The 144179-nt window shown below is 39.8% G+C and overlaps 1 protein-coding gene across 2 annotated transcripts; it reads left to right on the plus strand.

Moving 5' to 3' along the window:
- Nucleotides 1-19692: 19692 nt before the first annotated feature.
- On the plus strand, nucleotides 19693-97397 carry EDA2R (ectodysplasin A2 receptor). Of its 2 annotated transcripts, none has more exons than XM_068962849.1 (5): nucleotides 19693-19779; nucleotides 90016-90194; nucleotides 90747-90832; nucleotides 93749-93913; nucleotides 97015-97397. In XM_068962849.1, exons 1-5 carry the CDS (start codon nucleotides 19693-19695, stop codon nucleotides 97395-97397), a joined length of 900 nt encoding a protein of 299 aa, XP_068818950.1. The 2 variants fall into 2 exon arrangements, with proteins under 2 accessions (XP_068818950.1, XP_068818951.1); XM_068962850.1 differs by having other exon boundaries at nucleotides 97021-97397.
- The last annotated feature ends 46782 nt before the right edge of the window (nucleotides 97398-144179 follow it).

The raw sequence follows: 144179 nt of genomic DNA on the forward strand, positions 1-144179 counted from the left end.
CTCCTTGCAGTCCAAGGGACTCTCAAGAGTCTTCTCCAACACCACAGTTCAAAAGCATCAATTCTTCGGCACTCAGCGTTCTTCACAGTCCAACTCTCACATCCATACCTGACTCCTGGAAAGACCATAACCTTGACTAGACGGACCTTTGTTGGCAAAGTAATGTCTCTGCTTTTGAATATGCTATCTAGGTTGATCATAACTTTTCTTCCAAGGAGTAAGCGTCTTTTAATTTCATGGCTGCAATCACCATCTGCAGTGATTTTGGAGCCCAAAAAAATAAAGTCTGACACAGTTTCCACTGTTTCCCCATCTATTTCCCATGAAATGATGGGACCAGATGCCATGATCTACATTTTCTGAATGTTGAGCTTTAAGCCAACTTTTTCACTCTCCTCTTTCACTTTCATCAAGAGGCTCTTTAGTTCCTCTTCACTTTCTGCCATAAGGGTTGTATCATCTGCATATCTGAGGTTATTGATATTTCTCCCAGAAATATTGATTCCAGCTTGTGCTTCTTCTAGCCCAGCGTTTCTCATGACGTACTCTGCATATAATTTAAGTAAGCAGGGTGACAATATACAGCCTTGACGTACTCCTTTTCCTATTTGGAACCAGTCTGTTGTTCCATGCAAAAAAAAAATAGAGGAAAACAACAAAATGGGAAAGACTAGAGATCTCTTCAAGAAAATTAAAGAAACCAAGGGAACATTTCATGCAAAGATGGGCTCGATAAAGGACAGAAATAGTATGGACCTAACAGAAGCAGAAGATAAATCCCTTATATGATTATTAATCTTTTATGATTGTGTATCCCTTAGTGTTGTCACAATAGCGTTATTCTTTTTCCTATTTATGCATTTATTTATTGTTTTCTTATGTGTTTATTTATGTGCCAAGCATATCATGCTGTGGATTCATTTTGAAACTGAGCTGAGCTAAGCAATCCTAATATTTTGCAGAAATGCTGCTTCAAATTACTATGGCCCTCATCCTATAAGTAGAGCTTTAGAATGAAATATCTAAATCTTTTTTTTTTCCATTCCCAGTGACAGTTTTCTATCCCCACAAGGCTGACAGTAGGTGAGAAGTTGCATGGTATAGTAAAAAGAGTTCAAATCTCAACACCTCTGCTTAGCAATTCTGTGCTCATTTGGATGTCACTTAATGTTTTATATATTCCTTTTTTTTTTCATTTTTAAGATAGAGATAATAATCCTCAGATCTTGGATGTGCTCTAGAAGGGTTAGTGAGATAACATATAAACTGCCTATCTCAGTCCCTGCATATAGTACACATGTAAGAGATGGCATTTCTTGCGTTTCCAATTAGTGTTGTTGTTGTTTAGTAGCCAAGTTGTATCCGAATCTTTTGTGACCTCATGTACTATAGCCCGCCAGGCTCCTCTTTCCATGGGATTTTCCAGGCAAGGATACTGGAGTGGATTGCCATTTCCTTTTCCAGGTTCCAATTAATAAATTGGCATAATAATAATAATGGCACCTTCCCATAGTTATAAGGATTAAAGGAAATACATTTGTAAAGAATTCTAGAGGACTGTGCTACCTGTTGTTTTAAAGTAATATTAGTAGCAAATACATGTGTAAAATAGTCAGAGTTATACAGCCTTCTGGTCACTGTGTGCTGAACTTCCAGTCCTAAGCCTAAGAAGGTAGTGTGTAGGGAAAACACAGGGGTTTGACTAATTGTCTCAGTTGAAATTACATTCTGTCAGAGGAGGATTGAATCAGGAAAAAAAAAACAAATAAAATTAGAAACTAGTGACAAGAAAGTAGACTAATAAGGTTAAAATAATAATAAAAGGTAGAAAAAAATAGAGGGAAAAGATTAATAATTACAGACATAGTATTATCACTGTCATTCTAACAGGTTCCAGTTATTGAGTTCCTGTGTCTGGAACTGGATTAGAAAGTCTATAAATATTCTCAAATCTTCTAACCTTGTTTCTTTCCATATTTTATAGATAGGGAAACAGAATCTCTGAGAGATTGAAGTACTTGCCTAAGATGACACAGCATGCAAATTTTAAGTGGCAGTTCTGGGAATCCCAATTTAGACTCCAGAGACATTCTATTGTGCCCTGTCCTTACTCATTGGAGCAAGACAGCATGATGTAGCATGCTTAGAGTCAGGTTCTGGTTATAATTCTGGATTAAGTTTGTACTTGCTGTGTGCCCTTGGACTATTCAGTTAAATTGTCTGATCTTGAGTTTCCACATGCATAAAATAAGGAAAATAATACTTCAAGGAGTTGTTCTGTGGGATAAATGAGACTGTATGTATAAAGTGTTGTCAGAGTCCCAGCACTGCCAATATTATATCACTGGAGAATATCCAGTGACATAATCTGAGAAGGGTTAGAGAAACAGAGGAAAACCAGGAGATGACCATGTTTTCCAACACAAGAAGTAATGATTCCCAAAGAAAAGGGTGGCTGATACTGAAAAAATAAATAAATAAGAAAATGAGTGAAAATGTTTTCTAAAATGTGGAAGTATAAAGGTCATTTGTGACCTCAGGGAAAGAGCATTGGGCTAGAAGCCAGCTTACAATAAATTGGGAAGCTAATGGAAAGTGAAGACATGGAAACAGTGAGTGAAGACTCCTTTAGTCAGAAATTTGGCTGAGGAAGAAAGAGAGATGAAGCTATTATTTGAGGGGGAGGCAGTGTGGTAGAAGATTTTACTTTTCAGTGGGAAGAAGAGTATATTTTGTGAGTAGAAAGGTTGAGCACAAGGAGGAAGGTAAATAATAATGATACCAATGAGGCAGTAGTTTTTAAATGAGTCTTGGTTCTACTGAGTGAAGTCTAAGTCAGAGATAGAGAAAGACACATGTCATATGATATTACTTATATGCAGAATCTAAAAATGGGAACAAACTAATTTATCTACAAAACAGAAGTAAAATTACATATGTAGAAAACAAATTTATGGCTATCAGAGTGTAAGAGGAGGGAGGGATAAATTGGGTGATTGAGACTGACATATATACACTATTATATATAAAATAGATAACTAATAAAGACCTACTTATTAGAGTTCCACAAGGAATGCTATTCAGTACTCTGTAATGGCCTACATGGGAAAAGACTAAAAAAGAGTGGATATATGTATATGTATAACTGATTCACTTTGCTGTACAGCAGAAACTAACACAACATTGTAAATCAACTATACTCCAATAATTTAAAAAAATAATAAAAAACAAAGTACAAAAAAATGAGGCATGGTTTATAGGGAAGGGGGGAAGCGAAGATCTTGAGCTCTTGAGGCTAGGTTTGTTGAAAGTTCCCTAACTCTGACCTTGAAGAATGTTCCCATCTTAGCTGGAAAGGACTTGTGTTTAAAAGCTAAAAGACAGCAAGGATGTGTCCGTGGGAGAGTGCCCCCAGGCTAAAGGTCCTCTTGCTGCCAACTCACATTTCTTCATCCTGTGGGGCTCTGTGGCTACTCAACTTAAACATATTCAAAGTCTTTCTGACCTCTTCCATTCTGTCCTTTACCCCTGGTTCTCTAGTTAATTTATTTATTCCTTCTTCTATATACCAGTCTCCTTACCAGCTCTGTCACTTATTAGCTGTTTGACATTGGGCAATCAGACTATGCCTCAGTTTTCTTATCTCTAAATTGTCAATCAAACTAGAGTAGTTATGAGGACTAAATTAGTTAATATATGTAAAACATTAAGAAGAGGGCCTGGAAGATATCAAGTGTTGCATAAGTGTTGTTATTGAGTGTTAGCTCATAATGCTTACTGATTAGTGGAAGGGAAATGACAGACATTAAACAACCAAGCAACTTTATCAACTAAATTATTACAGATTACAATCCAGTGACAGTAAGGAAATAAGCATAATGCAGTGGACAAAAGGACGACTTGAATGAGTGAGGCTTATGTACAGAAGTGACACTCTGCCACAAAGACTCAAGTCCTCCAGAGAAACCACAGATCTTAACCAGCTCCACAACCTCTCCTGCTTCTATTCCCTTTCTCCCTGCTTCAGTCCCTGGAACTTTCCAGTTCTTGCCAAAGGCAGGGCTTTTTCACTATTCACCCACCCTTCCCCAACTCCTCCCCTACTCTCTGTCAGGGGTGAAACTTCTTTGTGTAGCCACGCCTAGACACTGCAGTGATCCAATAGCTGCTTCATGGGGGCGGGGAAGTAGGCAGTAGCATGAAAGGAAAGAGAATAAGATCTGGCTGTTGTTGCTGCACATATGAAATGAGTCAGAGCAGAGCTTTGACTGTCATGGATTTCATCTACTGAGTGTGTGGTATGGATGCTGGGGGCTGAGAAGTGGGGGCTTGGTGGGATATCTGGCCCGCGCTGAGGTACATTTGTCCAAGAATTCTGTTGCTGGAGCAAGATCCATCCATCCATTCATTTACAGGGTAAGTGTGGAACACTCTCTGACATGGCAAGGTGGTTGAGATTTGTGGAGCATAGATATGGGAGTTCAGGATCATGTTAGGATGATCCTGCTAAGATGCTACCAAGTCAGAATGACTGGGAAAGTGTCCTGTGGCAGTCTGTCTACCCACCCATCTGTATTCAGAAAGTGCTGTGTAAGATGCCAGGGACCTGCACTAATACCCTGATGACCTTGGTGAGCCAGTTCCCCTGGGTAGGCTTTTACTGCACCCCTATGTCCTTTGGAAACATGCCTGGACCGTCCAACCACCCTATCTGCAGTTGGGAGATAAGGAAGAGAAGGAGTCTAGGAGCTTAGGGAAGGGAGGGAGGAGTCGGATCATATTTGTAAAGCATCCCGAAGGAAGTTGAGCTGCTGGCCTACCCACGTGGCCCCTGGGCAAGTCGGGGCTTGTGTAAAGAGCTTGTAGGCTCTATTTGGGGGCTTTCAGTTTTCACCCTCACCCACCAGGCTGGGTTTCACTTGATCCTTCATTCCTGGAAACTGTGCCCAGGGCAGTGATATTTTGATCCTGCCTTATCTCAAACATTGGCCAAGGCTAAGGCAGCTGTGAGAACTGGGGGACAAGAAAAGACCTGCCAGGAAACTAGGCTGGGGAAGCAGAGACTGCAAGATTTGATTTAGATAGATGTTGGCAGTTTTGACCAATATCACACGATGCAGGGTGGCTAAGGCAGGAAAGTTTGGGTTATCTTCCCCTACACAATTATTCAGTCCCTTCCTTCACCCCATCATACCTCCAATTCAACATAACAGACTCACTGAGCACCTACTCTGTGCCACACTGTATGAGACAGACATATGCCTAAAGACATAGTCTGTGCCCACTAGCACCTCGTCATGGGTATAAGAGCAACTAAATAAGATAAGCTTTAAAGATCCTGTCAAAATGTTTTGATATTGTCAGATAAGGATCACATCTAGTTGAGCCAGAGAAAATCAGAAAAGGTTTTTGGATTTTTTTTTTACTTTTTAGCACCTTTCAGAGCTGCAAAGCCAGACTACTTGAACTCAAATCCCATCCCTACCATTTATTAACTTGTGTGACATTGATCAAGCATAATTACTGCACCCTCTCTGAATTCTGTTTTAATCTAGGCTAAAGCCATAGATAATAATAGAGCTTACTTTATTAAATGTCTGTGAGGATTAAATTAGATAATCCGTGTGAAATAATTGCACACACTTAGCACAGTGGCTGGACCAAAATAAGCACTTTATAAACGTTAACTATTATTATTTATGATGAGCCATGAAACACAGATAGGATTTCAACAGGTGGAAACAGGAGAGACAGCAGTCCAAGCAGAGAAAAAAACAAGAACAACTGTTTGGAGTCAGGGAAGCTCTGGGCGTGTGAAAAGAACACCAGCTGAACTGGATTTTAGATTACAATTAGGTGGAAAATGGAAGTTAAAGTTGCCATGGTAGATTGATGACAAACCATGGAAGACTTTTGAAGGCTAGATTTTCTCTTTAATTCATCATACTTTGGAAAATCATTGAAAGTTTCTGAGCTAAAGGAAAAAGACAAATCTGTGTTTCAGGAAGAATAATCTGATAAACATGAGTTACCCTAACTGGAATAGGAAAACATGAGAGGTAGATAAACCAGATGCAGAAAGGGAATGAGACCCTGGAGGTGGTGACTATGGGAATGGAAAGGGGGCAATGAATTTAACAAGACATCACAGAAGATGAATCTGCAGAATTTGGAAGTTGACAAATTACATGAGATTGAAAAAAGAAGAATGAGAGAATCATTATCTTTTGGGGTTGGTTTAGACTTTAAAAGGTTGTGTATTCCACTAATTCCATCCATTTTTGTGGATGGTACAAACAGAAAGGGTATCCACTTTCTGAGTTAGACACAGCTTATTAAAGTTCTGGGTCTGCTACCTACCTGCTGTTTGTGATCCTAAGCATATCTATTATTCCTTATTTCCAAAGAGGATCAAAACAGTACTCATAGGACATTTAGAAATAGGTCCTGGGAGTGTGATTTTTGTACACAAGGAATGAAGTACTACTGTATTTAATGCCAACCAGTTTGATACAGCAAAGCATTTTTCCTACTACCCACTTATTATGAGGTAGCAAGCCCACTGAGAAATATGAATTTCTCCAAAACTGTTTAGAGGGAGAATAGTGTCTGTATCATAGGTTTGTTGAAAGGTTTAAAAGAAGTAACCCTTGTAAAATGTCTAGCATGATATCTGATGCATAGTAGGTTTTTATGAATCATAATTTTCTTTCACTCCAATTTACTACACCTTATAAAATCTGTGCTAGTTTCTGACTGAATATTTTCAGAGGAAATGTACTTACTAATCTCTGAGAGAGTCCATTCCCTTCATAGGAAGCCCTGACTCTGCAAAAGGTCTTCCTTTTGTTAAGCTAAACTCAAGCTTCCTGTGGCTTCCAGAGGTTCTAGTCATTCTCTCTGGGGCCACTCAGAGAAGTCTGCTCAGTCTCTTCAGGATAGTTCCTCAAAGATCTGAAAACCAAAGACAAGATTCTCATTCATCTTTCATTCCCAGGTCAAAAACTCTTCCATCCTTACTCTTATAGCATGCTGTCAAGTCAAATTAGACTCTGGGATTTTAAGCTATATAAGTTGGGGGGGGGGGAGGTGGTACCTTCAAAGTGATGGGAAACTCTAAAAGGAACATGATGGATGAATGTGACAAGTTCCTTTGTAATTTATTATTTCTTAAATTCCCACTATGTGCCACATACTTTCAAATACATAATACCGCTGACTACTTACCCCTAGGGAAAGTCCAGGTTTTCTGGTCTTAATTGTACAGGTGGCCAAATAGGCCCAAAGAAAATGAAACTTGCTAGAAATCGAGTTAGTAAGTGTCTGAGCAAAAACTGGAAACCAGATTTTTCTTACTCCAAGGTCAGTTTTGCTTTGTTTTGTTTTAATTTTGACACTAGATCCTAAATTTGGAGGCTTCGAATTCTAGTCCTGGCTCTGCCACTGACTGGCTATGTAAATGAGGAGAAATTCTATACTTTCTAGATGAGCCTCAGTCTCCCCGTCTGGATCATCAAGGGAATGAGGTTAGGTTGTCTTAAAGAATCCTTTTGAGATTCCATGACAATGTTTTCAATTATTTGATGGTTTGAAGTTTTAGCCAGTTACCAAAGATGAGGGAAAAAAAAAAAAAAAAACATAATGAACTGACGTGCCTGCCTATTACTAAAGGAGTTCAAGTAGATGTGGATGGCATTTCTTTATTGAGCAACAGACATTTGGGAATAAGATGACTTTTGAATTTCCATCTAACTCTAAGATTGTACGATACTGAACATTGTTTTATAGGATGTGCATTTACATATGAGATCATGAACTTCTTGTTATATCAGTCTCACCTTTTCCCCACTACCCCACCACCTATCTTTTCCTTAGGCAGCCTAAAAAATAAAAGTCAAGTAATATTTTGGCATCAATATCTCATCCTGTACAGACAGGCTTCACTCTATGGACTGATTCTCCCATTCATATTGTGAGGATAAATAGCCCTGAGCTGTGCTTGCAAATGTTTATCAGTTTGTATGTCTGTTTCCTTAGGATATTTCTGGCCTGTGAGGAAAAGATAGTGCATATGATAGAATTTAGATTGCTTTGTGAGAAAAAGCACTGTTCTTGTTGACATCTTCAGAGAGATACAGCTATTCCAGATAGTCTGGTAAATTGGACAGGGTGGAGAGAATATGGGGCAAGACCAAAGAACATTAATAAAAATCAGAAATGAGAGCACTTAAATGAGTTTTATCGAGTTCCTAACCCTGTAAAAAAAATCATACCACAAATCCAGTTTTCAGCTGGGAGAACTCAGTCAAGAGTATATCCTCTTTGGGAAGTCACATAGTACTGCTGGTGGGGTGTGTGTGTGCGTACATGCATGTGCATGCTCAGTCAATTCAGTTGTGTCTGATTCTTTGCAACCCTATGGACTGTAGCCTGCTAGGCTTCTCTGTCCATGGGGATTCTCCAGGTAAGAATACTGGAGTGAGTTGCCACACCCTCCTCCAGGGGATCTTCCTGACCCAGGGATCAAACCCATGTCTCTTAAGTCTCCTGCATTGGCAGGTGGGTTTTTTGTTTGTTTGTTTGTTTTATCACTAGCACCACCTGGGAAGCCTACTGCTGGTGATGTAAGTAGCTTTTAATGATACCAGAATTTCATAGTATCTTGTGTTGGTCAGTACGTGAATGTGACTCCCTTTGGCTAGGGACACCGGGGAACAAAAGCAGTGGTTTGGGGTATTGGTTGTTTGTCTGGCCTGTGGCCTCTCTTCAATGCCCTTTGCTCCCAAACTCTCGGTGGGATAGAAACAACACTCATAGCAACCCCTCATATGTGTAGCACAATTTGGAGTTTCCAGAGCACTTTCACATACATTATCTCATTTATCCCTTGAACATCATCCCGGGTAGTTTTTGTACCCTTGTGCATACTTGGGAAAACTGTTTTAGCAATCATTAATGTTTTCCTAATATGCTGAGAAAGATTGAGGGCAGAAGGAGTAGGGGATGATGGAGGATGAGATGGTTGGATGGCATCACCGACTCAATGGACATGAATTTGGGTGAACACCAGGAGTTGGTGATGGACAGGGAGGCCTGGTGTGCTGTGATTCATGGGGTCGCAAAGAGTCAGACATGACTGAGCGACTGAACTGAACTGAACTGGATATGTTTCATAATCAACCCAAAGATGGCTGGTCTTAATTATATCACCATATTCTTAGCTACACTGTTCTCTTCACCACTCCCTTTAACAATTTCTTCAGCAGTTTCCAGACACTAATCATATATTTATATACTTTTAAGCATCCCTCCCCTCAATTTAGAGTCTTTTAAGTTATGTTTGTCTTTTTTAGATTTGTGCTTTTCTATTGTGGATGTTTGTATTTTCACATGTTTTGAAAGAGAAAGATTTTAACTTACATGGTTAACATTTGCTTTTGGCTGAATCAGAATTGCCCCATTGGATATTAATTCTATCTGTACAGTGACAATTGTTTTTAATAAAATTTTCTTTTATTTTTCTACCCCAACATCTTTATTCTTGCTGAGTCATTATCTGTTGCTCTGTACACTGGAATAAAAAACAAGGTAAATATTTGTGACATCTTGAACTTTGCTAGCTCTTTTTATTCTCCTCTGTTGATATACTAATCAACAGTACTGGACCAAACATTGCTATCACTAACAGTTGAAATACTTTAAGCACTTTGTAAATGAAAAGAGAAGCTTGATAAAAACTGTAACAACCACCTGTGGTCTCTGAATTATTTCTATTCCATGCACATATTGTAATATATTTGAATATTAAAAGACAATCTACTTTTGTCACATACCAACAAGATAATGCATTTCCAATCCTGATGCTCCTTCACCTACCTGTACCAACAGCTGACACTATTGCTTATCTATTACTTCTTAAAACTTTGTCTTGTACTATCCCATCCAGGTTCTATTATTTCTTCCCTGGATTCCCCTTCTTGGTTGCTGCTGGCTATTCTTCTTCTTCCAGCTTCAAATACGGATGTCCATTAGTGTTTCGTTCTTAACATTTTTCTTAGCTCATCAAGCCTCTGTTGTGATTTACTTAGGCCAATGTTGCTTAACCTTCCAAAAGTTTGTTTTTTTATTTAATTCATCTAAGGTTTAAGTTAGTTTTAAAAGTGAAAGTGTTAGTTGCTCAGTTGTGTCCGACTCTTTCTGACCCATGGACTGTTGTCTGCCAGGCTCCACTGTCTGTGGAATTCTCCAGGTAAGAACACTAGAGTGGATAGCCATTCCCTTCCCCAGGGAATCTTCCTGACTCAGGGATCAAACCTAGGTTTCCTGCATTGCAGGCAGACTCTTTACCATCTGAGCCAACAGAGAAGCCCTATGTTTTAAAGTACCCCAGATAATTCTGATGTGCATCCATGAACTGAGCTGGTATTTTTATTCATTTGACTTATTTCTAGCCCTAACCTATGTTCTACATATGTTAATTGCCTGTTGGGCACCACCACTAACATTTTCCTTTGTTCACTCCAACTTTCCAAACTTAAAACAACTCAATACTAAGTATGTTGTTGTTTGTTTGTTTGTTTGTTTGTTTAACTAAAAAGGAACTCCCCTTTCACACTTTGTGGTCCCGAGGATATCCAGACTTCCCAGGCAGAAACCTTTAGAATCTTCTCTGACTTATGTCTTTCTCCCGATTCTCATGTCCATGTAATTGTAGGGTCCTATGGACTTTCCTTGTAAGATCCGTATCTCCCATCATCACTTCCTTTTTGCTCCTATTGCTACCATCTTTATCCTGGCCCTTATCTACTAGGGATTGAGCAGAAAACCTATCTAGTCATTCTTTAAAGAACAGATGAATGTTCAGAAAATATTTTTGTCCCTATAAGATTACTGAGGAAATAGTAAATTTAAGTGACAACCTGGGAGGACCTCCATTCCCTATTTTAGAGTTCAATACTGCCTTGGAAAGCATGTCATAATCATAAGTCTTAAATTACCTGTGAAACGAATCACCAGTCCAGGTTCGATGCACGATACTGGATACTTGGGGCTGGTGCAATGGAACGACCCAGAGGGATGGTACAGGGAGGGAGGAGAGAGGGGGGTTCAGGATGGGGAACTCATGTATACCTGTGGTGGATTCATGTTGATGTATGGCAAAACCAATACAATATTGTGAAGTAATTAACCTCCAATTAAAATAAATAAATTTATATTTAAAAAAGAATAAAAAAAGAAAACCACAATGTTATGTACCTGAAAAAAACATTACCTGTGAATCCTGGCTTTGTTTAATGCTAGTTAAAGAAATTTCAGTTCAGTTAAGGTGCTCAGTCATGTCCAACTCTTTGCAACCTCAAGGACTGCAGCAGGCCAAGCTTCCCTGTCCATCACCAGCTCCCAGAGCTTGTTCAAACTCATATCCATTGAGTCGGTGATACCACCCAACCATCTCATCCTCTGTCGTCCCCCTCTCCCGCCTTCAATCTTTCCCAGCATCAGAGTCTTTTCCAATGAGTCAGTTCTTCCCATCAGGTGGCCAAAGTATTGGAGTTTCAGATTCAGCATCGGTCCTTCCAACGAATGTTCAGGACTGATTTCCTTTAGGATTAACTAGTTTGACCTCCTTGCAGTCCAAGGGACTCTCAAGAGTCTTCTCCAACACCACAGTTCAAAAGCATCTATTCTTCAGTGTTCAGCTTTCTTTATAGTCACATCCATACATGACTACTGGAAAAACCATAGCTTTGGTTAGACAGAATTTGTTGGCAAAGTAATGTCTCTGCTTTTTAATATGATATCTAGATTGGTCATAACTTTTCTTCCAAGGAGCAAGCATCTTTTAATTTCATGGCTGCACTCACCATCTGCAGTGATTTTTGAGCCCCCCAAAATAAAGTCTCTCACTGTTTCCAGTGTTTCTCAATCTACTTGCCATGAACTGATGGGACCGAATGCCATGATCTTAGTTTTCTAAATGTTGAGTTCTAAACCAACTTTTTCACTTTCCTCTTTCACTTTCATGAAGAGGCTCTTTAGTTCTTCACTTTCTGCCTTAAGGGTGGTGTCATTTACATATCTGAGGTTATTTATATTTCTCCCAGCGATCTTAATTCCAGCTTGTACTTCATCCAGCCTGGCATTTTGCATCATATACTCTCCTTATAAGTTAAATAAGTTAAATAATGCATATAAGTTAAATAAGCAGGGTGACAATATACAACCTTGACATACTCCTTTCCTAATTTGGAACCAGTCTGTTGTTCCATGTCCATTTCTAACTGTTGCTTCTTAACCTGCATACAGTTTTCTCAGGAGGCAGGTAAGGTGGTCTGGTATTCCCATCTCTTTAGGAATTTTCCACAATTTCTTATGATCCACACAATCAAAGTCTTTGGTGTAGTCAATAAAGCAGAAGTAGATTTTTTTTTGAACTCTCTTGCTTTTTCAATGATTCAACAATTTGATGGATCAACAATTGCCAACGATTTGTTGGCAATTTTATCTCTGGTTCCTCTGCCTTTTCTAAATCCAGCTTGAAAATCTGGAAGTTCACAGTTCACATACCCTAGAAGCCTGGCTTGGAGAATTTTGAGCATTACTTTGCTAGCATGTGAAATGAGTACAATTGTGTGGTAGTTTGAACATTCTTTGGCATTGCCCTTCTTTGGGTTTGAAATGAAAACTGACCTTTTCCAGTCCTATGGCCACTGCTGAGTTTTCCAAAATTGCTGGCATACTGAGTGCAGAACTTTCACAGCATCATCTTTTAGGATTTGAAATAGCTCAACTGGAATTCCATCACTTCTACTAGCTTTGTTCATAGTGATGTTTCCTAAGGCCCACATGACTTCACATTCCAGGATGTCTGGCTCTAGGTGAGTGATCACACCATCTTGGTTATCTGGGTCATGAAGATCTTTTTGTATGGTTCTTGGTGTATTTGAGGTACTTTTTTCTCTTTAAGCCTCTGTTTTAAAAATCCATTAATTGGTGATAACAATCCATGGCTTATTCTCAGAGTTATTGGAAGAAACTATTGAGCTAACTGGTATGAAACCCTTTCCAATTGTGAAACCTTTCACTAGGCCAGAAGATTGTTAACATTTTTTGTAAATATTTTACCATTCACTCATCCAGCAAATATTTATTTAGTCCCTACTGTATGCCAGGCATGTTCTAGGCCTAGGGGATGAAGTACTAAACACAACGACCATGATCTCATGGTGCTTACATTTTAGTTGGGTTAAAAATAAGCAGTAAATAAATAAATAAGATATAAAATGTGTTAGATGGTCATAAGTGCAATTGAGCAGAATGAAACAGGAGAAGGACATAGGGAATATGATGGGAAGTTGAAGTTTTAAGAGGGTGGTTAGAAAAGCCTCCCTAAGAAGATATTATAAGATCAAAGAACTGAAGAAGGTGAGGAAAGTAGCAATGTAGATATCTAGGGGAACACATGCCTGACTAAGGGAACAGTGAGTGTGAAAGGCCTTAAGGTGGGAGTATTTTCAGGTTAGTTTCAGGAAGAGCAAGGAGATTGGCATGGTTTGAGTTAAGAGAATATTAGGAAGAAGAGTAGATTATGGGATCAAAGAGGGGATGAGGAGGTAGGAAGATCACCTAAAGCCTCATTGGCCATTATGAGGACTTTAGTTTTATTGAGTAGGGAAAGCCATCAATGCATTTTGAGGTTGGAAGTGACATGATTTAACATGTTTTAAAAGAATCATTCCACCCTCTGCCAATGTCACACTATCATTTATTCTTTCCAGAAAAAAATGTGTAGGCCTCAAGTTACTCCCTCATCAAGTTCCCTCTAAATGTGAGGGAACATGAAGTCCTTTTTATGACTGCATCTAATATTCAGGCAAAATATACAAGAGCCAAAAAGAGCCTTAAAACAATGCTTTTCAGGGAATTCCTTGACTCTCCAGTGGTTAGGATTCTGAACTTCCACTGCTGGAGGCCTGGGTTTGATCCCTGGTTGGGGAACTCAGATCCCACAAGCTGAGTTAAGGAACCAAAACAGAAAAAACAAACAATGACTTTCAAAGTTGGCCAATTATACAGAGTGAAGTAAGCCAGAAAGAAAAACACCAATACAGTATACTAACACATATATATGGAATTTAGAAAGATGGCAATGATGACCCTGGATGCAAGACAGCAAAAAAGACACAGATGTGTATAGTGGACTTTTGGACTCAGAGAGAGAGGGAGAGGGTGGGATGATTGGGGAGAATGGTATTGAAACATGTATACTATCATGTAAGAATCGAATCACCAGTCTATGTCCGATGCAGGATACAGCATGCTTGGGGCTGGTGCACGAGGATGACCCAGAGGGATGTTGTGGGAAGGGAGGTGGGAGGGGAATTCATGTTTGGGATCACATGTACACCCGTGGTGGATTCATGTCAATGTATGGCAAAACCAATACAGTATTGTAAAGTAAAATAAAGTAAAAATAAAAATTAAAAAATAAAAAGTTGGCTGTACATGAGAATCACCTCCTGAATTTTTAAAAATTCCAAATACGTCAAAATCTCAGAAATGCAAACCAAATATATGTGTTTTTTGGAGTTCCCAAGATGCACTAGGTGAGAATCACTAGTAAAAGATTTGACCAAATCCTCATGGTATGACTGGGGACCTTGAGTCCAGCAGTGGGGAAGAATACACTTTTGACAGCAGAGCTAGACCTGGGACCACTCACCATTCTGAGGAAGGCAGAATTCACAAATATGTGGGCAGAAAGAAGATAAGAGGTTTGATAGTTTGGAAGCTGATTATGGGCAAGAGAAAGCTGGGATAGAAGTGGCCCTGAGCCATGCCAAGAAAGAGAAGGCTGAGAGCCAGCACCAAGTGATAAAACAACATCTGGATTATAGGCCAAACATCTGGAAATAATGAAGGCATGACATAGATTAGAAGCTTGATTTTCAAAGAAATTACTATTCTCAAGCCCACACTGAGCAACTACTTTGATTTTTGCCAGTCCCCTGCATGTGGGTGACTGGGTAGGCTAACAAGGAGAGGAATGGGCAGGGCATGGACCACCTGCTGTCTTCCTCATCCTCTTTAATCTCACATCTCCTGCACAGCCCAGGCAAGGCAAATATCTTCCATGAAGTCCTGAGTTCTTAATTTAGACCTGTCATCCTGTTTTGCCCACCCGTCCTAGATAGAGAAAGCACGTTTCATCCCACAGGCATGTGCAAGTTGAGAAGAACAGCAGTCACAAGCTGTGGCCAAAGGCAGCTGCACTGGCAATAGTTTAAGTACCTAATATCAGCAGAAACTTGGCAACATCAATTTTTCAGGGCACCATGAGCTCATGTGGGAATTACTGTTAATGTCAGCCTCATTGCTTACCCTTTTCCCTGTCAACTTGCATCCTTATTTTTCTAGGTTATTTTTTTCAAATGGAACAGGATCAAGACAAAAGGATAGACAGGGTGAACAGTCGCATGACAGAGACAGACAAAATAAGGAAATACTCTAGTCATCTTGCCACTTGTCAGCCCCTCTGGTTAAACTCAATCAATAACCCAAACAGCACTTAATAGATAAATTTGCATTAAAAAGTCATTTGGAGGCATATATAAGAATATTCATAATAAGTTTTTAAATTTTAATTTGGGGAATAACAAGCATTGTCTAATAGAATGATATAGGGTAGTTCAAGGTATTAAAGGAAATGCTGAAGAACTAGGTTTGTTTATGCAATATAATTCTCATGTCATAAATTTCACTTGGAGAAGACTCTTTAGAGTCCCTTGGACTGCAAGAAGATCCAACCAGTCCATTCTGAAGGAGATCAGCCCTGGGATTTCTTTGGAAGGAATGATGATAAAGCTGAAACTCCAGTACACTGGCCACCTCATGCAAAGAGTTGACTCACTGGAAAAGAATCTGATGCTGGGAGGGATTGGGGGCAGAAGGAGAAGGGGACGACAGAGGATGAGATGGCTGGATGGAATCACTGACTCGATGGATGTGAATCTGAGTGAACTCCGAGAGTTGGTTATGGACAGGGAGGCCTGGCGTGCTGCGATTCATGGGGTCGCAAAGAGTCGGACACGACAGAGTGACTGGAATGAACTGAACTGAACTGAAAGCGTACAGTTCACTGTTTTTTTTAACATGTTCACCAAATCACACAACCATCACTACTATCTAGTTCCAGACAGTACCCATTAAGTAGTTATTTCACATTCTCTCCTTCCCTCAGTTCAGTTCAGTTCAGTTCAGTTCAATCACTCAGTCATGTCTGACTCTTTGCAACCCGATGAATCGCAGCACGCCAGGCCTCCCTGTCCATCACCAACACCCGGAGTTCACTCAAACACAGCAATGGTAAGGAATAAATGTTCGGAGTATTATTCAGCCATTAAAAAGAATACATTTGAATCAGTTCTAATGAGGTGGATGAAACTGGAGCCGATTATACAGAGTGAAGTAAGCCAGAAAGAAAAACACCAATACAGTATACTAACACATATATATGGAATTTAGAAAGATGGTAATGATAACCCTGTATGCGAGACAGCAAAAGAGACACAGATGTATAGAACAGTCTTTTGGATTCTGTGGGAGAGGGAGAGGGTGGGATGATTTGGGAGAATGGCATTGAAACATGTATAACATAAGAAACGAATCCCCAGTCTAGGTTTGATGCAGGATACAGGATGCTTGGGGCTGGTGCACTGGGATGACCCAGAGAGATGGTATGGGGAGGGAGGTGGGAGGAGGGTACAGGATTGGGAACATGTGTACACCCATGGAGGATTCATGTTGATGTATGGCAAAACCAATACAGTATTGTTGAGTAAAATAAAGTAAAATTAAAAATAATAAAAATAATAATAATAAAAGAAGGAATAAATGTTGCTATACATGTTATGGGTAAATCTCACAGATGTTGTATTGAACAAAGAAAGCCAGAAACAAAAGAGGGCTCTCATATGAATCAAATTTACATGACATTCAAGAACAGGTTAAACTAATAATGGTGATAGAAGTCAGAATAGAAATTACTTCAGAGAAGGAAATGGCATTGACTGGGAAGGGGGATGAGAGAGTCTGCTGAGGAAATGAAAAGGTTTTGTATCTTTATCTGAAAGCATTTGTATGAGTATATTCCCTGGTGGCTCAATGGTAAAGAATCTGCCTGCGATGCAGGAGACACAGGAGCTGCGGGTTATATTCCTGGTTCATGATGATTCCCTGAAGGAGGACATGGCAACCCACTCCAGTATTATTGTCTGGAGAATGCCAGAGACAGAGGGGCCTGGTGGGCTATAGTCCATGGGGTTGCAAAGAGTCAGTGACGACTGAAGTGACTTAGCACACATCCATACATATGTCGAAATTTTATAGATCCATCTATGTTGCTGACTTATACAGCAGTTTGGAGGATTCAGATGTATCTTCTGAGATACTTTGGAAGAGTGTCTAGCTGCAGTTACAGGGCACCTCAGAGTAGCTCTGATTTTCTCAAAACTTAATTATTCTCTCTTACCTTCTCTTAAAATAAAAAGGCAGTACATCTACAACAGGACACTGCTGACCACAGGGAAGAACTTGACATAGGCCTGAGTTTGTCCCTTGGTAATAATTTAACCATTACTAGACAATTTTACTCATAACCATGACTTCTTCAGAACAGATCAGTCATTGTGGCTTCTCTTTAAAAAAGGTAATTTGTTAAACTTATTGTGAAAGACAGTTTAATTTGCTTGCTTGGGATAAACAGTTTGACAAAATAGAAGGAAAAAAAAAAAGGCCTATGTTCATTACCTGGAGCCTGATATGGGGATTTGGCCATACACCTAACTTGCCTATTCACAGGTCTCAAAGCCAAGGTTAGAGGGACATGTTAAGATTCATTCCACATGACATTTATTAGATGGAAGGGGCTCTGGATTCCAAATATAATAGAGTGTCTCAGACACCCAAAGGGCAGAAACAGATGCTATGGAGATTTCAGATGCCTATATTGGGAGCTTATCTTAAGGGCTCTTTGGCTCCTGCCAATGATTTTCTGTTTGTGTGGGCAAGAAGAGGATACAGGGGAGTTGCCCAGACCAGTATTCTGGCCCTGTGCCCATGACACTTAATTCTTTTGTCATGATAGCTGTGAGACCACTGATAGTTCTTGTTCCTAATGACATGATGTGGGGTAGGGAGGGGAGTGTGCCTACTGAGGCTGACACTATGGGTCAGTAATAAAAACAACAGATGGGGGCATCTTAAGCTTATGTAAAAAATGGGTTTTGTAGCCTACTTTCTTCTGAATGAAGAAATGGGAAAGAATGGCCCAGTTGATCATGGGAAAAGGTACATTCAAGCAAGAATACCAGACAGGAAAACTTACTCCATTGCTACTGGGAACTTTTGAAGGGAGGAATGATGGTATCTAGCACAAGGTATACATACACACTCTCCTCTCTTCTGACTGGAAGTACACATTTAGAATTTTATATACTTTGAGAAACCACCTGAAGTTCACCGTGGTATGAGGTTAAGGAGTGAACAAAAGAACCTCACCCCACCTTTCTCTTTGAGCAATGCAAGCCCCATGTATCAGTTACTTACATTAAAATTTATCTTTGTAGAAAATTACCTCTCTATATACTCAACTCTTTCTTATTTTGTATAACTTCTCAAATCCTTCAGAATGCTTTGATGGACCTTAGTTCATGTAATCATTCCAAGGACTATATAAGGTAGGTAAGGAACGTACCGACCCCTTTCTTCAGATTAAGTAACTGAAGCCAGAAAAAGTAAAGGGACTCATACAGAATCATAGATTGAAAGAAGATCCAAGTAAGTTGACAAACCATCCCAGTTTACCTGAGACTGTCCTAGTTTCAACCCTGAAAGTCCCATATCCTGAGGAAACTTATTAGTCCTAAACAAACCTGTATCAGGATAGAACCGATATCTCCCAACTCTTTTTGACCAATGCTAGTGCCAGTGCCTTATACCATTTGTAATCTGAGAACTGTTATCTCAGTAGTGTTTCCTTTTCTCTGCACTTTAATGTACCAGGACATTTCTTCATGCAAGATTATTTTCCCCTCCCATGCTTCCAAGGACAGAAGCAATAACAGCTAATTGTCTTCAAAGGTACTTGAGACAGTTTTGGCAAAAGAGAACCATCCTTTAGCTTTCTCATCCACAAAGGGATAATATTGCTTACAACATGGGTGTTGTGTGGATCAAATATAATGAGTATGAAAGTGCTTTCAAAACTGTCAATAGCTGGTAACATATGAGAGAGTGTGGCTATACTCATTCCTAGGCAGATACCAGCTCCTTGTCTTATCATTTTCTTTCCAGTTCAGCAAGTGTTACAGCCACTAACTGTATGAACATTGGTGAATTCCTTGGCCTTTATGCCTCATTTTTCACACATTCAAAATTAGGCTAATAATAATTCATGATATGGTTGTTTTAAAGCTTGAATTATTACATTTAAACCATTTTTAAGAATTCTTGGCACATGGTTAGTGCTATATAGGTATTAGCTGTTTTGAGTTGGCTTCCTCAAACCTTCTAACCCAGGTCCAGAGACTAGACTAAGAAGTCCATAAACAAGTTGAGATGGAAGCCACTACTTGCCTTGAGATCCTTTCCATTTGTTCCATAATTGCATTCTGTGCCCATAGCCTTCCCACCATGGATTGCCAAGAAAATGAGTACTGGGACCATTGGGGACGGTGTGTCACTTGCCAACTGTGTGGACCTGGACAAGAGCTCTCCAAGGTAAGTACCCCTGGTCAGGATACTTATTTCTGTTACATCCTAGAAAAGCAGACTGGCAACCAAGAAAGTCCAAGATTAGGAGAGTCGACCCTATCTGTGGCTAATAGGTTTAGCATATAAAACATATGAAATCCAAAGATTATGACAATAGCAGTCACAGTTCCATTAAGAATTCAACCTGGGAGCATCAGAGGCAGGGGAGGATTCCATGAGATAATGGAGTATCTCAAGAGATATATAATGCAAAAGCTTAAGAAGGCTGTTAAGTATTATGGACATATGTCAACTAAAGCAAGATCCACTCATTTGGGGTTCAGGGGCCAGCTATCAAGTCTTGGGAATGGAAAAGAGAGAAGAACTGAGTAGGCTGAAATGTGGCCTCTGTATAGAGAGACTAGGCCACTGAGGAAACTGCAAGATGGGGGAACTAGGAAGGGTCTAGAATCCCAGTTGGTAACAAAACAACCCACAAGGCAGGAATTATATATTCAATCCTGATTTGTAGAGCTGCTTAATTGTTTCTGCTTCAGGTCCCTGTTAGTCCCAGAAACTGAGGTTGGTATTAAATTGAGACTGAAGTTTGGGACACAAAGTTTGGGAGCAGACAGCCAGCAATTTTTTTTCACGATCACATATTTTCTGCAGTTGTCTGTTAATTTAGCAATCATGGTTTTGTTCATTGTTATTCAGTTGCCAGGTCATGTCCTACTCTTTGCGATCCCATGGACTACAGCACACCAGGCTTCCCTATCCCTATCCTTCACTATCTCCTGAGTTTGCTCAAACTCATACCCACTGAGCCAATGATGCCATCCAAACATCTCATCCTCTGTCACCCCATTCTTCTCCTACCCTCAATCTTTCCCAGCATCAAGGTCTTTTACAATGAGTCGACTCTTCACATCAGGTGGCCAAAGTATTGGAGCTTCAGCATCAGTCCTTCCAGTGAATATTCAGGGTTGATTTCCTTCAGGGTTGACTGGTTTGATCTCCTTGCTGTCCAAGGGACTCTCATGAGTCTTTGCCAACACCACAGTGCAGAAGCATCAAGTCTTCAGTGCTCAGGCTTCTTTATGGTCCAATGCTCACGTCCATACATGACTACTGGAAAAAAAAAAAAAAACATAGATTTGACTATATGAACCTAATCAGCAAAGTGGCGTCTCTGCTTTATAATATGCTGGCTAGGTTTTTCATAGCTTTTCTTCCAAGGAGCAAACGTCTTTTAATTTCTGCAGTCACTGTCCACAGTGATTTTGGAACCCAAGAATATAAAGTATGTCACTGTTTTCATTGTTTCTACATCTATTTGACATGAAGTAATGGGACTGGAGTGAAGAAGAACTAAAAAGCCTCTTGATGAAAGTGAAAGAGGAGAGTGAAAAAGTTGGATAAAGCTCAACATTCAGAAAATGAAGATTATGACATATGGTCCCATCACTTCATGGGAAATGTATGGAGAAACAGTGGAAACAGTATCAGACTTAATTTTTCTGGGCTCCAAAATCACTGCAGATGGTGATTGCAGCCATGAAATTAAAAGATGCTTACTCCTTGGAGGAAAAGTTATGACCAACCTAGATAGCATATTCAAAAGCAGAGACATTACTTTGCTGACTAAGGTCCGTCTAGTCAAGGCTATGGTTTTTCCAGTAGTCAGGTATGGATGTGAGAGTTGGACTGTGAAGAAAGCTGAGCACTGAAGAATTGATGCTTTTGAACTGTGATGTTGGAGAAGACTCTTGAGAGTCCCTTGGACTGCAAGGAGACCCAACCAGTCCATTCTAAAGGAGATCAGTCCTGGGTGTTCTCTGGAAGGACTGATGCTAAAGCTGAAACTCCAGTACTTTGGCCACCTCATGCAAAGAGTTGACTCATTGGAAAAGACTTTGATGCTGGGAGGGATTGGGGGCAGGAGGAAAGGGGGACGGCGGATGATGGGATGGCTGGATGGCATCACCGACTCAATGGATGTGAGTCTGAGTGAACTCTGCGAGTTGGTGTTGGACAGGGAGGCCTGGCGTGCTGCAATTCATGGGGTCGCAAAGAGTCGGACACTACTGAGCAACTAAACTGAACTGAACTGAGTGGGACTGGATGGTATGATCTTAGTTTTTTCAATGCTGAGTTTTAAGCCAGCATTTTCACTGTCCTCTTTCATTTTCATCAAGAGGCTATTTAGTTCCTCTCTGCTTTCTGCCATTAGGGTTGTGTCATCTGCATATCTGAGGGTATTGGTATTTCTCTTGGTAATTTTGATTCCAGCTTGAGCTTCATCCAGCCCAACATTTCACATGATGCACTCTGCATATCTGTACACATGATGTACTTTGGGCACCTAATGGGAAGGACTAACTCATTGGCAAAGACTGTGATGCTAGGAAAGATTGAAGGCAGGAGGAGAACGGGGCAACAGAGGATGAGATGGTTGGATGGCATCACTGACTCAGTGGACATGAGTTTGAGCAAGCTCTGGAAGTTGATGATGGACAGGGAACCCTGGCATGCTGCAGTCCATGAGGTTGCAAAGAGCTCGACATGACTAAGTGACTGAACTGAACTGACCGTATATAGGTTAAATAAGCTGGGTGACAATATACAGCCTTGACATAGTCCTTTCCCTAATTGGAACGAGTTCATTGTTCCATGTCCGGTTCTAGCTGTTGCTTTTTGGTCTGCATACAGGTTTTTCAGGAGGCAAGTAAGGTGGTGTGGTACTCTCATCTCTTTAAGAATTTTCCACAGTTTGTTGTGATCCACACAGTCAAAGGCTTTAGTATAGTCAATGAAGCAGAAGTAGATGTTTCTCCAGATTTCCTTGCTCTTTCCATGATCCAACAGATGTTGGCAATTTGGTCTCTGGTTCCTCTGCCTTTACTAAATCCATCTTGTACATTTGGAAGTTATCAGTTGATGTATTGTTGGGGCCTAGCTTGAATTATTTTGAGCATCACCATGCTAGCATGTGAAAGGAATGCAATTGTGTGGTAGTTTGAACATTCTTTCACATTGCCCTTCTTTGTGATTGGAATGAAAACTGACCTTTTCCAGTCCAGTGGACAGTGCTGGGTTTTCCCAAGTTGCTGGCATATTAAAGTGCAGCACTTTAATGGCATCATCTTTCAGGATTTGAAATAACTCCACTGGAATTCCATCACCTCCACTAAATTTGTTTCTACTCATGCTTCCTAAGGCCTACTTGACTTCATAATCTAGGATCTCTGGCTGTAGGTGAGTGGTCACACCATTGCGGTTATCCAAGTCATTAAGACCTTTTTTGTATAGTTCTTCTGTGTTTTCTTGCCACCTCTTCTTAATCTCTTCTGCTGCTCTGAGGTCCATACCATTTCTGTCCTTTATTGTGTCCATCTTTGGAGAAGGGAATGGCAACCCACTCCAGTATTCTTGCCTGAAGAATCTCATGGACAGAAGAACCTGGTAGGCTACAGTCCATGGGGTCGCAAAGAGCTAGACATGACTGAGTGACTAACACTTGCATTAAATATTCCCTTGGTAACTCTAATTTTCTTGAAGAGATCTCTACTCTTTCCAGTCCTATTGTTTTCTCTATTTCTTTGCATTGTTCACTTAAAAAGTCTTTTTTATCTCTCCTTGCCATTTTCTGAAACTCTGCATTCAGTTGGGTATATTTTTCTCTTTATTCTTTGCTTTGTGCTTCTCTTCCTTTCTCAGTGATTGTAAGGCCTCCTCAGACAACCATTTTGCCTGTTTGCATTTTTTTCTGGGGGGGGGGGGAATAGTTTAAACACGTATAAACTGGCAGGCATGGTTTTAGGCACTGTGGATGTGGCAAAACAAATTTTTTTTGCCTTCACCAACCTTACCTTTTTTTTTCTAAATTTATTTATTTTTTATTGAAGGATAATTGCTTTACAGAATTTTGCTGTTTTCTGTCAAACCTCCACACGAATCAGTCATAGGTCAATTAGTGAAACAGTGAACAAGATACATACATAGATACGGAAGTATGATAAGAATTAAATTACAGTGATCTTATACAGAGTGACTCCTATGTTTAGCTCCTATCATGTAGTACAGGAATGCCTTTTTAAGGAGGTGCCTTCTGGGAAGAGGATAGAACTAGTGCAGAGTTCCAAGATGAGAGTGAACTAGGAATGTTCAAAAAAGAGGAAGAATGTAAGTACAGCTGATGATTGTTGGGTGAGCGACAGAGTAGTACATAATGAGGTCTTGGAGAGAGATATTGCCAAATCATGGGGACTCTTCAAGTTTATGATGAGAAACTTTTTTTTAAGTGCACCAGGAATCCTTCGGAGAGCTTTAGGTTTGAGCTTCCCTGGTAGCTCAGACGGTATATAATCTGCCTGCAATGCAGGAGGCCCCGGTTTGATCCTTGGATCAGGAAGATCCTATGGAAAAGGGAAAGGCAACCCACTTTAGTAATCTTGCCTGAAGAATTTCGTGGACAAAAAGCCTGGCAGACTACAGTCCAAGAGTCACAAAGAGTCGGACACAACTGAGCAACTATCACTTCACTTCACAGGTTGGAGAGTGGCATGATCCCCTGACTGAAACAAAATGTAGTAATTATTTAGCCTGCCTCTTTTCTACCTATTTTGCAAATAGAGACTAAGGCCCAGGGATATCAAGAAACAAGCACTAATTCTAATTTTAACTCCTCTACACATAACATTCTATACCACAGTGGGGTACCCACATGGTTTATAAGGGATCCCAAGACCAAGGAATGATCACCAAGAATTCGGTCATGCTGGACATTAGGATGGACCCAATGGAATAAGCTACTTGGTTTGACAAAATCTATTTTAAATATCACATTAATCTTCATGATCAGAAGTCTCAGCACTTTTATAAGAACAAGGTATTAGATGTATTCCTGTCATGTACATGGCCATTACCTTTAAAGTCACCCATATTTACAAACCTCAACTTCTTCAAGAGGAAAAAACAGGTCTTTCTGTCAAACTGTTATTTGTTACCAAACTCTCAAAAAGTAGCCCATGATGAAATGTATATTTGTCTAAGCATCTCTTTGGTTGTAATTTGTTTTAGCACTACTATAAAGCTCAGAAAAAAAATGAATTAACTGCAATACTGTGTTCTTCCAACAACTTTACATATAAATAGCTTGTGCTTGTATAGCAGCTTGTGCTTTGTAAAGAGCTTTCATGTGCATTATCTCATTTGGCTGTCATTCCCACCAAGAAGGTATTATAAACCCCATTTTAGATGACGAAACTAAGACTCAAAGAGGATATGTGTCTTGCTTAAAGTCACAATGGTTCGGTAAAAATAAACATGAGGCAGATGCACATGGATTTAAGTCCCAGCTTTGCTGTGGGCAAATTAATCTTTTATTCAGCTAGGATGTAGTAAGTTAAAAATAACATAAAACTTAACACTGACTTGAACCATAAACACGTTTACTTATGTAATGAAATCTGAAAGCAAGAAAACTTGGTGTTGGTTGGGCAGAATGTTGTCAACATCCTAGGCACCTTGCTAATTTTTCCTCATGCTTGTGGTCCTTTGGTTATCATAACTGAAAGCATTACATCCTTACATCATAGTCAAAGTTAGGAAGAAGGGGCAGGGGAAAAAGCAGCTTAATATTGTAAGGGGAGAAGGTGGCACTAGTGGTAAAGAACGTTCTTGCCTAATGCAGGAGACAGAAGAGACACAGTTTTGATCCCTGGGTTGAGAAGATCCCCTGGAGAAGAGCATCGCAACCCACTCCAGTATTCTTGCCTGGAGAACACCATGGACAGAGAGAAGCCTGGTGAGCTATAGTCCATAGGATCACAAAAAGTTGGACACGACTGAAGAGACTTAGCACACACACACATTTTCCTAGAAGCTCCCCAACAGATTTCCTTTTGAATCTTTTGTATCATATTAACCAGAGTTGGGCATTATAAGTATCTCAAAATTGCATCTGATGCTAGGACATGAGTACTTGGCAAACAAAAATGAGATTGCCACAACAGAATAAGACCAATTAAGAATCAGTTCTTGAGACTGGTCACTTTACCACCCAGAATGAAATAAATGTTATATTAATAAGGAAGAAAATGAGCAATGAATTTTGGATAAGAAGCTAACAGCATCTGACACAATCTTATTTTTATAATTTATTTTATTTAGTTTTTAAGTTCACTCATATGAACTGTAAAGTGTTAGTCACTCAGTCGTGTCCAACTCTTTGTGACCCCATGGTCTGTAACCCACCAAGCTCCTCTGTCCATGGACTTCTCCATGTAAGAATACTAGAGTTGGTTGCCATTTCCTTCTTCAGGATGAACTGTAAACATCATTGTAAATAAATCTTTAGAGAAGAGCAACACTCTTCCAGCAGGACATTTTTAGAAGTAAAATGATCAAGCTAAATAATGCATTCAGTTTTAAGATTCCTGTAATATATTAGCAGATAACACTTTTTTTTCTTTATTTTACTAATTTCCACTATAATTACAATTATTTTCAATAGTGAATGGAGTTCTTATATCCCAGAAACCTAACCAAGCATAAATAATGTATGTGGCTATCATCTATTTTATGTCTTCCTTTGTCACATTAAATTACTAACATGAGAGGACTTTGTTTGTTTGTTTGTTTTTCCTTTTTTTATTTGATAGGGGAAAATATCACCTTTTGGTGTTTGTTTATTTGCAGTGTTGTAAACTGTTTCTTAATTTTTGTTTTCTTATTCTACTCACTGTTTATCATTCATTCTTCATTCAAGTAGGGCACCTGACTAGAAATACATATAGCAGAATATGGAGTATTTTAAAAATCTTTTATATAATGTATAATATTTTTAAAAATCAAAATTGGTTTTAATTTTATTTCATTTTGTCATTATCTCTTGACTATTTAATGAATATATCATTGATATATTAATTTGATAACCTATATTAATAAATTCCAAAATTAAAATATCTTCCATCCCCAGGATAAGGCATTTTCTATTGTGATTTTGGGTTAAATGCCTTCTTATGTCTTATAAGTTAATATTTTATTTATAATAAATAAGTACTGGAAAATCCCATGGATGGAGGAGCCTGGTAGGCTGCAGTTCATGGGGTCGCTAAGAGTTGGACACGACTGAGCGACTTCTTTCACTTTTCACTTTCATGCATTGCAGAAGGAAATGACAACCCACTCTAGTGTTCTTGCCTGGAGAATCCCAGGGATGGCAGAGCCTGGTGAGCTGCCATCTCTGGGGTTGCACAGAGTCGGACACAACTGAAGCGACTTAGCAGCAGCAGCAGCAGCAGCACTCTTATTTATAAATAAGTATAATAAATAAGTTGGAGAAGGCAATGGCAACCCACTCTAGTACTCTTGCCTGGAAAATCCCATGGATGGAGGAGCCTGGTAGGCTGCAGTCCATGGGGTCGTGAAGAGTCGGACATGATTGAGCGACTTCACTTTCACTTTTCACTTTCATACATTGGAGAAGGAAATGGAAACCCACTCCAGTGTTCTTGCCTGGAGAATCCCAGGGACAGGGGAGCCTGGTGGGCTGCTGTCTTTGGGTCGCACAGAGTTGGACACGACTGAAGCGACTTAGCAGTAGCAGCATAATAAATAAGTACACTATCAGCATCAAAATTGATATCAGAACTATGCTGAAAATGAAGTAAAAGTGTTACTTGCTCAGTCGTGTATGACTCTTTGCGACCCCATGGATGGTAGCCTGCCAGGCTCCACTATCCAGGGAATTCTCTAGGTAAGAATACTGGAGTGGTTAGCTAGTCTCTTCTCCAGGGGATCTTCCCAACCCAGGGATCGAACCCAGGACTCCTGCATTGCAGGCAGATTCTTTATAGTCTGAGGCACCAGAGAAGCCCTTGTGCCTCAAAATTTATATCAGAACTGTGCTAGCTTAGTAAAATTAATTAAGATCAATATTTTTCTTGTTATAAAACTAGTTAGCAGGAAAAGAATTTGGGAGGACATGATCATTTGAACATGTTTTCTTTGTTTCCCCATTAGAAAACAAAATTTTCAATATAAATTTTTCATGATACTTTCTTCCCTTTTAATTTCTTAATAAATGAAACTTCTATTTAAGAAATTTTTTTAAAATTAATTTATTTATTTTAATTGTAGGATAATTAATTTACAATGTTGTAATGGCCTCTGTCATACATCAGCATGAATTGGCCATAGGCATATGTGTATCATTGCCCTCCTAAACCCCCCTTCCAACTGCTTCCTTAACCACCTGCCTTCAGGTTGTTACAGAGCACCAGCTTTGGATCCCCTGCATCACAGATGAAACTCCCCCTGGCTATCTATTTCACATTTGGTAAAGTGTCAGACTTTATTTTTTGGGGCTCCAAAATCACTGCAGATGGTGATTGCAGCCATGAAACTAAAAGATGCTTACTCCTTGCAAGAAAAGTTATGACCAACCTAGATAGCACATTCAAAAGCAGAGACATTACTTTGCCGACTAAGGTCCGTCTAGTCAAGGCTATGATTTTTCCAGTGGTCATGTATGGATGTGAGAGTTAGACTGTGAAGGAGGCTGAGAGCCGAAGAATTGATGCTTTTGAACTGTGGTGTTGGAGAAGACTCTTGAGAGTCCCTTGGACTGCAAGGAGATCCAACCAGTCCATTCTGAAGGAGATCAACCCTAGGACTTCTTTGGAAGGACTGATGCTAAAGCTGAAACTCCAGTACTTTGGCCACCTCATGCGAAGAGTTGACTCATTGGAAAAGACTCTGATGCTGGGAGGGATTGGGGGCAGGAGAAGAAGGGGATGACAGAGGATGAGATGGCTGGATGGCATCACTGACTTGATGAACGTGAATCTGAGTGAACTCCGGGAGTTGGTGATGGACAGGGAGGCCTGGCGTGCTGTGATTCATGGGGTTGCAAAGAGTCAGACACGACTGAGTGACTGAACTGAACTGAACTGAATGTGTATATTTGAGTGCTATTTTCTCAAATCATCCCACCTCACCTCCCATTGTGTCCAAAAGTCTCATCTTTATGCTATGTCTCCTTTGTTGCGCTACACATAGGATTGTCTGTACCATCTTTCAAGATTTCATATATGTGCATTAATATATGATATTTGTCTTTCTCTTTCTGCCTTACTTCACTCTGTATAATAGTCTCTATGTTCATCCACCTCATTAGAACTGACTCAAATGTGTTCTTGTTTATAGTTGAGTAATTCTTTGGAAGGAATGATGCTAAAGCTGAAACTCCAGTACTTTGGCCACCTCATGCAAAGAGTTGACTCATTGGAAAAGACTGTGATGCTGGGAGGGATTGAGGGCAGGAGGAGAAGGGGACGACAGAGGATGAGATGGCTGGATAGCATCACTGACTCGATGGACGTGAGTCTGAGTGAACTCCGGGAGTTGGTGATGGACAGTGAGGCCTGGCGTGCTGCGATTCACGGGATTGCAAAGAGTTGGACACGACCGAGTGACTGAACTGAACTGAACTGAATACTCCATTGTGTATATGCACCATAACTTCATTATCCATTCATCTGATGATGGACATCTAGGTTGCTTCCATATGAACATTGGGATACATGTGTCTCTTTCAGTTATGGTTTCCTCAAGGTATATGCCCAGTACTGGGATTGCTGGGCACATGGTAGTTTTATTCCTAGTTTTTCAAGGAATCTCCATACTGTACTCCATAGTGGTTGTATCAATTTTCATTCCCACCTACAGTGTAAGAGTGTTCCCTTTTCTCCACTCCCTCTCAGCATTTATTGTTTGTAGATTTTCTGATGGTGGCATTCTGCCCGGTATGAGATGATATTGTTGTTTGTTAAGTCGTGTCTGACTCTGTGATCCCATGAATTGCAGCACACCGGGCTTCCCTGTCCTTCAACTCCCAGACTATGCTCAAACTCAAGTCCATTGGGTCGGTGGTGCTATCCAACCATCTCATTCTCTGTCGCCCCTTTTTCCTCCTGCCCTCAGGCTTTCCAGCATCAGGGTCTTTTCCAATGAGTTGGCTCTTCACATCAGGTGGCCAGAATTTTGGAGTTTCAGCTTTAGCATCACTCCTTCCAATGAATATTCTGGGTTGATTTCCTTTAGGGTTGACTGGTTTGATCTCCTTGCAGTCCAAGTGATTTTCAAGAGTCTTCTCAAGCCCCACAGTTTGAAAGCATCAATTTTTCAATGCTCAACCTTCTTTATGGTCCAGTTCTCACATACATACATGACTACTGAAAAAAAAAAAAAAACATAATTTGACTATAGGGACCTCTGTTGGCATTTGGGAAATGATAACGCATTGTAGTTTTGATTTGCATTTCTCTAATAATGATTGCTGTTGAGCATCTTTTCATGTGTATGTCTTCTTTGGAGACATGTCCATTTAGATCCTCTGCCCTCTTTTTGATTGGATTGTTTGTTTTTCTGGTATTGAGGTACATGAGCTGTTTGTACATTTTGGAGATTAACTCTTTGTCACTTGTTTTATTTGCTATTATTTTCTCCCATTCTGAGGGTTGTCTTTTCACTGTGCTTACAGTTTTCATTCATTTTTCAAAAGCTTTTAATTAGGTTCCATTTGTTTATTTTTGTTTTTATTTCCATTACTCTAAGAGGTGGGTCATATAGGATCTTGTGTTGATTTATGTCAGAGAGTGTTCTGCCTGTATAGTTTTTGGTCTTACATTTAGATGTTTAATCCATTTTGAGTTTATTTTTGTGTATGATGTTAGGAAATGTTCTAATTTCATTCTTTTACACATCATTGACCAGTTTCCCAGCAACACTTGTTGAAGACACTATTTTCTCCAGTGTTTTTTTTTTTTTTTTTTTTTTTGCCTCATTTGTCAAAGGTAAGGTGTCCATAGGTGTATGGATTTATCTTTGGGTTTTCTATCTTGTTCCATTGGTGCATGTTTCTGGGTTTTGCCAGTACTATACTATCTTGATGATTTTAGCTTTGTAGTATAGTCTGAAATCAGGAAGGTTGATTGCTCTAGCTTAGTTCTTCTTTCTCAAATTGCTTTGGCTATTCAAGGTGTTTTGCATTTCCATACAAATTGTGAAATTATTTGTTCTAGTTCTGTGAGAAGTACAGTTCATAGTTTGATAGGGGTTGCATTGAGTCTATAGATTGCTTTGGGTAGTATAGTCATTTTCATTATATTGATACTTCCAGTCCAAGAACATGGTGTGTCTCTCTATTTGTTTGTGTCATATTTGATTTCTTTTATCAGTGTCTTATAGTTTTCTGCATATAGGTGTTCTCTTTAGGTAAATTTATTCCTAAGTATTTTATTCATTTTGTTGAAATGGTGAATGAGATTGTTTCCTTAATTTCTCTTTCTGATTTTTCATTGTCAGTGTATAGGAATGCAAGGGATTTCTGTGTATTAATTTTATATCCTATGACTTTACTACGTTCATTAATTAGCTCTAGTAATCGTCTGGTGGTGTCGTTAAGGTTTTCTGTGTAGAGAATCATGTAATCTGCAAACAATGAAAGTTTTGCTTCTTTTCCAATCTGAACTCCTTTTATTTCTTTAATTCTCTGACTGCTGTGGCTATGGCTTCCAAAACTATGTTGAATAGTCGTGGTGAGAGTGGCTCCTTCATCTTGATTTTAGAGGAAATGCTTTCAGTTTTTCACCATTGAAGATAGTGTTTGCTATCTGTTTGTTGTATATGGTCTCTAATATGTTGAGGTATGTTTCTTCCGTGCCTACTTTCTGGAGAGTTTTTATCATAATGGGTATTAAATTTTGTCAAAGACTTCCTCTGCATCTACTAAGATGATCATCTTGGTTTTATCTTTCAATTTGTTAGCATGGCATATCACAGTGTCTGATTTGCATATATAGAAGAATCCATGCATCCCTGCAGTAAAGCCCACCTGATCATGATGTATGATCTTTTTAATATGTTATTGAATTCTGTTTGCTAGAATTTAGTTGACGATTTTTTCATCTATGTTCAACAGTGATATTAGCCTGTAATTTTTGTGTGTGTGTGTGTCATCTTTGTCTGGTTTTGGTATTAGGGTGATAGTGGCCTCATAGAATGAGTTTTGCAGTTTTCCTTACCCTGAAACTTTCTGAAAGAGTTTGAGTAGGATAAGTGTTAGCTCTTCTCTAAATTTTTGGTACAAACTAACTGTGAAGCCATCTGGTCCTGGGCTTTTGTTTGTTAGAAAGATTTTTGTTTACAGTTTTGAGTTCCATGCTTGTGATTGGTCTGTTCATATTTTCTATTTCTTCCTGGTTCAGTTTTAGAGGGCTGTATTTTTCTAAAAATTTGCCCATTTCTTCCAAGTTGTCCATTTTATTGGCATATAGTTGCTTGTAGCAGTCTTTTATGATCCTTTGTGTTTCTGATTTGTCTGTGGTAACTTCTCTGTTTTCATTTCTAATTTTATTGATTTGAGTCTTCTCCCTGTTTTTTCTTGATGAGTTTGTCCATTTTGTTCATCTTCATAAAGAACCAGCTTTTAGTTTTATTTATCTTTGCTATACTGCTGCTACTGCTAAGTTGCTTCAGTCGTGTCTGACTCTGTGCAACCCCATAGACGGCAGCCCACCAGGCTCCCTCGTCCCTGGGATTCCCCAGGCAAGAACACTGGAGTGGGTTGACATTTCCTTCTCCAATGCATGAAAGTGAAAACTGAAAGTGAAGTCACTCAGTCGTGCCCAACTCTTAGTGACCCCATGGACTGCAGCCTACCAGGCTCATCTGTCCATGGGATTTTCCAGGCAAGAGTACTGGAGTGGGTTGTCATTGCCTTCTCCAGATCTTTGCTATAGCTGCCTTCATTTCTTTTTCAGTTATTTCTGCTCTGATCTTTCTGATTTCTTTCATTCTAGTAACTTTGGGGGTTTTTAGTTTTTCTTTTTCTAGTTGCTTTAGGTGTAATGTTAGGTTGTTTATTTGATGTATCCCTTGTTTCTTGAGGTAAGCTTGTATTGCTAAGAACTTCCTTGTTAGCACTGCTTTTACTGCATCTTGTAGGTTTTGAGTAGTTGTGTTTTCACTTTCACTTGTTTATATGCATATTTTGATTTACTTTCTCATATCTTCAGTGATCTGTTGGTTATTCAAAACTGTGTTGTTTATCTTCCATGTGTTTGTGCTTTTTATAGTCTTTTTTTCCTGTAGTTGATATCTAATCTTACTGCATAATGATCAGGAAAGATTTTTGAAATTATTTCAGTTTTTTTTCTTTTAATTAACAGGGCTTGATTTATGGTCCAGGATGTGATCTATCCTGAAGAATGTTCCATGTGCACTTGAGAAAAAAAGTGAAATCTATTGGTTTTGGATTAAATGCCCTGTAGATATGTTAGGCCCAACTGCTCCAATGTGTCATTTAAAGCTTGTATTTCCTTATTAATTTTCTGTCTAGATGATCTGTCCATTGGTGTGGGTGGAGTATTTATTAAAGGCCTCCATTATACTGTGTTGCTGTCAATTTCCCCTTTAATAGTTGTTATCATTTGCCTTATGGATTGAAGTACCCCTACATTGGATGCATATATATTTATAATTGTCTTCTTCTTGGATTGATATCTTGATCATTATGCAATGTCCCTCTTTATCTCTTAAAACAGTCTTTATTTTAAAGTCTATGTTATCTGATATGAGTATTACTACTTCTGCTTCATTTTGATCTCTTTTTGTATAGAATATCTTTTTCCAGCCCCTCACTTTCAGTCTATGTGTGTCCCTAGGTTTGAGGTTAATCTCTTGTAGACACCATATATGGGAGTCTTGTTTCTGTATCTATATGGCCAATCTATGTCTTTTTCTTGGAGCATTTAGCCCATTTACATTTAAGGTAGTTATTGATAAATACGACCCCATTACCATTTACTTTATTGTTTTGTGTTTAATACTGTGTTTATTTTTTGTTATTCTGTTTTGGATTTGTTTTTATAGGCCTTTTCTGTGTTTACTATCTAGAGAAGTTCCTTTATCATTTGTTGAAACACTGGTTTGGTGGTGCTGAATTCTCTTAGCTTTTGCTTATATGTAAAGCTTTTGATTGTTCCTTCACATCTGAATGAGATCCTTGCTGAATAGAATAATCCTGGCTGTAGATTTTTCCCTTTCATTACTTTAAGTATTCCTGCCATTCCTTCCTGGCCTGCAGAGCTTGTGTTGAAATTCAGTCATTCACCTTATGGGGATCCCCTTGTGTGTTATTTGTTGCTGTTCCCTCACTGCTTTTAATATTTGTGTTTAATTTTTGTTAGTTTGATTAATATGTGTCTTGACATGTTTCTCCTTGAGCTTATCCTGCCTGGGACTCTCTGGGCTTTTGGGATGGTTATTTCCTTCCCTATTTTAGGGAAGTTTTCAGCTATAATCTCATATATTTTCTTATGCCCTTTCCTTTTATCTTCTTCTGGGACACTTATGATTCAAAAGTTGGGATGCTTAATGGTGTTTCAGTGGTCTCATGCTATCTTCATTTCTTTTATTCTTTTTTCTTTATTCCTCTCTATTCATTTATTTGCACCATTCTGTCTTCCAGTTCTCTTATCTATTCTTCTGCCTCCGTTATGCTACTGTTGGTTTCCTCCACCATATTTTTAAACTTAGTTATTGCATTGTTGACTGTTTATTCATTAATTCTTCTAGGTCTTTGTTAAACATTTTTTGTATCTTCTCAATCCACGCTTCCAATCTATTTATCCATGATTCTATTTTGTTGTCAAGATTTTGGATCATCTTTCCTATCATTATTCTAAATTATTTTTCAGATAGATTCCTTATCTCCTCCTCATTTGTTTGATCATTTGAGTTTTTACCATGTTCCTTCAACTGCTGTGAATTTTTCTGTCTTTTCATTTTGTTTAGTTTGCTGAGTTTAGGGTCTACTTTCTGCAGGCTGGAGGGTGGTAGTTCCCCTTAATTGTGGAGTCTGCTGCCCATGGGTGGGGTTGGACCAGTGCCTTGTGAAAGTTTCATGGGTGGGGGGACTTGTGCCGGTGTTCTGTTGGATAGAACTAGATCTCTTCTCTCTGGAGGGCTTTGCAGTGTCCAGGAGTGAGTTTTTGGGGTGTTTATGGGTTTGCCATGGCTTTGGGCACCCTGTCTGCTAATATTCAGCATTGTGTTCCTGTTTTGCTGGAGGATTGGCATGGGGCATGCTGCACTGGAAGCTTGCTGGCTCTTGGTGGAGTTCGGTCTCAGTGTAGGTATGGAGGCCTTTGGGTGGGCTCTCATCTATTAATGTTCCATGGCTTTGGGAGTTCTCTGATGGTTCAAAGAACTGGAGTTGAGTCTACTGCCTCTGGGGTTCAGGCCCAACCTCTTACAGTAGCATCAAGACTTCTCAGGCTACACAGCACAGAAGACATAACCCCTAATTCTGAGGAGATTGTTTTGCCATTCTGGACATCTGGGGTCCTCTGTCAATGTTCAGAAGTTGTTTGGTGGAATTGTTCCACATGGAGATGATCTTTTGATGTGGGAGAGGTGATCTTTTGTAGGGGAGAAGGTGCTCTCCCCATTCTATTCCTCCATCATCTTGAAGCCATCCCTGAAATTCTTACTGAGGGCAATTTGATAGTGTTTATTTTATACACTGTGCCAATCTCAGCTCTTAATTGGTGTACTAAATTTTTTATATTTATAGTAACTGTTGATATGTTAGACCCTAAATCTGCTATTTTATCCATTTGTTTTTTCTGTTTCTTGTTCTTCCATGTGTCATTCCTTGCCTCCCTGTGGATTACTTGAACAAATTTTTAGGATTCCATCTTGATTTATTTGTAATAATTTTGTGTAGCTTTCCTCGACATCATTCTGGGTATGCTAAGTCCCCTACATATGAACCTTCAAGTTGTGAATTTTCAAAGATGCAAGTATGTGTTCCATCAGTGTCAGATGTGAGTGAAATTGCAGCTTGCCCTCCGTCTCTTATTGCTGACAATCCTTTATCTCTACCATCTCCCACCTCCTCTCCCTCTCCAGTCATTAAATCTTGCCCATTCAATAGATGGCAACCCCTGTGTGCCAGCTGTTGTACTGTACTACTATACTTTTCAAGGTGATATACAGTAAGATTTAAAATGTTTTCTTTATTTTTTGTTTTTATGTATTTGTGTGAAAAGTATTATAAACCTATGACAGTACAGTACTGTATAGCCAACTGGGTACCTATGCTAACTTTGTTGGACTTACAAACAAATTGGACTTAATGAACATGCTCTCAGAATGGAACTCATTGGTATATAGTGGACTTAGAGTGGATTTACTGTATTATACACATGTGAATTAACACTCTCCACTGGTATCAACATTTTATCATTTTTTGAGTACAGTATGGAAACATTAATTCTACTTAGGTTCCTTTACTTTCTCACTGAAAAATATCATTGCTATGAGTATCACATAATTTTAAGATTTTTCTTTCAATCAGTAAACACACTTTATAAAACTCATGAGGACAGTTGATTGTATATACCCATATTTTTCTTCTTTCTCTTTTTTTTAGGAAAATATTTTTAATCAAAATAGTATAGTTAAAGTAAAAATAAGAACTTAAAATTATACCTATTACCATGCAATATAACCATTAACTAGCAACAATGTTATGTCATATCTCAAGTACCATAAAATATTCTTTTTAAAAAACATTCATCATTTATTTATTAATATTATTATTATTATAACTAAAATTCATTTATTTTAATTGGAGGCTAAGTATTTTACAATAATGTATTGGTTTTGCAATACATTAACATGAATCCACCACGGGTGTACACGTGTTCCCCATCCTGAACCTCACTCCCACTTCCCTCCTTGTACCATCCCTCTGGATCATCCCAGGGCACCAGCCCCAAGCATCCTGTATCCTGCATTGAACCTGCACTGGGGATTCATTTCTTATATGATATAATACAGGTTTCAGTGCCATTCCCCCAAATCCTCCCAGCCTCTCCCTCTCCCACAGAGTCCAAAAGACTGTTTTATACATCTGTGTCTCTTTTGCTGTCTCGCATACAGGGTTATCGTTACCATTCCTCTAAATTCCATATATATATATATATATATATATATATATATATATATATATATGCATTAGTATACTGCATTGGTGCTTTTCTTTCTGGCTTAATTCACTTAATAATCAGCCCCAGTTTCATCCACCTCATTAGAACTGATTCAAATGTATTCTTTTTAAAGGCTGAGTAATACTCCATTGTGTATATGTACTACAGCTTTCTTATCCATTCATCTGCTGATGGACATCTAGGTTGCTTCCATGTCCTGGCTATTATAAACAGTGCTGCGATGAACATGGGGTACACGTGTCTCTTTCAATTCTGGTTTCCTCGGTGTATATGCCCAGCAGTGGGATTGCTGGGTCATAAGGCAGTTCTATTTCCAGTTTTTAAAGGAATCTCCACACTGTTCTCTATAGTGGCTATACTAGTTTACATTCCCACCAACAGTGTAAGAGGGTTCCCTTTTCTCCACATCTTCTCCAGCATTTATTGCTTGTAGACTTTTGGATAGAAGCCATTCTGACTGGCGTGAAATGGTACCTCATTGTGGTTTTGATTTGCATTTCTCTGATAATGAGTAATCCTGAGCAACTTTTCATGTGTTTGTTATCCATCTGTATGTCTTCTTTGGAGAACTATCTGTTTAGTTCTTGAGCCCATTTTTTGATTGGGTCATTTATTTTTATGAAATTGAGCTTCAGGAGTTGCTTGTATGTTTTTGAGTATAGTTGTTTGTCAGTTGCTTCATTTGCTATTATTTTCTCCCATTCTGAAGGCTGTCTGTTCACCTTGCTTATAGTTTCCTTTGTTGTGCTGAAGCTTTAAGTTTAATTAGGTCCCACAAAGAAATAGAGGCAAACAGCAGAATGGGAAAGACTAGAGATCTCTTCAAGAAAATTAGAGATACCAAGGGAATATTTCATGCAAAGATGGGCTCAATAAAGGACAGAAATGGTATGGACCTAACAGAAGCAGAAGATGGCAAGAATACACAGAAGAACGGTACAAAAAAGATCTTCATGACCCGGATAATCATGATGGTGTGATCACTCATCTAGAGCCAGACATCCTGGAATGTGAAGTTAAGTGGGCCTAAGAAAACATCACTATGAACAAAGCTAGTGGAGGGGATGGAATTCCAGTGGAGCTATTTCAAATCCTGAAAGATGATGCTGTGAAAGTGCTGCACTCAATATGCCAGCTAATTGGGAAAACTCAGCAGTGGACACAGGACTGGAAAAGATCAGTTTTCATTCCAATGCCAAAGAAAGGCAATGCCAAAGAATGCTCAAACTACGGCACAATTGCACTCATCTCACACGCTAGTAAAGTAATGCTCAAAATGCTCCAAGCCAGGCTTCAGCAATACGTGAACCATGAACTCTCTGATGTTTAAGCTGGTTTTAGAAAAGGCAGGGGAACCAGAGATCAAATTATCAACATCTGCTGGATCATTGAAAAAGCAAGAGAGTTCCAGAAAAACATTGATTTCTGCTTTATTGACTATGCCAAAGCCTTTGTGTGGATCACAATAAAGTGTGGAAAATTCTGAAAGAGATGGGAATACCAGACCACCTGACCTGCCTCTTGAGAAATCTGTATGCAAGTCAGGAAGCAACAGTTAGAACTGGACATGGAACAACAGACTGGTTCCAAATAGGAAAAGGAGTACGTCAAGGCTGTATATTGCCACCCTGCTTATTTAACTTATATGCAGAGTACATCATGAGAAACGCTGGACTGGAAGAAACACAAGCTGGAATCAAGATTGCCGGGAGAAATATCAATAACCTCAGATATGCAGATGACACCACCCTTATGGCAGAAAGTGAAGAGGAACTAAAAAGCCTCTTGATGAAAGTGAAAGAGGAGAGTGAAAAAGTTGGCTTAAAGCTCGACATTCAGAAAACGAAGATCCTGGCATCCGGTCCCATCAGTTCATGGGAAATAGATGGGGAAACAGTGGAAACAGTGTCAGACTTTATTTTGGGGGGCTCCAAAATCACTGCAGATGGTGATTGCAGCCATGAAACTAAGAGACACTTACTCCTTGGAAGAAAAGTTATGACCAACCTAGATAGCATTTTCAAAAGCAGAGACATTACTTTGCCGACTAAGGTCCGTCTAGTCAAGACTATGGTTTTTCCAGTGGTCATGTATGGATGTGAGAGTTGGACTGTGAAGAAAGCTGAGTGCCGAAGAGTTGATGCTTTTCAACTGTGGTGTTGCAAAAGACTCTTGAGAGTCCCTTGGACTGCAAGGAGATCCAACCAATCCATTCTGAATCAGATCAACCCTGGGACTTCTTTGGAAGGAATGATGCTAAAGCTGAAACTCCAGTACTTTGGCCACCTCATGCAAAGAGATGACTCACTGGAAAAGACTGTGATGCTGGGAGGGATTGGTGGCAGGAGGAGAAGGGGACGACAGAGGATGAGATGGCTGGTTGGAATCACTGACACGATGGGCATGAGTCTGAGTGGACTCCGGGAGTTGGTGATGGACAGGGAGGCCTGGTGTGCTGCGATTCATGGGGTCGCAATGAGTCAGACACGACTTAGCGACTGAACTGAACTGAACTGTTTATTTTTACTTTTATTTCCAGTATTTTGGGAGGTGGTTCACACAGGATCCTGCTGTGATTTATGTTGGAGAGTGTTTTGCCTATGTTTTCTTCTAGGAGTTTTATAGTTTCTGGTCTTACGTTTAGATCTTTAATCCACTTTGAGTTTGTTTTTGTGTATGGTATTAGAAAGTGTTCTAGTTTCTTTCTTTTACAAGTGGTTGACCAGTTTTTCCAGCACCACTCTTCTCCATTGTATATTCTTGCCTTCTTTGTCAAAGATAAGGTGTCCATAGGTGTGTGCATTTATCTCTGGGCTTACTGTTTGTTCCATTGATCTCTATTTCTGTCTTTGTGCCAGTACCATACTGTCTTGATGACTGTGGCATTGTAGTAGAGTGTAAAGTCAGGCAGGTTGATTCTTTCAGTTCCATTCTTGTTTCTCTAGATTGTTTTTGCTATTCAAGGTTTTTTGTATTTCCATACAAATTGTGAAATTACTTGTTCTAGCTCTGTGAAAAATACCGCTGGTAGCTTGATAGAGAGTGCATTGAATCTGTAGATTGCTTTGGGTAGTATACTCGTTTTCACTATATTGATTCTTCCAATCCATGAACATGGTATATTTCTCCATTAGTGTCCTCTTTGATTTCTTTCACCAGTGTTTCATAGTTTTCTATATATAGGTCTTTAGTTTCTTTAGGTAGATATATACTTAAGTATTTTATTCTTTTCATTACTATGGTGAATGGAATTGTTTCCTTAATTTCTCTTTTTATTTTCTCATTATTATTGTATAGGAATGCAAGGGATTTCTGTGTGTTTATTTTATATCGTGCAACTTTGCTATATTCATTGATTAGGTCTAGTAATTTTCTGGTGGAGTCCTTAGGGTTTTCTATGTAGAGGATCATGTCATCCACAAACAGTGAGAGTTTTACTTCTTCTTTTCCAATTTGAATTCCTTTTATTTCTTTTTCTGCTCTGTTTGCTGTGGCCAAACTTCCAGAACTGCGTTGAATGGTAGTGGTGAGAGTGGGCACCCTTGTCTTGTTCCTGACTTTAGGGGAAATGCTTTCAATTTTTCACCATTGAGGATAATGTTTACTGTGGGTTTGTCATATATAGGTTTTATTATGTTGAGGTATGTTCCTTCTATTCCTGCTTTCTGGAGAGTTTTTATCATAAATGGATGTTGAATTTTGTCAAAGGCTTTCTCTGCATCTATTGAGATAATCATATGGCTTTTATTTTTTAATTTGTTAATGTGGTGTATTACATTGATTGATTTGCGGATATTGAAGAATCCTTGCATCCCTCTGATAAAACCCACTTGGTCATGGTGTATGATCTTTTTAATGTGTTGTTGGATTCTGATTGCTAAAATTTTGTTGAGGATTTTTGCATCTATGTTCATCAGTGATATTGGCCTGTAGTTTTCTTTTTCTGTGGCATCTTTGTCAGGTTTTGGTATTAGGGTGATGGTGGCCTCATAGAATGAGTTTGGAAGTTTACCTTCCTCTGCAATTTTCTGGAAGGGTTTGAGTAGGATAGGTGTTAGCTCTTCTCGAAATTTTTGGTAGAATTCAGCTGTGAAGCCATCTGGACCTAGGCTTTTGTTCGCTGGAAGATTTCTGATTACAATTTCAATTTCTGTGCTTGTGATGGGTCTGTTAAGATTTTCTATTTCTTCCTGGTTCAGTTTTGGAAAGTTGTACCTTTCTAAGAATTTGTCCATTTCTTCTACGTTGTCCATTTTATAGGCATATAATTGCTGATAGTAGTCTCCTATGATCCTCTGTATTTCATGTTGTCTGTTGTGATCTCTCCATTTTCATTTCTAATTTTATTGATTTGATTTTTCTCCCTTTGTTTCTCGATGAGTCTGGATAATGGTCTGTCAATTTTATTTATCCTTTCAAAGAATTAGCTTTTGGTTTTGCTGATTTTTGCTATGGTCTCTTTTGTTTCTTTTGCATTTATTTCTACCCTAATTTTTAAGATTTCTTTCCCTCTACTAACCCTGGGGTTCTTTATTTCTTCCTTTTCTAGTTGCTTTAGGTGTAGAGTTAGGTTATTTATTTGACTTTTTTCTTGTTTCTTGAAGTATGCCATATTGCTATGCACTTTCCCCTTAGCACTGCTTTTACAGTGTCCCACAGGTTTTGGGTTGTTGTGTTTTCATTTTCGTTCGTTTCTATGCATATTTTTTTTAATTTCTTCTGTGATTTGTTGGTTATTCAGCAGCATGTTGTTCAGCTTCCATATGTTAAAATTTTTAATAGTTTTTCTCCTGTAATTGAGATCTAATCTTACTGCATTGTGGTCAGAAAAGATGCTTGAAATGATTTCAATTTTTTTGAATTTACCAAGGCTAGATTTATGGCCCAGGATGTGATCTATACTGGAGAAGGTTCCGTGTGCACTTGAGAAAAAAGTGAAATTCATTGTTTTGTGGTGAAATGTTCTACAGATATCAATTAGGCCCAACTGATCCACTGTGTCATTTTAAGTTTTTGTTTCCTAGTTAATTTTCTGTTTAGTTGATCTATCCATAGGTGTGAGTGGAGTATTAAAGTCTCCCACTATTATTGTATTATTGTTAATTTCTCCTTTCATACTTGTTAGCATTTGTCTTACATATTGTGGTGCTCCTATGTTGGGTGCATATATATTAATAATTGTTATATCTACTTCTTGGATTGATCCTTTGATCATTATGTAGTGTCCTTCTTTGTCTCTTTTCACGGCCTTTGTTTAAAGTCTATTTTATCTGATATGAGTATTGCTACTCATGTTTTCTTTTGGTCTCTATTTGCATGGAATATCTTTTTCCAGCCCTTCACTTTCAGTCTGTATGTGTCCCCTGTTTCGAGGTGCGTCTCTTGTAGGCAACATATATAGGGTTCTTGTTTTTGTATCTATTCAGCCAGTCTTTGTCTTTTGGTTGGGGCATTCAACCCATTTACGTTTAAGGTAATTATTAATAAGTATGATCCCGTTGCCATTTACTTTATTGTTTGGGGTTTGAGTTTATACACCCTTTTTGTGTTTCCTGTCTAGAGACGATCCTTTAGCATTTGTTAGAGAGCTGGTTTGGTGGTGCTGAATTCTCTCAGCTTTTGCTTGTGTGTAAAGCTTTTGATTTCTCCTTCATATTTCAATGAGATCCTTGCTGGGTACAGTAATCTGGGCTGTACGTTATTTTCTTTCATCACTTTAAGGATGTCTTGCCATTCCCTCCTGGCCTGAAGAGTTTCTACTGAAAGATCAGCTGTTATCCTTATGGGAATCCCCTTGTGTTATTTGTTGTTTTTCCCTTGCTGCTTTTAACATTTGTTCTTTGTGTTTGATCTTTGTTAATTTGATTAATATGTGTCTGTTGGTGTTTCACCTTGGGTGTATCTTGTTTGGGACTCTCTGGGTTTCTTGGACTTGGGTGATTATTTCCTTCCCCATTTTAGGGAAGTTTTCAACTATTATCTCCTCAAGTATTTTCTCATGGTCTTTCTTTTTGTCTTCTTCTTCTGGGACTCCTATGATTCAAATGTTGAGGCGTTTAATATTGCCCTAGAGGTCTCTGAGTTTGTCCTCATTTCTTTTCATTCGTTTTTCTTTTTTCCTCTATGATTCATTTATTTCTACCATTCTATATTCTAGTTCACTAATCCTATCTTCTCCCTCCATTATTCTACTATTTGTTGCCTCCAGAGTGTTTTTGATCTCATTTATTGCATTATTCATTATATATTGACTCTTTTTTATTTCTTCTAGGTCCTTGTTAAACCTTTCTTGCACCTTCTCAATCCTTGTCTCCAGGCTATTTATCTGTGATTCCATTTTGACTTCAAGATTTTGAATCATTTTCACCATCATTATTTGGAATTCTTTATCAGGTAGATTCCCTATCTCTTCCTCTTTTGTTTAGTTTGTTGGGCATTTATCCTCTTCCTTTATCTGCTGGGTATTCCTCTGTCTCTTCATCTTGTTTATATTGCTGATTTTGGGGTGGCCTTTCTGTATTCTGGCAGTTTGTGGAGTTCTCTTTATTGTGGAGTTTCCTCACTGTGGGTGGGGTTGTACGGGTGGCTTGTCAAGGTTTCTTGATTAGGAAAGCTTGTGTCGGTGTTCTGGTGGGTGGAGCTGTATTTCTTCTCTCTGGAGTGCAATGAAGTGTCCAGTAATGAGTTACGAGATGTCAATGGGTTTGGAGTAACTTTGGGCAGTCTGTATATTGAAGCTTAGGACTGTGTTCCTGTGTTGCTGGAGAATTTGTGTGGTATGTCTTGTTCTGGAACTTGTTGGCCCTTGGGTGGTGCTTGGTTTCAGTGTAGGTATGGAGGCATTTGATGAGCTCCCATCGATTAATGTTCCCTGGAGTCAGGAGTTCTCTGGTGTTCTCAGGATTTGGACTTAAGCCTCCTGCCTCTGGTTTTCAGTCTTATTTTTACAGTAGTCTCAAGACTTCTCCTTCTATACAGCATCTTTGATAAAATATCTAGGTTAAAGATGAAAAGTTTCTCCACAGTGAGGGACACCCAGAAAGGTTCACAGAGTTACATGGAGAAGAGAGAGGAAGGAGGGAGTTAGAGGTGACCCGAATGAGATGAGGTGGAATAAAAAGAGGAGAGAGCAAGCTAGCCAGTAATCACTTCCTTATGTGCACTCCACAGTCTGGACCACTCAGAGATGTTCATGGAGTTATACAGAGAAGACCAGAGGGAGGAAGGAGACAGAAGTGGCCAGGAGGATAAAACAGGGGAATCAAAAGGAGAGATACAGATCCAGCCAGTAATCAGTTCCCTAAGTTATCTCCATCTTCTGGAACACACAGAGATTCACAGAGTTGGGTAGAGAAGAGAAACGGGAGGGAGGAGATACAGACGACCTGGTGGAGAAAAAGGAAGGTCTAAAGGGGGAGAGAGCAGTCAAGCCAGTAATCTTGCTTCCAAGTAAAAATGGGTACTGATGATTGGGTTCTTAAAGGTACAAAATTGATAACAAATACCAAAAAGCAAAGATTAAAAATCTAGAGTAGAGGTTGGATTTTCAAAAATACAATATTAAAGAAAAGAAGGAAAAAAAGTCACAAAAATTATATTTAAAAAAATATATATATGAAGTTTTCTTTTAAAAATAGGGTCTTTTTGAAAAGTAATAGTAGGTTATAAAAATGAAAATTAAAGGAGTAATAGAGGACTTAAAATTTTTTAAAAAAATTAAAAGAAAAAAAAGAATGATTGTGCAAATAGTAAAAATGTATCTAAGACTTTCTCTGGTGTTGTTGTGGGCAGTGTGGGGTCAGTTCATTTTCGGATAGTTTTTGATCCAGCTTATATTTCTCAAGATCTATAGGCCCCTTTCTATGTAGTCAGTCCTAACTACAGGGTTTTAATCTATTGCACCTGTCACTTCCAAGGTGGTTCCCTCTCTTTTAGCTTCTTCTGTTTGCTGGTCTCTTCAGTGTCTGATTTCCACCCTGACACAAGGGGGCGGTGGTGGACACTTTTTTAGGCTCACTTGTTCAGTTGCTCTGTGGGGAGGGAGGGACGCTACAAACAACACTGGCGTGTGCTCACAATGTCTCAGCCACACTGGGCCTGCCCCCACTCACAGCATGTGTGCCCTCCCTGCCCACACTGCTCAGGCTCTAGGTTGCTCCACTGGGAACTGTCCAAGGCCGGCCCTGGGCTGCTTGCACCTCCCAGGTCTAAGCCACTCAGGTTCAGGCACTCGGGCAGTCTTCAGAGGCTCAGACTCCGTTGGGCCTGCGTTTTGTGCCCTTTCCAGGTCCGAGAAGCTCAGGTGATGAGATGTTTGGCGAGCATGGTTGCTGCGACTTATCGCCTCCTCCGTCCCTGCCACTTGGTTTTCTGGGTGTACAACCGGCACACCTTCTCAGGCAGATGCTGACCATTCAAGAACCCCAAGAAATCTTAGTTAGCAAAGAAGCCTGCTTGCAGTTTGGTAGATAATGTCTCTCTGGGGCTACGATTGCCCCCTTCCGGCTCTGGCTGCCTGTCACCGCAGGGGGATGGTCTGCAGCAGGCTATCTCTGTTCAGTCCTTTGTTCTGTGTGCAGGCCTGGCTGTGTCTTATGTTAGGGTTTTTCGCCTGGTTGTTATCCCACAGTCTGGTTTGCTAGCCCAAGTTAGTTCACTCAGATTGCCCTTGGGGTATTCAGGCTCCATCTTTACTCTAAGCAATGCAGCCCATGCCTCCCTGCCCAGCCCCTGCTTGCTAGTGGCGGGTACAGGCGTCTGAGCTGCTTCTCCACTGGGGAAGTCACCGTTGGGCTCATAATCTGTGGGGTTTAATTATTTATTTTTCCTCCCTGTTATGTTGCCCTCTGTGGTTCCAAGGCTTGCCACAGACTCAGCAGTGAGAGTTTTTCCTGGTGTTTGGAAACTTCTCTCTTAAGACTCCCTTCCTTGGATAAAGCTAGGTCCCTACCTCTTTTGTCTCTTTTTTGGTCTATTTTTTCCTACCTCCTTTCAAAGACAATGGGCTGCTTTTCTGGGTGCCTGATGTCCTCTGCTGGCATTCAGAAGTTGTTTTGTAAAATTTACTCAGCGTTTAAATGTTCTTTTGATGAATTTGTGGGGGAGAAAGTGGTCTCCCCGTCCTATTCCTCCACCATCTTAGGACCACCTCTAAAATATTTTTACAGTTACATCTTAAATGGGCCTCCAATGTGGCTCAGTGTTAAAGAATTCGCCTGCCAATCTATTTTTGCTCTTTCAATGTTTCTTATTTTCTTCTTTATGCTCCAGAATTTCTTCTTCTATAATTTAATCATTTATTTTCTGTTTAAATTTTTATTCCTCTTTGAAGAACTCCATTTATCCATTTTTTAAGAATAGATCTACTAGCAACACATTCTTTTAGTTTTCCTTTGCCTCAGAATATCTTTATTTCCTCTTAATTCCTGAAGGATACTTTCACTGAATATAGAATTTACACTATGACATTTTTTTTTTTCTTTCAGCACTTGAAAAACATTGACCTCTTCATTCCAGCCTGCATAACTTCAAGTAGAAAACCCCTGTCATTTCTATTGGTATTGTCTTTAGTTGGTGTCATTTATTTCTAGATACTTCTAAGATTTTTTCTTAGTCTTTAGAAATTTCATTACAATATGTTTTGGTTTGTATTTCTCTAAACTTACTCTACTTTGGCCACCTCATGTGAAGAGTTGACTCATTGGAAAAGACTCTGATGCTGGGAGGGATTGGGGGCAGGAGGAGAAGGGGACGACAGAGGATGAGATGGCTGGATGGCATCACTGACTCAATGGACGTGAGTTTGAGTGAACTCCGGGAGTTGCTGATGGACAGGGAGGCCTGGCGTGCTGCGATTCATGGGGTCAAAAAGAGTCGGACATGACTGAGCGACTGAACTGAACTGAAACCTACTCTATTTAGGAATTTCTCATCCTCTTACATCAGTAGCTGTTTTGCCAAATTTGTGAAGTATTGACATTTATTTCTTTGAAAATATTTTCAGTCACATATTTTACTTTTATTTTCATGAAACTCTGATAATATAATTGTTTGATCTTTCATTGTTGTCCCATAGGTCCATGATTGCATACATTCTGTTTTTCTGTCCTCAAGTTCAGTGATTCTATTATCTGCCATCTCCTCACTACTATTGAATTCATATAGTGAGATTTATTTCTGTTTTTATTTTTATAATTTCTATGAAAAATTACATATTTTTATAATTCCTATTTCTTTGCTGTGATTTTCTAATTTTTCTTTTGTCTCAATATAATTTGTGATTGCTTATTGATGCCTGCCTTAAAATCCTTGTCAGATTATTCCAACATCTGTTTCATCTAAGTATTGGTGTCAGTTGATTGCCATTTCTTATTCACATTGCATTTCCCTGATTCTTGTTTTGACAGGAGATTTTTCTTTCACATTTTGGACATTTTGTCAATTATATTAGGAGATTCGGGGTTCTATTTAAATCTTTTATTTTAGCAGACAGTCACCTGTTTGCATTTATCACACAGATCCTAGTTTACTTTTGTGAGTCTGGTTCTAATAATTTAAATTTCAGAGGCTTTGTGGTTGTTATTTTGGTCTGTGTGATTTATCTAGTTCTTCTCTGGCTCTCAATACTCTTAGCTGATCCTGCCTAGGGGATGTAAGGGGTTGAGCCAGGTCTCTGATGCATCTAGATTAGAGGAAAGAAGTCTCTGTGTTGTAGAAGAAAGGAAAGGACACTTCCCAGGCCACTTTTTGTGGTAGGATACCATCACATTGCACCAATACACCATTGCCACCTGTCTCTAGGTTGGGGAGAAGTTTCAGACTCACAGGACAGAGAGTCTTTTTGGACTGGATACATGTTGCTTTGGAATCCCCCTTGCATCCCAGGTGGCACTGCTGCTAAGTCGCTTCAGTCGTGTCCGACTCTGTGTGTCCCCATAGACGGCAGCCCATCAGGCTCCCCTGTTCCTGGGATTCTCCAGGCAAGAACACTGAAGTGGGTTGCCATTTCCTTCTCCAATGCATGGAAAGGTGGGTTTTATCCCTGGGTTGGGAAGATGTCCTGGAGAAGGAAATGGCAACCCACTCCCGTATTCTTGCCTGGGAAATCCCATGGACAGAGGAGTCTGGCAGGCAACAGTCCATGGGGCCACTAAGAGTTGGACACGACTGAACAACTGACCGTGTTGCACCCACTGCAGTCTAGTATCTCTGATCATGGAAGTTTTCCCAGGATGGGTCACTTGTTGTGATATACCACTGTACCTCAACCCTGCTTATTTGTGAAACATAGATGAGAGTGTACAACTTGGGATTGTTATACAGGAATTTGTCTGATTGATTCAATTAATCACAACATCTAGAATAGTATCATTACACAGAATAGTTGCTCATTAAATATTGTTTGAATTTATGAATAAAATATTCCCAATAAATACTAGCTAGCTAGATCTCATCATTCCCTTGGATAGTAAGTGAACAACGGAGGAGTGAGGTCCAGGTCTTTTTATTCTAGTGCTCATGATGAAGAAATGCCTCTGATAAGAACAATACCTAATGCATATTAAAGACTTACTGTGTTTCAGGCTTGATGATAGCATTATGCACACACACATCCTCCTTCCTCTCCCTTCCTCTTCTCTCTCCTTTCCCTTCTTTCTTCTCATCCTCCCCTCACCTTTCTTCTTCTCCTTCAGTTTCTACTTTTTCTTCTTCATCATATTCTTCTTTCTCTCTCTTTCATTTTAGGTTGATTTGTTTCATTTAAATTTTAAAGAATTGGTTTATTTTTAATTTAATCTTGTTGTATCATTATGTAAGTTATTGCATTCTTTCAAAGCCTATAAAATAATGCATATTCCCAAATTCTCATTTTTATCCTTGTCCCATCCAACTTATTCCTTCCTTCTTCTTTTAGGTATGTTCCCTCCTCCTCATTATTGTTTTAATTTTTGTTTTATGGTTTATCCTTCTATTGTTTCTTTTTGTAATATAAGCAGATATGTATATGTGTGCTTGGACCAACCTTACTCTTTCATATTTAGATAAATTGTAGCTTGCTTTTCTCCACCTTGATTTTCTTTTTCATTTGACAATATGCTTAAGAGGTCATTCCATTGCACTCTATATAGATTATCCTCATTCCTTTCTATACCTGCAAGATACTCTGTTGTTTACCTTCCATAGTTTATTCAACCAGTCTCCTCCTGATGGAATTTTTTTCTATTACAAATAGCACCATAATGAGTAGCTTCACACATGAACCATTTTTCCACTTTTTACAAATGTCATTGTATCTGTGAAATAGGTTTCTAAATGTGTGACATGGGTTTAGGTGGACTCGGAGTTGGTGATGGACAGGGAGGCCTGGCATGCTGTGATTCATGGGGTTGCAGGGATTTGGACATGACTGAGTGGCTGAACTGAACTGAACTGAACTGATATACATATATCTATACATATTTAAAATTATACCAAAGAAATTCTTGCACTGTTAAGAAAGTTCTAGGACCCACAACAGATTTCCCAACCTGGGAATCTGGGAGAGGGACTGAGAACCCCCAGGGAATGTGACTTTGAAGGCTAGTAGGATTTGTTTATAGAACTTCCACAGAACTGGGAAAATAGACTTTTTAAAAGAAGGTGCCATTACCTTCAATAACCTACCATAGTTTGACCTCAGGCCAAACAACACGGAGGGAACACAGCCCCGCCCATCAATAGAATATTTGATTAAAGATTTCCTGACCATGGCCCCAACCATCAGAACAAGACCCAGTTTCCCCCCACAGTCAGTCTCTCCCATCAGGAAACGCCCATAATCCTCTTATCCTTATCCATCAGAGGGCAAACAGAATGAAAAACACAATCAGACAAAACTAACCAAACTGATCACATGGACCACGGCCTTGTCTAACTCAATGAAACTAATGAGCCATGCTGTGTAGGGCCACCCAAGATGGATGGGTTATGGTGGAGAGTTCTGATAAAACATGATCCACTGGAGAAGGGACTGGCAAACCACTTCAGTATTCTTGCCTTGAGAACCCCATGAACAGTATGAAAAGGCAAAAAGATATGGCACTGAAAGATGAAGTCCCCAGATCACTAGGTGCCCAATATGCTACTGGAGAATAGTGGAGAAATAGCTCCAGAAAGAATGAAGAGACAGAGCCAAAGTGAAAACAACGCCCAGTTGTGGATGTGACTGGTGATGGAAGTAAAGTTCAATGCTGTAAGGAACAACATTGCATAGGAACATGAAATGGTAGGTCCATGAACCAAGGTAAATTGGAAGTGGTCAAACAGGAGATGGCAAGAGTGAACATTGACATTTTAGCAATCAGTGAACTAAAATGGACTGGAACGGGAGAATTTAATTCAGATGACCATTATATCTACTACTGTGGGCAAGAAAGCCTTAGAACAAATGGAGTAGCCCTCATAGTCAACAAAAGAGTTTGAAATGCAGCACTTGTGTGCAATCTCAAAAATGACAGAATGATCTCTGTTCGTTTCCAAGGCAAACCATTCAATATCACAGTCATCTGGGTCTATGCTCTGACCAGTAATGCTGAAGAAACTAAAGCTGAATGGTTCTATGGAAACCTACAAGACCTTCTAGAACTAAGACCCAAAAAGCTGTCCTTTTCATCATAAGGGACTGGAATGCAAAAGTAAAAGTCAACAGATAGCTGGAGTAACAGGCAAGTTTGGCCTTGGAGTACAGAATGAAGCAGGGTAAAGTCTAACAGAGTTTTGCCAAGAGAATGCACTGGTCATAGCAAACACCTTCTTCCAACAACACAAGAGATGACTCTACACATGGATATCACCAGATGGTCAATACTGAAATCAGACTAATTATATTCTTTGCAACCAAAGATGGAGAAGCTCTACACAGTCAGCAAAGGCAAGACTGGGAAGTGAATGTGGCTCAGATCATAAACTCCTTATTGACAAATTCAGACTTAAATTGAAGAAAGTAAGGAAAATCACTAAACCATTCAGTTCAGTTCAGTTCAGTCGCTCAGTTGTGTCCGACTCATTGCAACCCCAAGGACTGCAGCACACCAGGCTTCCCTGTCCATCACCAACTCCCGGAGCTAACCCAAATGCATGTCCATTGAGTTAGTGATCCCATCCAACCATCTCATCCTCTTTCTTCCCCTTCTCATCCCACCTTCAATCTTTCCCAGCATCAGGGTCTTTTCTAGTGAGTCAGTTCTTCACATCAGGTGGCCAAAATATTGGAGCTTCAGCTTCAGCATTAGTCCTTCCAATAAATATTGACTGATTTGATCTCCTTGCAATCCAAGGGACTCTCAAGAGTCTTCTCCAACATCACCGTTCAAAAGCATCAGTTCTTCGGTGCTCAGCTTTCTTTATATTCCAACTCTCACATCAATACATGACTACTAGAAAAACCATAGTTTTGACTAGATGGACCTTTGTTGCCAAAGTAATACCTCTGCTTTTTAATATGCTGTTGGTCATCTTTTCTTCCAAGGAGCAAGTATCTTTTAATTTCATGGCTTCACTTACCATCTGCAGTGATTTTGGAACCTGAAAAAATAAAGTCTTTCACTGTTTCCATTGTTTCCACATCTATTTGCCATGAAGTGATAGGACCAGATGCATGACCTTAGTTTTCTGAATGTTGAATTTTAAGCCAACTTTTTCACTCTCCTTTTTTCACTTTCATCAGGAGGCTGTTTAGATCTTCTTCACTTTCTGCCATAAGGGTGGTGTCATCTGCATATCTGAGGTTATTGATATTTCTCCCAGAAATTGTGATTCCAGCTTGTGCTTCATCGAGCCCAGCATTTCACATGATGTACTCTGCATATAAGTTAAATAAGCAGGGTGAGAATAAACAGCCTGATGTACTCCTTTCCCAATTTGGGAACAGTCTGTTGTTCCACGTCCAGTTCTAACTGTTGCTTCTTGACCTGCATACAGATTTCTCGGAGGCAGATAAGGTGGTCTGATATTCCCATATCTTGAAGAATTTTCCACAGTTTGTTGTGATCCACACAATCAAAGCCTTTGGCATAGTCAATAAAGCAGAAGGATATTTTTTCTGGAACTCTCTTGCTTTTTTGATGATCCAGTGGATGTTGGCAATTTGATCTCTGGTTGCTCTGCCTTTTTTTTTTTTTTCCTAAATCCAGCTTGAACACATTCAGGTATGATCTAAATCAAATCCCTTATGATTATACAGTGGAAGTGACAAATAGATTCAAGGGAGTAGATTTGATAGACAGATTGCCTCAAGAACTGTGGATGGAAGTTCATGACATTGTACAGGAGGCAGTGATCAAGACCATTCCCAAGAAAAAGAAATTCAAAAAGACAAAATGGTTGTCTGAGGAGGCCTTACGAATAGCTGAGAAAAGAAGAGAAGCTAAAGGCAGAGGAGAAAAGGAAAGATATACCCATTTGAAAGCAGAGTTCCAAACAATAGCAAGGAGAGACAAGAATGTGTTTATCAGTGATCAATGCAAAGAAATAGAGGAAAAGAATAGAATGGGCAAGACTAGAGGCTTCTTTAAGAAAATCACAGATACAAAGGTACCATTCATGCAAAGATGGCCACAATAAAGGACAGAAAAGTTTTGGACCTGACAGAAGCAGAAGATATTAAGAAGAGGTGGTAATAATACACAGAAGAACTATCCGAAAAATATCTTAATGACCCAGATAACCACGATGATGTGATCACTCATTTAGAGCCAGATATCCTGAAGTGTGAAGTCAAGTGATCCTTAGGAAGCATTATTATGAACAAAGCTAGTGAAGGTGATGGAACTCCAGTGGAGATATTTCAAATCCTAAAAGAAGATGCTGTTAAAGTGTTGCAGTCAATATGCCAGCAAATTTGAAAACTCAGCAGTGGCCACAGGACTGGAAAAATGTTGTTTTTCATTCCAATCCCAAAGAAAGACAATGCCAAGGAATGTTCAAACTACCACACAATTGCATTAATCTCACATGCTAGTAAAGTAATGCTCAAAATTCCCCAGGTGAGGCTTCAACAGTATGTAAACCAAGAACTTCCAGATCTTCAAGCTGGATTTAGAAAAGGCAGAGGAACCAGAGATCACCTTGCCAATATCGGTTGGATCATTGAAAAAGCAAGAGAGTTCCAGAAAAACATCTACTTCTGCTTTATTGACTACACTAAAGCTTTGACTTTGTGGATCACAACAAACTGGAAAATTCTTCAAGAGATGGGAATTCTATACCACCTTATCTGCTTCCTGAGAATTCTGTATGCAGGTCAAGAAGCAACAATTAGAACCGGACATGGACCAACAAACTAGTTCCAAATTGGGAAAGGAATACCTCAAGGCTGTATATTGTCACCCTGTGTATTTAACTTCTATGCACATTACATCATGCCAAATGCCGGGCTCGATGAAGCACAAGCTGGAATCAAGAATGCTTGGAGAAATATCAATAACCTCAGATATGCAGATGACACCACCTTTATAGGAGAAAGTGAAGAGGAACTGAAGAGCCTCTCGATGAAAGTGAAAGAGGAGAGTGAAAAAGCTGGCTTAAAACTCAACATTCAAAAAACGAAAATCATGGCATCTGGTTCCATCACTGCATGGAAAATAGATGAGAAAAAAATAGAAACTGTGAGAGACTTTATCATCTTTGGGTCCAAAATCACTGCAGATGATGATTGCAGCAATGAAATTAAAAGATGATTGTTCCTTTGAAGAAAAGCTATGACCAACCTAGACAGCATATTAAAAAGTAGAGACATTATTTTGCCAACAAAGGTCCATCTAGTCAAAGCTATGGTTTTTCCAGTAGTCATGTATAGATGTGAAAGTTGGACCATAAAGAAAGCTGAGCGCCAAGGAATTGATGCTTTTGAACTGTGGTGTTGGAGAAGACTCTTGAGAGTCCCTTGGACTGCAAGTAGATCAAACCAGTCAACCCTAAAGGAAATCAGTCCTGAATATTCATTGAAAGGAATGATGCTGAAACTGAAGCTCCACTACTTTGGCCACCTAATTCGAAGAACAGACTCACTGGAAAAGACCCTGATGCTGGGAAAGATTGAAGGCAGGAGCAGAAATGTACAACAGAGGATTAGATGGTTGGATGGCATCACTGACTCGTTGGACATGAGTTTGAGCAAGCTCCGGGATTTGGTGATGGACAGGAAATATTGGCTTGCTACAGTCCATGGGGTCACAAAGAGCTGGACAAGACTAAGCGACTAAGCACACATATTAAGGATATTAATATTCATTCTGTTATGTAAGCTTTTTGTTATGTAACATATTTATGTTAATTAAATATATTTAATTTAATTAAAATATAAAAATAATTATGTAATGTTTTTCCTAGTTTTTCACTTTTTAAAATTTTAGTTATGAATCTTTTGCCCTGGAAAAATTTGAAATTTGAAAAAAATTTGAAATTTTATTCTCTCTTTCCATGATTGCTTCTGGACTTTGAACTATAGTTAAGAAATATTACTCTATTCCTAGATTAAAGAGGGGAAGAGTGGGTGAGATGTATGGAAAAAGTAATGTGGAAACTTACATTACCATATGTAAAATTGATAGCCAATGAGAATTTTTTATATGGCTTAAGAAAGTCAAACAGGGGCTCTTTATCAACCTAGAGGGGTGGGATGTGGAGGGGGATAGGAAGGAGGTTCAAAAGGAAGGGGATATATTTATACCTATGGCTGATTCATGTTGAGGTTTGATAGAAAACAACAAATTTCTGTAAAGCAGTTATCCTTCAATAAAAAAATAAATTTAAAAAGCAAGGAATTCATTCATATTTCGTTTCAATACTTGCAAGTTTTCATTCTTATATTTAAAGTCATTGATCCATTTGGAATTTCTTCTAGTATATAGTGTGAAATATGGATCAAATTTTATCATATGGCTATCCAGTTATTCGACATGAAAAATTAAAAAGGCCAACTTTTACTCAGTGATTTGAGCTGCTTTCATTCTTTATTTGCTCAATTCATTTAATCTTAATAAACTTATGAGGTAGGTAGCATTACCTCTGATTTAGTTGACAATACCATTCAGGCCCAGAGATTTTGTTGTTGTTACATGACTTGGTCATTGGTATGGATGGGAGTTAAAATTCATTCTTCTTGACCCTGGAAACAGGGCATTATATCATTGCATGTATCTTGTATTACTTTGACCTTTAGTTCACCCTATCAAACAGATGTGACATCCATCACTATTCCAATGCTTCATATAAGGTAACAAAATTTCTATTAATAAGCCCCTTGCCTTCCCCTTAATTCCAGATTGTAAATAAAATGGTGAACACTGATAACAGATGTTCCCTCCATGGAGCCTATCAGATTCCTAGTATCCAGCAGGGAGCTGGATTTGGTGAGATGGATTTTTCCAAGTTAGTCTATAAGGCATTAGCTAAAGTCTGTTAATCTAATACAGCCTGTTATTTTTACAAAAAAAAAAAGTTGGTTTACTTAGGAACAGCAAAAAAAAAAAAATCAATTCAGATATGCATGCGATGATGGGTCAACCACAGACAAGCCTGGAGAATAAAAGAAAGTAATATTCTTTCATAGAGGAGAAAGGCCAGTTGGGAAGGACTGATATAAACAAAATGTCCATTGGAGAAAATTGGAAGTTCAAAATGTGGTGATTTTTTATTGCCTGAGTTGTGATAGTCTCTCATTAGCTAGGCTGATGTCAGGCAAAGTGAAATTATTCCTTCTTCCTTCTAGTTAACCAAGTATTAACCTTTTTCCTGTTTAAGTTGCAAACATATATCTCTTCCTGCAATTCACACTGGACAGTAGGGTATAAGAGCTCTCCTTTCTGGCCTTCCAACTCTATTTTAAATGATATTTCTGCTTACCAATTTTCACTTTCCCCTTTTGATTAAGAAATTTCAAAAGATGCTTAACATTAATAATTATCAGGGAAATTAAAATTAAAATTACAATGAGGTATCACCTCACACTGGTCAGAATGATCATCATCAAAATGTCTACAAGCAATAAATGCTGAAGATTGTGAGGAGAAAAGGGAACCCTCCTACAGTATTGGTGGGTATGTAAATTGGTACAGCCACTATGGAGAACAGTGTGAAGTTCTTTAAAATACTAAAGATCAACCTACCATATGATCCGGCAATCCCACTCCTGGGCATATAATCTGGAAAAAGCAATAATTCGAAAATATACATGTACCCCAATGTTCACTGCAGCACTATTTGCAATAGCTGAAACAAAAGCAGCCTAAATGTTCATCGACAGAGTAATCCATAAAGTAGATGTGGTGCATATATACAGTGGGATATTACTTAGCCATAAAAAAATGAAATGTAAGCCAGACAGAGAAAGACAAATATCATATTGAATCACTCATATGTGGAATCTAATTTTAATATGATACAAATGAACTTATGTATAAAAGAGAAAAAAACTCACAGATTTCAAAAACAAATTTATGGCTGCCAAAGGGGAAACATGGGGAGGAGGGATAAATTAGGAGCTTGGGACTTAACATACACACACTACTACATATAAAATAGGTTAAGTAACAAAGATCTACTATATAACACAGAGAACTCTACTCAGCAATCTGTAGTAACCTATATGGGTAAAGAATCTGAAAATTAATACATGTATAACTAAATAACCTTTCTATACACCTGAAACTAACCCAACACTGTAAATCAACTATACTCCAAAAATTATTTTAAAAAGAGAAATTTCTCTGGAAACATCACTAATCAGGAGTCAGTTTTTTGTTTGTTTGTTTTTCTGGATTCAGTGACATTTTGTCCCTTGATATCAGGAAGGACCTTTCCTGGATGTCATATCCCATATTAGAGGGAAAGTACACAGATTGGAAACCTATTGAGGTCACGTTCAATTAACAAGGAGGGGTAGGAGGGAGATTTGCAGATGTTTTCAATCTAAAGTCTGTAATCTTAGAATAGTGAATACAGCAAGAGCACATTCAATACTGAATTAAACAAGTACTTTGGGAAGACACAGTCCAGGAATAAATATGAAGCAATAGCTGATGAACTTTTGGCAACTTTAGACAATAGTGTTATCTCAAAATGACTATTTGTAACCAAATGTTTTATGAATAATACAGCCTCTAGGTTGCAAATTTTGAGGTCATGAATTTGGATAACAATCCAGAATCGGTTAGTAGCCCAGATGAAAGGAGACTTATATGAATTCTAAATCTTCTAATAGGCTTAGTCCAGGCATCTTGGGATAGCTGTCTCATCAGGTGTCATCTGCTTCGATTCTCGGAAGTTCTTACCTTCAGGTTACCAGATGATGTGCAGGTCCAATCAGGGTTTAATGCTTTCTTTACTTGTGGCATGTGAATTTCCTGGATTTTGGCAGCACAGGGGTTTGTTAGCAGTACCTGACAGGGGACTTCCAGCGGGATTGAAAAGGTTCTTTAGAAGGTGTTTTTTCCAATACATGACATCTCCAGGTTGCAAGGTGTGATTCTTAACAATAACATTGTAAAAAGATTGCTGTACCGGGGCATGGTTATTTTTAATAGAAGCAATTAGGCCTTCATAATATTGAAGTATGTCTCCTTTTATCAAGATAAAAAGAGATGGGGGCCAGGTGCTTTGAGTGTCCTGTGACTATTTCAAAGGATGAATTTATGAGTTCCAAGTTGGGTAGATCTGAGATTTAGAAAGATCAATGGCAATTCTTTATGCTTGGGGAACCTCTACCAATTTTGCCGATTGAATCTTTAAAAAAACAATTGTATTGAAATATAGTTGATTTTCAATGTTGTGTTAGTCTCAGATGTAAATCAAAGTGATTCAGTTTTAAATATAATATACATATATATTATTTTTCACAATTGTCTTCCATTATAGGTAATTATAAGATTTTTAGTATAGTTCCCTGTGCTATACAGTAGGTCCGTGTTGATTATTTTATATATAGTAGTTGGTATACTTTCATCCCAGATTCCCACTAATTTATCCCTCCTTTTCTCCTTTTGTAACCATAAGTTTCTTTTAATAGCACCATTAGTGCGTTTGAGTAATCCTGAGGACTGAACATGGTAAGCATCATGAAAGTGTAAAACTGGTCAAGTAATGCAAATTTGTTGAAGCATCTGACCAGTAAGATGGGCTTTATGATCACTGTAAAAAGTGAGAGGGGTTCCCCAGGTAAGAATAATCTTGACTAACAAAATTTTATCCACAGAAGAAACAGTGGTCTGTCTACAAGGGAAAGCTTCAGTCAGTGAGAAAACATATAGACCATGACTAAAACATTTATATACATGAGATGAGGGTGGCTGTGTTAAGTCCATTTACCAAATCTCAAATGGCCCATTAAGCAGCTCAAAATGTCCAGGAAGAGTGTGAACAGATTTTCCTGGATTGCATGTTTTGAAAAGGTGGGTCAATCAAGGCAGGTAATTTTTGTGGCATTATTAATATTTCCCCAACAGTATTGGTTCAGGGATGCTATTATTTTTTCAGTGGACCAATGATTTAATGCATGTACAATGGTAAGGAGTGGGAATCTTAAATTTTCTGCTAGGACTGATTTGTTATTTGACTGAAACCAGAGTTCTGTCTTTATTTAACCAACAGTTACTAGATGCCCATTATTTTTTCCCCCTTTTGAAGGCCAGTGGTTGGGAAATTCTAGTCATTTTTTTCTAGACTGTCATCCCGGGGAGCATGCCTTTGGACCATGACAGAGGTTAGTCCATTAGTTCTTTTAATAGTAGTGTTTTGGTAGAAATATCGCTTAGATGGTTTCTTTAAGCCTCTAGGGAGTCAAGTTTGGAGTGCCCAGGGATCGTAATAACAGCCAAGGCAGCTGGCAAGAGTATGGCATCCAATAGGTTTTGCATGTAAGAGACATTTTAATTACTTATGCATTAGAGATAAAATCTCAGTGTTTCCACACCACCCCAAAGGCATATCAGCTAGCAGTATAAATATCTGCAGTTTTTCCCTTGACTTGAGTACAAGCCCAAGGAGAGTGTAAAATTCAGCCTAATGGGCTAGAGTAGCCACCAAAGGCAAAGGTGCTGCCTCAACAACTTCATGAGGAGTTATAATAGCATACTCAACATTGATGTTGACTTTTTTCATCTTTTAAGTTGGAACCATCAGTAAACCATGAAAAATGTACATTGGATAGAGGAGTGTCCTATAAATCATTACAAGGAGTCAAAAGGTGATCTGTCAGTGATAAGCAGCCCTAAAGGGTTTTTTCTGTGAAGAAGCAGAGACAAATAGCAGGTTTGGAGTTATGACAATGTGAAAGAGTTGTGTGAAGAGTTCACTTGCAGGATTTTGAGAATCCTTTTGCAGTTAATTTCATAAGAGGTGAGGTGACTGAAAAGTATTGAATGTGATGAGAATTCAGGAGGGTGTCTATGCATGGAGTACCACGATTATTTTTTCAGCAGATTTAACTAGAAGGGCAATGGCAGGAATGGCTGTGAGGCAAGGGAGATATCCCATATCCCATGCCACAGGGTCCAGCTGTTTTCTATGATACAGTAAGAGCCGATGACAGTCCCTGTTTTTGGATGAATATTCCAAGTGCATTCCATTCTTTCTTGCAAAGAAGTAAAGGGGAAGCTGACAGGGTATCCAAGTGCAGGTAGTGTCATAAAGATTTCTTTAAGGTTCCAAAATCTATGTCATCTTCATCTCCCCAAGTAATGTGGTCAGGTTAGCTCTTATTCATAAAAAAATAAGGGCTGGGAGATAAGAAACAAATTTGGAATCCAATTTTGTCAGTAGCCATCTAGCCCAGTAAAACCTCATAAAATGTGTAGCTGCTCAGTCATGTCCAACTCTTTTGCAAACCCATGGAATGTAGCCCGCCAGACTCTTACGTCCATGGAATTCTCCAAGCAAGAATACTGGTGTCGGTTACCATTTCCTTCACCAGGGGAACTTCCAGACCCAGGGACTGAAGCAAGGTCTGCTGCATCATAGGCAGATTCTTTAACGTCTGAGCCACCATAAATTGACACTTAGTTTTAGGTTTGGAGAAGCTCAGAATTCCATGAAGCCTACATAGATCCAAATGTAGTCCCTTGTTCAGAGATCAGGTGCCCTAAATATCCAACGTGAGTTTGAGCAAACAGCAATTTTTCTTCAGAGACTTTATGGTCCTTTAAGGCCAAAAGTTTTAACACATGGATGCTGTCTTTGTGTGAAGAGGTTTGAGCAAGAGAGCATAGAAACAAATTACGTGTATATTGTAATAACTTTGAACCAGTAGAAAACTTCAAATTGTTCAAATCAGCTTTCAAGATTTGTGAAAATTCCATATCATAGCTATTGTAAATAGTGTTGCTATGAACATTGGGGTACATGTGTCTTTTTGAATTATGGTTTTCTCTTGTGGCTCAGACAGTAAAGCATCTGCCTACAATGCGGGATACCTGTGTTCAATCCCTGGGTTGGGAAGAGCCCCTGGAGAAGGAAATGGCAGCCCACTCCAGTACTCTTGCCTGGAAAATCCCATGGAGGGAGAATCCTGGTAGGCCACAGTCCATGGAGTCGCAAAGAGTCGGACACGACTGAGAGACTTCACTCACTCACTTTCTCAGGGTATATGCCCAGTGGTAAGATTGTTCAACAGAGGAATGGATAAAAAAGTGTTGTACATATACACGATAGAATATTACTCAGCCATAAAAAGGAACAAATTTGAGTCAGTTGAAATTAGGTGGATGAACCTAGACCCTGTTATACAGTGAAGTAAGTCAGAGAGAGAAAAACAAATATCACATATATATGGAATCTAGAAAATGGCACTGCTGAACCTATTTTCTGGGAAGGAATATAGATGCAGATGTAGAGAACAGAGTTGTGGACACAGCGGGAGTAAGAGAGGGTGGGATGAGTTGAGAGATTAGCATTGACATATATACACTACCATATAAAAAATAGACAGTTAGTGGGAAGCTTCTATAAAGCACAGGAAGCTCATCTTGGTGCTCTGTGATGACCTAGAGGGGTGGGATGGGGGCAGGTGGGAAGGACGTTCAAGTGGGAAGGGGTATATGTATACTTGTTGCTGATTCGCATTGTTGTACAGCAGAAATCCAGCACAACATTGCAAAGAAATTATCTTCTAATTAAAAAAAAAAAAGATTTGTGCAAGTTAAGAGGGGCTTTCTGGAAATTCCATGGTGATCCAATGGTTAGAACTGCACTTTTACTGCAGAGGTTCTATCCCTGGTCAGAGGACTGAGATCTCACAAGCTGTGTGACACAGCCAAAAAAAAGGGGGGGGGGGGAAGCTTTCTGGGAAACACTGCAGCACTACTGTCTTGATGTGTTGCCGTCCTTTCCAAGTGAAAGCAAACATATATTGGCTACCCTTATCAACTGGAATACTGAAGAATGTACTGCATAAATCAGTTATGGTGAAATTTTTGCTTTCTATAGGAATGGATGTTAGTAATATATGGGGATAGGAACAACACGGTATTGAGAGAAAACAATACTGTTTATTGCTCAGAGATCCTGGACACACCTCCTTGGGTTTTTATCAAAGGTAAAATAGGAGTATTACAGATACTATTGCAAGGGATAATGAGACCCTGCACCTTGCAATCTTCTTTTATGGGCTTTATACCTTGAAGGGCATCTTTACTTTTAGGGCATTGGTTAATTCTGGGGAGAGGATTTGAGGGATCTATTTGAGTATTGATGGGAGGTGCACTGTGAATTTTGGCAATATCAGTTGGAGCTTTTTACCATGAGACAGGTGGGAGTTGGCTCAATAAGGACAAATGGTCAGTGTCTCCAGAATCAGCTCAAGTACCACCAGAGATAAGGAAAGATGTTGAAGTATCATTTATTTAATCTGGTTGGCTATTTTCATTGCTGCTGTCAAATTCTAAAATTATTTCCCCTTTCCGGAAGAAAGAAATTCTGGCATGATACTTATCCAAGAAGTCTCAGCCTAATAAGTGTATAGGGGTAGAGGAAATCAGAAGAAAAGAGTGGGTATCTCTCAAAGGGCCAAATCAAGATGGCATAGGTTCAGAGACAGGAACATTTTATGGTTCACTAGAAATCTCCATTATTTGAACTATTCTAGGATCCTGAGACAGGAGTTGCTTTATAACAGTGGAGCTGAACACTGACAGTGTGATTCCAGTGTCAATAAGGACAGTAAGATATTCATTACCAACGTGGGGAGTTATTTATCTGAGATGATTAAGAGGAAGGATTGGGAGGAGTCCCCATAGATCCTTGGAGCCCCGGTTTTTGAGAAATGGGAGGGAATTTGAACGTCTGATTAGAAGGTTGAAGGCACCTAAAGTGTTTAAGTTGTGTAGTCTTTTTTTTTTTTCCAGTGTCTTGGCTCTTTGCAGTAATAGCTGAAACTAAGAGGTTGTTTTGTTTAGGGACCTCCAGGTTCCAGAGTTGAAAATTAAGAATTTTAGCATTTTTCTCTTTGGTGGCTAATCTATGGTGCAGGCAAGCTGATTTGCCAAATTAGCTAAATCCAGGGTGGACATAGTTTACCATTCCATCTGGGTCCTTTTAACTAAAAGAGTAATATCCTGTTTCAGTCCATTCATAAACACAGAGTTAAAGGCTACCCAGTTGTGTTCTTGCCTGAAGAATCCCAGGGACGAGGGAGCCTGGTAGGCTGCTGTCTATGGGGTCGCACAGAGTCAGACACATCTGAAGCAACTTAGCAGCAGCAGCAGCAGCAGTTGTATTTAACATCTGATGGAAACCAAGAATTCCCTTTGAAAATAGTTTTAAGTAAACCTTGGTGACACAGATGGTAAAGAATCTGCCTGCAATGCAGGAGACCCAGGTTTGATCTCTGGATTGGGAAGATCCCCTGGAGAAGGGAATCTTCTACAGTCCAGTATTCTTGCCTAGAGAATTTCATGGGCAGAGGAGCCTGGCAGGATACAGTCCATGAGGTCACAAAGAGTCAGACATAAATGAGCAACTAACACACACACAACTTATAATAGTCATTAATAGGTACACTAGATTTTGTGTGCAAGCCTGAATTTTGTTTCAATCAATAGGCTTAGGGAAAGCTACTGTAATTGCTCATTGGAGTTCTCCAGCAAGTGTTTTAGCCTCTTGCCAAAAGTTAGCGTTTGTTTTTCTAAATCTCTTTCAAGATTTTCCCATTGGGCAAGTTTATGCTGTGTTTCACTTGACCCTCACCTATAAGCATGTGGACTAACTGATACAGATCTGAAAACCCAGGTTAATAAGTTTGAATAACTATGTTCAATTAATCAGCAAACCTGGGTGGCTGGTCCTTAGTTACTTTATAAAATTCTTCAACTATGGCTCACAATTTGTCCTTAGCCCAGGGAACAAAATGAACTTGGGAATTTGTTTGGATCCTCAGAAGACTTAACTTTATTTTTTTTTTAATTTTATTTTACTTTACAATACTGTAATGGTTTTGCCATATATCAACATGAATCCTCCACGGGTGTACACGAGTTCCCAATCCTGAACCCCCCTCCCACCTCCCTCCCTACACCATCCCCCTGGGTCATCCCAGTGTACCAGCCCCAACCATCCTGTATCCTGCATCAAACCTAGACTGGGGATTCATTTCTTACATGATATTATACATGTTTCAATACCATTCTCCCAAATCACCCCACCCTCTCCCTCTCCCACAGAGTCCAAAATTCTGTTCTATACATCTGTGTCTCTTGCTGTCTCACATACAGGGTTATCATTACCATCTTTCTAAATTCCATATATATGCATTAGTATACTGTATTGGTGTTTTTTCTTTCTGGTTTACTTAACTCTGTATAATCGTTTCCAGTTTTATCCACCTCATTAGAACTGATTCAAGTGTATTCTTTTTAATGGCCAAGTAATACTCCATTGTGTATATGTACCACAGCTTTCTTATCCATTCATCTGCTGATGGACATCTAGGTTGCTTCCATGTCCTGGCTATTAATAAACAGTGCTGCGATGAACATTGGGGTACACATGTCTCTTTCAATTCTGGTTTCTTCAGTGTGTATGCCCAGCAGTGGGATTGCTGGGTCATAACGCCATTCTATTTCCAGTTTTTTAAGGAATCTCCACACTGTTCTCCATAGTGGCTGTACTAGTTTGCATTCCCACCAACAGTGTAAGAGGGTTCCCTTTTCTCCACACCCTCTCCAGCATTTATTGCTTGTAGACTTTTGGATCACAGCCATTCTGAGTGGCGTGAAATGGTACCTCATTGTGGTTTCGATTTGCATTTCTCTGAGAATGAGTGATGTTGAGCATCTTTTCATGTGTTTGTTAGCCATCTGTATGTCTTCTTTGGACAAATGTCTATTTAGTTCTCTGGCCCATTTTTTGATTGGGTCGTTTATTTTTCTGGAATTGAGTTGCTTGTATATTTTTGAGATTAGTTGTTTGGCAGTTGCTTCATTTGCTATTATTTTCTCCCATTCTGAAGGCTGTCTATTCACCTTGCTTATACTTTCCTTTGTTGTGCAGAAGCTTTTAAGTTTAATTAGATCCCATTTGTTTATTTTTGCTTTTATTTCCAGTATTCTGGGAGGTGGATCATAGAGGATCCTGTTGCAATTTATGTCAGAGAGTGTTTTGCCTATGTTCTCCTCTAGGAGTTTTATAGTTTCTGGTCTTACGTTTAGATGAGTTTATTTTTGTGTATGGTGTTAGAAAGTGTTCTAGTTTCATTCTTTTACAAGTGGTTGACCAGTTTTCCCAGCACCACTTGCTAAAGAGATTGTCTTTAATCCATTGTATATTCTTGCCTCCTTTGTCAAAGATAAGGTGTCCATAGGTGTGTGGATTTATCTCTGGGCTTTCTATTTTGTTCCATTGATCTATATTTCTGTCTTTGTGCCAGTACCATACTCTCTTGATGACTGTGGCTTTATAGTAGAGTCTGAAGTCAGGCAGGTTGATTCCTCCAATTCCATTCTTTTTTCTCAAGATTGCTTTGGCTATTCGAGGTTTTTTGTATTTCCATACAAATTGTGAAATTATTTGTTCTAGCTCTGTGAAAAATACCGTTGGTAGCTTGATAGGGCTTGCATTGAATCTGTAGATTGCTTTGGGTAGTATACTCATTTTCACTATATTAATTCTTCCGATCCATGAACATGGTATATTTCTCCATCTATTAGTGTCCTCTTTGATTTCTTTCACCAGTGTTTTATAGTTTTCTCTCTATACGTCTTAACTTTAAAGAAGCATGTTCTAAAAGGTTCAGAGGAAGAAGGAGCAGGGAGATATTTAAGAAAAATGGGAAGTTCAATGAGAGAATTAGAAAGGAGAATCTGAGATTTAGAGGCAGTCCATAAGGAAAGGAAAAAAGACAGCACTAGAGGCACAGCTTAACATTAACATGGCTGCTGCACATCCAGAGATGGAAGATGGAGATGGGGAAAGGCCTCAGGAGCCATTTTGTCTTTCTTAAATAGTTTGGTTTTGTTATTTTAAAAGTTGTATTTTACAGTGAGGCAATTTTAGACTTGTGTGATCACATTTGGAACTTGCAAAATACCAATTATAATAGGTGTGCTATTCAGTTTTGAAAATTTTAGAGCCATGGCTATTCAATTCTGTTTTAAGAAAAGTATGTTTGGGGAGTTCAAAAATTCCCCATAATTGCCATTGGTATTCTAAATTAAGTTGATTCATTTAGTTAAAAAGGCATGTGAGGAGGAACTGCAGTTTTGAAACATTAAACTGGCCAGAATCCCTGAAGTAGGGGCATACTGAGAGCATTTATATAATTGGGATCCCATTTCCTAGAGATATTTTTCTCTGGAGTAAAAAGGGGAAAGTCCTAAACAACACAGTTCTAGTAGGAACAGTCCAGTTTCAAAAGGAATTAGAGCAAAGGCTAGCACAGTTCCAGTAGGGACAGCCTCATTTCAGAGTCAGGCTGAAGTGCCCAACAATTACTAACAGAAAGGTCAAAGTCCTTAACAGACAAATCAAAGCTTTCAAGAAATATTTTTGTATATTAATTTTGTATCCTGCCACTTTACTGAATTTGTTGATGAGCTCTAGTAGTTTTTTGGTAGCATATTTACAATTTTTGTTCTATGTATATTAACAGGTCATTTGTATACAGTGACATTTTTGCTTCTTCCTTCCTAGTTTGGATACTTTTTTTTTTCCTAATTGCTGTGTATAGGACTTCCAAAACTATGTTGAACAAAAGGAGAAAGAATGAGCATCCTTGTGTTGTTCCTGCTCTTAGTAGAAAAGTTTTCCATTTTCACCATTGAGTATGATGTTTGCTGTGGGCTCATCATATATCACCTCAGTTGTGTTGAGATATGATCCCTCTCTACCCATCTTACTAAACTTTTTCCATAAATGGATGTTTAATTTGTCAAAAGGTTTTTCTGCATCTGTTGAGATGTTCATATGATCTATATTCTTCAATTTATTACATTGCTGTACCACATTGATTGATTTATGGATATTGAACAATCTTTGCAGCCTGGAACAAATTCCACTTTATCATGGCATATGATCTCTTGAATGTATTATTGGATTCAGCTTGCTAATATTTTGTTGTTTATTTTTGTATCTATGTTCATTAGTGATGTTGACCTGTAACTTCCCTTTTTGTGTGTGATATCTTTGTCAGGTTTTTGTATCAGGGTGAGTTTGGCAGCATTCCTTTCTCTGCAGTTAATTCATATTGTTGTAAAGCAGAAATTAACACAAAATTTTAAAGCAATTACCCTCCAATTAAAAAATGGAAAAAAAGAGAAAGATATGTGTTAACTCTAAATGTTTGGTAGAATTTACCTCTGAAGGCTTCTGGTTCTGTACTTTTGATTGTTGGGATTTTTCCCTTTTACTTTTGATTACATTTCATTACTGGTAAGTGATCTGCTCATATTTTCTATTTCTTTCTGATGCATTCTTGGGAAATTGTAAATTTCCAAGAATTTTTCCATTCTAAGCCATCCATTTTACTGAGATATAGTTCTTCATAGTAGCCTCTTATGAGTCTTTATATTTCTATAATGTCTGTTGGAACTTCTCCTCTTTCATTTCTGATTTTTTTTTTAATTTGGGTCCATTCTCTTTTATTCTTGATGAATCTGGCTAAAGGCTTATCAATTTTATTTATCTTTTAAATAACTATATCTTAGTTTCATTGATCTTGTCTATTTTTTAGTCTCTATATTTTTTATTTCTGCTCTGATTTTTTTGATTTTTTCTACTAACATTGTGTTTTGTTTGTTCTTTTTCTAGTTCCTTTAAGTATAAGATTAGATTGTTTACTTGAGATTTTTCTTGTTTGCTGAAACAAGCTTTTATCACTACAAATTTTAGATTTTGGATCATGTTTTTGTTTATATTTGTCTCCAAGTATTTTTTATTTCCTCTGATTTCTTCAGTTACCCATTGGTTTTACAGTAGCATATTGTTTAGCCTCCATGTGTTTATGGGTTTTGTGGAATTTTTCCTTGCAGTGGATTTCTAGTCTCATAGTTATAGTTGAAAAGGATGCTTGATATGAGCATCAAGGCTTGTTTGCTGGCCTAGCTTACAATCAACCCTGAAGAATGTTCCATGTGTACTTGAAATGAATGCATATTCTGCTGCTTTTGGATGGAGTGTTCTATATGTATCTATTACATTCATTTGGTGCAATGTGTCATTTAAGGCCAGTGTATCCTATTGATTTTCTATCTGGATGATGAGTCTATATATGTCTGTTGTGTGTTAACATGGCCTACTCTTACTGTGTTACTGTCGATTTCCTTCTTTTATTGTGTATGTATCTAATGTAGTTTTTTGGTTTGCAATTACCATGAGATTTTGATATAGCAGACTATATATGAAAGATTGTTTTAAGTTGCTAGTCTTTTGACTTCAAATGCATTTCCAATATCCTGCATTTGTGCTCTCTTCACAATTGCTGGTTTTGAGACCTTATTTGTGTACAGATGATTTGCTACATTTATTGTATGTTTTTCCTTAATTGGTGAGTTTTTCTATTTGTAATTTTCTTGTTTTTAACATGTCCTTTCCTTTTTCCACCCATAGAAGTTCCTTTAACATTGGTTGCAAAGCTAGACTGGTGGTGCTAAATTCTCTTAGCTTTTGCTTGTCTGTAAATCTTTTTAGTCTCAAGACTCTTGAGTCCCTTAGACTGCAAGATCAAATCAGTCAATCCTAAAGGAAATCAATCCTGAATATTGATTGGAGGGACTGATGCTGAGGCTGAAGCTCCAATACTTTGGCCACCTGATGCGAAAATACCCTCATGCTGTGAAAGACTGAAGGCAGGAGGAGAAGGGGACGAGAGGACAAATGGTTGAATGGCATCAGCAACTCAATGGACATGAGTTTGAGCAAGCTCCAGGAGATGGTGAAGGACAGGGAAGCCTGGTGTGCTGCAGTCCATTGGGTTGAAAGAATTGGACACAACTGAGTGACTGAACAACAAACATTTTGATTTCTCCATTGATTCTGAATGAGAGCCTTGCTGAGTATTCTTGGTTGTAGGTTCTTCCTTTCATCACTTTAATATATCATGCCACTCCCTCTGGCCTGCAGAGTTTTTGCTGAGAAATCAGCTGATAACCTTCTGAGAGTTCCCAATTATGTTATTTGTCCTTTTTTACATTGTTGCTTTTAATATTTTTTCTTTATCTTTAATTTTTGTCAATTTGATAATTTGATAACTATGTGTCTCAGTATGTTCCTTGTTGGGTTTATCCTTCCTAGGACTCTCTGCCCTTCCTGGACTTGGGTGACTATTTCCTTTCCCATGTTAAGGAAATTTTCTGCTATTAATATTATCTCTTCAAATATTTTCTTAGGTCCCTTCTCTTTTTCTCTTCTCCTTCTGAAACCCTTATAATGTGGATGTTGGTGTGTTTAATGTTGTCCTAGAGATCTCTTAAACTGACCTCATTTTTTTTCATTCTTTTTTCTTAATTCTGTTCCATGGCAGTGATTTCCACCTTCTGCCTCAGTTATTCTGCTATTGATTGCTTCTAGTATATTTTCTATTTCAGTTATTGTATTGTTCTTTTCTGTTTGTTTGTTCTTTACTTCTTCTAGGTCTTTCTTAAACATCTCTTGCATCTTCTCAATCCTTGCCTACATTCTTTTTCCAAGGTCTTGGATCATCTTTACTAACATTTTTCTAAATTCTTTTTCTGGCAGGTTGTCTATTTTCACTTCACTTCATTGTTCTTCTGGGGTTTATCTAGTTAGTTCATCTAGAACATATTGCTCTGCCATATCATCTTGTCTAACTTTCTGTGATTGCAGTTTCTGTTCTGCAGGCTGCAAGATTGTAGTTCTTCTTGCTTTTGCTATCTGCCATCTGGTGAATGAAGATGTCTAAGAGGCTTATGCATGCTTCATGATGGAAGGACTCTACTGGTAGGTGGAGCTGGATCTTGTCCCTCTGGTGGGCAGGGCCATGCTCAGAAAACCTTTAACCAACTTATGCTGATGGATGCGGCTGTCTTCCCCCTTTGTTGGTCGTTTGGCCAAAGACATCCCAGCTCTGGGGCCAACAGGATGTTGGGTGTGGTTAATAGCAGCATCTCGGAAGGCTCATGTTAATGAGTACTCCCCAGAGCTGCTACCACCACTGTCTTTGTCTCTACAGTGAGCCACAGCCACCCTGGCTCTACAGAAGAGTGTTCAGTACTAGCAGGTAGGTCTGTTTCAGTTTCTTATTAATTCACTGCCTTTTTCCCCTTAGATCTGGTGCATACTGGACCTTGTTGCACCCTCCAAGTGTGGAGTCTCTGTTTCCTCCAGTCCATTGATTTCCTGTGAACTAACACCATTGGCTTTAAAGCCAGATTCTTTGCGAGCTCCAACTCCCGTTGCCAGAACCCCAACTGGGAAGCCTGACATGAGCTCAGGACTTTCATTCCTGTGGGAGGGCCTCTGCGATACAATTGCTCTCTAGTCTGTGGGTCAGACTTCCAGCAGGTATGGAATTTGATCTTATCAGTTTCACCCCTCCTACCATCTCATTGTGGCTTCTTTGTCTTTGATTTTAGGGTATCATTTCTGGCAGGTTCCAATGTTTATCTGTCAATGATTGTTCAGCAGTTAGTTGTGATTTTGGTGTTTCTGTAGAAAGGGTTAAGCCCATTTCCTTCAAATCTGCCATCTTGAACTTATGCTTCTCTCCTCACTTTTTATGTTTTTTTTTTTTTTTTTCTGTTCCACTTCAGTGATTTCCACTACTTTATTTTTCAAGTCACTGATCTGGTCCTCTGTATCATTGTCATATAATCTACTATTGATTCCTTTTATTGTATGTTTCATTTTGCTTACTTCATTTCATAGCTCTTTTATTGTTCTTTATAGTTTCTAATTGTTTATTTAAAACTTTAAACATTTCGCTCTGTTTATATCATCTTCTCATGAGTTCTTTGAGCATCTTTATGAACATAACTTTGAACTCTTTATCAGGTAGGTTGTCTATCTCCACTTCACTATTTCTTCTGTAGTTTTATCTTATTCCTTCATTTGGAACATATTCATTTTGTCTAATTTTGCTTAATTCTCATTTCATTTCTGTGCATTTGGTATATTGGTTACATTGTATAAGTGGCCTTTTGGGGGAAATGTCCCATGCACTTCGGCATTGCACTCCTTTTTGGTCATCAGGGATAGGGTTATCCCCCTTGTGAGTTGTGTGGGTCCTCCTATAGTGGCAGGCTGACTACTGTTGTGGTCTGGAGGTTGTATCTCACTCCCAGTCAAGCTCGTTGCTAGGCCCTTCCTTGTGAAGAGGCTATCTGCCACAGATTGGCAGGGCCAGATCACAAGGTAGCTGGCTGCAGAACCCCATGTTTTCCCAGGGCTAGTCCTGGCCCTCTGGTGGGAGGAGCCATGTTCTGCACTGGGCGGCTGAGGGTTGGTATTCCCAGATCTGTTTTTGTTCTGCTGCTGGGCTTGGTCATTTCCTGACATAACAAGGTACTGGGTCTAGGGTGTCCAAAATAGATGCTGGCCTTTTGGTGAATGGATCTACATCATGGGTCACCTGGCTAAGGTCCAAGGTATCTCTGGGCAGTTTTCCACCCATTGGTGGATGAAGCCATGTCCTGGGGCTAGTGCTGGCATACTGGTAGACAGAACCATGTTTTGAGGCCTCTGGCTGCAGGACTGGGTCATCCCAGAGCTGGTATTGGCCCACTGGAGGGTAGGACTGAGGCCTAAGATTTCTCAGGGCTAGTACCAGATCATTGGTGGCAGAACCGGGTCATGGGACCATGAGGATCCCAATGTTGGTGTTTCAGGTCACTGGTGAGCAGAATTGGACTCACTGGGAGCTGGAGATAGTTTCTGTCAACTGATGGGTGAAGCTGGTCTCAGAGCTAATGCTGGTCCCATAGTGAATATAGTCAGATTTCAGCATCTGTGGCTGCAAGGCCCTTGTGTTCCCAGGTCTAGTGCTGGTGAACTGGTTTGTTGCAGGCCAAAGTCTTAGGCCTTCTGGTGGACTGAGTTGTGTTCCTGGTTGGCTGTAGGCTCAAGGGATCTTAAGGCAGCATTCCTTCTCATCAGTGGGTCTTCATCCCTGCCTGGTGACTAGTTGTTTGGCTGTAGGTGTTGCTGACTCAGGCAGGGCTGGGTCCCTGCACTAATAAACTAGAAGGCAATTACCAGCACCAGCATCTTCATGGTAGAACCAGCTCACAAAAAAAAAATCGGTGCAATAAGTATCTATGTCCCCGGGGTGAGCTGTCTCCAGTTGCATCTTGTCTCTCCAGGAGGCGATCCAAGACCAACAGGTGGGTCTGACCCAGCATCCTATATGATTACTGCTTCTGATCTGGGTCCTGGAGTGCATGAAATTTTGTTTGGTACAATTGCTCTCCAGTTTCTCCATCCTCTAAGAATGGAGACTCTATGGGACTTCCCTGGTGTTCCAGTGGCTAAGACTCCACACTCCCAAAGCAAGGGTCCTGGGGCTTGATCCCTGGTCAGAGGACTAGATCCAGCATGCCACAACTAAGAGTTCATATGGTGTACCTAGAGGATTTTCCATGACAAAACTAAGACCTGTGCAGCCAAATAAATTTTAAAATAAAATTAAAAAAAAAAAAAAAGAATGGAGTCTCTGTTTCCCACAACCCTCTGGCTCTCCTGTAAGTAAACCCAAATGGCCAAATGTCCTGAGGACTTGTGTTCCCAGTTCAGGACTTCTGGACTGTAGACCCTAATGTGGGTCTCTTCCCCCTTACTCTTTAGGGGAGAACTTCTGCCATTGTAGTTTTCCTCCACTTATGGATCATCCACATTGGGATGTAGGTCTTGAATATATCATACTTTCGTCCCTCCTACATTTTTGTTGTAGTTTTTTCTTTACCTTGAGCTATGGAAAATCTTTTTTTCTAACCTTCCAAGCTTTGTTATCAATAGTTCCTCTGTAAATAATTGCAATTGTATTCCAATGGCAGAGGATTAGCTCAGAATATTCCTATCGTGCCATTTTGGACACTCCTCTCTTCAGTTAAATTTACTTCCAGATATTTTATGTATTTAGATATCATGAAGTGTAACTACTTTTTAATTTCCTCTTTGGATTGTTTCTTGTGGAGTATTGAAATACACCACATTTTTGTGTGTTTATGTTACATACTGCTACTTTTCTGAGTTCATATATGAATTACTTTGTTAGGGCTACTATAACTATAGAACTATAACTATATATGTGTCTTGAATCTATGTATATATAATTTGTTAAATGAATAATGCAAAGAAATAGAGGAAAACAATAGAATGGGAAAGACTAGAGGTAAGAAAATTAGAGATACCAAGGGGAAATTTCATGCAAAGATAGGCAAAATAAGGACAAAAATGGCAAGGACCTAACAGAAGCAGAAGAGATTAAGAAGAGGTGGCAAGAATACACAGAAGAACTGCACAAAAAAAGGCCTTAGTGACCCAGATAACCACAATGGCGTGATAACTCACCTAGAGACAGATCCTACAGTGGGAAGTCAAGTGGGCTTTAGGAAGTATTACTAAAATCAAAGCTAGTGTGGATAATGGAATTCTAGCTGAGCCATTTAAAATCTTAAAAGATAACACTATTAAAGTTCTGCACTCAACCTGCCAACAAAAATGGAAAACTCAGCAGTGAACACGGGACTGGAAAACGTCAGTTTTCATTCCAATCCCAAGGAATGGCAATGCCTAAGACTGTACAAACTACTGTACAATTGTCTGAATTTCACATAATAGCAAGGTAATGCTCAAAATTCTTCAAGCTAGGCTTCAACAGTACATGAACTGAGAACTTCAAGATGTACAAGCTGTACTTAGAAAAGGCAGAGGAACCTGAAATCAAATTGCCAACAATCGTGGATCATAGAAACTTCAAGAGAAGTCCAGAAAAACATCTACTTCTGTTTCACTGACTATTCTAAATCCTTTGTCCCTGTGTATCACAAAAAAACTGTGGAAAACAATTAAAGAGTTGGGAATACCAGACGACCTTACCTGCCTCCTGAGAAACCTGTATGCAGGACAAGAAGCAACAGTTACAACCGTACATGGAACAATGGACTGGTTGAAAATTGTGAAAAGAGTATGTCAAGGCTGTATATTTTCACTCAGCTCATTTAAATTTTATGCAGAGTACATCATGGGAAATGCTGGGCTTAATGAATCACAAGCTGGAATCAAGATTGCCAGGAGAAATATCAATAACTTCAGATATGCAGGCAATACCACCCTAATGACAGAAAGTGAGAAGAAATCAAAGAGTCTCTTGATTAAGATAAATAAAGAGAGTGAAAAATTTGGCTTAAAATTCAACATTCAAAAAACTAAGATGCCAACTAAAGATGGCATCTGGTCCCATCATTTCAAGGCTAATAGATGGGAAAAACATGGAAACAGTGACAGACATTTTCTTGAGTTCCAAAATCACTGCAGATGGTGACTGCAGCCATGAAACTGAAAGTTGCTTGATACTTGGAAGAAAAGCTATAACAAACCTAGACAGCAAAAATGCAGAGACATCACTTTGCTGACAAAGGTCCATTGGCAAAGAAAAATCGTTTTTCCAGTTGTCATGTAGTTGAGCCTTAAAGAAGGCTGAGCACTTTTGAATTGTGCTGCTTGAGAAGACTCTTGAGAGTCTCTTGGACTGCAAGGAGATCAAACCAGTCAATCAGAAAGGAAATCAACCCTGAATATTCATTGAAAGGACTGATGTTGAATCTGAAGCTCTACTACTTTGGCCACCTAATGCAAAAAGCTGATTCACTGGAAAAGACCCTGACGCTGGGAATGACTGAGGGCAGGAGAAGTGGGCAACAGAAGATGAGATGGTTGGAGGGCATCACCAACTAAATGAACATGAGTTTGAGCAAACTCCAGGAGATGGTGAAGGACAAGGAAGTCTGGTGTGCTGCAGTCCATGAGGTTTCAAAGAGTCAGACAAGCCTTAGTGACTGAACACCATCAACAGTTGTTATAAATGTGTGTGTGTATGTATGTATATATGTATAACTCAGTGAAACTAAGCCATGCCGTGTGGGGCCACCCAAGATGGCCGGGTCATGGTGGAGAGGTCTGACAGAATGTGATCCACTGGAGAAGGGAATGGCAAACCACTTCAGTATTCTTGCCTTGAGAACCCCATGAACAGTATGAAAAAGCAAAAAGATAGGACACTGAAAGATGAACTCCCCAGGTCGGTAGGTGCCCAATACGCTACTGGAGATCAGTGGAGAAATAACTCCAGAAAGAATGAAGGGATGGAGCCAAAGAAAAAACAACACCCACTTCTGGAGATGGTTGGATGGCATCACCTTCTCAATGGACATGAATTTGGGCAAACTCTGGGAGCTGGTGATGGACAGGGAGGCCTGGCATGCTGCGGTTCATGGGGTCACAAAGAGTCGGATGTGACTGAGTGACTGAACTGAACTGAACTGATTATGTGTGTGTGTGTGTGTGTGTGTGTGTGTGTGTGTGTGTGTATACAGTGAAGTTTTACTTCTCATAGTTCTTGAGGTTAGAATGCTGAAATCAAAGTGTGGACTAGTTTTTGTTCATTCTGAGGCCCTCCTTGCTTACATCTCTCTTCTTGCTCTTTGTTTTCACGATTTCCCCTCTATGCATGTATATGTGAGAATCTGGTTTCTCCCTTTCTCTATGCCCTAATCTCTTTCTTATTTCTAATTAATTTATCTATTTATTTGGATGATAATTACTTTACAATATTGTGACAGTTTTTCCATACATCAGTACAAATTGGCCATAAGCATACATGTGTCCCCTCTTTCCTGAATCCCCTCCCACATCACTCCCCACCGTATTCCTCCAGGTTGTCACAAAGCACCTGTTTTGGGTGTCCTGCTTCATAAATCAAACTCGCACTGGTTATCTATTTTACATGTGGTAATGCAGATGACACCACCCTTATGGCAGAAAGTGAAGAGGAACTAAAGAGCCTCTTGATGAAAGTGAAAGAGGAGAGTGAAAAAGTTGGCTTAAATCTCAACATTCAGAAAACGAAGATCATGGCATCTGGTCCCATCACTTCATGGGAAATAGGTGGGAAAACAGTGGAAACAGTGTCAGACTTTATTCTTTCGGGCTCCAAAATCACTGCAGATGTTGACTGCAGCCATGAAATTAAAAGACGCTTACTCCTTGGAAGAAAAGTTATGACCAACCTAGATAGCATATTGAAAAGCAGAGACATTACTTTGCCAACAAAGTTCCATCTAGTCAAGGCTATGGGTTTTCCAGTGTTCATGTACGGATGTGAGAGTTGGACTGTGAAGAAAGCTGAGCACCGAAGAATTGATGCTTTTGAACTGTGGTGTTGGAGAAGAGTCTTGAGAGTCCCTTGGACTGCAAGGACATCCAACCAGTCCATTCTGAAGGAGATCAGTCCTGGGATTTCTTTGGAAGGAATGATGCTGAAGCTGAAACTCCAGTACTTTGGCCACCTCATGCAAAGAGTTGACTCATTGGAAAAGACTCTGATGCTGGGAGTGACTGGGGGCAGGAGGAGAAGAGGATGACAGAGGATAAGATGGCTGGATTGCATCACTGACTCAATGGACGTGAGTCTGTGTTGGTGATGGACAGGGAGGCCTGGCGTGCTGCGATTCATGGGGTCACAAACAGTCGGACACAACTGAGCGACTGAACTGAACTGAATGTATACATTTCAATGCTAATATCTCAAACTGTCCCACCCTTCCTCTCCACACTGAGTTCAAAATATGTTCTTTATGTCTGTGTCTCCTTTGTTGCCCTATACATAGGATCATTGATGCCATCTTTCTAGATTTCATATATATGTGTTAATATATGGTATTTGTCTTTCTCTTTCTGACTTACTTCATTCTATAATAGGCTCTAGGTTTCTCCACCTCATTAGAACTGACTCAGATTCATTCGTTTTTATAGCTGAGTAATATTCCATCATGTATATATACTAAAACTTCCTTATCCATTTATCTATAGATGGAAATCTAGGTTGCTTCTAAGTCCTAGCAATTGTCAACAGTGCTGTAATGAATACTGGGTACATGTGTCTTTTTCAATGCCCAATAGTGGTATTACTGGGTTATATGATAGTTATATTCCTATTTTTTTAAGGAATCTCCATATTGTTTTTCATGCTACTTGCATCAGTTTGCATTCACATGAACAGTATAAGAGGATTCCCTTTTCTCCACACCCTCTCTAGCATTTATTGTTTGTAGACATTTTGACGATGACCATGCTGACCAGTGTGAGATGATACCTCATTGTAGTTTAGATTTGAATTTCTATAATATGAGTGATGCTGAGCATGGGTTTATTAGCCATCTGTATCATGATGGTGTGATCACTCACTTAGAGCCAGACATCATGGAATGTGAAGTCAAGTGGACCTTAGAAAGCATCACTATGAACAAAGCTAGTGGAGGTGATGGAATACCAGTTGAGCTATTTCAAATCCTGAAAGAATACGCTGTGAAAGTGCTGCACTCAACATGCCAGCAAATTTGGAAAACTCAGCAGTGGCCACAGGACTGGGAAAGGTCAGTTTTCATTCCAGTCCCAAAAAAAGGCAATGCCAAAGAATGCTCAAACTACCACACAATTGCACTCATCTCTCACACACTAGTAAAGTAATGCTTGAAATTCTCCAAGCCAGACTTCAGCAACACGTGAACCGTGAACTTCCTGATGTTCAAGCTGGTTTTAGAAGAGGCAGAGGAACCAGAGATCAAATTGCCAACATCCGCTGGATCATGGAAAAAGCAAGAGAGTTCCAGAAAAACATCTATTTCTGCTTTATTGACTATGCCAATGCCTTTGACTGTGTGGATCACAATAAACTTTGGAAAATTCTGAAAGAGATGGGAATACCAGACCACCTGACCTGCCTCTTGAGAAACCTATATGCAGGCCAGGAAGCAACAGTTAGAACTGGACATGGAACAACAGACTGGCTCCAAATAGGAAAAGGAGTATGTCAAGGTTGTATATTGTCACCCTGCTTATTTAACTTCTTTGCAGAGTACATCATGAGAAACGCTGGACTGGAAGAAACACAAGCTGGAATCAAGATTGCCGGGAGAAATATCAATAACCTCAGATATGCAGATGACACCACCCTTGTGGCAGAAAGTGAAGAACTAAAGAGCCTCTTGATGAAAGTGAAAGAGGAGAGTGAAAAAAGTTGGCTTAAAGGTCAACATTCAGAAAACTAAGAAAATGGCATCCGGTCCCATCACTTCATGGAAAATAAATGGGGAAACAGTGGAAACAGTGGCTGACTTTATTTTGGGGGGCTCCAAAATCACTGCAGATGGTGATTGCAGCCATAAAATTAAAAGACACTTACTCCTTGGAAGAAAAGTTATGACCAACCTAGACAGCATATTCAAAAGCAGAGACATTACTTTGCCAACAAAGGTCCGTCTAGTCAAGGCTGTGGTTTTTCCAGTAGTCATGTATGGATGTGAGAGTTGGACTATAAAGAAAGCTGAGCACTGAAGAATTGATGTTTTTCAACTATGATGTTGGAGAAGACTCTTGAGAGTCTCTTGAACTGCATGGAGATACAACCAGTCCATCCTAAAGGAGATCAGTCCTGGGTGTTCATTGGAAAGACTGATGTTGAAGCTGAAACTCCAATACTTTGACCACCTGATGCGAAGAGCTGATTCATTGGAAAAGACCCTGATACTGGGAAAGATTGAGGGCAAGAGGAGAAGGGAACGACAGAGAATGAGATGGCTGGATGGCATCACTAACTCGATGGACATGGGTTTGGGTGGGTGGACTCCTGGAGTTGGTGATGGACAGGGAGGCCTGGCGTGCTGCAGTTCATGGAGTTGCAAAGAGTCGGACACGACTGAGTGACTGAGCTGAATGTCTTCTTTGGAGAAATGTCTGTTTAGGTCTTCAGCTACTTTTTGATTGGGTTATCTATTTTTCTGGCATTGAGCTTCATGAGCTGCTTTTATTTTTTGGAGATTAATTCTCTGTGAGCTGTTTCATTTGTTATAGTTTTCTCCCATTCTGAGGGTTGTCTTTTCACATGCTTATACTTTCCTTCGTTGTGCAAAAGATTTTAAGTTTAATTAAGTTCTATCTGTTTATTTTTGGTTTTAATTCTATAACTTTGGGAGGTGGGTCATAGAAAATCTTACTGTGATTTATGTCGATAGTGTGCTCTGCCTATATTTTCCTCTAAGAGTTTTATGGTTTCTGGTCTTACACTTGGGCATTTAATCCATTTTGAGTTTATTTTTGTGTATGGTGTTAGAAAGTGTTGTAGTTTCATTCTTTTATATATAATTGACCAGTTTTCCCAGCACCACTTGTTGAAGAGACTGTCTTTACTCTCTTGCATATTTTTGCCTCCTTGGTCAAAGATAAGTTTTCAATAGGTGTTTGGATTTATATCTGGGCTTTCTACATTGTTCCACTGATCTATATTTTTGTTTCTGTGGCAGTACCATACTCTCTTGATGACTGTTGCTTTGTACTATAGTCTGAAGTCAGGAAGATAGATTCATCCATTTCCATTCTTTCTCAAGATTGCTTTGGTTATTCAAGATCTTTTGTGTTTCCATACAAATTGTGAAATGATTAGTTCTGGGAACAGTACCATTGGTAGTTTGATAGGGAGTGCATTCAATTTATAGATTGCTTTGGGTAATATAGTCATTTTCACTATATTGATTCTTCCAATGCAAGAACATGATATATTTCTCCTTCTATTTGTCTCATCTTTTATTTCATTCATCAGCATTTTGTAGTTTTCTGTATACAGGTCTTTTCTCTAGCTAAATTTATTTGTATTTTATTCTTTTTGTTGCAGTGGTGAATGAGATTCTTTCCTTAATTTCTCTTTCTGATTTTTCATTATTAGTGAATAGGAATGCAGAGGATTTCTTGGTATTAATTTTATACCCTGTGATTTAGTATACTCATTGGTTACCTCTAGTGATTTTCTGGTGACATCTTTAGGGTTTTCTACATAAAGAATCATGTCACCTGGAAACAGTGAGAGTTTTACTTCTTTTCCAATCTGAATTATTTTTATTTCTTTTTCTACTCTGATTGCTATGGCTAGGACTTCCAAAACTATGGTGAATAGTAGTGATGAGAGAAAGCACCCTTGTCTTGTTCTTGATTTTAGAGGAAATGCTTTCAACTTTTTACCATTGAGGATAATGTTTGCTGTGGGTTTGTATATATCACTTTTATTATATTGAGTTTGTTCTTTCAGTACCTACTTTGAGAGTTTTTTTTTTTTTTAATCATGAATGGGCTTTGAATTTTGTCAAAGACTTTCTCTGCATCTATTGAAATAATTGTATGGCTTTTATCTTTCAGTTTTTTAGTATGGTATATCACATTGATTGATTTGCATATATTGAAGAATTCTTTCATCCTGGGATAAAGCCCACTTGATCATGATGCTTGAAGTTTTTAATATGTTGTTGGTTTCTGTTTGCTGGGATTTGGTTGATGATTTTTGCATCTGTGTTTATCAGTAATATTGGCCTGTAATTTTCTCTTTTTGTGGTATCTTTGTTGGGTTTTGCTATCAGGGTGATGGTGGCTTTGTAAAATGATTTTTTGAGTTTTCCTTCCTCTATAATTTTCTGGAAAAGTTTGAGCAGGATAGCTCTTCTCTAAATTTTTGGTAGAACTCTCCTGTGAAGCCATGTAGTCCTGGGCTTTTGTTTATAAACTTATTATCATAGTTTCAATTTCCATGCTTGTGATTGATTGGTTCATATTTTCTATTTCTTCCTGGTTCAGTTTTGAAAGGTTATACTTTACTAAGGATTTTCCATTTCTTCCAAGTTGTCCATTTTGTTGGCATATCATTGCTCATAGTAGTTTCTAATGATTCTGTTTCTGTGTTGTCTGTTGTAATTTCTTTTTCATTAGTAATTTTATTGATTTTAGTCTTCTCCCTTCTTTATTGATGAGTTAGCCTAATGGTTTTTTTATTTTATCTTCTCAAAGAACCAATTTTTTCTTTTATTGATTTTTGCTATATTCTCCTTCATTTCCTTTTCATTTATTTCTGCTCTGATCTTTATGATTTCTTTCCTTCTACTAAACTGTAGTGGTGGTTTTTTTTTCTTCTTCTCTTTCTAGTTGATGTATAATGTCAGGTTATTTATTTGAAGTTTTTCTTGTTTCTTGAGGTAGACTGTATTACTATAAACTTCCCTCTTGGCACTACTTTTACTGATCCCATAGGTTTGACTTGTCTTTTTTTTTTATTTTCATTTGTTTCTATGCAGATATTGATTTCCTTTTTGATTTCTTCACTGATCTGTTGGTTATTCAGAAGGGTGGTTTTTCTGAATAGTGAACACAATTCCATGTGTTTGTTATTTTGTACTGTTGATATCTAATCTTATAGCATTGTGATCAGAAAAGATGTTTGAAAAGATTTCAGTTTTTTAAAAACTTACCAAGACTTGATTTGTGGCCCAGGATATGATTGGTCCTAGAGGATATTCCATGTGCACTTGAGATAAAAAGGTGAACTCCATTGTTTTTGTGTGAAATGCCCTATAGATATCAATTATATACAACTGTTCCAATGTATCATTTAAAGCTTGTGTTTTCTTATTAACGTTCTGCCTGGATGATATGTTCATTGTGTGACTGGAGTATTAAAGCCCCCCACCCCCCATTATTGTGTTAGTGTCAATTTACCCTTTATTTTTGTTGTTGTTCAGTCACTCAGTTGTGCCTGACTCTTTGTAACCCCATGGACTGCAGCACTCCAGGCTTGCCTGTCCTTCACCATCTCCCAGAGCTTGCTCAAACTCATGTCTATTGAGTCAGTGATGCCATCCAACCATCTGGTCCTCTGTCATCCTCTCCCCCTTCTGCCTTCTATCTTTTCCATCATCAGAGTCTTTTCCAATGGATCAACTGTTTGCATCATACTGGCATAAGTCTTTTGGAGGAGGTCACCATTACCCCTACCATAGTTTGGCCTTATGCAGGGAGGGAACACAGCCCCACCCATCAGCAGAAAATTGTATTAAATATTTACTGAGCATAGCCTTGCCCACTAGAGCAAGACCCAGTTCTCCCCACAGCCAGTCCCTCCCATCAGGAAGCTTCCACAAGCCTGTTATCCTCATCCATCAGAGGGGAGACAGAATGAAAACCACAATCACAGGAAACTAACCAAACTGATCGCATGGATCACAGCCTTGTCTAACCCAATGAAGATATGAGCCATGCCATGTAGGGCCACCCAGGATGGACGGGTCATGGTGGAGAGTTCAGACAAAATGTGGTCCACTGGAGAAGGGAATAGCAAACCACTTCAGTATTCTTTCCTTGAGAATCCCATGAACAGTATGAAAAGGCAAAAAGATATGTACTAAAAGATGAACTTCCCTTTAATAGTTCTTAGCATTTACCTTATGTATTTTGGTTCTACTATGTTGGGTGCATATATAATAATAATTGTTATGTCTTCTTCTTGGAATGGTCCCTGCATTATGTAGTGTCCTTCATTGTCTCTCATAAGAGTCTTTATTTTAAAGTCTATTTTATTGGATATGAGCATTGATACTCCCACTTTCTTTTCATCTCTGTTTGCATGAAATAGTATTTTTCAGCCCCTCACTTTCAGTCTGTATGTGCCCCTAAGTTTGAAGTGAGTCTCTTGTAGACAGCATATATAGGGTCTTATTTTTATATCTATTCAGCCAATTTGTGTCTTTTGTTTGGAGCACTTAACCTATTTACTTTTAATGTAACTAGTGAGAAGTATGATCTCATTACCATTTACTTCATTGTTTTGGATTCCCTTTTATTGACCTTGTCTGTGTTTCCCTTTAGCATTTGTTGAAGAGCCAGCTTTGAGGTGCTGAATCATCTTTGTTTTTGCTTATCTGTAAAGTTTTTTACTTCTCCTTCACATCTGAATGAGACCCTTGCTGGATAGAGTGATCTTGATTGTAGGTTTTTCCCTTTCATCACTTTAAGTATATCCTGCCATTTCCTTCTGGCCGGCAGAGTTTCTGTTGAAAGTTCAGCTGTTAGCCTTTTGGGGATCACCCTGTATGTTTTTTGTTGCTTTTTCCTTGCTGCGTTTGATATTTGCTCTTTGTGGTTAATTTTTATTAGTTTGATTAATATGTATCTTGGTGTGTTTCTCCTTGGGATGATCCTGTATGGGACTCTCTGAGCTTCTTGGAGTTGGGTGGCTATTCCCTTCCCCATTTTAGGGAAGTTTTTGACTATTATCTCTCAAGTATTTTCTCTTACACTTTCTTTTTGTCTTCTTCTTCTAGGACACCTATGATTCAAAAGTTGGGGTGCCTAACACTGTCGCCTCTGTTAGCCTCTCTGAGGCTGTCCTCATTTCCTTTTATTCTTTTTTCTTTATTCTACTCTGCTTCATTTATTTTCACCATCTGCTTTTAGCTCACTTATCCAGTCTTCTACCAGTTATTCTACTTTTGGTTTCCTCTAGACTGTTCTTAATCTCAGTTATTGTGTTTTTTATTGTTGACTGGCTGTTCTTTAATTCTTCTAGGTCCTTATTAAACATTTCTTGCACCTTCTCAATCTGTATCTCTAGTCTAGTTATCTGTATCTCCCTTTTGTTTTCAAAATTTTGAATTATCTTTGCTATCATTATTCTGAATTCTTTTTCAGGTAGACTCTCTATCTCCTCCTCTTTTGTTTGGTTTGGTAGGTTTTTATCCTGTTCCTTCACCTGCTGGATACTTCTCTATCTTTTCATTTTGTTTAGTTTTCTGTGTTTGGGGTCTCCTTTCTGCAGACTGGAAGGTTGTAGTTTCTCTTAATTGTGGAGTCTGCTCCTTCTGGGTTGGGTTGGACTAGTGCCTTGTGATGGTTTCTTGGGTGGGGTAACTTCTGTCTGTGTTCTGGTGGGTGGAGCTGGATCTCATCTCTCTGAAGGCCAGTACAGTGTCCAGTAGTGAGTTTCGGTGTGTCTCTGGGTTTGGCATGCCTTTGGGCGGCCTGTCTGTTAATGTTCAGGGTTATTTTCCTGCTTTGCTGAAGGATGAGCATGGGGAGTCTTCCACTGGAACTTTGGCTCTTGGGTGGTGCTTGGTTTCAGTAGAGGTATAGAGGCTTTTGGGCGGACTCTCATCTATTAATGTTTCCTGGGGTCAGGATTTCTATGATGGCCCAAAGTTCTGGAGTTGAGCCTCTTGCCTCAGGTTTTCACTTCTCAGTCCACACAGAACTGAAGACAAAACCCATAGGTTAATGCTGAAACAACTCTCCACAGCCAGGAACATCCTAGGAGATTCACAGAGTTATATCGAGAAGAGGGAGGAGGAGGAAAGAGGTGACAAAGAGGAGAAAAAGGGAGGGTCAAAAGGTAAGAGAGCAATCAAGCCAATAATCAAATCCCTAAGTGAAAATGAATACTAAAAAGTTAGAATTTTAAGATACAAAATTAATAACAAAAGATCAAAATGCAAAAATTGAAAACCTAGAATAAAAATTAGACTCTCAAAAGTACAATATAAAAAACAAAATCAAGCACATTTTTAAATAATTTATTTTAAAATAAGTTTTTTTAGAAAAATAAAAGTAGAGTAAAAATGAAAGTTAAAGGAATAATAAAGAAACATATAGGACAGTACGAGGGAAAAAATTAAAAAGGGGGTCAAAGAAAGGGGGGAAATGAGGAAAAAGAAAAAAAGAATTAAAATTTTAAAATAACAAAATTAAAAATTAAAATAAAATTATAATAAAAAATTTATAGAAGGTGGAAAGTATGTATCCGGTGGCACTGAAATGAATGTTCTCTTTTCCTGCTCCAGCTGAGTTGCTCACTCAGAAGGCCTTCTGATATATCTAGGAAGTCCTACAGGATTTTAATCTGTTGCACTTGCCATTTCCGTGTGGTTCCTCCTTCTTTCTTTGCTCTCACTGGCTGCCTCTGCTTGCAAGTCTCTCTTCAGTGTCTGATCTCCACCCTGACACGAGGGGGCAAGAGTGGCCACTTATTTGGGCTCAGTTGCTCAGTTGTGCTGTGGAGAGGGAGGAATATTGCTGGCGTGTATGAATGGATGGACCACACAGGGATTGCCACAGCTCACGATGGGTGTGCACCTCCAATCCATTTGGGCTCCCAGGGGCGTTGTGAGGTCACAGTCCCAGGTGTACCATGAGTCTCCTCAGAGGAGGTGGTCTCAAGCTGTGACACTCCCAGTAGATCTGAGCTGTCCAGGATCCCAGGAAGACATGGGTAGTGGCTGGCTGGCTGCTCACAGCTTGGCAGCAGATGTGGTCTCGAGCTGAGATTGAGAGCTGAGATTGCAGCGGCCCTTTGCCTTTTGCCTCTGGCTGGTGCACACCTGCCTCTCTGCTTCCTGGGCTGTAAATGGCAGCAAGCTCACCCTATTTTGATATTCTGATTGTACAAGCACACCAGGAATTAAAATGAGGCGTTAGAGCTGTCCCGTGGGAATGGTCGTTTGTTTCTCTGGCAATCCCACGTTTTCCCCAGTCTGTCTGTGCTATGTGACATTAGCCCCCTCAGAGTGTCCTCACAGCATTCAACCCAGGTCCTTTCCCTGAGAACCAAAGACACAGCCCATGCCTCTGCACCCAGATCCCACTCGCTGTCTGTGGATGCAAGCATGTAAGCCTCTTCTCAGTACTATTTCTGTGGTGAAATTTTCTCGCTCTTCCCTCTGAGTTTCCTAAGCTCCCACTGACCCTACCTTTGAGAAGGTTTTCTATTGTGTGTGAACTTCTTCTCCTTCATGACTCCCTCCCCAAAGAGAGTCCCTGTCCCAAAACCCTTTGTCTCTCTTTTCATCTTTATCCTCATTCTGAGGAGATTGGTTTGCATTTCTGGGCATTTGGTGTCCTTTACCAGTATTCAGAATTTGTTCTGTGGGAGTTGCTCCACATGCAGATGATCTTTTGTTGTATTTTGGGAGGAGAAAGTGAACCTCCTATCATATTCCTCCTCCATCTTGGGACTGCCCCCCCCCAAAAAAAAATCTCTTATTGTAAGGATATTAGTCATATTGCATTAGGATACACCCTACCATCCCATTTTGATTGAATTATCTCTGTAAATGTTCCAGCTTGGAAATACAGTCATATTCTTAAAAGAGTTATGGCTTCAACATATGATTTGGGGGGTGGGAGGTAATTCTGTGGTCTTCTCTGCTAGCTCAGCTGGTGAAGAATCCACCTGCAATGCAGGAGACCCTAGTTCGATTCCTTGGTTGGGAAGATCCACTGGAGAAGGGATAGGCTACCCACTCCAGTATTCTTGGGCTTCCCTGGTGGCTCAACTGATAGAGAATCCACCTGCAATGCAGGAGACCTGGGTTCGATTCCTGGGTTGGGAAGATCCCCTGGAGAACAGAACAGCTATTCACTCTAGTATTCTTGCCTGGAGAATTCCATGGACAGAGGAGACTGGCAGGCTACAGTACATGGGGTCACAAAGAGTTGGACATGACTAAGTGAATAAGCATAGCACAGCACATAATTTAGCCTATAAAAATTTACTAGTAGGTATTTGTGTGGAATAATTGGATTTTTCTACACATAGGATCTTGTGATCTACAAATATAGTTTTACTTTTTTTTTTCCTTGGCCATGCTGCACAGCACATGGGATCTTAATTCCCCCAATCAGGGATTGAACCTTCACCCCCTACATTGTAAGTGCAGAGTCTTAACCAATGGACCTCCAGGGAGTCCCTAGTGGTCCAGGAACTTCTTTATTTCCAATTCATATCCATTCTATATATTTTCCTTCTATAATAACTTTGGCTAGAACTTCTATTAAGATGCTGACTTGTAGTAGTAAAAGTAGCCATTCTTTTGGTTTGTCATAGGGGGAAGGTGTCAGTATTTTACCATTGAGTTTGATATAAACTTTGGATTTTTCACGTATGTTTTCTTACCATAATGGGGAAGTTCCCTTTTATTTCTAGTTTAATTTAGCAATTGAGATGATCATGTCTTTTTTTTCCTCTTTATTCTATTAGTGAATGATGTTAACACTGATTTTCTTATCATCCATGCATGCTTATGATAAAATTCTCTTGGTGTGTAATCCTTTTAATACGCCATAGGCTTCATTATGCTTATATTTTTTGAAAGTTTTAAGTGAATATACATGATGAATATTGGTGTATAATTTTCTTTACTTGTTGTGTGTTTTTATCTGGTATTTTATCAGGTTATTGCTGGCCTCATAACATAAGTTAGGTATTAAATTTCATTTAATTTTTTGGTATATTTTGAAAAAGATTAGGAGTCATTCTTTTAATGTGTGTTAGAGTCAGTAGAGAAGCTATCTCTTCCTGGATTTTTCTACATTGAGAGATTTATGATTACTGATTCACGTTCTTTCCTTGTTATAACTCTGTTGATATTATCTATTTCTTATTGACTCAACTTAGGTAATTTGTGGATTTCTAGGAACTTACCCCCTTCATCTAGATTATCTAATATGTTGGTATATAATTGTTCAAATATTCTTTGCTAATTTTATTTAATTTCTGTAAGCTTGTAGTTAATAATAATATACCCAAATTCATTTCATTGTTATTAATATTTATTTTACATGTATACTTGTTTTACAATGTTGTGTTAGTTTCAGATATATAGAAAAGTGATTTCATTATACATATATACATAATATATTATTTTTCAAATCCTTTTTCCATATAGGTTATTAGAGAATACTGAGACGAGTTCTCTGTGCTATACAGTAGATCCTTGTTGATTATCTATTTTATATATAGTAATGTGTATCTGTTAAAACCAACCTCCTAATTTATCCCTCCACTCAACGTTTCATTTGTTAACTATAAGTTTATTTTCTAAGTCTGTGAGTCCCTTTCTGTTTCTTGATAAGTTTATTTGTATCACTTTTTAGATTCCACATATGAATGATATAGTATTTTTTTTCCTGTCTGACTTACTTCACTTAGCATGATAATCTATAGTTCCATTCATGTTGTGGCAAAGGGCACTATCTCAATTTTTATGATGAAATAATATTCCATTATGCAAATGTACATCTCTTTAACCTTCCACTGTAGATGGACATTTAGGTTATTTCCATGCCTTGACTATTGTAAATAGTGTTCAATGAACATTTGAGTTCAAGTATCTTTCTGAAGTATGGTTTTTGCCATATATATGCCCAGGAGTGGCATTGCTGGATCTTCTGGTAACTCATTTTTAATTTTCTAAAGAACCTCCGTACTGTTCTCTATATTAGCTTTATCAATTTACATCCCCATCAACAATGCAAAAGGGTTCCCTTCTCTCCACGTCCTCTCCAGCATTTATTGTCTATAGATTTTTTGAAGATGGTCATTCTGACCAGTGTAAGGTGATACTGCATTGCAGCTCTGATTTGTATTTCTCTAATAATTAGTTATTATTAATTCCAAAAATGCTCAGTCACTCAGTCATGTCCAGCTCTTTGTGACACCATGGACTGTTGCCAACCAGGCTCCTCTATCCACAGGATTTTCCAGGCAAGAACACTGGAGTGGGTTGCCATTCCCTTCTCTAGGGGATCTACTTGACTCAGGGTTTGAACCTGCATTTCCTGTGTCTCCTGCATTGACAGGTGGATCCTTTATGGCTGGCGCCACCTGGGAAGCCCAATAATAAGTGATGTTGAGCACCTTTTCATGTGTTTTTTGGCCATCCGTTATTCCTCTTTGAAGAAAGATCTATTTAGATAATTTCCCCATTTTTTGACAAGGTTCTTTGCCTTTTTTTAATATATATTGAGCTGTTTATATATTTTGGAGATTAATCCTTTGTCAGTTGCATTGTTTGGAAATATTTTATCCCATCCCATGGGTTACCTTTTTGATGTGTTTATTGTTTCTACTGCCATGAAAAACCTTTTAAGTTTAATTAGGTCCTATTTGTTTATAGTTATTTCTATTTTCATTACTCTGGAGGTGAATCCAAAAGGATATTTCTGTAATTTGTATCATAGAGTGTTCTCCTTATGTTTTCCTCTATGAGTTTTCTGGCATGCAGTCTTATAATTAAGTGCTTAATCCATTTTGAGTTTATTTTTTGTGTATTGTGTTTGACAATGTTCTTTTTTTAAAATTTATGTATTTTAATTGGAGGCTAATTATTTTACAATATTGTGGTGGTTTTTGCCACATATTGACATGAATCAGCCATGGGTGTACATGTGCTCCACATCCTGAACATCCTGCCCACCTCCCTCCCCATCCCATCCCTCAGGGTCATCCCAGTGCACCAGCCCTGAGCACCCTGTCTCATGCATCGAACCTGGACTGGCAGTCTGTTTCACATATGATAATATACATGTTTCAACGCTATTTTCTCAAATCATCCCATGCTTGCCTTCTCCCACAGAGTCCAAAAGTCTGTTCTTTACATCTGTGTCTCTTTTGCTGTCTCACATATAGGGTCATTGTTATCATCTTTCTAAATTCCATATGTATGTGTTAGTATACTGTATGGATGTTTTTCTTTCTGACTTACTTCACTCTGTAACTGATATGCAGAGTGCATCATGAGAAACGCTGGCTGGATGAAGCACAAGCTGGAATCAAGATTGCTGGGAGAAATATCAATAACCTCTGATATGCAAATGATGCCACCCTTATGGCAGAAAGTGAAGAGGAACTAAAAAAGCCTCTTGATGAAAGTGAAAGAGGAGAGTGAAAAAGTTGGCTTAAAGCTCAACATTCAGAAAATGAAGATCATGGCATCTGGTTCCATCACTTCATGGCAAATAGATGGGGAAACAGTGGAAACAGTGACAGACTGTATCTTTTCAGGCTCCAAAATCACTGCAGATGGTGATTGCAGCCATGATATTAAAAGACTCTTACTCCTTGGAAGAAAAGTTTTGACCAACCTAGATAGCATATTAAAAAGCAGACATTACTTTGCCAACAAAGGTCCATCTAGTCAAAGCTATGGTTTTTCCAATAGTCATGTATAAATGTGAGAGTTGGACTATAAAAAAAGCTGAGTGCAGAAGAATTGATGCTTTTGAACTGTGGTGTTGAAGAAGACTCTTGAGAGTCCCTTGGACTGCAAGGAGAGCCAACCAGTCCATCCTCAAGGAAATCAGTCCTGAATATTCATTGGAAGGACTGATGCTCAAGCTGAAATTCCAATACTTTGGCCACCTGATGTGAAGAGCTGACTCATTGGAAAAGACCCTGATGCTGGGAAAGATTGAAGGCAGGAGAAGGGAACTAGAGAGGATGAGATGTTTGGACGGCACCACAGACTCAATGGACATGAGTTTTAGTAAACTAAGGGAGTTGGTGATGGACAGGGAGACCTGGCGTGCTGCAGTTCATGGGGTGGCAAAGAGTTGGACATGACTGAGCAAGTGAACTGTACTGAACTGACCTAGCTTATGATGACTGATATAAATACCTAGCCTTAATACATGATCTTCACTCTGATATTTGGTGTCATTATTTTATTTTATCTTATTTCAGCTTTCAATACTGGTTGAAACCTTTTAAACTGATGTCATGATTCAGTAATGGGTTGCAACTTGCAGTTTGTAAAATGTTGCTCTATGCAGTATCCACTAGTCCCATAGCTAATCCTCTCTCAAAATTTCTGTAATGTTAGTAACTCACATTTCTCTACAGGACTGTGGTTATGGAGAGGGTGGAGATGCATACTGCACAGCCTGCCCTCCCCGCAGATACAAAAGCAGCTGGGGACACCATAGATGTCAGACTTGCATCACCTGTGCTGTTATCAATCGTATCCAGAAGGCCAATTGTACAGCTACCTCTAATGCCATCTGTGGGAACTGTCTGCCCAGGTGAGGCTTCTGTATGAGGTCAAGTTCTTCTGGTCCTTCTCTAGCCCTTGGAGGTCTCACTGACCCTTACCTCTCAGAGCCTAGTTGAAGTATTCTAACTGTCCATATATTGATGAGGTTAAGCTCCCATGAGGGCAAAACAGTATCTTCTCAAGATCCTTCTATAAAGTGCCTAGCACACAGTCAGTTATAGATGAGTTGTAAACAGCTTTTTTTATCATGCTGGCATACTTTACTCAGACCCAAGTTTCAAGGTAAATCTCACTGTAGATCTAAAAAATTAGGAAGCAGTTGGCATCAAAGCAATGTTTCCTTCTCTTGTGAGACCAGTTCCTCTTTTGGCTATAGGGTTTGATGAATGGGGGAAGAGGTGAGGAGTCTAGAATTATAAGTCAGAAACAGACACAGAGGCAGAGAACTCAAGAGGAGTCAGAATGAGAGATGGCTTCCTAGAGGGCGAGACTCTTAGAAGCTGCCTATGGTTCAAGACAGACCAATCCAAGTACATTGCTTGTTTGATCACCTTGCCATTCCTTATTGTTCTGACCACAGATTCTACCAAAAGACACGTATTGGAGGCCTACAAGATCAAGAATGTATCCCGTGCACAAAACAGACACCCACCTCTGAAGTTCAGTGTGTGTATCCAGTTCTCTTCTCCCCTTTCTTCCCCAATCCATTGGACGACAGCAAAATGGGGTAGTAAAGTCTTCCCCTACCCTCTTCTAATCCTTCCTATAGGGTAGATTGTCAAAGGAATCTGTTACATTTGAATAATAGTTTCACAATATATTTTCTGTGTGACCTTCTAAAAATCATTGGAACTCACTGAACTTCATTTCCCTTATCTGAAAAAAATGTAAGTCATGAAAACTGTTGTTCTTCATACCTTGTGGGATGCTTTTTCTAATGAAATAATAGGCTAGAAGCACTTTATAAATTATAACATTTGTACACTTGTGGATTATTTATTTGAAGTTTATAGAAGTCCCTAATGGTTAGGAATGGGAACAGGCTGAAGTACTAGGATCTAGTCTGTACCCATATCACTATCTATTTATATGTCTATCATTTGTATCTATCTACTGTCTATATGTCAACTCACATTTTTTTGAGTGATATCTTTTAAAAGAATTAAGTATTTTAAATGTTATTTTATTTTAAAATAAAATATTTTAAATGCAAAAAAATACTAAAAAATAAAAATGTTCAGTTATACAGTATCAGTATACAGTTCAGTTCAGTTCAGTTGCTCAGTCATGTCTGACTCTTTGAGACCCCATGAACTGCAGCATGCCAGGCCTCCCTGTCCATCACCAACTTCCAGATCCACCCAAATTCATGTCCATCGAGTTAGTGATGCCATCCAACCATCTCATCCTCTGTCGTCCCCTTCTTCTCCTGCCCTCAATCTTTCCCAGTATCAGGGGCTTATCCAACGAGTGAGCTCTTCGCATCAGGTGCCCAAAGTATTGGAGTTTCAGCTTCAACATCAGTCCTTCCAATGAACACCCAGGACTGATCTCCTTTAGGATGGACTGGTTGGATCTCCTTGCAGTTCAAGGAACTCTCAAGAGTCTTCTCCAACACCACAGTTCAAAAGCATCAGTTCTTCCATGGTCAGCTTTCTTTATAGTCCAACTCTCACATCCATACATGACCATTGGAAAAACCATAGCCTTGACTAGACAGACCTTTGTTGGCAAAGTAATGTCTCTGCTTTTTAATATGCTGTCTAGGTTGGTACCCCACTCCAGTACACTTGCCTGGAAAATCCCATGGATGGAGGAGCCTGGTAGGCTGCATTTCATGGGGTTGCTAAGAGTCAGATACGACTGAGCAACTTCACTTTCACTTTTCACTTTCATGCATTGGAGAAGGAAATGGCAACCCACTCCAGTGTTCTTGCCTGGAGAATCCCAGAGACAGGGGAGCCTGGTGGGCTGCCGTCTATGGGGTCACACAGAGTCGGACACGACTGAAATGACTTAGCTAGGTTGGTCATAATTTTCCTTCTAAGGAGAAAGCGTCTTTTAATTTCATGGCTGCAATCACCATCTGCAGTGATTTTGGAGCCCCCAAAAATAAAGTAGCCACTGTTTCCACTGTTTCCCCATCTATTTGCCATGAACTGATGGGACTAGATGCCATGATCTTCGTTTTCTGAATGTTGAGCTTTAAGCCAACATTTTCGCTTTCCTCTTTCACTTTTATCAAGAGGCTTTTTAGTTCTTCTTCACTTTCTGCCATAAGAGTGGCGTCATCTGCATATCTGAGGTTATTGATATTTTTCCTGGCAATCTTGATTCCAGCTTGTGCTTTCTCCAGCACAGCATTCATGATTTACTCTGCATATAAGTTAAATAGGCAGGGTGACAATATACAGCCTTGACGTACTCCTTTTCCTATTTGGAACCAGCCTGTTGTTCCATGTCCAGTTCTAACTGTTGCTTCCTGACCTGCATACAGGTTTCTCAAGAGACAGGTCAGGTGGTCTGATATTCCCATCTCTTTAAGAATTTTCCAAAGTTTATTTGGATAAATCTTTAAATCGTACATATTTGCTTCAGTAATGTTTTAAAACGAAGATTCCACAGGTTAAACGGAGCTCACTTTTCTGTTCTTTCTGAGTTTAAGTCTCTCTTTACCTCCCCAGAGGCAACCAGTAACATGAATTTTATATATCTTGTTGGTAGGATATATTACAGTAACAAACTCCCAAATCTCAATGGTTTAATATAATAAAAGTTTGCTTTTTGCTATGCAAAGGTCTTCTTCCATCTTGTGACTATACCATCAAATTATATGACTTCCAGATTGGTGGGACAGGGTAAAAGATAGAGGAGACAGACATATTAGCAGTTAACTGTTTCAGCCTGCAGGTAACATATATTACTCCCACTCACAGTTCATTGGCCAAAATTACTCTGATGGCCTTACTACAAGGGTATATGGGATATGTAGAGAAGCGTGTGGATAACTGGTGAGCATTATGACTCTGCCATACTCTCCAACCATATTTTGATACGTGTAAATACATATATATATTCATAGCCAATATATGCTATTTTTAAAATTTTGTAATATTTTGCATAAATGATATCAAACTATATACTCTCCAATTTACTTTTCCCCTCTGGATTATTAAGCAACTTAGCAGCAGTAGCAGCAGCATATAGGTCTTTTATTTCAAATGCTATATAATATTACATTATAGAATTATATCATGATTTATTTATCCTGTGCCCTGATGAACATTTTAGTTTGTTTCTATCTTTCTAGGTTATATAACTAAATATGACATGGAAAGACCATAGGATATGTGAATCTTCAAGTAGCTATACTAATTTATACCATGTCAGCAATAGATTCGAATTCCTCCACTTTGTTCTGTACACTTTTCCTTGCTCTACAAGGGAGTAGAACCAATTTAGCAGCCCTAATTGAGGAAGACCCTAGGGAGAGGGTGCTGGCTTGAGGATGTCCAGACCCAGTGTCAGGATGACTACTGACTGCCTATAGTGACTGACCTCCCCCACTTTTTTGTCTCACAGGTGCCTTCCAGCTGAGCTTAGTGAAGGCAGATGTACCCACAGTATCCCCTAAGGAGGCCACACTTGTTGCACTGGTGAGCAGTCTGCTCGTGGTGTTTACCCTGGCCTTCCTGGGGCTCTTCTTCCTCTACTGCAAGCAGTTCTTCAACAGACATTGCCAGCGTGGTAAGGGTAGCTGATTCACATATTACATGAATCAGGAACAAGTTTCTGACTAGCTGAATAGAGGAATTTTCTGGGATTGAGAGTTAACGGACTTTCCCTACAGTGATGAAAAGCCTCAAAGGTAGACTATCCGGGGGTAGCAATGGGCACAAGACTTCAGAGATAATTGAGGGTGACCCTGTGAGTTTATGGGCCCTGGTTCATTAAGGTACAGGAGTTCATAAAGGACTACAACATTATGGGAAAACCCTTGAGAAAGGCATCTGGAGACCTAGGTTCTAAATCTACCTCTGAATCACTGTGTAATTCCAGATAAGTCATCTAGCTTCTTTCTCCTTAATATTTAAATCTTTCTCCTTAACCTTTAAAATGATAGAGTTGATTTCTAAGTTCTTTTCTAGCTAGTCATTTATACAAATAGGTACAGATTCTGCAGCATGTCAGAAAAGGAGGAAGGCTGGCTGGAATGAGACGTCACTATAATTAAAGTGAGTGAGGTCTCAGGCAATGGTTATCAGTACAGTGATATACCAGATGTGAGTAACAGAGTCCAGTGTCCAGAGGAATTGACAAAATTAGACATTTTTTCTCAGACAGTAATGATACCCAAAGAGGTCTGGCCCAGCCCATAGGAGATTTAAAGTCAGGAATAACATCATGATCTGTTTTCAGCACAAGTCCAGCCATTAGCCAAGAATGTGGGACAGAAAGTCCAGGTCACTGAGGGCAAATATGGGGGAGGTGGGATGGTGGCTGGCCAAAACCAAACAAGGAGTTAAATTTTTAATTAAGAGTACTGAGTCTTGGTGTATCTTCAGTGCCCTCAAGGGAGCTGAGAGCTAAACAGAAACACCAAAATAGGAACCCAGGCTAGTAAATGGAGTTGACTTAGTAAGGGAAGACATATTCTAATAGATATACAGATGCTTAGGACTCCTCATCAGTCTACTAGATATTGAATCCAAAGCAACACAACTTTTTTCAACCTCTCTGTGTAAAGATCCTGCTTATATAGACCTGCCTTTAACAGGTTCAGATCTAGGGCCTGCTACATGATTTTCAAAAAGACTAGCAGATATGTTTGACTCTACCATTTAAGTGGAGATAAATCTAGAATTTCAAGGGATGCAGGGCACAAGGGGAACACTATTATCCCTTTGTGGTTTAGTCGCTAAGTCGTGTCCAACTCTTGTGACCCCATGGACTGTAGCCTGCCAGATTCCTCTGTCCATGGGATTCTCCAAGAAAGAATACTGGAGTGGGTTGCCATTTCCTTATTATCCTTTTATGACCCTTCTAAAACTCTGCTTCCCTCACCTCTACTCTCTGATGTCTCCCAGAACATTGTGGCTCAGGGTGAACCATCTTGTCTCTGACTTTGGAGGCCAGTTTTTCAGATAAGAGCAGTTGACCAGTCCCTGGGCATGGGCAATGAAACATGTTGGCTCCAGGGCCCAGAAGGAAGAAGATGAAGCAGCATTTGAGAGCTGCCTGTTTCCCTCCCCCTGCCTTAGGAGAGGAGAAATAAATAACCTTTCTCAGCACCTTCTCTGTCTTCAAAATAATAATGCAGTATGCTTCTCTGAGAATATGAGGGCAGGTAGCTCCTTCATGGTCTCCATAGGGGAAATAGGGTAAGACATTTTCTCATTTGGGGAAGGTGCTTATAAGAAGTCACTGACTTTTATGCATACTGGACTTGTATAGGTGAGATTAATATGTGAATTGGATCCAACATAAGGTACAATAGAGAGGAGTAAGAATTGTGACAAACTGAATAGTTCATCCCCTGTCTAAAGGGAATCTACTACCTACCCAGCTTTAGCTGTTTATTACAATGTAGGAATATTCAATGTTTCAAAACCTGAATTTTCAAGAGAAGCCAAGAATCTAAATTTTTGTATGAAACAGTGTTCAGTTCTAGCAATGAGTTGTAATTAAAAGCAACCAAAGCCACAATGCAGGGGTCAAACAAACACACATCCCATAGGCTCTTAGTTTGTAACCTGATGTTGAATCGGGTTTATGCATGAAAGGCATATTAATTTTCTATCACTTCTATAGTAAATTCAGTTCAGTTTAGTCGCTTGATCTTGTCTGACTGTTTGCAACCCCATGAGTCACAGCACGCCAGGCCTCCCTGTCCATCACCTACTCCTGGAGTTTACCCAAACTCATGTCCATCGAGTCGGTGATGCCATCCAGCCATCTCATCCTTTGTCGTCCACTTCTCCTCCTGCCCCCAATCCCTCCCAGCATCAGAGTCTTTTCCAATGAGTCACCTCTTCGCATGAGGTGGCCAAAGTATTGCAAAGTTAATAGCTTAAAATAACACTCATTTATTATCTGACCATTTCCATAGATCAGAAGCTTTGTAAGCTTGGCTGGATCTCCACTTAGAGTCTAACGAGGCTGAAATCAAGGTGTTGCCAAGGCTATATCCCTTTCTGGAGGCTTCAGAAGATAATCTACTTCCTGAATCATTCAGAAAGATAGAAAAATTCAGTTCCTTGCAGTTATAGGGCTGAGGTCCCATTTCCTTGCTGAGGGCCAGTCCTGGTTTCTATATACCACCTGCTTTTTGGCTTACGACCCCTTCCCATTTTCAAAACTAGCAATGGTGATCAAGTCCTTTTCATTTCACATATTCCCTTTATAAGGACACATGTGATTACATTAGGCCCACTTGGGAAATCCAGGATAATCTACCTAGTTTAACGTCCATAATCTTAATTCCACCTGAAAATTGCCTTTTGCCGTATAACACAACATATACACAGCAATAGCACCAGGAAATAAAGCTCATTGCGAGATCTAGTGCAGAGATTGTTAAACTCCTGCTTCCCACAAAGGATTCTCTTTCTCTGGAGAAATTCCTTTTTCCCTGATCCACCACCAGGTAGCCTCAATCTGATACCCCAATGTAAATGTGTTTCTCAACTGTGTCATCTTAGCCTGGTGCTATGTGCTCTGATTCCCAGGGATGGGAAGGAGTGCACTAGTTCCCAGATATTTCCCAATTTTGTGCTCAGGACCAGCTGCTCCACTGAGAGTAGCCCCTACTTTTGGCTTCCTCTGACCCGGTGGCTTTCTGTTTCAAGTTGCAGGAGGTTCACTGCAGTATGAGGCTGGCAAGACAGCAGAGGAGGAATCTCTCTTCCCCATACCACCTGCCCGGAAGGCCAGCCCTGAGTCCCCACTGAGTGAAAGCATATTTGAGACCCAGCCACTTAATTCCATCCTAGATGACAACGGCAGCTCAACTCATGGCTTCCCCATACAAGAATCTTTTACCTTGGCCTCCTGTGCCTCAGAGAGCCACTCCCACTGGGTCCACACTCCCGTTGAATGCACAGAGCTGGACCTGCGAAAGTTTTCCAGTTCTGCTTCCTATACTGGAGCTGAGACCTTAGCAGGAAATCCAGCTGAAAGCTCTGGAGAAAGGCCGGAGCTCACTGTGCTCTTTGAAGTCCTCAGCCCTTAACTCTACTGAGGTGAGCTGGAAAGGTAAGACAGAAAGGCCAGAAACTGGGGACCATCCCCAGAGGAATTATCCCCTGGAGTTCAGTAGGGCTAGGGGTAGAGGAACAGCAAGCTAAGAACACTGGTGGATGGAGGGACAACAATGGTAATGCTAATTATTTTGAGCCAGTCATTCGTACATCACAGATCTGGGCCTATAGTTTTCAAGGAACTGGCCAGGTTGACATAATAACAATTTCTATATCCTGGCCTTTTGCAAGCTTTCTTGGGGCCCTACTGTCTAATAGTTATATTCAGTTATCTCCCATCATGTGTTCAAGCATCAAGGTACAGTGGGAAAATACAAAAACCTCAGTATCTGTCAGTCCTATATTTCAAATCTACCTCTATTCCTTAATAGCTGTGTGAACCTTGTATAAATTCCTTCACTTCTCTGAGTCTCAGGTCCTTAATCTGTGAAAAATAAGAAATACTATTCACCTTATAGTGAGAGGTGAGTGAGAAATGGCATGTGCAAGTGCCTTTTACAGTGTCTAATTCATTAGAGGTATTTAAACCATGTGAGTTTTTTTTTTCCCTTCCTTGCTCCCAGTCACAATCCTTACACTTACATATACACTACAGTCACTGGTCTTCATAACATCCCTTTGTGGTAAGCAGTTCAAGGTTTGTTAGCCTCATTTTATAGAGGCAAGACCTGAGACACAGAGAGGAGAAATGATTTGCTCAAAGTCACAGAGCATTTCAGTGGCAGAACTGAGCTGAAGCCTAGGTTTTGAAGCTCCAATTCAGAGCTTGTCCAATTCAATCAATGTGACTATTCCATGGCTAATGTTGCTTTCTCAAAAGCTTAAGGAAGTAACAAGGGACAATATGAAGCATGAGTGGACTCTTGTTTTTCAACTAACCAACTACTTTCACCACCCATTTCAATATTTCTCCTAAGCTATGATGGTGTCCAGGTTCCCCATTGACTACCCCTCCCTATATCTTACCTAAGAAAATGTAAACAATATGTAGGTAAAAGCCAAGACTGCTACTAAGGTCAGTCTAGATACCTTCAAGGTCATATAGTCCAACCTCCCTTCCAAGTCCTTCAATCCATGCTTGAGTCCCTTTTATAATATCCCCACAAAGTATTGGTGTCACCCTTGCTCACATACTTACAATGTCAGGAAGCTATACTCATCAATGTGTATTGTTGCTATGACTGATGGATTTGAGCTCAATGTAAAGAAAAACTTTCTTTCTCTCTACAGTAGCCAACCCTGGGTCCTGCTCTTCTCCTTGGGCCACACAGACTTCATCTGCTTCCTCTGTCATGAGATAGCCCTGAAGAAGTCTAAAGAGAGCTTCTCCTGTCTGGAAAGTACCACTTTGATTCATTTAAAGTATGGGGTACTTAAAACTGAATCCAGTTTCATGTGAAATTGTCTTACCAATTTAGAGTAAGAATTGTCAAGTCATCACCTCAAACAGGTGACATTTTTCTGCTATTGTACCCTAACCACTGGCCTAAACCATTTTTTGAGGGATGGAGAGAAGAAGCAGCTAATGAGATTGCCCCATTGGTTTCTAACTTGCTCTACTCCCTCCCTAGGTCTCTTGGGCTCCTGGCAGCCTAATCATTCTCTCTGGACTCTTCTGCCTTGTTCTTAAACCACAACAGCAGCAAGGGCATGGGATATGATATCTACAACAACCTGTACTCTACAGACAGAGCACATCCTATCTCATCCTACCAAAGGATTGATTCTTCATCATTTTCCCAAGACTGACCAGCAGCATTTCTTGCTTTCCTATCCTAGGTAGCCTAGAAAGCCAGATTACCCAGTCATGGGACTAGCAGACATGTTCCCAGCTCAGCTTGATTATAGACAGGGGGAGAATAGATGGCAATGAATGGGGTAGAGTTTTACTGCCTGCCTTTTTGGTCAGGTGAACCTGAAGGAGGAGCCTCTCAGTATCCTATTGATACATTTGCCTTGTACTTTAGGGACAAAATCAAATTTTCCTCTTCAGCTACTCTGCACTGCACCCCTCCCCAGTACACACACACACACACACACACCCCTACACACATGTTAGGAGGGGCGTGAAACCTCAGTTCCCCACATATCTCTTAGACTGCTGTGGCTGTGACAATCACAGAGCTAATCCCTTTGCCCCCCGGGGTTTTCCTTTCCACCTACAGGTTTCTTGACTTCTTTAGTGGAGATCCAACTCCGTTTATTTTTTACCTTTAAAATGGTACTTCCTAAAGTTCCTTTTATCTTATTTCTCTTCTTTTCTTGCCTCTTTTGTCCCTTCATCGTGCCTGATCTTCTTAAGCCCAAGGCTGAGTCTCTACATTCCCAGGGCCAAACTCAGAGCTCAGAGCATTGGTCTTTAGGGTGACTGCAAAGTCCCTGACCTCTAGGGGAGACACTTAAGACCTTGGGTTTTCATTAAAGCCTGCCCTAGGACCTCTCAGGAAACATTGGTGCCTTCTTAGTTTAGAGAAAACCAATCAATTGCTAAGCCTTCACGACCAGTTTCACATGTTTCTTAGAATAAAGTAAAACTGCTCCCTTCATGGCTGATGCCACAGGATAGGTTGGAACATTGAGGCTCAGGTGTAGGCACCATGTATTGTTTTTAAGTCTCCCTTATGTCCATAATAGGCCAATTAGGCTGACATCTACTCCCTCACATAGGTCAGATTTTGAAATAAAAATTGCCCAGATGAATAGAGAAACTATTTTATTTGCTTGGTATTAATAGCAGCCTATATAGTCCAGCATACCCAGAAAAGAGCTATACAAAATATATCTTAGTGACCTGGATAACCATGATGGTGTGGTCACTCACCCAGAGCCAGTATGAAGTATGGAGTATGAAGTTAAGTGGGCCCTAGGAAGCACTGCTGTCAATAAAGCTAGTGGAGGTGATGGAATTCCAGCAGAGCTATTTAAATTCCTAAAAGTTGATGCTATCAAAGTGCTGCACTCTATACGTCAGCAAATTTGGAAAACCCAGCGGTGGCCACAGGACTGGAAAAGGTCAATCCTCATCCAAATTTCCAAGAAGGGCAGTACAAAAGAATGTTAAAACCACCAGACAGTTGCACTCATCTCCCATGCTAGTAAGGTTATGCTCAAAATCCTTCATGCTAGGCTTCAGCATTACATTAACTGAGAATTTCCAGATGTCCAAGCTGCATTTAGAAAAGGCAGAGGAATCAGAGACCAAATCGCCAACATTCGCTGGATCATAGAGAAAGCAAGGTAATTCCAGAAAAACATCTGCCTCTGTTTCATCTACTACACTAAAGCCTTTGACTGTGTGGAGCATAACAAACTGTGGAAAGCTCTTAGAGAGATCTTACCTGTCTCTGAGAAACGTATATGCTAGTTAAGAAGCAACCGTTAGAACCTTATACGGGACAACTGCCATAAGGGTGGTGTCATCTGCATATCTGAGGTTATTGATATTTTTCCCAGCAATCTTGATTCCAGTTTGTGCTTCATCCAGCCCAGCATTTCTCATGATGTACTCTGCATATAAGTTAAATAAGCAGAATGACAATATACAACCTTGACATACTCTTTTCCCAGTTTGGAACCAGTCCATTGTTCCATGTTCAGTTCTAACTGTTGCTTCTTGACCTGCATACAACTTTCTTAGGAGGCAAGTAATGTGGTCTGGTATCCCCATTTCTTTAAGAATTTCCCACAGTTTCCTGTGATTCACACAGACAAAGGCTTTGGAGTAGTCAATGAAGCATAAGTAGATGTTTTTCTGAAATTCTCTTGTTTTTTCTATGATCCAACAGATGTTGGCAATGTGATCTCTGATCTTCTGCCTTTTCTAAATCCACCTTGAACATCTGGGAGTTCTTGGTTCACATACTGTTGAAGCCCAGCATAGAGAATTTTGAGCATTACTCTGCTAGCATGTGAAATGAGTGCAATTTTGAAGTAGTTTGAACACTCTTTCGCATTGCCTTTCTTTGGGATTGGAATGAAAACTGACCTTTTCCAGTCCTGTGTCCACTGCTGGGTTTTCCAAATTTACTGGGATATTGAGTGTAGCACTTTAACACCATCCTTATGGCAGAAAACAAAGAGAAACTAAAGAGCCTCTTAATGAAGGCGAAAGGAGAGTGAAAAAGCTAGCTTAAAACTCAACATTCAAAAAACAAAGATCATGGCATCTGGTCCCAGCACTTCATGGCAAATAGATGGGGAAACAATGAAAACAGTGACAGACTTTATTTTCTAGGACTCCAAAATCCCTGCAGACGATGACTGTAGCCATGACATTAAAAAATGCTTCCACCTTTGAAGAATAGCTATGACCAACCTAGACAGCATATTAAAAAGCAGAGACATTACTTTGCCAACAAAGGGCCATCTAGTCAAAGCTATAGTTTTTCCCCTAATCATGTATGAATGTGAGAGTTGGACCGTAAAGAAAGCTGAGAGCCAAAGACTTGATGCTTCTGCACTGTGGTGTTGGAAAAGACTCTTAAGAATCCTTTGGACAGCAAGGAGATCAAACCAATCAATACTAAAGGAAATCAATACTGAATATTCATTGGAAGGACTGATGCTGAAGCTGAAGCTCCAATACTTTGGCCACCTGATGCAAAGAGCTGACTCACTGGAAAAGACCCTGATGCTGGGAAAGATTGAAGGCAGGAGGAGAAGGGTACAACAGAAGATGAGATTTTTGGATGGCATCACCGACTCAATGGATATGAGTTTGAGCAAGCTCCGGGAGATGGTGAAGGACAAGGAAGCCTGGTGTCCTGCAGTCCATTGAGTCACAAAGAGTCGGGCATGACTGAGTAACTGGACAACAACAACATGGAACAGCTGACTGGTTCAGGGTCACAGAATTACAAGAAAGGAGTACAACAAGGCTGTTTATTGTCACCCTTTTTATTTAACTCATACACAGAGCACATCATGCGAAATTCCAGGCTGGATGAGTTATAAGCTGGAATCAAGATTTCTGGGAGAAATATCAACAACCTCAGATATGTGGATGATACCACTCTGATGCCAGAAAGTGAAGAGGAACTAAAGAACCTCTTGATGAGGGTGAAGGAAGAGAGTGAAAAAGCTTAAAATTCAGTATTAAAAAAACTAAGATCATGGCATCCAGTTCCATCACTTCATGGCAAATATAAGGGCAAAAGGTGGAAGCAGTGACAGATTTCCTCTTCTTGGGGTCTAAAACCACTGTGGATGGTGACTACAGCCATGAAATTAGAAGATGATTGCTTCTTGGCAGGAAAGCTATGACAAACCTAGACAGTGGGTTAAAAAGCAAAGACTTCACTTTACTGACAAAGGTCCATAGAGTCAAGGCTATGGTCTTTCCAGTAGTTATGTATGGTTGTGAGAGCTGAATCATAAAGAAGGGAGAGCACTGAAGAATTGATGCTTTGAAACTGTGGTACTAGGGAAGACTCTTGAGTGTCCCTTGTACTGCAAGGAAATCAAACCAGTCAGTCTTAAGGCAGATTAACCTTGAATACTCATTGGAAGGACTGATGCTGAAGCTGATGCTCCAATACTTTGACTAGCTGATGCAAATAGCCGACTCATTAGAAAAGACTATGAAACTGGGAAAGATTGAAGGAGAAGAGGGTGACAGAGGATGAGATGTTTGGATGGTGTCACTAATGCAACGGACATGAACTTGAGAAAACTCCAGGAGATGATGAGGGACAAGGAAGCCTGGCATGCTGCAGTCCATGGGGTTGTGAAGAGTTGGACATGACTTGGTGACTGAACATCAACATAGTCCAGAATGTTGGAGGTGATTTAACTTGTAAAAACCAAGACTGGACATAATTATCTTAGGATGCAAATGCTGGAATTTACTACATATATGCGCTAAACTTTGTAGTTTGCATTCAGAGCAATCATCTCATTGGATCTTTATACAGATCCAAGGCCAGGAAACAGCGGCTGACTTTATTTTGGGGGGCTCCAAAGTCACTGCAGATGGTGACTGCAGCCATGAAATTAAAAGACACTTACTCCTTGGAAGGAAAGTTATGACCAACTTAGACAGCATATTAAAAAGCAGAGACATTACTTTGCCAACAAAGTTCCGTCTAGTCAAGGCTATGGTTTTTCCTGTGGTCGTGTATGGATGTGAGAGTTGGACTATAAAAAAAGCTGACCATGGAAGAATTGATGCTTTTGAACTGTGGTGTTGGAGAAGAGTCTTGAGAGTCCCTTGGACTGCAAGGAGATCCAACCAGTCCATCCTAAAGGAGATCAGTCCTGGATGTTCATTGGAAGGACTGATGTTGAAGCTGAGACTCCAATACTTTGGTCACCTGATACAAAGAGTTGACTCATTTGAAAAGACCCTGATGATGGGAAAGATTGAGGGCAGGAACAGAAGGGGACGACAGAGGATGAGATGATTGGATGGCATCACCAACTCAATGGACATGAGTTTGGGTAAACTCCAGAAGTTGGTTATGGACAGAGAGGCCTGGTGTGCTGCAGTTCATGGGGTCGCAAAGAGTCAGACATGACTGAGCGACTGAACTGAACTGAAGGCCAAGATTACCATCCCCAGTTTGCATATGATGAAGCTGTGGCTCAGAGATGAAAGGTGACTGACCTTAGATTATTCAGTGATGTATAGCATAATTATTAAAGCCAGGGGTCTCTCCAGTATCTTGAAATTTTCATTTTCTAGAAATGTATGCAGTAGTAGTTTTCTGGCGTATCTGTTCCAGAAAACAACTCTTTGGGGAAGGAAAATGGGTGGGGGGCCAAATAAGGCCCTTATGCCTGAATATATTAAGGTAATATCCATGCCCACAATACTAGGACTATTCTCTCTGCCTCCCATCAGCTCCCCTACTCCCACCCTATATCCAGCCTGGATGTATATTCTCTGCCAGTGGAAAGGTAAGAGACTTTCCATCAGCACTATCTCTCAAGAGATTGAAAAGTGAGAAGAGCTGTAAGGTCAGACAAGACTCCATCTGTCTATCTTACCTCATTTTCCCCTGGGGGATAAGAGAGAAAGGAGAAAGGTTGACACCAGTAGAAGTGTACACCCTACTTGTCCTTCCTACCCTCCTGTGTTCAATTTAAGAGTCTCAGATCTTAGTTTTGGCAGTGACTTGAGTCTTCAACTTTATTTCAAGGTGGGAGAGGGCAAATATCCCATCTTTAAAAGCCTCTCCCAGATAGATTGCATATATTTGAAAAAAATCTGTCAATTATAATGCTTTAGTGCTTTATATTGTAAAAAAAAAAAAAGTTCTTTCATATGTTATACCTGTCTTAAAGATGAGGAACCTGAGTTCAAGACAGGAATAGTAACTTACTCAAAGCAATTCATATTTGGGAAAGGCAGCCTGCTCCACATTCCCATCCCCAGACCAAGATATGGATTCCACGGCTGAGAACAGAGCCCAGGGAAGGTCAGATAAAGCAGAAATTTCTCTTGACTATGGCAAAAGGGCTTCCCTGGTGGCACAATCCATAAAGAATTCACCTAAAATTCAGGAGACCCAGGGTTGATCCCTGGGTGAGGAAGATACCCTGGAGAAGGAAATGGCAATGCACTCCAGTATTCTTGCCTGGGAAATCCCATGGACAGAGGAGCCTGGTGGGGTGCAGGCCATGGGGTCACAAAGAGTCAGACATGACTCAGCGACTAAACCACTACCACCATGGCAGGACAGACAGAGGTGTTGGAAGTCACTGGTTGTTTCTATCCACTAGACATTGCCTAAATAACCTTTAAAAGATCATTAAGGACCATAGGGAAGAGACTTTGGATGGTGAGTAAAGCAGTTCATTTCCACCACCAGAAAAAGCAGCTGGCTCCATGATCTAAGTTGTGGAGGCAGCAGCATAGTCTTCTCTTGAAAAACAGCAGATGGCTTTATCCGCATCCAGGATGGAGAGGGTTTCTTTTCTTTTTGCTTTACTCTCCGCATAGCTCTTACTGCCTATGGCCTACAAGTTTTCCCCTCCCTTCTTCCAAGTCACTTTAGACTCATCACACTCCTTGAGTCAGCTGGACTGTCTTATGCATGTTTGAAGAGTGATGGTCCTGTGTTGCAACATAGGGCATGGCAAATATTTTCCCTGTGAGTCTCCCAAGCCTCACCCTTTATTTGAAGTCCTATAACTCCCTGCTTCCAACAGGGAGCATGGTGGGAATTTGCCTTCTTGGAACCTTACAGAACATTTAGGAGCCAAAGTGGCCTTGCCTCTTGGGCCTGAATTCCTCAAAGTACCCCCTAGCAGACTTCCAAGGATACCCTCCAACATACTTAGGGGTAGCTGAGTGGGGAGAGGAAAGAAGACCTACTGCCTCTTCCTATTGACATGTCAGTTGGATCTCAGATTTCTCATCATTCCTTCCTGTTTGATTCCTTCAGAATTATGCTTTTCCTTTAATTCCTACCTATATATCTCATGGGAGAAATATCAATAACCTCAGATACACAGATGACACCACCTTTATGCGATCCAAAAATCTGCAAGCAATAAATGCTGGAGAGGGTGTGGAGAAAAGGGAACCTTCCTACACTGTTGGTGGGAATGCAAACTAGTACAGCCACTATGGAGAACAGTGTGGAGATTCCTTAAAAAACTGGAAATAGAACTACCTTATGACCCAGCAATCCCACTGCTGGGCATACACACCGAGGAAACCAGAACTGAAAGAGACACATGTAGCCCAATGTTCATCGCAGCACTGTTTATAATAGCCAGGACATGGAAACAACCTAGATGTCCATCAGCAGATGAATGGATAAGAAAGCTGTGGTACATGTACACAATGGAGTATTATTCAGCCGTTAAAAAGAATTCATTTGAATCAGTTCTGATGAGATGGATGAAACTGGAGCCGATTATACAGAGTGAAGTAAGCCAGAAAGAAAAACACCAATACAGTATACTAACACATATATATGGAATTTAGAAAGATGGCAATGATGACCCTGTATGCAAGACAGGAAAAAAGACACAGCTGTGTATAACGGACTTTTGGACTCAGAGGGAGAGGGAGAGGGTGGGATGATTTTGGAGAATGGCATTCTATCATGTATACTATCATGTAAGACTTGAATCGCCAGTCTATGTCTGACGCAGGATACAGCATGCTTGGGGCTGGTGCATGGGGATGACCCACAGAGATGTTATGCGAAGGGAGGTGGGAGGGGGGTTCATGTTTGGGAACACATGTAAGAATTAAAGATTTTAAAATTTAAAAAAAATAAAAAATAAAAAAAAATAAAACTCAACATTCAAAAAAGGAAGATCATGGCATCCAGTTCCATTACTTCATGGAAAATTGATGGGGAAACAATAGAAACAATGACAGACTTTATTTTCTTGGGCTCAAAAATCACTGCAGATGGTGGCCACAGCCATGAAATTAAGAGATGCTTGCTCCTTGGAAGAAAAACTATGACCAATTTAGACAGCATATTAAAAAGCAGAGATACTACTTTGCCACCAAAGGTCCTTATAGTCAAAGCTATGGTTTTTCCAGTAGTTATGTATGGATGTGAGAGTTGAACCATAAAGTAAGCTGAGCACCAAAGAATTTATTCTTTTGAACCGTGGTATTGGAGAAGACTCTTGAGAGTCCCTTGGGCATCAAGGACATCAAACCATTCAATTATGAAGGAAATCAATCCTGAATATTCATTGGAAGGACTGATGCTGAAGCTGAAGCTCCAATACTTTGGCCACCTGATGCAAAGAACTGACTCATTAAAAAAGACCCTGATCCTGAGAAAGATTGACGGTGGGAGGAGAAGGGGATGACAGAGGATGAGATGGTTGGATGGCATCACCGACTCTATAGACATGAGTTTGAGCAAGCTCTGGGAGTTTGTAATAGACAGGGAAGTCTGGTGTGCTGCAGTCCATGGGGTCGCAAAGAGTAGGACATGACTGAGCAACTGAAGTGAACTTATATATCTCATGACCATGATGTAATAAGTAACTTGGAGGCTGTATTCTTCTGTATTATGTTTGTTTGGTTTTTTTTTTGTTTTTTTTTTTTTTTTTGAGTCCTGTACAGCTAATTCTTGTCCCACAATTACTTGGTGGTTAATTAAGTACATTAAACAGCATGTGCACTTCAATAGGTCCTAGCACTGGCAAATGAATGCTCTCTACAACAGGACTTCTGCTTTCAAGGTTTTATTAAATGTATCGTAGGGAACAGTTCATCTACAAATACTGATTAAGGGTTCCCAGGGCAACCCACTAGTCAAGGTTCTAAAAAGCACCTAGGAAAAAATTAAAAGTTCCCATTGTACTGCACTGGGGATTAGAAGCAATTGAATTGCAAGCCTGCATCAAGCAGCCTGACCTAACACAGGTATTGGCAAATATGTGTGAGCCAAGGGTTTAGGTCTTGACTTTTAAGTTCTCTGTTGTTTTCTTTCTGGGACAGCTTATTCTTATCTCACTGACTCTAATTAGCCATGTCTGGAACTTCTGGCAAGGCAAGAACTAGTATCCAAATTGAAGATGATTCAGCTTGAGGAGGTCTTAGGTGTTCAAAAGTCACCATTTGTATTGCCATGGTTCAGTCTAATATTGCTGCATCTATGGGAAAGGTAGTGATTGTGTCACAATTATATTAACAATAATATAATGACAAAATATTACAGCCAGCTGTCTTCACTGTGCCTGCTCTAGACTATAATTGACAAAGCTCTTTTATATTTATGGTCTCATTTCATCCTCACAATCCCCTGAATAGGGTGTTATAATATTCCTTTTGAAGAAGAGAAAAGCAGCTTATATTAGATATGTCACTTGCCAGTCTAACCTAAGTCTCTTGATCCCTAGACCAGGGCTTTCTCCACTGTTTACCCCTAACAATTTCACTTTAACAATTGCTTTAACATGGTACAGTTACCATAGTGACACTGAGGGCAACATTGCAGGAAAAAACCAGCAGCCATGTAGCAAAATTGCCCAATGGTATATCCTTAAACACAACCACTACAAAGCTCATTGTAAGCTCCATCCAAGACAAGAAACTTTTCTGGCTAGAATACACAGACCAGAATAACTTCTTAGCAATTGCATTTTCTGTACCAGTTAAGACACCAGCCTTTGTTGCCAAGCTTACCTCAGTACATGGGTATGCCAATCAGGAGTAAGGTCCTCATAGTATAAACATTGTGTGATCATCCCAAGTCATACCCAGAATCACCTTGGTTCTAGGAGAGTTCAGGATGAGGACACATGTATGCCTGTGGCTGATTCATGTTGATGTATGGCAAAAAACATCACAATATCATAAAGTAATTATCCTCCAATTAAATAAGTTAATTTTAAAAATTTGCAGTTGGCAATTGAACTAGGGAAATGTTTTACTTTGCTTTTTAAGACATCTTGAGTAGAGGTGAGGTGAAGGATGCTTTTCTTCTTTATAATTACTGCTTATAGTGAAGTCACTCAGTCGTGTCTGACTTCTTGCGACCCCATGAACTGCAGCACACCAGGTTCCTCCGTCCAGTCCATGGGGTTTTCCAGGCAAGAATACTGGAAGGGGTTGCCATTTTCTTCTCCATAATTGCTGCTTGGCCATGGCAAATGTCACACTCAAGTTTTTGTTCCTGGGGAGTGCTTTTAAAGATTTCATTGCTCTCAAAGTACAGGTATTTTTGAATGCCTTGCTTTCATATATCTTTTCTATTTGGGTAATATTTGTTAGTGGAAGCACAAACGACATGTGACGGAAATATTTTCAACATGCCCCTAAGATTAGATAATAATTGAGTTGTCTCTATTTGAACTAGCAAAAGAAAATTGTTCTTGTTTGTAAGGGAGGGGAGGTATTTGCTGGGGATTAGTTTACTTTTTTGGTTTAGTATTTTCTTCTTTGTATACTTAGATTTGAATTTTGACAAAGAGGAGCCTAGGAGAGCAGCTTTCTCCTTCCAGGTTCTCAGACTCAGGCTCAGTAAGAGTGTCAATACCGTAGCACCCTCTCCAAAACACAAACCCCTACTGTACTGGGAAGATAATTTCTTATGCATGTAACACCCTGCTAACCTCACTACCAAGGTCTCTGGTGTTTTACATTGAATGTAGGTAAATTTCAATTACTTTTATTGTCCTAAATTGGTTATTTGGAGACATTTTGTTGAATCTTGAGCCTTATATATGTGGTAGCTACTGCCAGAATGTTTAATTTCTGATGCTCTGGAGATATTTCATATTAGCCAATAAAGAAAAAATGCATCCAAAAACCTTGTTTATTCCTCTACTTTCAAATAACAAAGGTGCCTCCTTTGGCTGGTGTGTCTTTGCTCAGTGAGTATAGCAATGAAACATATTTCTTATCAGTGGATCCAGCATCACGGGTAGTGGGATTCACTGAGTTGCCACCCAAGAGATCTGGGTGATAATCCAAGTTTTCCTTCAATATTTCTGAATTGCTTATGGCATCTGTCTTTTTTGTAAGCTACAGATCTACTAAAAATTTTTGTGTGCTAAACTAACACTTCTTAAAACAGGGTTCCGTGCTAAGAGGACTATGCACATGTCTTGTGAGATCTGCAAAATGTCTGAGTTTGTATGTTTTTTCATTTTGATCATAGCACTTTTTAAAGCATAGAAGCATATTATCTTTAGACTATCCAGATTATTATCTCTTAGAAGTACTACCTGGCAATTTTAGAGTCTGTTTACAATCTCAATCAATTTAAATAGCCACCTATATGCAGGTCAGGAAGCAACAGTTAGAACTGGACATGGAACAACAGACTGGTTCCAAATAGAAAAGGAGTACGTCAAGGCTGTATATTGTCATGCTGCTTATTTAACTTATATGGAGAGTACATCATGAGAAACGCTGGGCTGGAAGAAGCACAAGCTGGAATCAAGATTGCCGGGAGAAATATCAATAATCTCAGATATGCAGATGACACCACCTTTATGGCAGAAAGTGAAGAGGAACTAAAAAAGCCTCTTGATGAAAGTGAAAGAGACGAGTGAAAAAGTTAGCTTAAAGCTCAACATTCAGAAAATGAAGATCATGGCATCTGGTCCCATCACTTCATGGGAAATAGATGGGGAAACAGTGGAAACAGTGTCAGACTTTATTTTGGGGGGCTCCAAAATCACTGCAGATGGTGACTGCAGCCATGAAATTAAAAGACACTTACTCCTTGGAAGGAAAGTTATGACCAACCTAGATAGCATATTCAAAAGCAGAGACATTACTTTGCCGACTAAGGTCCGTCTAGTCAGGGCTATGGTTTTTCCAGTGGTCGTGTATGGATGTGAGAGTTGGACTGTGAAGAAAGCTGAGCGCCGAAGAATTGATGCTTTTGAACTGTGGTGTTGGAGAAGACTCTTGAGAGTCCCTTGGACTGCAAGGAGATCCAACCAGTCCATTCTGAAGGAGATCAGCCCTGGAATTTCTTTGAAGGGAATGATGCTGAAGCTGAAACTCCACCTCATGCGAAGAGTTGACTCATTGGAAAAGACTCTGATGCTGGGAGGGATTGGGAACAGGAGGAGAAGGGGATGACAGAGGATGAGATGGCTGGATGGCATCACTGACTCAATGGACGTGAGTCTGAGTGAACTCCGGGAGTTGGTGATGGACAGGGAGGCCTGGCATGCTGCGATTCATGGATTCGCAAAGAGTTGGACACGACTGAGAGACTGAACTGAACTGACTGAAAGAGATACTATTTAACTTTCAATTCTGTGTTTTACTATAATCTTACTCAAGACCTAGAGTAATCTGAGTTTCTCCCATATTTAATATGCTAACAACACATGTTGGCAAGGATGTGGAGAATGGGAAAGCCCATACGTTGTCACTGGGATTGTAAAATGGTGCACCAACTTTTGAAAACAGCCTAACAATTCCTCCAAAATTTAAAGTTAGAATTACTATATGATCCAATAATTCCACTATGTATGTAACTCAAGATAATCAAAAATATATGTGCACAAACAACTTTTCCACAAATATTCATAGAAACATTATTTATAGTATCCAAATATTAGAAACAACTTAAATGTCTATCAATCAACTGATGAGATAAACAAATTGTCAAGTATACATATAATGTAATGTTCGGTAATAAAGAGGATTGAACTAACACATAATATGTCATAAATGAACCTCAAACAAGCTAAGTGAAAAAGCCAGACAAAAGAGACTGCATATTGTATGCATCCATTTGTATAAAATGTCCACATAGGCAAGCTAATAGAGACAGAAGTTAGATTAAAGTTGACTGCGGCTGGGAGTGAGGAAAGGAATTATAAACCGTCCCCAATTTATGATAAATAAGTTGTTCAACTTACAACTTTTCACTTTATGGTAGTCTGAAAGTGATAAACATTTAATAGAAACAATACTTCAAATTTTGAGGTTTGATATTTTCCTGAGCTAGCAGTGTGCACTCTAATTACTTTTTTTTTACTTCTTTTTTTATAAATGTATTCATTTAAAGTGGAGGCTAATTACTTTACAATATTGTAGTGGTTTTGCCATACATTGCCATGAATCAGCGACGGGTGTACATGTGTTCCCCATCCTGAACCCCCCTCCCTCTTCCCTCCCCATCCCATCCTTCTGGGTCATCCCGATGCACCAGCCCCGAGCACCCTGTCCATGCATCAAACCTGGGCTGGCGATCCGATTCACATATGATAATATACATGTTTCAATGCCATTGTCCCAAATCATCCCACCCTCACCCTCTCCCACAGAGTCCAAAAGACTCTTCTATACATCGCTGTCTCTTTTGCTGTCTCGCATATAGGGTCATTGTTACCATCTTTCTAAATGCCATATATATGTGTTTGTATACTATATTGATGTTTTGATGTTTTTCTTTCTGGCTTACTTCACTGTGTATAATACACTCCAGTTTCATCCACCTGATTAGAACTGATTCAAATATTCCTTTTAATGGCTGAGTAATATTCCATTGTGTATATGTTCCACAGCTTTCTTATCCATTTGTCTGCTGATGGACATCTAGGTTGCTTCCATGTCCTGGCTATTATAAACAGTGCTGTGATGAACATTGGGGTACATGTGTCTCTTTCAATTCTGATTTCCTTGGTGTGTATGCCCAGCAGTAGGATTGCCAGGTCATATGGCAGTTCTATTTCCAGTTTTTTAAGGAATCTCCACACTGTTCTCCATAGTGACTGTACTATTTTGCATTCCCACCAACATGATAAGAGGGCTCCCTTTTCTCCATACCCTCTCCAGCATTTATTGTTTGTAGACTTTTAGATAGCAGCCATTCTGACTGGCATGAACTGATACCTCATTGTGGTTTTGATTTACATTTCTCTGATAATGAATGATATTGAGCATCTTTTCATGTGTTTGTTAGCCATCTGTATGTCTTCTTTGGAGAAATGTCTGTTTAGTTATTTGGCTCATTTTTTGATTGGGTCATTTATTTTTCTGGAATTGAGCTTTAGGAGTTGCTTGTATATTTTTGAGATTAATTCTTCGTCAGTTGCTTCGTTTGCTATTATTTTCTCCCATTATAAAGGCTGTCTTTTCACCTTGCTTATAGTTTCCTTTGTTATGCAAAAGCTTTTAAGTTTAATTAGTCTCATTTGTTTATTTTTGCTTTTATTTCCATTACTCTGGGAGGTGGGTAATAGAGGATCCTGCTGTGATTTATGTCAGAGAGTGTTTTGCCTATGTTCTCCTCTAGGAGTTTTATAGTTTCTGCTCTTACATTTAGATATTTAATCCATTTTGAATTTATTTTTGTGTATGGAGTTAGAAAGTGTTCTAGTTTCTTTCTTTTACAAGTGGTTGACCAGTTTTCCCAGCACCATTTATTAAAGAGATTGTCTTTTTTCCATTGTATATTCTTGCCTCCTTTGTCAAAGATAAGGTGTCCATAGGTGCATGGGTTTATCTCTGGGCTTTCTATTTTGTTCCATTGATCTATATTTCTGTCTTTGTGCCAGTACCATACTGTCTTGATGACTGTAGCTTTGTAGTAGAGCCTGAAGTCAGGCAGGTTGATTCCTCCAGTTCCATTCTTCTTTCTCAAGATTGCTTTGGCTATTCAAGGTTTTTTGTATTTCCACACAAATTGTGAAATTGTTTTCTCTAGTTCTATGAAAAATACCAATGGTAACTTGATAGGGATTGCATTGAATGAATAGATTGCTTTGGGTAGTATACTCATTTTCACTATATTGATTCTTCCAATCCACGAACTTGGTGTATTTCTCCACCTATTTGTGTCCTCTTTGACTTCTTTCATCAGTATTTTATAGTTTTCTACATATAGGTCTTTTGTTTCTACTGGTAGATATATTCCTAAGTATTTTGTTCTTTTCATTGCAATGGTGAATGGAATTGTTTCCTTAAATTCTCTTTCTGTTTTCTCATTGTTAGTGTATAGGAATGCAAAGGATTTCTGTGCGTTAACTTTATAGACTGCAACTTTACTATATTCATTGATTAGCTCTAGTGATTTTCTGGTGGAGTCTTTAGGGTTTTCTATGTAGAGGATCATGTCATCTGCAAACAGTGAGAGTTTTACTTCTTGTTTTTCAATCTGGATTACTTTTATATCTTTTTCTGCTCTGATTGCTGTGGCCCACACTTCCAAAACTATGTTGTTAGTAGTGGTGAGAGTGGGCAACCTTGTCTTGTTCCTGACTTTAGGGGAAATGCTTTCAATTTTTCACCATTGAGGATAATGTTTGCTGTGTGTTTGTCATATAAAGCTTTTATTATGTTGAGGTATGTTCCTTCTATTCCCACTTTCTTATCATAAATCAATGTTGAATTTTATCAAAGGCTTTCTCTGCATCTATTGAGATAATCATATGGTTTTTATCTTTCAATTTGTTAATGTGGCGTATTACATTGATTGATTTGCAGATATTGAAGAATCCTTGCCTCCTTTGGATAAAGCCCATTTGGTCATGATGTATGATCATTTTAATATGTTGCTGGATTCTGTTTGCTAGAATTTTGTTAAGGATTTTTGCATCTATGTTCATCAGTGATATTGGACTGTAGTCTTCTTTTTTGTGGCATATTTATCTGGTTTTGGTATTAGGGTGATGGTGGCCTCATAGAATGAGTTTGGAAGTTTACCTTCCTCTGCAATTTTATGGAAGAGTTTGAGTAGGATACATGTTAGCTCTTGTCTAAATTTTTGGTAGAATTCAGCTGTGAAGCCATCTGGTCCTTGGCTTTTGTTTGCTGGAAGATTTCTAATTACAGTTTCAGTTTCCATGCTTGTGATGGGTCTGTTAAGCTTTTCTAATCTTTCCTGGTTTAGTTTTAGAAAGTTGTACTTTTCTAAGAATTTGTCCATTTCTTCCAAGTTGTCCATTTTATTGGCACATAGTTGCTGATAGTAGTCTCTTATGATCCTTTGTATTTCTGTGTTGTCTGTTGTGATTTCTCCATTTTCATTTCTAATTTTGTTTATTTGATTCTTTTCCCTTTGTTTCTTGATGAGTATGGCTAATGGTTTGTCAATTTTATGTATCTTCTCAAAGAACTAGCTTTTAGCTTTGTTGATTTTTGCTGTGGTCTCTTTTATTTGCATTTATTTCTTCCCTAATTTTTAAGATTTCTTTCCTTCTAACCCTGGGGTTCTTCATTTCTTCCTTTTCTAGTTGCCTTAAGTGTAGAGTTAGGTTATTTATTTGACTTTTTTCTTGTTTCTTGAGGTAAGCCTGTATTGCTATGAACCTTCCCCTTAGCACTGGTTTTATAGTGTCCCACAGGTTTTGGGTTGTTGTGTTTTCATTTTCACTTGTTTCTATGCATTTTTTGATTTCTTTATTGATTTCTTCTGTTACTTGTTGGTTATTCAGCAGCGTGTTGTTCAGCCTCCATATGTTGGAATTTTTAATACTTTTTTCTCCTGTAATTGACATATAATCTTACTGCATTGTGGTCAGAGAACATGCTTGGAATGATTTTAGTTTTTTGAATTTACCAAGGCTAGATTTATGGCCCAGCATGTGATCTATCCTGGAGAAAGATCCATGTGCACTTGAGAAAAAGGTGAAATTCATTGTTTTGTGGTGAAATATCCTATAGATATCAATTAGGTCTAACTGATCTATTGTACCATTTAAAGTTTGTGTTTCTTTGTTAATTTTCTGTTTAGTTGATCCATCCATAGGTGTGAGTGGGGTATGTTATTGTTAATTTCCCATTCCATACTTGTTAGTATTTGCCTTACATTTGTGATGCTCCTATGTTGGGTGCATATATATTTATAATTGTTATATCTTCTTCTTGGATTGATCCTTTGATCATTATGTAGTGTCCTACTTTGTCTCTTTTCACTGCCTTTATTTCAAAGTCTATTTTATCTGGTATGAGTATTGCCACTCCCGCTTTCTTTAGGTCTCTATTTGCATGGAATATCTTTTTCCAGCCCTTCACTTTCAGTCTGTATGTGTTCCATGTTTCGAGGTGGGTCTCTTGTAGACAACATACATATACAGGGGTCTTGTTTTTGTATCCATTCAGCCAGTCTTTGTCTTTTGGTTGGGGCATTCAACCCATTTACATTTAAGGTAATTATTGATAAGTATGATCCCGTTGCCACTTACTTTGTTGTTTTAGGTTCGAGTTTACACACCCTTTCTGTCTTTCCTGTCTAGAGAAGATCCTTTAGCATTTGTTGGAGAGCTGGTTTGGTGGTGCTGAATTCTCTCAGCTTTTGCTTGTCTGTAAAGCTTTTGATTTCTCCTTCATATTTGAATGAGATCCTTGCTGGGTACAGTAATCTTGGTTGTAGGTTTTTCTCTTTCATCACTTTAAGTATGTCCTGCCATTCCCTCCTGGCCTGAAGAGTTTCTATTGAAAGATCAGCTGTTATCCTTATGGGAATCCCCTTGTGTATTATTTGTTGTTCTTCCCTTGCTGCTTTTAACATTTGTTCTTTGTGTTTGATCTTTGTTAATTTGATTAATATGTCTCTTTTGGTGTTTCACCTTGGGTTTATCCTGTTTGGGACTCTCTGGGTTTCTTGGACTTGGGTGAATATTTCCTTCCCCATTTTAGGGGAGTTTTAAACTAATATCTCCTCAAGTATTTTCTCATGGTCTTTCTTTTTGTCTTCTTCTTCTGGGACTCCTATGATTCGAATGTTTAGGCATTAACATTGTCCCAGAGGTCTCTGAGGTTGTCCTCATTTTTTTTCATTCTTTTTTTCTTTTTTCCTCTCTGCCTCACTAATTTCTGCCATTCTATCTTCTACCTCACTTATCCTATCTTCTGCCTCCATTATTCTACTGTTGGTTCCCTCCAGAGTGTTTTTGATCTCATTTATTGCATTATTCATTATATGACTCTTTTTTATTTCTTCAAGGCCCTTGTTAAACATTTCTTGCATCTTCTCAATCCTTGTCTCCAGGCTATTTATCTGTAACTCCATTTTGTTTTCAAGATTTTGGATGATTTTCACTATCAGTATTCTGAATTTTTTTTTCAGGTAGATTCCCTATCTCTTCTTCTTTTGTTTAGTTTGGTGGGCATTTATCCTGTTCCTTTACCTGCTGGGTATTCCTCTGTCTCTTCATCTTGTTTGTATTGCTGTGTTTGAGGTGGCCTTTCTGTGTTCTGGCAGTTTGTGGTTCCTCTTTATTTTGGAGTTTCCTCACTGTGGGCAGGGTTAGACGGGTGGCTTGTCAAGGTTTCCTGGTTAGGGAAGCTTATGTTGGTGTTCTGATGAGTGGAGCTGGATTTCTTCTCTCTGGAGTGCAATGAAGTGTCCAGTAATGAGTTTTGAGATGTCACTGGGTTTGGTATGACTTTGGGCAGCCTGTATATTGAAGCTCAGAGCTATGTTCCTGTGTTGCTGGAGAATTTGCATGGTATGTCTTTCCCTGGAACTTGTTGGCCCTTGGGTGCTGCTTGGTTTCAGTGTAGGTGTGGAAGCTTTTGGATGAGCTCCCGTCGATTAATGTTCCCTTGAGTCAGGAGTTTTCTTGTGTTCTCAGGTTTTGAACTTAAGCCTCCTGCCTCTGGTTTTCAGTCTTATTCTTACAATAGCCTCAAACTTCTCCGTCTATACAACATCAATGATAAAACATCTAGGTTAATGATGAAAAGTTTCTCCACGTGAGGGACACCCAGAGAGGTTCACAGAGTTACATGGAGAAGAGAAGAGGGAAGAGGGAGATAGATGTGACCAGGAGAAGAAGAGAGGGCATCAAAAGGGGAGAGAGCAAGCTAACCAGTAATCACTTCCTTATGTGCTTTCCACAGTCTGGATCCCTCAGAGATGTTCACAGAGTTACACAGAGAAGAGAAGAGAGAGGAAGGAGACAGAAGTGGCCAGGAGGATAAAATGGGGAATCAAAAGGAGAGTGACAGATCCAGCCAATAATCAGTTCCCTGTGTGTTCTCCACAGCCCGGAACACACAAAGAGATTCACATGGTTGGATAGAGAAGAGAAGGGGGAGGGAGGAGATAGCGGTGACCTGGTGGAGAAAAAGGAGAGTCAAAAGGGGGAGAGAGCAATCAAGCCAGTAATCACACTCCCAAGTAAAAATGGGTACTGAAGATTGGATTCTCAATTGTACAAAATTGATAACAAATACCAAAAAGGAAAGCTTAAAAATCTAGAGTAGAGGTTAGACTCTCAACAATACAGTATTCAAAAAAAAAAAAAAAACAGAGTCACAAACATTATAAAATATATATACGAAATTTGCTTTAAAAATAGGATCTTTTTTTGCAAGGTAATAGTAGATTATAAAAATGAAAATTAAAGGAGTGATAGAGGACTTAAAATTTTAAAAAACTTTTAATTTAAAAAATGATAATAGTAAAAATATATCTAGGGATTTCTCTGGAGTTGTTGTGGACAGTGGGGGGTTAGTTCAGTTTCAGATAGGTCCTTGATCCAGCTTATACTTCTCAAGATCTCTAGGCCCCTTCCATGTAGTCAGTGCTAACTATAGGGTTTTAATCTGTTGCACCTGTCACTTCCAAAGTGGCTCCCTCTGTTTATTTTAGCTTCTTCTGTTTGCTGGTCTCTTCAGTGTTTAATTTCAGCCCTGACACAAGGGGGCGAAGGTGGTCACTTTATGCTCACTTGTTCAGTCGTTCTGTGGGGAGGGAGGAACACTGCAAACAAATATCCTTGGCATATGTGGGGAGTGCTCACAGTGTTTCAACCTTACTGGGTTTGCCCCCACTCACGGCGTGTGTGCTTTCCCAGTCTATACTGCTCAGGCTCCAGGTTGCTCTGCCAGGAACTGTCTGAGGCAGGCCCTGGGTTGCATGCACTTCTCAGGTCTAAGCTGCTCAGGTTCAGGTTCTCGAGTACTCCCCAAAGGTGCAGACTCAGTTGAGCCTGTGCCCTTCCCAGGTCCGAGCAGCTCAAGTGACCAGGTGCTTAGTGAGTGCACTCTCCTCAGGTGGGCGATGTGTCTTATTGCCTCCCCCGTTCCAGCCACTCGATTTCCTTGCTGTACAAGGGTCACACCTTCTCAGGTGTGCCGTGTGTCTCTTCTGGGGAGCTGATCTCTGGCTGCAACCCTCCCAGCGGATGTCAACCATCCAGAATCCCAAGAACTCTTGATCAGCAACAGAGCCTGTTTGCAGTTTGCTAGAGGATACCTCTCTGGGGCCGCAATTGCCCCTTTCTGGCTCTGGCTGCATCCCCACCACTCCCCCACCTGCTTGTCTCTAGTGGGGAATGGGCCAGTTCACAGCCTGCTAGCTCTCCTCAGTCCTTTGTTCTATGAGCGGGCCTGGCAGTGCCTCAGGTTAGGGCTTTTTGCAGGATAGTTTTCTCTCCCCCACCCTTTTTTTTTTTCTCTCTCTCTCTCTCTGGCTATGCCACAGTTTGGGTTGCTATCTCACATTAGCTCCCTCAGATTGCCCTCAGGGCACTCCAGCAGGTCCTTACCCTAAGCAATGCAGCTGGTGCCTCCTTGTTTAGCCTCCACTTGTTGGTGGCAGCTGCAAGCGCTGGGAGTTGCTGTTTGGCACCTGATCTGTGGGGGTTAATTATTTATTAATTTATTTTTCCTCCTGGTTATGTTGCCCTCTGAGATTCCAAGATTCCCCACAGACCTGCTGGTGAGAGTGTTTCCTGGTGTTTGGAAACTTCTCTTTTAACACTCCCTTCCCAGGATGGATCTCTGTCCCTACCTCATTTGTCTTTCTTTTTATCTTTTATTGTCCTACCTCCTTTTGAAGACAATGGGCTGCCTTCCTGGGTGCCTGATGTCCTCTGCCAGCATTCAGAAGTTGTTTTGTGGAATTTGCTCAGCATTCAAATGTTCTTTCGATGAATTTGTAAGGGATAAAGTGGTCTCCCCATCCTATTCCTCTGCCATCTTAGGACCACCCCTCTCTAATTACTTTTGTAATGCTGAGAGTCACAGCTCCTAGTCAGCTATAAAATCACAAAGGTGAACAACTGATGCACTTACAACCATTCGCTACCCATATAGCCATTCTGTTTTTCACTTTCAGTGCACTATTCAATAAATCACATGAGATATTCAAGACATTATTATAAAACTCAACTTTGTGTTTTATTTTTCCTAACTGTAGACTAATATAACTGTTCTGAACACATTTAAGGCAGGCTGGACTAAGCCGTGATGATTGGTAGGTTAAGAGTATTAAATGCAAGGTGGGAGGGGGGTTCAGGTTTGGGAACACATGTACACCCATGGCTGATTCATGTCAATGTATGGCAAAACCAATACAGTATTGTAAAGCAAAATAAAGTAAAAATAAAATTTTAAAAACAAATGCATTGAATCGCAGCATGCCAAGCCTCCCTGTCCATCACCAACTCCCGGAGTTCACTCAGACTCACGTCCATTGAGTCAGTGATGCCATCCAGCCATCTCATCCTCGGTCGTCCCCTTCTTCTCCTGCCCCCAATCCCTTCCAGCATCGAAGTCTTTTCCAAAGAGTCAACTCTTCGCATGTGGTGGCCAAAGTACTGGAGTTTCAGCTTTAGCATCATTCCTTCCAAAGAAATCCCAGGGCTGATCTCCTTCAGAATGGATTGGTTGGATCTCCTTGCAGTCCAAGGGACTCTAAAGAGTCTTCTCCAACACCACAGTTCAAAAGCATCCATTCTTCGGCGCTCAGCCTTCCTCACAGTCCAACTCTCACATCCATACATGACTACTGGAAAAACCATAGCCTTGACTAGACGTACTTGGCGTGCTGCGATTCATGGGGTCGCAAAGAGTCAGACACGACTGAGCAACTGAACTGAACTGAACTGAACTGAGTTTCAAATTATGATGAATTTATCAGGATGTAACCTGATTGTAAGTCAAGAAAAATCTATAAATGTAAATAGGCATGAGGGATCTTATTTGGGGATGAAAATGTTCTAAAATTGAGCTATGACGATTGCTGCAACATTCAGTAAAGTTAATAAAAATTATTGAAAAGCACACTTGAAATGGATGAACTTTGTCATATGTAAAATATCCTTCAATAATACATTTTAAAAATATTCTGTGACCATTGATCTGAGTAGACTTGAGTTTGATTTAACAATTTGATTACCTTCCAAATACTTGCACTGACAGAAATAATATCAATTTCTCTCTTTCCCTTTCTCTCCCTCTCTCTCTCTCACCCTCTCTCAGGTAGATAGACAGACACACTCATACACACACACACACAAACATGACCCAATTACTCAAGGCAAAAGAAAGAGACAAAACTAGAGTCCTATTTGCTTCTCTTCATTTTGAGCTCTCTACTTAGCCTGAAGGAAAGAGAAAGGATGATCAAGAAGGAACTTACAGGAAATATCATTCAAAACCAAAGGAGAAAGAACACAGGAAACTGCTATAGCTTCAAGGGTGGCTATAGGAAAAGAGATATTGGAAGATACCGTCACAGGCTACAGTTTTTTGAGGGAACCACTATGGAATGAGGAAGAGTAACTGGGAATTAATTGGCAGGTAAGAATCCAGGCTCTTTGGTAAGTCTGTCCTGCTATTGTGTCAGAAAATACCTTTTTCCCCAATCAGACTCAAAAAAAATTTTCCCCATTCTTACTCAAAAAAATTGAATTCTGCTACAGGAGAAGATATTTAACCCTCTAATTTATAGATGGTAACAAGGCACAGGAAGGGTTAGCATTTATCTGTCGTAGACAATATCAGTGTATGCTTGTACAATTCATAGGGCCGTGAACTCCTACTCCTTGCCCAAGAAGGACATAGGAAAATCAGCTGGATTAAAGCAGTAAGCAAGTCATCAAACTCTCAAATAAGGCATTCTTTGATGATTTTTATTAGGGACTAGGAACACTTGTATATTTCTACTAATATCATGATCTTTCACTTTATGTTCACAACATGATTGGCAAGTCTCTGTACATCCAACAGGTAGTTTTCTAAGACCTTCTAATGCGTGTGTGTGTGTGTGTGTCTCAAATGCTGCCTGCCTGGACAAAATAGATCTCCAGTGAGAGCAGCTGCCTAGTCACATGATCATTATCTCCAAAGCTTTTGTTTGCCTTGTGGTCTCTAGTGCCAGTATATTCCCTTCCTTCACATCTCCTTTCTAAGGAATAGTGCAAAAATGAAATAAAAGAGGAAAGTAGAATCAATATTTAGTGGTTATCTCTCATGTACTCTCTCATTTTCATATTTTGTCTCATTCAATGCTCATGATATCCCTAAGTGGTAGGTACTCTTTATAACCTTCGTTTTATGAAAGGAACTCAAATTCCCATATTTAATGATTTTTTATGGTGATGCAATAGTAAATGATGTGCTGGAATTCCAGTCTAAGTCTGTCTGACTCTGAGACACAAGCATTTCCCACTATGTCGCAGCTGCCTCTCTAAGACATACCTCAGGAAAGAGAACACGATTAATCCCACTGGATTTCTCATAGTTCCCAGCTTGGTAGGCTACACCAGAGAGTCTCCCCCACTCATCTCTAAGTATCACATAGCAGTGTCTAAGTAGTATGAGCTCATGATACATTAATCATTCCCATATAATCAGAAGGACCACATTGATCATGTTGTCTCCTTGGCCACAATGTTGTCATTGAAAGAACATGCTGTAGATCTGAATTACTGGAGTAAGAAAAGGATACTTTTTGTGGCCTCAGTTTCCCCCATGGTGCACAAAGAAGATTGGACTCAATGATCTATGCGAGGTTTCCAATACTGATGTACAATGAACATACAAAAACTAGTTTTGCTATAAACTCACTCTTGGTAGCAGAATATTTCTAAGAGGAAGGACAGAAAAGATAACCAGAAATAGTGACTAGAGTGCAACTGAGTAAATACAAATTTTTTAACCTATGAATTTTATTGATGTTGTCCCTTCTATTTTGGAATCATCTGTTTTTAATACCCTGAAATTTTAACTAAATATTCATTAAAGATACCTCTAGAGGTAATTTTCAGATCCTCCCGATGCATCTGAGAAACTAAGCTTTCAATAGTAAGAACAAAAGAGCCAGACCATGATGCATTTTTTCTTCTCATTTGTATGCTGTATATAATACTAGATCTCTTGTTAAAGTCATAAATTAGTAACAATATTGAAAAATATTATATTAAACAACACATTTGGATAAAAATTAAAAGCCCAGGTTTTGGTCAGAGACTCTCTCCAAGAAGCCTTAGTTGTTGATAATCAGTAATTAATCACTTCTTCATTCTACCTTCCAGTTGTCTTTTATGGGATGTATTTCTTATTAATGTGAGTTGAACCTTCCTACTCTAGTCCAAAACCCCTGCAGCAGTGATTCTTAACCTTGGTTTTATACTGGAATCACTTGGAGAGTTTTAAAAATACTGATGCTTAGATGCCCATCTCTAGAGATTTTAACTTGTTTTGGAGTACACCCTGAACATAATTTAAAAAAAAAAAAAACACCTCTCTAAGTGATACTAATGAGTAGCCATGGGTTGAGAACCTCTTCCCCATAGAAAAATTATCTCTCCTACTCACAGCTTCCCTTACCATGGCCATGGCCACAGGTAATCTACTTGCTCCTCTAAAAGACCCTTTAAAAACTTCCATCAACTTTGTTCCCTGCCTCCCTATCCTTTTCTTAAACTCAACTTTTTGCCCTTGGAGATTGAAACTGGTATTATTCCTAATGTATATTAACTAATCCCCTACAAATCATCTCAATTACAGAATCAGATGTAAGCTTAGCTCAAATACAGATGATTTCTAATATGCCAGCTTCCTGGAAGAAAAGTTCTGACCAATCTAGATAGCATACTGAAAAGCAGAGACATTACTTTGCCAACAAAGGTCCATCTAGTCAAGGCTATGGTTTTTCCAGTGGTAATGTATGGATGTGAGAGTTGGACTCTGAAGAAAGCTAAGCACCGAAGAATTGGTGCTTTTGAACTGTGGTATTGGAGAAGACTCTTGAGAGTCCCTTGGATTGCAAGGACATCCAACCAGTCCATTCTGAAGGAGATCAGCCCTGGGGTTCGTTGGAAGGAATGATGCTAAAGCTGAAACTCCAGTACTTTGACCACCTCATGCAAAGAGTTGACTCATTGGAAAAGACTCTGATGCTGGAAGGGATTGGGGGCAGGAGGAGAAGGGGACGACCGAGGATGAGATGGCTGGATGGCATCACTGACTCGATGGACGTGAGTCTGAGTGAACTCCAGGAGTCGGTGATGGACGGGGAGGCCTGGCATGCTGCAGTTCACAGGGTAGCAAAGAGTCGGACACGACTGAGCAACTGAACTGAACTGAACTGAAGGAGATTACAAGATTACAAGATGGAAGAGGAGAAGGTGGACCTGGAGTACTTTCTATGGATGCATCAGGAATACATCTTCAGATGCAGAGGATCTCACAGAGCACCAGCTGAGAGCTGGCTGGAGTCCCTGACCACTGAAAAGGAATTTGTCAGTTCAGTTCAGTCATCCAGCATCTCACCCTCTGTTGTCCCCTTCTCCTCCTGCCCCCAATCCCTCCCAGCATCAAAGTATTTTTCAATGAGTCAACTCTTCGCATGAGGTGGCCAAACGACTGAGGTTTCAGCTTTACCATCATTCCTTCCAAAGAAAACCCAGGGCTGATCTCCTTCAGAATGGACTGGTTGGATGTCCTTGCAGTCCAAGGGACTCTCAAGAGTCTTCTCCAACACCAGAGTTCAAAAGAATCAATTCTTTGGTGCTCAGCCTTCTTCACAGTCCAACTCTCACAGCCATACATGACCACTGGAAAAACCATAGCCTTGACTAGATGGACCTTAGTCGGCAAAGTAATGTCTCTGCTTTTGAAAATGCTATCTAGGTTGGTCTTAATTTCCTTCCAAAGAGTAAGCGTCTTTTAATTTCATGGCTGCAGTCACCATCTGCAGTGATTTTGGAGCCCAAAAATATAAAGTCTGAACTGTTTCCACTGTTCCCATGAAGTGATGGGACCGGATGACATGATCTACGTTTTCTGAATGTTGAGCTTTAAGCCAACTTTTTCACTCTTCTCTTTCACTTTCATCAAGAGGCTTTTTAGTTCCTCTTCACTTTCTGCCATTAGGGTTGTGTCATCTGCATATCTGAGGTTATTGATATTTCTCCCAGCAATCTTGATTCCAGCTTGTGTTTCTTCCAGCTCAGCGTTTCTCATGATGTACTCTGTATAGAAGTTAAATAAGCAGGGTGTCAATATACAGCCTTGACGTACTCCTTTTCCTATTTGGAACCAGTCTGTTGTTCCATGTACAGTTCTAACTGTTGCTTCCTGACCTGCATATAGATTTCTCAAGAGGCAGGTTAGGTGGTCTGGTATTCCCATCTCTTTCAGAATTTTCCACAGTTTATTGAGATCCACACAGTCAAAGGCTTTAGCATAGTCAACAAAGCAGAAATAAATGTTTTTCTGGAACTCTCTTGCTTTTTCCATGATCCAGCCGATGTTGGCAATTTGATCTCTGGTTCTTCTGCCTTTTTTAAAACCAGCTTGAACATCAGGAAGTTCACGGCTCACATATTGTTGAAGCCTGGCTTGGAGAATTTTGAGCATTAATTTACTAGCATGTGAGATGAGTGCAATTGTGCAGTAGTTTGAGCATTCTTTGGCATTGCCTTTCTTTGGGATTGGAATGAAAACTGACCTTTAGTGGCTAAATGACGAATCCTTTGAAATTTAGAGAAACCAACAAATTATTAAGTCTAGAGCACTCTCATTGTAAACACCTCTTTCATTGGTATCTATAGAATAAAAGTCAATTTAACCTAAGAACTTTTTTTTAGAACAAGAAAATTTGGTTTAGAACATTTCATTGAGGCCTTCTCCTCAGTGGGCCTTAGAGATGCTAATAAGAGCAATTAAGATTATCAACAACAGCAACAAAAAGAAAAAAAAACACTTGGAAGAAAAAATCTAGCTGTTATTTCAACAGGAGAAGGAGGAATTATTTTTTAAGTAGTTATCTCAAATAAATAAAAATTCCTTGGATGGCTATTTAGAATGGGATAAATAAAACAGACATTTAAACATGATTAAATAAGATATGATATGACATGACCTAAATTTAATGAGCCAAGAGGGACACCCTACTGATCCCCAACATTAAAAGCTAAACAAGTCTGTTTTATTTACCTCAGTTTTAAAGTATGTATTTAAAGGGCTAGAAAAATTTACACTGAGATATCCGACCACTTATTTTGGGATAGTTAGGTCAAAGAGTCTGACTTCCTTGACTCTGGGGATTCCAGAGCCTTTTATATTAAAGTAGGTAAAATAGACATGGAAGAAAAAGAAAAAGCTTTTTAAACTCTCCCATAAGATCAAAGCTTCTTGGTTGGATCCTTATGAAAGCTAAAGTTAAAGGTATAGAAGTTGGTGAAATTTAGATAAAGATATACAAGTTGGTATATTAAAATGGGCTTTATATAAGGTGGTTACAGCTCTTATTTAATCATAACATCAATATACAAGGCATACAGATTGCCACTAAAGAAATATTAACTAAACATACTGAGGAAACCAATAGTTACTTGAGTCATACAAAATAACTAAACTGGGAACTAACTTGCAAGGGTTAATTTAAAAAATAGTGATTTTCTTTGGTTTAACTTATAAACTCAAAAAGGTCTCGGCTAAATACCTTACACAAACCTTTGAACACCTGCTAAATTAAAATTCTAAAGTTATTAAAAAGGTCAGTTTTCATTCCAATCCAAAAGAAAGGCAATGCCAAAGAATGTTCAAACTACCACACAATTGCACTCATCTCACACGCTAGTAAAGAAATGCTTAAAATTCTCCAAGACAGGCTTCAGGAATATGTGAGCCGTGAACTTCCTGATGTTCAGGCTGGTTTTAGAAAAGGCAGAGGAACCAGAGATCAAATTACCAACATCCGCTGGATCATGGAAAAAGCAAGAGTTCCAGAAAAACATCTATTTCTGCTTTGTTGACTATGCCAAAGCCTTTGACTGTGTGGATCACAATAAACTGTGGAAAATTCTGAAAGAGATGGGAATACCAGACCACCTAACCTGCCTCTTGAGAAATCTATATGCAGGTCAGGAAGCAACAGTTAGAACTGTACATGGAACAACAGACTGGTTCCAAATAGGAAAAGGAGTACATCAAGGCTGTATATTGTCACCCTGCTTATTTAACTTATATGCATAATACATCGTGAGAAGCGCTAGGCTGGATGAAGCACAAGCTGGAATCAAGATTGCCAGGAAAAATATCAGTAACCTCAGATACACAAATAACACCACCCTTATGGCAGTAAGTGAAGAACTAAAGAGCCTCTTGATGAAAGTGAAAGAGGAGAGTGAAAAAGTTGGCTTAAAGCTCAACATTCAGAAAACTAGAATCATGGCATCTGATCCCATCACTTCATGGGAAATAGATGGGGAAACAGTGGAAACAGTGGCTGACTTTATTTTTGGGGGCTCCAAAATCACTGCAGATGGTGATGGCAGACATGAAATTAAAAGATGCTCACTCCTTGGAAGGAAAGTTATGACCAACCTAGATATCATATTGAAAAGCAGAGACATTACTTTGCCAAGGTGTGTCTAGTCAAGGCTATGGTGTTTCCAGTGGTCATGTATGGATGTGAGAGTTGGACTGTGAAGAAAGCTGAGTGCAGAAGAATTGATGCTTTTGAACTGTGGTGTTGGAGAAGACTCTTGAGAGTCCCTTGGACTGCAAGGAGATCCAACCAGTCTATTCTAAAGGAGATCAGTCCTGGGTGTTCATTGGAAGGACTGTTGTTGAAGCAGAAACTCCAATACTTTGGCCACCTGATGCGAAGAACTGACTCATTTGAAAAGACCCTGATGCTGGGAAAGATTGAGGGCAGGAGGAGAAGGGTACGACAGAGGATGAGATGGTTGGATGGCATCCCCAACTCAATGGACATGGTTTTGGGAGGACTCCAGGTGTTGGTGATGGACAGGGAGGCCTGGCGTGCTGCCATTCATGGGGTCACAAAGAGTTGGACACAACTGAGTGAGTGAACTGAACTAAACTGAAAGTTATAAAACACAGAACTTCATAAATTACATTTCAGTTTGATACAAATCTTGCCACTGATTTTAGTAACCTTGGGTGACAAAACCATTCTTTAAAAAACTAAACAACTGCCTTTCAAGTGCTTAACCAGAATATGAATACAGGCCACAAGGACCTAGACTAAGCCCAATTAAGCAGGCAAGACCTCCAAGACCAAGGGTGATAAATGTGGCAATTTTAAATCTAAACTGCTCAAAATGTTCCCACAGCCAAACCTTATGGATAGTAAGCCTTAATTATCTGAACAAGCAACTTTAAGGTATTCCAACTGTTTGTTAACTAGTAATTTTTATCAATATTATAATACCTGGTTCATATCTAAGCTTTTACTAAAGCCATGAGATCTCTAGTTTGTCTATGTCTATGCACACTTTATACATGTGAGATATTTATGCTTCTAAAAGTCATTACAATCAACCCACTCCCATGGACGGAGGAGCCTGGTAGGTTACAGTCTACAGGGTCGCAAAGAGTCGGACAAGACTGAGAGACTTCACTTTCACTTTCTTTCTATTTAATTTTAATAAAAATGCTTACATTTAAAGAAAACTGGTCAAGATGACTTTCAGGTTCACATGAACTTGGAAATATTCAATATTAAGTTGATATCTGATATTAATGTTTAAGTGTATGGATCTAAATTAATATAGATGTCATTAAGAGTCTTCAAAATTAAGAATAATACTTTACTGTTCAGTTCAGTCACTCAGTCGTGTCCAACTCTTTGTGACCCCATGAATTGCAGCATGCCAGGCCTCCCTGTCCATCACCATCTCCCGGAGTTCATTCAGACTCACGTCCATCGAGTCCGTGATCCCATCCAGCCATCTCATCCTCGGTTGTCCCCTTCTCCTCCTGCCCCCAATCCCTCCCAGCATCACGGTCTTTTCCAATGAGTCAACACTTCGCATGAGGTGGCCAAAGTACTGGAGCTTCAGCTTTAGCATCATTCCTTCCAAAGAAATCCCAGGGTTGATCTCCTTAAATACAATGTAACTCTTGGAACTGGCTTCTTGAAATTGGGCCCCACTTTGAATTCTTTTGGAGAAGGAAATGACAACCCACTCCAGTAGTCTTGCCTGGAAAATCCCATGGATGGAGGATCCTGGTAGGCTACAGTCCATGGGGTCGCAAAGAGTCAGATACGACTGAGCGACTTCACTTCACTTTGAATTCTTTACCGGTGATTTTTCCCAGGGACCTTAAGGGCAGGTGTCATTTACAGCCTCAGGCCTTTTGAATGGTAAGAGCCCTTGAGAACTGGTTTTAAAGTTGTTGTTACTGAATGGGGCCACAAGGTGGCAGCATTTCTTCAAACCCAACTCGAGTTCCTTGGGCAAGCGGAGCCTCAGGGAAAATCCTGTGCGTGGATTGTCAATTAGAGTGCAATGGACCAGGAGAAGCACCCAAGGTTTGTGTCTCATTACTTCTTCCCCCTTACCCTCGATCCTTTGGATACGTCCTAACTCCTGCAGAACCACACTGGGAAGGGTGCAATCATCCATAGCTGAGGCCACCCTAAGACAGGTGGCCGGTGGTTACAACCCCAGTCTTAGGGACACATGCAGCCCAGGGTCTCTTGAAAGCGCTTGCAGCCCAGAGGCTCCACTATGTTTGGGTGCAGTAGGCTTGTATTTCCTCAAGGAGAGCCTGCCTGCACCGAGAGTTTGAGGGGCTCATGAAACTGGCAAGAACCACTCCAGGTCCATCTGGGCACACATAGCTAGCCACATACTGCCAGCTCCCTCAGCCACTCCAAACTCCAGCCCTGGGGCCCCAGCTTATTCAGGCTTCAGAGATGTGACACCAGCCCACGACACCATGGCCCAAGAGAAATAAACTCAACATTTGTTTGTTTGTTATCCTATAATTTTAATTGGACTGTACAGGGAAATTACAAGGTTGTGGGCATTTTTTTCCCTGTATTTCCTTTTTTTTTTTTTTTTCATTTTTCATCTACAGCAACTTGGTTTACTTATAGATAGAGACATAAATTTTTTCTCAGTCTCTTTCTCCAAATAGTTTGCTATAGAGTGTTGAGTAAGGTTTCTTGTGCTATATAGTGGGTTTCTGTGGCTTATTTCTCAATACTAGTGTGCATATGTTAGTCTGAACCAGTTCATTTCTCCTTGCCCCACACCTTTTTTCTTTCAGTAACCATAAGTTTCTCTTGTAATTCTCTGAGGATGTTTCTCTTTGGTAAAGAAGTTCATGTGTTTCTGTTTATAGATTCCAGGATAAGTGACCCTCATATGATGCTTGTCTCCCTTACTTCACTTGTTATGATTCTCATGAATTTCTTCCCTGTGGCTGGACCTGGCATCATTTCTTTCTATTTAGGGCTGAGTAATATTGCATTGTGTATATGTATCCCACCTTCTCTCCATTCTTCAGTCCTGCTCCTCTTAGGTATCTTCTATGTCTTCACTATGTTCCCTAGTGCCGCCTCGATAGCAGGGGTAACCATGTCTTCAATTATTGGTTTTCTCTGGGTCATTGCTCAGTTTGGGGGTCTCTGGGTCCTAAGGCACTTCAATGTTTATATTTTTAAGGAAGTTCCACACTGTTTTCCATTCTCTAGTGGATGTAGCAGTGTACTTTCCCTACCAAAGGGCAGGAGGGTTCCCTTCTCTCCACACCCTCGCAGGTATTTCTTTTTGGAGATGTTTTTATATAGCCTTTGAACAAGTGAGAGGTGAGAGCTCTTTAGACTTTGAATCAGCATTTCTCTAATAATTAGGGATGTTGAGCATTTTTGATATGCCTAATGGCAATCTGTATACCTTCCTCCAAAAAATATCCTTTTCTAAATATCCCAGTTTTTAAGGGGGTCGGGGAGGTTGTTTGTATTTTGGATGGAGCAGCACAAACTGTGTGTATTGGAAACAAACCCCTTGTAGGTATCTTTGTCTGCCAATATTTTTCCTATTCTGAGGATTGTCTTTTTTGGGTTTCCATTGCTGGTCAAATGCCTTTGAGGTTAATTAGGTCCAGTTTTCTTCAGCTCAGTTGTGTCAGACACTTTGCAACCCCATGGACTGCAGCACACCAGGCCTCCCTGTCTATCACCAATTCCCGGAGTTTACTCAAACTCATGTACACTGAGTCGGTGATGCCATCCAACCATCTCATCTGCTGTCATCCCACTCTCCTCCCGCCTTCAATCTTTCCCAGCATCAGGGTCTCTTCCAATGAGTCAGCTCTTCGCATCAGTTGGCCAAAGTATTGGAGTTTCACCTTTAGCATCAGTCCTTCATTCAGGACTGATTTCCTTTAGGATGGACTGGTTGGATCTCCTTGCAGTCCAAGGGACTCTCAAGAGTCTTCTCAAAAACCACAGTTCAAAAGCAACAATTCTTCAGTGCTCAGCTTTCTTTATAGTCGAACTCACACATCCATACACGACTACTGGAAAAAAACATTGCCTTTACTAGACGGACTACTGCTGCTAAGTTGCTTCAGTCATGTCCCACTCTGTGCTACCCCATAGATGGCAGCCCACCAGGATCTGCCATCCCTGAGATTCTCCAGGCAAGAACAACGGAGTGGGTTGCCATTTCCTTCTCCAATGCGTGAAAGTAAAATCTCTCAGTCGTGTCTGACTCTTCACGATCCCATGGGCTTTAGCCTACCAGGCTCCTCCGCCTGTGGGAAATTCCAGGCAAGAGTACTGGAGTGAGTTGCCATTGCCTTCTCTCCAGACTAGACGGACCTTTGTTGGTAAAGTAATGTCTCTGTTTTTTAATATGCTGTCTAGGTTGGTCATAACTTTCCTTCCAAGGAGTAAATAAGTGTCCTTTAATTTCATGGCTGCAATCACCATCTGCAGTAATTTTGGAGCCCCCCAAAATAGTCTGCCACTGTTTCCACTGTTTCCCCATCTATTTTCCATGAACTGATGGGACTGGATACCATGATCATAGTTTTCTGAATGTTGAGCTTTGAGCCAACTTTTTCACTCTCCTCTTTCACTTCCATCAAGAGGCTCTTTAGTTATTCACTTTCTACCATAAGGGTGATGCATATCTGAGGTTACTGATTTTTTCCCAGCAATCTTGATTCCAGCTTATAATTTATCCAGGCTAGCATTACTCATGATGTACTCTGTATATAAGTTAAATTAGTGTGGTGACAATATACAACCTTGTCATATACCTTTCCTGATTTGGAACCAGTCTGTTGTTCCATGTATAGTTCTAATTGTTGCTTCCTGACCTGCATACAGATTTCTCAAGAGGCAGGTCAGGTGGTCTGGTATTCCCATCTCTTTCAGAATTTTCCACAGTTTATTATGATCCACGCAGTCAAAGGCTTTGGCATAGTCATTAAAGCAGAAATAGATGTTTTTTGGAACTCTCTTGCTTTTTCCATGATCCAGTGGGTATTGGCAATTTGATGTTTGATTCCTCTGCCTTTTCTAAAACCAGCTTGAACATCTGGAAGTTCACGGTTCACATATTGCTGAAGCCTGGCTTGGAGAATTTTGAGCATTACTCTACTAGTGTGTGAGATGAGTGCAATTTTGCCATATTTTGAGCATTCTTTGGCATTGCCTTTCTTTGGGATTGGAATGAAAACTGACCTTTTCCAGTCCTGTGGCCACTGCTGAGTTTTCCAAATTTGCTGGCATATTGAGTGCAGCACTTTCACAGCATCAACTTTTAGAATTTGAAGTAGCTCAACTGCAATTCCATCACCTCCACTAGCTTTGTTTGTAGTGACACTTCCTAAGGCCCACTTGACTTCGAATTCCAGGATGTCTGGCTCTAGGTGACTGATCACACCATCGTGATTATCTGGATCATGAAGATATTTTTGTACAGTTCTGTGTATTCTTGCTGCCTCTTCTTAATATCTTCTGCTTCTGTTAGGTCCATACCATTTCTTTCCTTTATTGAGCCCATCTTTGCATGAAATGTTCCCTTGGTAACTCAAATTTTCTTGAAGAGATCTCTAGTCTTTCCCATTCTATTTTTTCTCCCTCTGTTTCTTTGCACTGACCAAGGAGGAAGGCTTACTTATCTCTCCTTGCTATTCTTTGGAACTCTACATTCAAATGGGTATATCTTTCCTTTTCTCCTTTGCTTTTTGCTTCTCTTCTTTTCACAACTATTTGTAAGGCCTCCTCAGACAGCCATTTTGCTTTTTTGCATTTCAGTTTCTTGGGCATAGTCTTGATCCCCAACGCCTGTACAATGTCACAAACTTCTGTCCATAGTTCATCAGGCCCTCTGCTATCAGACCTAGGCCTTTAAATCTATTTCTCGCTTCCAGTGTATAATCATAAGGGATTTGATTTAGGTCATACCTGAATGGTCTAGTGGTTTTCCCTACTCAAATGCATTATTTTTATAGCTGAGTAATATTCTGTTGTGTGTATGTACCACAACATTCTTATCCATTCATCTGCTGCTGCTGCTGCTGCTAAGTTGCCTCAGTCATGTCCAACTCTGTGTGACCCCATAGATAGCACCCCACCAGGCTCCCCGTCCCTGAGATTCTCCAGGCAAGAATACTGCAGTGGGTTGCCATTTCCTTTTCCACCATTTATCTGCTAATAGATATTAAAATTGCTTCCATGCTGTGAGCTGGCTCACTAAGCATGGCCGAGAGGAGCTACCCCATGTCCGAGGTCAGAGGCGGCCAAGAGAAGCCACCTCGTGCCCGAAGCCAGGGGTGGTGGCCCTGAGGGCCACCCTGCGCCCGAGGTCAGGGGCAGCGCCTAGGCCAGGGGCAGTGGCTGGGAGGAGCAACCCGAGGAGTGGTGGCTGCGCTGGCCCAGGAGGGCCTAGAGGAACCAACCCATGCTGAAGGTCAGGAAGGGTGGCGGTAAGGAGATATCCCTCCTCCAGGGTAAGGAGAAGCAGCTGCACTTTGCTGGAGCAGCCGTGAAGAGATACCCCGCACCCAAGGTAAGAGAAACCCAGGTAAGATGGTAGGTGTTGCAGGAGGGCATCAGAGGGCAGACACACTGAAACCATAATCACAGAAAACTAGTCAGTCTAATCACACTAGGACCACAGCCTTGTCTAACCAATGAAACCAAGCCATGCCTGTGGGGCAACCCAAGATGAGTGGGTCATGGTGGAGAGGTCTGACAGAATGTGGTCCACTGGAGAAGGGATGGCAAGCCACTTCAGTATTCTTGCCTTGAGAACACCATGAAGAGTAGGAAAAGGCAAAATGATAGGATACTAAAAGAAAAAATCCCCAGGTCGGTAGGTGCCCAATATGCTACTGGAGATCAGTGGAGAGATAACTCCAGAAAGAACCAAGGGATGAAGCCAAAGCAAAACCAATACCCAGTTGTGGATTTGACTGGTGATAGAAGCAAGGTCCGATGCTGTAAGAGCAATAATGCATAGGAACCTGGAATGTCAGATCCATGAATCAAGGCAAATTGGAAGTGGTCAAACAGGAGATGGCAACGGTGAACGTCGACATTCTAGGAATCAGCAAACTAAAATGGACTGGAATGGGTGAATTTAACTCAGATGACCATTACATCTACTACTGTGGGCAGGAATCCCTCAGAAGAAATGGATTAGCCATCATGGTCAACAAAAGAGTCCGAAATGCAGTACCTGGATGCAATCTCAAAAACGACAGAATGATCTCTGCTCGTCTCCAAGGCAAATCATTCAATATCACAGTTATTCAAGTCTATGCCCAAACCAGCAATGCTGAAGAAGCTGAAGTTGAAGGGTTCTATGAAGACCTACAAGACCTTGTAGAACTAACACCCAAAAAAGATGTCCTTTTCATTCTAGGGGACTGAAATGCAAAAGTAGGAAGTCAAGAAACACCTGGAGTCACAGACAAATTTGGCCTTGGAATGCAGAATGAAGCAGGGCAAAGACTAATGGAGTTTTGCCAAGAAAATGCACTGGTCATAGCAAACACCCTCTTCCAACAACACAAGAGAAGACTCTACACATGGACATCACCAGATGGTCAACACCAAAATCAGATTGATTATATTCTTTGCAGCCAAAGATGGAGAAGCTCTATACAGTCAACAAAAACAAGACCAGGAGCTGACTGTGGCTCAGATCATGAACTCCTTATTACCAAATTCAGACTTAAATTGAAGAAAGTAGGGAAAACCGCTAGACCATTCAGGTATGACCTAAATCAAATCCCTTATGATTATACAGTGGAAGTGAGAAATAGATTTAAGGGCCTAGATCTGATAGATAGAGGGCCTGATGAACTATGGAATGAGGTTCGTGACACTGTACAGGGGACAGGGATCAAGACCATCCCCATGGAAAAGAAATGCAAAAAAGCAACATGGCTGTCTGGGGAGGCCTTACAAATAGCTGTGAAAAGAAGAGAAGCGAAAAGCAAAGGAGAAAAGGAAAGATATAAGCATCTGAATGCAGAGTTCCAAAGAATAGCAAGAAGAGATAAGAAAGCCTTCTTCAGCAATCAGTGCAAAGAAAGAGAGGAAAAGAACAGAATGGGAAAGACTAGAGATCTCTTCAAGAAAATTAGAGATACCAAGGGAACATTTCATGCAAAGATGGGCTTGATAAAGGACAGAAATGGTATGGACCTAACAGAAGCAGAAGATATTAAGAAGAGGTGGCAAGAATACACGGAAGAATTGTACAAAAAAGATCTTCATGACCCAGATAATCGTGATGGTGTGATCACTTATCTAGAGCCAGACATCCTGGAATGTGAAGTCAAGTGGGCCTTGGAAAACATCGCTATGAACAAAGCTAGTGGAGGGGATGGAATTCCAGTTGAGCTATTTCAAATGCTGAAAGATGATGCTGTGAAAGTGCTGCACTCAATATGCCAGCAAGTTTGGAAAACTCAGCAGTGGCCACAGGACTGGAAAATGTCAGTTTTCATTCCAATTCCAAAGAAAGGCAATGCCAAAGAATGCTCAGACTACCACACAATTGCACTCATCTCACATGCTAGTAAAGTAATGCTCAAAATTCTCCAAGCCAGACTTCAGCAATACATGCACCATGAACTTCCAGATGTTCAAACTGGTTTGCAAAAAGGCAGAGGAACCAGAGATCAAATTGCCACCATCCACTGGATCATGGAAAAAGCAAGAGAGTTCCAGAAAAACATTTATTTCTACTTTATTGACTTATGCCAAAGCCTTTGACTGTGTGGATCACAATAAACTGTGGAAAATTCTGAAAGAGATGGGAATACCAGACCACCTGACCTGCCTCTTGAGAAATCTATATGCAGGTCAGGAAGCAGCAGTTAGAACTGAACATGGAACAACAGTCTGGTTCCAAATAAGAAAAGGAGTATGTCAAGGCTGTATATTGTCACCCTGCTTATTTAACTCCTATGCAGTGTACATCATGAGAAACGCTGGACTGGAAGAAACACAAGCTGGAATCAAGATTGCTGGGAGAAACATCAATAACCTCAGATATGCAGATGACACCACCCTTATGGCAGAAAGGGAAGAGGAACTAAAAAGCCTCCTGATGAAAGTGAAAGAGGAGAGTGAAAAGGTTGGCCTAAAGCTCAACATTCAGAATACGAAGATCATGGCATCTGGCCCCATCAATTCATGGGAAATAGATGGGGAAACAGTAGAGACAGTGTCAGACTTAATTTTTGGGGGCTCCAAAATCACTGCAGATGGTGACTGCAGCCATGAAATTAAAAGATGCTTACTCCTTGGAAGAAAAGTTATGACCAACCTAGATAGTATATTCAAAAGCAGAGACATTACTTTGCCAACTAAGGTCTGTCTAGTCAAGGCTATGGTTTTTCCTGTGGTCATGTATGGATATGAGAGTTGGACTGTGAAGAAGGCTGAGCGCCAAAGAATTGATGCTTTTGAACTGTGGTGTTAGAGAAGACTCTTGAGTGTCCCTTGGACTGCAAGGAGATCCAACCAGTCCATTCTGAAGCAGATCAACCCTGGGATTTCTTTGGAAGGAATGATGCTAAAGCTGAAACTCCAGTACTTTGGCCACCTCATGAGAAGAGTTGACTCATTGGAAAAGACTGTGATGCTGGGAGGGATTGGGGGCAGGAGGAGAAGGGGACAACAGAGGATGAGATGGCTGGATGGCATCACGGACTCAATGGACGTGAGTCTGAGTGAACTCCGGGAGATGGTGATGAACAGGGAGGCCTGGCATGCTGCAATTCATGGGGTCGCAAAGAATCGGACACGGCCGAGCGACTGAACTGAACTGAGCAGCTTTAAGCTTGCCAGAAAACCAAACTGGATCATTTTTCTTCTTCATTACAACATCTTTGGCAAAGATTTTTAGTTTTCTGAAATCAACAGGCAGTTTGACAATTCTTACTGGTAAGTCATCTGACAGTACATTTACACCAAATTAGGGTAACAGTGGTATGGCAATCAACACTCACAGAGCACTCTCCCCTGACATTTTTTCTCATGGAATTGTACAGTGTATCCTAATTGTATCTATACACAATTCTGAAACAGCCAGGAAATACGCTTTTGTGAACTTAGTAGTTGGGGCCTCATGTCAAAAAAAGTATTTTCCCCCAGTGAAATCAACATTAAACTTGTCAGAAAAGCACTCTGGTTCATTTTTCTCTTCGTTACAACAACAGGTTTGGTTTATTTTTTGTTTTCTGAAAGAAACAGGCTGCTTTCCACTTTTGTCTGGGAAGCCATATGACAGTAGTGTATCACTTAACCAGGATAACAACAGGTATGGCAGTCAGCATTAACAGAACACTCTCCCCAGCCCTCTTTTCTGATAGAATGTCATACTGTGTCATAGGAGTGTTTTCACACAGCTCTGAAACTGCAGGGAAATGTGTTTTTTGAAACCTGGGAATTGGGGCCCTAAGGCAAAAGAAGTACTTTCCCACTGTAAAACCTGGATAGTTGCAAGCCTTCCAGGAAAACACACTGGTTTATTTTTCCCTTCATTAGAACAACAGATTTGGTTGATATTTTGAGTTTTCTGAATACAACAGGCTGCTTGGCACTTCTTTTTGGGAAGTCATCTGACAGCACAGTTTTACCTAATCAGAGTAAGAATCATTATAGTACACACTCACAGAACATTCTCCCCTAACATCTTTTCTCAAGGAATGGTACACTGTGTCCTAGGAGTCTCTTTACACAGCTCTGAAACTGCAGGGAAACATGTTTTTGTGAACCTGGGGATTGGGGCCTGATGGAAAAAGAAGTATTTTCCCACTGTGAAAGCTGGATGGTTGCAGCCTTAAGCTTCCCAGAAAAGCACACTGGTTCATTTTTCTCTTCATTACAACAGATTTGGTTAAGTTTTTTAATTTTCTGAAAGCAACAGGCAGCTTGCCAGTTCTTACTGGGAAATCATCTCATGGTACACTTTCACCTCATTAGAGTAACAACAGATATGGTTAACAACATTCACCAAACACTCTCTCTTGACACCTTTTCTTATGGAAATGTACAGTGTGTCCTAAGTGTGTCTTTACACAACTTTGAAACAGCCAGGAAACATGCTTTTGTGAATCTGGGAATTGGGGTCTGATGGCAAAAGGAGTTATTTTTCCCCAGTTAATGCTAGATGGTTGCACCCTTAAAAGTGAAGTTGGACACTTAGTTGTGTCTGACTCTTTGTGACCCCATTGACTGTAGTCCATAAAATTCTCCAGGTCAGAATACTGGCATGGGTAGCCTTTCCCTTCTCCAGAGGATCTCCCCAACCCAGGGATTGAACCCAGGTCTCCCACATTGCAGGCAGATTCTTCACCAGCTGAGCCACAAGGGAAGCCCAAGAATACTGACTTGCCAGAAAAACACAGTGGTTCATTTTTCTCTTCATTACAACCAAAAGTGTGGTCTAGTTTTTTAATTTTCTGAAAGAAACAGGCTGCTTGCCACTACTTGCTGCATAGTGACCTGAATATACAATATCACCTAATTGGGATAACAACAGGAATGGCTGTCAACACTCACAGAACACTCTCTTCTGAGTTCTTTTCTGATGGAATGTAAGTAACATTGTGTCCTAGGAGTGTCTTTACACAGCTCTGAAAGTGAAGGGAAACATGTGTTTTGAACCTGGGAATGGTGGCCTGATGGCAAAAGAAATTTCCCACTGTGAAACCTGGATAGTTGCAGCCTCAACCCTGCCAGGAAAACACACTGGTTCATTTTGCTCTTCATTACAACAACAAATTTGGACACGTTTATGAGTTTTCTTGATGCAATAAGCTGCTTACCACTTCTTTCTGGGATGTAATCTGACAGTACAATTTCACTTAATCATAGTAACATCTTTTCTGGTAGTAAACACTCAGAGAACACTCTCCAATGACATCTTTTCCCATGGAATGGAACAATGTGTCCTAGAAGTGTCTTTATACAGCCCCGAAACTGCAAGAATATGTATTTTTGTGAACCTGGAAATTGGGGAGTGATGGCAAAGGAAGTATTTTTTTCCCAGTGAAAGCTGGATGGTTGCAGCATTAAACTTGCCAGAAAAACACACTGGGTCATTTTTCTCTTCATAAGCTGCTTTGGTCATGATTTTGAGTTTTCTGAAACAAGCACCTTGCCACTTCTTGCTGGGAAATGATCTGACAGTACAGTTTCACCTAATTAAAGTCACAAATGGTATGATCAATTATGGTGAATGGTGTCAGATTCTTGATCTCCAAAGGAGAGAATTTTACTTTGGCACCAAAGAGGCAGTTTCAGTCACTCAGACCTTAGTGCAGTAAAATATTTATTACAGTAAAAAAAAATTAGAGAAATCTTCTGACTTAGGTATCAGAAGCAGGAAGAGAGTGCCCCACTCACTTGTCTTATTAAGGCTTTATGTAGTTTTTCAATTGGTTACTAAGAATAGAAAGATCTTCCCGGACCCATTCCCACAACATACATCTTCTGATAACAGGATTAGTCAGAAGTTTCTTGTTAGGGAAAGAGAAACATGTCCTCAGGCAAGATACATTGTTATTATATAATCATTAGCACAGAGCTTAAGGAAAAACATACCCTTGAACAAGATGAGTTGTTTTGTTATGTAATCATCAGCCCTGGGTTTAAAAAAGTTAGTCTTAAGCAAAATAGATTGTTACCATAACAACTCAGAGCTTAAGAAGAAAAGAAAAGAAAAAAGAAAAAACGTCTTATGTGACTAAGACAAAGCAATGTAGGAAAAAATGTTTGTCCCTTCTTCTGCCTCAAGGGCCCTGATCTTCTTATCTATCTACCTAAGAATTAGCTGTCTCATTCCTCTATTTTTCTTTTAGGAGAATATGGCAGCCAAAGAATGGGGTGTCATTCTCATTCCGTAACTGCTTCCTGCTGCCAGGGGCCAGACCCTAAACTGTTGAGGCAGGATATTCTTCTTACCCTCATATTGAGGGTCTCTGGTCCAGGGGCCCAAGTAATACTTGGAGGAGGCTGTTGGACTTGAAAGAGCTTAAACAGCCATTTGTAACTTAAAAGTCACATCACGTTCATAGTTTAAGGTAGAAAATGTTACACCAGTCCATTTTAGGATTGTTAGATGTCATAAGATTAAGAAGAGGTGTCACATGTGATTGTTGTTGGTGAAGGAATTCACCGAGCTGAAGAAAGTCTTTTCCTTGAAGTAGAGAAACACACCATGTGAAGCCTACCACTGATGAGGAGGGGAGTGCTCTGCAAACCCAGCAATTATACCAATTGTGGAGTGCAGCATTAGAATGAGTCCAGGACAGGAAGGCATTGTCTTGAGGGTCAAACGGCAGACTCGGGATTTTAGGAGTCATGAGAAGCAAGCCCACATAGGTATCAGGCCCATCTGAAAAGTAAAAAGTAAAAGCATAGAGACTAAAGACATAAAAATGACCACTTAGTCTCATTCAGGGTGCCACCTTTTAACTCGAGTGTGGTGCATCCATGAACCAATTCTTGACACTTTGACAGCTGTGGGAGAAGAAAGAATAACCTGGTAGGGGCCTAGAGATTGTCCTCCAGACTCTAACATCTTTACCAAAACTTCTGTTCCTGGCTCAAACAATGGCTTGTCTGAGTCGGAGAGTTCCTGAGTTAGCTCCTGGTGTTTTCGTAATGTCTGTTGAAAGACTGAAAGCTGAGTCACATAGTTAGTTAATTCTAAGGCTTCAGCGTGTTTGCTAAGAGTTAACTCATTGGGAAAGACTCTGATGCTGGGAGGGATTGGGGGCAGGAGGAGAAGGGGACGACAGAGGATGAGATGGCTGGATGGCATCACCGACTCGATGGACATGAGTTTGGGTGAACTCCAGGAGTTGATGATGGACAGGGAGGCCTGGCATGCTGCAATTCATGGGGTCGCAAAGAGTCAGACACGACTGAGCTACTGAACTGAACTGAACTGAACTGAAGGCTTCAGGATCTAAGACAATATCCATGTGCAAAAATGGTCTGCCAGAGAGTCATTCAAAAGGAGACAATCCCTTCTTCTTAAGGGCAGTTCAAACCCTCATAAAGGCTATTGGTAAAACTTTAAGCCAACTGTATTGTGTTTCCTGAGTTAGCTTACAAGATGTCTTTTAATAATGTCATTAGCCTTTTCAACCTTTCCTGATGATTGGGGCCTCTAGGAACAGTGTAAGTGATATTCTATTCCTAGAGCTTTTGACACCTTTTGATTTACAGCAGCTTTAAAAGAGGAGCCATTGACACTCTGAACTTTAGAGTTTAAGATTCTGCTTGTATCATGAGAAGTCAGTACAGTAAGATTTCGCCCATTAGTAAACTTAGCTCAGTTGATAAAGAATCTGCCTGCAATGCAGGAGACCTGGGTTTTATTCCTGGGTTGGGAAGATCCCTTGTAGAAGGAAATGGCAACCCACTCCAGTATTCTTGCCTGGAAAATCCCATGAACAGAGGAGCCTGGCAGGCTACAGTCCATGGGGTTGCAAGAGTCGTACATGATTTAGTGACTAAACCACCACCAAGTTTCCCATAACCTGGAATTCAAATATGGCAATAGCCTGTAATGCCCAAGAAACCTCCCAATTGTCTTAGAGTCATAGGTAGAGGATGCTTTTGTATAGGTTTAAGTCTAGAAAGCACCCTTCAAATCAGTGACTGAAAAATATTTGGCTTGTTCAGGAATTTCAGACAATAAAGTATGAGGATTAGGCACCATGTGGTGTAAAGGAACCACAGCCTCATTTATTATTTGTAAATCTTGAACTAGTCTCCATATATCATCAGACTTTTTTACACCCTAAAGAGGAATGTTGCATGGACTGTTACAGGGAATTAGTAGCCCTTGTTCTTTTAAATTTTCTTTTTTATTTTATTTTATTTTATTTTATTTTAAAATTTTAAAATCTTTAATTCTTACATGTGTTCCCAAACATGAACCCCCCTCCCGGATGGATTTTAACACTTATTTAAACTCAAGCTTTAGTGGATACTGCTTTGGATATGGATACAGGTAAAGGTTTTTGAGCTTGATGACTACAAGAACAGCATTTTGTGACCAACCCAGTTTTTCCATCAGCCAGTACTCTAGTATTTACATTTTGTTCAATTAATGGGAGAGAAAGAGCGGACTCCATATTCATGAAAACAGAGGTCTGGACCTTGCTCAGTATAACCCTCCCCAGAAAGGGTGAGGGAGATTCTGGCATGATCAGAAACTCGTGAGAGAATAGCACAGAATCCCAGTTGCAGCTTTCTTATTGTTCAGTCGCTCAGTAGTGTCTGATTCTTTGTGACCCCATGGATTGCAGCACGCCAGGTTTCCCTGTCCTTTACCATCTCCCAGAGTTTGCTCAAACTCATGTCTATTGAGTCAGTGATGCCATCCAACAATCTTGCCCTCTGTAGTCCCCTTTTCCTCCTGCCTTCAATCTTTCCCAGCATCAGGGTCTCTTCCAAATGTCAGCTCTTTGCATCATGTGGCCAAGTATTGAAATTTCAGCTTCAGTGTCAGTCCTTCCAATGAATATTCAGGATTGATTTTCTTAAGGATGGACAGGTTTGATCTCCTTGCAGTCCAAGGGAATCTCAAGAGTCTACTCCAACACCACAGTTCAAAAACATTAATCCTTCAGTGCTCAGCCTTCTTTATGGTCCAACTCTCACATCCTTACATGACTACTGGAAAAACCATAGCTTTGACTATTTGGACCTTGGTTGGGAAAGTAATGGTTTAGCTATTTAATATGCTGTTTAGGTTTGCCACAGCTTTTCTTCCAAGGAGCAAGCATCTTTTAATTTCAAGACTGCAGTCACCATCTACAGTGCTTTTGGAGCCCAAGAAAATAGAGTTTGCCACTGTTTCCTTTGTTTCTCCATCTGTTTGCCATAACTTTGCTAGTATGTGAAATGAGTGCAATTGTGCCATAGTTTGAACATTCTTTGGCATTGCCTTCCTTTGGGATTGGAATGAAAACTGACATTTTCCAGTCCTGTTGCCACTGCTGACTTTTCTAAATTTCCTGGCATATTGCATGCAGAATTTTAACAGCATCATCTTTTAGGATTTGAAATAGCTCCCCTGGAATTCCATCACCTCCACTAGCTTTGTTTGTAGTGATGCTTCCTAAGGCCCCCTTGACTTCACACTCCAGGATGTCTGGCTAGGTGAGTGAACCTTGAGAGCCTGACCCCTGGGGCCTACACCTCAGAGGGTAGTCTCTTCTCCAGTGTGGTCTTTGCAGACTGAACATGGAGCTGGGTGAGGCTTAGATGCCTGAGAACAATTTAGCTTGAGATGTCCTTCCTTTCCACAGTAATAGCAAGCTCATCCTTTTTCACTTGGGTCCCACTGGGCATTTTTCTCCTCAGACTGTTTAATAGCAGATCTAACAGCCATTGCTAGGGCTTGAGCTTTTTCCCTGGTTCTTTTTGCCTCCTGTTTTATTCCTCATATTCTCTGCCATAATAAACTGTCTTAGCCAGTTGTAACAGTTTATCTGAAGACTAACTTGGTCCATAAGCCTGTTTCAGTAGCTTACAGCAGATATCTGGAGCCAGCTGAGTAAGAAATCTATCCTTTAAGATCATTTCTTCTTCTGCACGTTCAGGTTCAGTGTCAGTAAAATTGTGGACAGCCTCCCATAGTCTATCTAGTAATTTACTAGGAGTTTTCTTTTCTCCATGTTCTATGTCATCCAACTTACCATAACATAAAGTCTTAGCATGTGCTTACTTGAATCCTTCAAGAATACATCTGACAAAGTGGCTCTGATCCCGCCTTACTTTAGCCATGTTATAGTCCCAGTCTGGCTTTGTTGTGGGGACTGACTGATTCCCAGTAGGGAGGGTGGCTATCTC

This window comes from Capricornis sumatraensis, chromosome X (genome assembly GCF_032405125.1).
Source record: "Capricornis sumatraensis isolate serow.1 chromosome X, serow.2, whole genome shotgun sequence".
Taxonomy (NCBI): Eukaryota; Metazoa; Chordata; class Mammalia; order Artiodactyla; family Bovidae; genus Capricornis; species Capricornis sumatraensis.

What these genes read in the sequence shown, in the direction of transcription:
- EDA2R (XM_068962849.1), top strand. Translation starts at nt 19,693, where the DNA reads ATGGATTGCCAAGAAAATGAGTACTGGGACCATTGGGGACGGTGTGTC. An exon ending in TGTGGGAACTGTCTGCCCAG is followed by an intron (nt 90,195 to 90,746) that starts GTGAGGCTTCTG and finishes TTCTGACCACAG; the next exon opens with ATTCTACCAAAAGACACGTA. An exon ending in ACCCACCTCTGAAGTTCAGT is followed by an intron (nt 90,833 to 93,748) that starts GTGTGTATCCAG and finishes TTTGTCTCACAG; the next exon opens with GTGCCTTCCAGCTGAGCTTA.